General features: G+C 36.9%; 5 protein-coding genes across 12 annotated transcripts in view; 4 read left to right on the top strand and 1 right to left on the bottom strand.

Annotated features, from left to right (window-relative positions):
- LOC127880859 (store-operated calcium entry regulator STIMATE-like) overlaps positions 1 to 8,315 on the top strand; it is a 19,024-nt gene extending 10,709 nt beyond the window's left edge. For all 3 annotated transcript variants that reach the window (XM_052428312.1, XM_052428311.1, XM_052428313.1), the window contains 3 exons: positions 2,201 to 2,284; positions 2,696 to 4,949; positions 4,989 to 8,315. In XM_052428312.1, coding sequence (XP_052284272.1) covers positions 2,201 to 2,284; positions 2,696 to 2,929 — 318 coding nt within the window. In that variant the 3' untranslated portion in view covers positions 2,930 to 4,949; positions 4,989 to 8,315. The remainder of the gene's footprint in view (positions 1 to 2,200; positions 2,285 to 2,695; positions 4,950 to 4,988) is intronic.
- Positions 8,316 to 31,053: 22,738 nt separating this feature from the next.
- Positions 31,054 to 62,430, top strand: LOC127880858 (EF-hand calcium-binding domain-containing protein 12-like). 4 transcript variants are annotated; one of them, XM_052428307.1, is made up of 8 exons: positions 31,054 to 31,138; positions 46,067 to 46,137; positions 48,181 to 48,970; positions 50,949 to 51,138; positions 51,960 to 52,396; positions 53,360 to 53,552; positions 61,102 to 61,411; positions 62,023 to 62,430. In XM_052428307.1, the coding sequence occupies exons 3-8, from the start codon at positions 48,191 to 48,193 to the stop codon at positions 62,288 to 62,290; spliced, it is 2,178 nt and encodes a 725-aa protein (XP_052284267.1). In that variant the 5' UTR covers positions 31,054 to 31,138; positions 46,067 to 46,137; positions 48,181 to 48,190; the 3' UTR covers positions 62,291 to 62,430. The 4 variants fall into 4 exon arrangements, with proteins under 4 accessions (XP_052284267.1, XP_052284268.1, XP_052284269.1 ...); XM_052428308.1 differs by having other exon boundaries at positions 48,175 to 48,970; XM_052428309.1 differs by lacking the exon at positions 46,067 to 46,137 and having other exon boundaries at positions 31,060 to 31,138; positions 48,175 to 48,970.
- A 1,468-nt stretch (positions 62,431 to 63,898) lies between these two features.
- On the top strand, positions 63,899 to 90,098 carry LOC127881330 (YEATS domain-containing protein 4-like). The gene is made up of 7 exons (XM_052429089.1): positions 63,899 to 64,066; positions 75,248 to 75,367; positions 75,472 to 75,538; positions 76,194 to 76,288; positions 80,403 to 80,495; positions 85,821 to 85,908; positions 89,109 to 90,098. Exons 1-7 carry the CDS (start codon positions 64,028 to 64,030, stop codon positions 89,291 to 89,293), a joined length of 687 nt encoding a protein of 228 aa, XP_052285049.1. The 5' UTR covers positions 63,899 to 64,027; the 3' UTR covers positions 89,294 to 90,098.
- A 10,091-nt stretch (positions 90,099 to 100,189) lies between these two features.
- On the bottom strand, positions 100,190 to 110,140 carry LOC127831949 (m7GpppX diphosphatase-like). Its single transcript, XM_052357037.1, has 4 exons — positions 109,570 to 110,140; positions 104,736 to 104,881; positions 102,774 to 102,998; positions 100,190 to 100,635 (listed from the first exon to the last, which is right to left on the bottom strand). The coding sequence occupies exons 1-4, from the start codon at positions 109,883 to 109,885 to the stop codon at positions 100,360 to 100,362; spliced, it is 963 nt and encodes a 320-aa protein (XP_052212997.1). The 5' UTR covers positions 109,886 to 110,140; the 3' UTR covers positions 100,190 to 100,359.
- Positions 110,141 to 138,994: 28,854 nt separating this feature from the next.
- On the top strand, positions 138,995 to 142,372 carry LOC127882209 (prestalk protein-like). 3 transcript variants are annotated; one of them, XM_052430720.1, is made up of 3 exons: positions 138,995 to 139,322; positions 140,124 to 140,864; positions 141,027 to 142,372. In XM_052430720.1, the coding sequence occupies exons 1-3, from the start codon at positions 139,055 to 139,057 to the stop codon at positions 142,124 to 142,126; spliced, it is 2,109 nt and encodes a 702-aa protein (XP_052286680.1). In that variant the 5' UTR covers positions 138,995 to 139,054; the 3' UTR covers positions 142,127 to 142,372. The 3 variants fall into 3 exon arrangements, with proteins under 3 accessions (XP_052286680.1, XP_052286681.1, XP_052286679.1); XM_052430721.1 differs by having other exon boundaries at positions 140,134 to 142,372; XM_052430719.1 differs by having other exon boundaries at positions 140,124 to 142,372.
- The last annotated feature ends 1,807 nt before the right edge of the window (positions 142,373 to 144,179 follow it).

Below are 144,179 nucleotides of genomic sequence, written 5' to 3'. Positions count from 1 at the left end.
CTGTAGAATGCTCTGTTGGAGGTTAACATCTCCGTATTACTGTTTCTATGAGAGTTATCTAGTCTTTTTGTTTTACAAAGTTCCATAATTCTGACTGTTATTTAGATTTATCATTCCCCTTTTGTACTTGTTGATAAAACATACTAAATACCTGTATCTGAATAATTCCCCTTTCTGTTTTTGGTAGCAACTGCTCTCTACATTTACTTCCAAAAAGGTCAAAAATGTGTTCAGGATCATAATAGGAATTTTCACTTGCCAAGACATTTTTAGAAGGATTATGCCCCAATTTGTATTTATAAAATGTTGCTTAATGTTTGCATGGAATTTAAAATTCAGGTTGAAGTTTGCATGCAACATTATAAGTATGTATCTCTGAAATAACAACAGATATTCAATTGACACTTAATACATGTCTTGAGATCATCATGAGAGGTCATTTAGGAAGGCACATCCACTTAGTCAGCATTATTCCTCTATTGTACTTTTAATGGCTCCTAAGAAGTGGGCATACAGCAGTTGCGCTGACCAACTGTGCCTCTGTTTTTGTTGTACATTTGTACAAGTGTCGGATGTCCATCAGAAAATTCCTGTAACAGCCACAACTTTGCAGTTCGCACAGGCTAATAAGGAACTACACTTTACGCACATGCATTATGCCCAGTTTTTAGAAAACGACTCTATTGATTGATTTTAAAATAACGCAGCATACATATGAACCATCATAACATGACACATCACTGGTAATTCCCATCTCCTCACCTCAAAGGTTAAGATCACACGTAAGAAGTTCAAGGTCAAACAAAAACCAGCTTGCAAATTCCTGACCCATAACATAGGCATTTATTTAGACATGTTAAAGTAACTTGGCACAAATGTAAACACTCATAAGTAGACAAGTCGCATGTAACATATGTGTTCCTACCTCGAAGGTTAAGGTCTTACTTAGAATTAAAATATCAAATTTGGCCATATAATAGCATTAATAGTCCTGTCTTAGCCAAAACGTTTATAACTTGGCGCAGATATAAAACATCATTAGGCCCCTGTCATGTGTAACGCATGTCTCCCTCCCTCAAATGTCAAGGATACAAAGAGGTAAAAGGTCACATTTTGCTGCAAAATACCTCGTAGCTATATCATTCATTATGCAATATTAAACTTAACACAAATTAGCACCATGGGGAGTGGGTTTTGCATACAGGGCTCACCTTCAACGTTTAAGTTCAAGGTCACAAATAGAGATCAGAAGTCAAGTTTTGCCTAAGAAAGGCGTATTTTTTGCTGAAGTGCAGTTATTAGACAAAGAGGGGAATGTGAAGGCATTCATGCACTATGGACACATGTTTTGTTGTACTTCAGGTAAATATTGTGTGCAAAACTTTCTATTTCTAGCTGACATGTAAACCATGCATTGGGTTGCATTTGGGGCCAGTTGGGTCAAGGTCACTGTTGCTAAAAAGAGATAAAAAGTTTGTGTTCATCAACTTCAGTAAGGATGGATATATTTTGTGCAGGTTGCAGGCTGATATAACAAGGGATTGCATTACTTAAAATTTAAAGTTTCCACGTGCTATATTGACTTTAGTTTGAGGTATTGTGGTGTAATTTTTTTGTAGGTAGCTTATATGCTGCTACCTGAGCTGCTATTACCTTTTAACAAGTTGGGTCAAAGTTTTTGTTACAAAAAAGGAAATATTGTTTCTTCTCAATAAATTGAGTTTTGATGAAAGTGTTAAGCTGTAATTGTTTGTGAAGGTAGCTAATTACAGACTTTGCTTGTAAAGTTAATTAAATTCAACAAAATTAATTGATTCAAAGTTGAAAATCTCTTTTTTGGGCATGATAACATTTCTTTTAAGTTAAATATACTATATAACTACTTAAGGGTTTCAACTTAAAATTTATCTTTACAATCGTTTAATCAAGTGACTGACAGAAAATTTTACATTATACTTACATGGCGAAAAAATAGTCAAGCACAGGGTGTGAGTTTTTTTATCAGATTCTGTCATTTGGTTGTTGTCAGATGTGGGTAAACTTTTCATTCAAACAACTTCTTGACAAATGTGCACATAGTGTTCATAGGGATCTTGAAGGATACAGTGTTGTCCATCTTCAGTCAGTGAGTGTGTTTTGATTATTAATATCCTGTGAGTTTAATACCAACTAAAGTTACTTATCTGCGCTTCATTGACAGGTACGGAAGATCATCATGTCGCCAGTGAAGGACCCCAAAGTGGAGCTTGTCATTGTGATGTTTGTTGTACCATTGGTGATTAATGTAAGTTGTTAAGCTTGTCATGCATGTACTGGAAATGTTTGCTAAGTTTAAACCTAGTTATTTAAGCTCATTAACACTCATTTGCATAGAAAGCCTTAGGCTTATAAAAACACTCTCTAGTTTGTTTCCTGGGACTATAACTAGTACTTGGTGTTTTAGGGGGCGATCAAAGGAAAGCCCTCAGTTTGAACCTGTGACCTCCAGATCGCTATGCGGACACCATATTCACTACGCCACTGAGACTATGTTTGCTTGTTTTGTTATAAGGGTATTCTGGACTGTTTTGTAATTAGTACATATGGTTTTTCCTGATGTTGCAAGATGGTCTGATTATTAATGGTGTTGACTTAAATTGTACTTGACTAATTGTATTGTCAAGTTTTGAATGTATGCCTTGTTCCACTGTTCCAGGCATTTATATTCTGGGTTGTGGATAACTTCCTGAAGAGGAACACAAAAAACACAAAGACCATCTACGTGAGCGATGATGATCACTCTGTGCGCTACAATCGCTCAGAAAGCACGGCTAGGTTGTACAATCGTATAGAGCGTGTTGAAGACGGTGACTCAGACATCATCCTCACAGACGACGACCCCGACGTGCGCCACCGCAGGAATGACAGCACAGAGGATCTCATCAGTTAATGCTCATAGTTTGCAGAAGGGGATGTCATTGGAATTGTAAAATAGTGTGCCTGAAATGTTTCAGACCAGGTTGGTTTTGTGCGTGTTCATGTATCACTTATGAATTTTGTTCCAGTATTGGCAAGTATGTGATAACACATATTTTAATATACATGTATGTGAATTCCAGTCAAATGCAATACTTTTTCAATGTTCAACTTTTATTTATTCAGATAAATGAGAGTTGAAGCTTTTCTTACTTTAAGTGAACATTGGCAATGTCTGGTTATTTTAGGGATTGCGTCAAATACCAAAATTGGTATAGGAATAATATGCTTGTCATTAGATTGAATATTTGAATAAGCACATGATTGGAGAAAGGTTCTTTGAAATTTGTGGCATAGAAGACAATCATTATTTTGTAAACAAAATGTAATTTATCAATATTTTTTATTTACATTTTGTATTTTCTTATACATTGTAATTGTATTAAAAATGAGATAAAATCATAAAAATGACACCAGCATAGGACCCAATTAAGTTGTTATTTCTGAAAAATATCTCAAATTCCTCTCAATTTTGTCATGCCTGCTTATGGAAGCTTAAAATTGATGTCAAAGTGTGGCAGTAAAGTGTCACAGGTAAGTGCCATGCCCATAGCTCAAACGTCACACGTACAGGTCACATTCAATTTTGAGGATTATACAGCTATGTCTATTTATTCATTATTACTAATTAGTGTTGTAAGAACTTGTCAAATATCTTTATTTTGTTGCTTTGTTACTGTTCAACAGTGCCATTTTACAGATTACCTCTGTCAGAAGTAATTGTTTAATATTAGGTGGTAGAGCAATGGCAACTGACAATGAACTGTTTACTCAATATCTTCTTGTCCGATTCATGAACAAGAGCAATAGCATTTTAATATCTAAATTTTGTAGCGTGAAATAACCATTTGGGGGGGGGGATAATTTCTGAAATCAGGACATTAATGATTATTCATGTTAAAAAACAACATCAATATATTTTCAAATATTCAAATCAAGTTTCATTGATTCTTATGGCATTCATTCAATTTAATTGCTCAATAGTGTATTCATCTGTGGTTTATTTAAATACATTACTTAGGGAAATATATTAAATAGGCACCGTAATAATAGCACCTGAGCATTTTTAGTGCAGTTTCTTCCTACATTAACATAGTTTTGGCCCTCTTTTTAGTAATAAATAAAAGTAAGACTTGTTACACACCCTTCTTGTGAAGAATTAGTGACTTAGTGATACAACTGTTTGTAGATCATGCGCTTCTGTGTATAAAGATCCCATTATGATTGATGAATTTTGTGACAACAAGTGGAATTGCATATGTCCTAATATTTTCTTTTTACCTTCAAATTCATTATCATTAAAACTGTTAGCAGACATATTTTAAACAGGAGAATTGTATCTCATTGAAGAAAGATTGTAGACGAAGTTTTAACTGCTGTGTATATTTTCATGGTATTACTGCTGTTGATAATAAATTGTTATGTTATGGTGGATTGGTTAAGTGTTAGGTAACAATATTTGTAAAACCTTTTATTGAGTTATTGATAACAATATTTGTAAAACATTAGTATTTGCTGATGCATCACAAAGCATGACCTTCACTCTTAACATCATCGGCATGGAAGGAGTTCACATTTGAACTGGGTCATCTTGAAAATCCATAAAAAATTGAAAGAGCTGTTCTTTTAAAATGAAAGAGATGCTCATGTGTAAAGCATTTACTGCCATCTTTATTGAATTGCCAAAACCATCTCTATCACTCTACATAGTTGCATTTTGATATCATTATTTTTCATAGATTACCAGGCATTCATTGTTGCAAAGACAACTATTGAATTCCGCTTAGTATTATGGCAATTTAATTTGCTTAAATGCCTGCACAGTTTGTATAATATTGCTGTGTATTTTTTATTTGTTTTCAACATGTAATGAGCATGTTACATAGGTAAGTGAGGTTTCTACATATAATGAGCATGTTACGTAGGTAAGTGAGGTTTCTACATATAATGAGCATGTTTCATAGGCAAATGAGGTTTCTACATATAATGAGCATGTTACATAGGCAAGTGAGGTTTCTACATATAATGAGCATGTTACATAGGCAAGTGAGGTTTGCTACTTTCAAATAATGTTGCTCATCAAGTATCATATGTATCTGTAGTTCTGTACTGCAAGCAAAATAATACAAAGAAATAGCAGAATAGAAAACCATATCCAAATCTTATTTCTTGTTCACCACTTGAATGAACCTGTAGACAGAAATGTCATGCTTGGAAAAGTTTGTCCAAGAGTTTACAGTTCATCAATTAGATACTCAAATGCAACCATGTGCTTTTATTTACTTCTACAGATTAATATAAACCCATGATTGGTCAGCTCAATCAGTGATTGACAACTGTCTACTGGTCAAATTCGTGTCTATATTAAATTTTTATATGTGGTCATTCATAATATAATTACTGCTATTGTTGTTACTATGTATACTACTCAAAATTTGCTAAGGATCACTGTTTATAGTATGTGTAATTGGAAGTTTACCCCTATCTAGATTCAGCCATCGTCACGCATCAATGATACATCAATACATAAAAACAAAAACACACATTCTAATATCAAAACCTGAAAATAACAATTTAAATTAAATTAAATTGAAGATAATGTGAAAATAAAAAGTGATCCTTAGCAAATTTTGAGTAGTATATTTTTTAAATATAAATGTGCTTTATTTTAGGGCATAAAATTCCATTCAGGAAAAACAAATAATATACAGATTTAAATATTATTACATCATAATATTTTTTCACAATTTCCCTGGGAGAATCTTTGTGTTTGTGTCTTGTGCCATATAAGCCAATGTAGCTCCAGACCAGCATGTGCATTCTTGTAATCTGATAAGGAGCTACCATGACCACTAATGAGACTACATTCTTGCATGACTTAATGCACAGGCTGGTGTGGAGCCATGTATGCAGCATAAGAGCCGTTTTCCCATTATGCGGATCTTCTGTATCATCTCTGTGTTCTCCTGCAGAACTACTGTCATACTATATGGCCCCTTGTGCCAAGCATCTCATGTTGGCTGTTGTCTCTGATGTTAACACTACACATAGCTTGTTAGACTGTATATGAAATACGCACTAAGTCTGATTGTGCTCCCCTTTATTAAATGACGTATCTCTTACTAAAATCTCAGTATTTATCATTTTTAGCTCCACTGGCCAAGGGCCAGCGGGGCTTATGTCATGGTCCTGTATCCGTCGTGCGTGCGTGCGTCTGTGCGTTAACTTTTTCTTTAAACATCTTCTCCTAAACTACAAGTCCAATGCTGATAAAACTTCCCACAAATGTTCCTGGAGTGAACTTCTTTCAAATTTGTTCAAATTATGCCCCTGGGGTCAAATTTGACCACGCCCCGGGGGTCAATAAATTGAACATATGCTTATATAAAGCCTATTTTGTGCAAACTTTACAAAATCTTTTTGTCCATAACCATTGGGACTAGTGCTACCACATTTGGTATGTAGTGACATTTAATAGTTCTCTACTTTGTTTGTTCAAATTATGCCCCTGGGGTCAAATTTGACCCTGCCCCGGGGGGTCACAAAAATCAACATATGCTTATACAAAGCATATTTTGTGCAAACTTTAAAAAATCTTTTTGTCCATACCCGTAGGGCCTAGGGCTACCAAATTCGGTATTTAGTGACATCTAATAGTTCTCTACTTAGTTTGTTCAAATAATGCCCCTGGGGTCAAATTTGACCCTGCCCAGTGATCACGAAAATGAACATACGCTTAAATAAGGCCTATTTTGTGCAAACTTTAAAAATCTTCTGTCCATAACCGTATGGCATATGGCTACCAAATTTGGTATTTAGTGACATCTAATAGTCCTCTACCAAGTTTGTTCAAATTAAGCCACTGGGATCAAATTTGACCGTTCCCCAGGGGTCACAAAATTGAACATATTGGGCCTATTTTGTGCAAACTTTAATATTTTAATACATACCAAATTTGGTAGAAATAGGCCCAATGGTTATGGACATAAAGATTTTTAAAGTTCTCTACCAAGTTTTTTCAAATTATGCCCCTGGGGTCAAATTTGACCCTGCCCCGGGGGTCACAAAAATGAACATTTTCTTAAATAAGGCCTTTTTTGTGCAAACTTTAAAAATCTTCTTGTTCATAATTATAGAGCCTAGGGCTACTAAATTTGGTACGTAGTGACATTTAATAGTAAAAATATGTGAAATAGAAAGAACGACAATATCTTTTGGACCTACGTTATAAGCAAAGGACCTGTGCGACAATTCCCGGGCGTTTTAGTCTGTTTAGATCGCTGTCACCCCGCTCGCTTATTGAAATGCGCGCGCAGGCCGGGAACCTCGCTCTTTACACACACAATAACAGCCACTAAACACAATGGGCGCCAGATTTGATTTTTGACGTGCTGATTTTTTTCTGGAAATCACCATGACAGACGAAATCAAGTTAAACAATTGGTAAGGAATGATTCATGTGTATGCAATTAACAATATATTTTGTTGATTGCCCCATTAATTGAGTGAAACAATAGTTACAAGGATTTATCACATCGTCTGTGGATGTTTCTGTTGAAACTGAAAGTAGATAGAAGAGCGAGGTTCCCGGTCTGCGCGCGCGCGCATTTCAATAAGCGAGCGGGTTGACAGCGTTTTAATTATGCATAATGACGCACTTCCGTTGCTTTAGAAAATGGCGAGTGATATACCTTGTCAATATTTATACATACATAGTCGAAGTATCGTTTTTAAGAAGACGTTTTGTCGGAAGATTTTTATTAATTTAGTATGTGTATGCATTAAAATAAACAATGGGTAACTTAAAAATCAATAAATTAAAAAAGAAACATTGTCATTGACATCGAGCGCCTATGGTCCGATCTTCATGAAACTTGGCCAGAAGATTCATCCCGATAATATCTTGGACGAGTTCAAAAATGATGCCGGTTGGTTGAAAAACATGGCTGCCAGCGGGCGGGGCATTTTTCCTTATATAGCTATAGTAAAACCTTGTTAACACTCTAGAGGCCACATTTATTTTCCGATCTTCGTGTAACTTCGTCAGAAGATTTGTCCCAATAATATCTTGTCACCAGCGACTTTGGGCCTTTCAGACCCTCTTGTTAATGTGACAACATTAACCCACTTGTGAAGTGCTGTTTTTCTGCGTTTAAGTTCTTGTTTAACAATGTGTATTATGTACATGCCATTTACCACTGTTATACTCATGGTTGTTATTCATAAATAATATATCTTATCATGCATGTTTATGCATGTAGCATTTTCATTTTAGATGCTGATTAAACATCCTTGCCATATCATGACTTGTTGATTAAATGTTGTAAAACACAACACACAATCTAAACTGTGATGTCGATGGTTAGCTGACAGGGGCGTAGCCAGACATATAGGAATGTTACGCACAAATGGGGGAGGGTGTGGGGGTTCGGGCCTCCCCCGAGAGACCTTTAAAAATCATAACATAAATGGTAGGCGCTGAGGTGTATTTGAGGGGATATTGGGCACTTAATTTACATCTTGTATTTTACCTGAAAAGTGCTGTCACTTGTTGTGACAGACCAAGAAGTCAAGAGACGTAATAAACTACTAATGATAATAGTATGTTCAAACTTTATTTCTGCTATTTGACTTTGTGTTTTAATTTATAAAATGATAGACATTGTATGTCATTGTCATTTAGCTTGGCTTGTGTATAAATCTACCTTTTCAATTGTCATGAAAGATAAGTGCCAAAGCCTTTTCCTCTTTTGTGCAAATAGGTCAACAACTGTAGCTGCGTTCAGTTCCCTATCCCTGTGAACGTTCATGAGACCAAGTCCACATGTATGCGTTCAGTAGTCATAGTTTACCTCAAGTAGGTTTTAGAGCGTCTCATGGTACTGAACGAGCGTTCTGCTGAAGCAGTTGATACTGGCATCACAAGCAACAGGTGGAAGGGAGGCGGAAAACTACAACGGGCGAGGCATGGTATGGTATTGCGCAAGGGGGGGGGGGTTAGAGGGTTAGGGTTTGAGTTAGTGTTAGGGGTCGGGTTAGGGTTTGGGTTAGCCTAAACCCAACCCTAACCCGACCCCTAACACTAACCCAAACCCTAACCCTTTTTGGGGGTTATCACCCCTGACCATGCCTCGCCCGTTGTAGTTTTCCGCCTCTCAGCAACATTCGGATACATGTCTTCCGGTAGAGCGAGCAGCATGGTTTCCAGAGAAAGCGCAGATGGAATCTGTGTCTGTTCACAGCGGAATTTCCAACGCTGACATTCTCTATGAAATGTTTCCATGTTAACGTCAAGGTCCGCCTGTGTTGCCGAGTAGATTGCATTGGTTGTTGGTCATTGAGGTATTGGACACGATCTGGTAATAGGTACTGCATGGCATATCCTTAATTTCCTTGTAAAAGCCGTTGTTGAAGCTCTGCAAGTAAAAGGTCCGCAAATGGTAAATACCGTTTGACCCTCCAGTAGTCAAATGCGGTAGCAGCCGGTGCATATGTGTGGTTCTGTTGTTGCCCTGCGCGTGGAAATGTAGGTTCAACATCAATGGAGCTTGCCATTTCAACGGCTTTTTCAAACAATGTCTGCCATACAAGGGGATCGTTGCGTTTTGCCTCTATCTGTGTTTTTACGACTTCCATTGCAGCTTGCAAAAGATCGCATCAAGTAACCTGAAGTTGTTTTGAGCGCGACACACACGCAAACAGAACATGCTCTACAACCACCAGTGTAATAATGAAACCAAACTGTGTAATAGCTGCTTTATAAGCGCCAGCCTTTGCATCATTGTGTTAGGCTATATCTTCAAGTGTGCGCACAGCCGTTCCAAATGAAGCCTTGAATGTGAAAAGGGCATCGGCTCTGGCCGCCCACCTTGTCTCGCACAAAGTTTTGAGTTTGGTCCTCCTGCCCATCTCAACCCAATCCTCATCACTGTTGCTAAAGAATTCTTGAAACCGTATTAACATCTTGGCGGAGTACTGGAAACAAAATGCTATAACCTGGACGGTCGTCATAATGTTTCTTGCACAGGGCTCTTTGGACGCGTGAATAATAGCAAGATTCGAGGAATGCGCTTTCCAATGTGTATAAAGTTCTCTTGGAACTACTAGTTGAATGCGGGCTTTGACACCGCGGTGACAACTAGACATATTTGCGGCCCCGTCGTACCCTTTGCCTGTCATCACTTCAGATTCAAATGACTCAAATAAGTCTCGTAAATTATTGCTCTGATTTGTCTGACTTGAGGAGATCTTCAATTATCAGGGACATAAAGGTTAACCACCTAAGGCCATAGCCTTACACTTACATTAAGCCTTTTTTGGCCATGTTTACATTTTAATTTTTCTGAATGATGTTACGCACGTGCGTAAGTGCGTATCGCTGGCTACGCCCCTGGGCTGATGGAAGCCTCAGCCCTGGGCAGGATCGCAGGTCAGGGACAGCCATAAAACTGAAAGGAGATCTGTCATCAGTGAAGGTTATTTACGTGTCAAGATTGACTTCATTAATTAATTATAGCAATAGAAAAGTTTAAGATCCAAATCAGTGACTGGCGGCAAAGCTTTTATTATCAATGACCTACACTAAGAATCAACAAAAGCTGAATCTGTATCGTTTTGCTTGTACTTATAATATGAGTGGAATGAAGTTAGAAATCAAAGCAATATATCTTCAAATCGAAGGATAAGAGTTCGATTGTGTTTAAGCGTTGCGTTGACGTAATCAACAAAAATTCAATAATTCACTTATCTGAAACTGTTTACAAAGCAATTGAACATATGGGAATTACATGTATTAGAGACACACAATACTGCACAACACGTGTAATAGCCCTGTGTATTAACACAGATACAAACTAGGAAAGTCCTATGTCTGTGTACGTTTTGACGACACGTCTTTCTTTTATGGGAGTCACAAAAAACTTCTGTGATGTGCATTTTTCTCAAAAGCAAGTTTTTTCGCTTTGATGAGAGATTTTCATGTTCACTTAAGCAGACTGGGATAACATCAACCAAGATATGCAACATCTCCCAGCGAGAATTATTGATGAAGCTGAAGGTCAATACTCAACCATTCAGTCACTGTGAGGCACATTTAAATCTGACAGCGCACAATCTATCAACAAGCACATACCATTAAAGATGAGCACAAGTATCAACCATGGCTGAACAAGAACTTGAAAAGGATGCTGAGACGAAAAGCAAGGCTCTATAATCACGCAAAGAAAATCAATCAATAGAACACACTTTAACCTTTCCAAAGAAAATGTATAAGAGCATTTAAGAAAGCTGAAATTACCACATGAATAATACCATACATGTTGAGAGGCTCTTTGAAAAAGAAGCACCAAACCCCTCTGGAAATATGTGCAAACTCGTAGACAAGGACACTGGTGTGGCCCTTTGAAAATTATGGATGTACTTGTGAGTGACAGTTAGGTCAAAGGGCAGTTGCTGATTGACCAGTTGAAGTCTGCGTTCACAAAGGACACAGGAAACATGCATCTTTCGAGCACCACTAAGAGATGTAGTACACCGTTACCTCCCCTCAACAGGACCACACCGCGCGTCGAGAAACGCCTCCATAACATCAACCATGCTAAAGCTCAATGACAAAACTCGTACTGAAAACCTGTGCCAGTCAGTTAACGTCTGCTCTGTCAACGATCTTCAAAAATCGATTGACTCGGGAAAACTTCCACGTGACTGGAAAGACGCTTTTATTTCACCCGTTTTCAGGGCGTTCATCTAGCCGAAAATTACAGAACAGTTTCCTCAACCTGCGTAACATGCAAGCTTCTAGAACATAACATATGTAAATACATCATTAACCATCCTCACTTACTTAAATTATGCCTTCCGTACTGGATACTCCCGCGAAACTCAACTGCTGACCACTGTTCGGGATCTATTAACCAACAGATACGGTAGACATGGTTATCCTGGACTTTAGTAAGACCTTCGACACTGTACCTCATAAAAAGCTACTGATCAAACCAGAGCAGTATGGCGTAACTGGTAACATAAGCCACTTGCCTAAGGCCTTACTCACAGACATGAAAAATGTTGTGGAGGGAGAGGAATCGAACCCGGCTACAGTTGACTCCGGACTACCCCAGGGCTCAGTCCTAGCCCCCTGCTATTCCTCTCCCACATCAGCGATCTACCCGACTCAGTTTAAAGTCCTCTTTTTGCAGACGATTGCATGCTTTACCGTTCTATCAAAAGTCGCCACGAAATCCTTCAGCAAGACCTGAACCATCTAGAAACCTGGACGAACACATTTGGAATGCGTTTCAATGCTAAAACTGAAAAATCCTGACGATAAATCAAATTACCGGTATCTCCTATCTCTACTAGTTTGAAAACCACATCTTACAACAAGTTCCGGAAAATCCATATCTCGGAGTAATATTATCCGAAGACCTATCGTGTAGCTCTAGTACGTATAAACAAAATCACGGAAAAGGCGAACTCAACACTCAGCTTCCTCATGCGAAATCTAAAACCCCAAATGCTGCCGTAAAACTGCTTGTCTTGCCCTAGTATGGTCCATTTTAGAATACAGCTCCACCGTCTTGGACCTAGACTTAAAAACATACACTGAAATTTTTGAAAAAAATACAAAAGCAGGCAGTGAGATTCATTACCGGCGACTACTCTACCAGTACATCAGGCTGCTTTACACGTATGTTATCAATCTCCACGCAGAGTTGTTGTTCCATGCTCTCATATACCATGACTGCCATATCACAAGAAAATCCTATCAGATTTGGTAGGATTTTATTTTTTGTTCAAGTAAATTAGTAAAAAAAAAAAGTATCATTTTCTTTAACATTTTGAAAGTCCCGGGGTTCGTTATGAAGGCATGTACATGTATTTGATCCAGTCAAATCTCTGCCCGGAGGTTGGTATCTTAGAAGACATTAAAATCACTCACTCAAAGAAAGAAACCGGTTAACTTTCTTCTTTAAGGTGGTTTAGGGAATGGTGCAAGCCTTTCCATTCCACGACATTCTAACCAAGTTAGCAAATCGCAGTAGACAGCTCAAGGTCAACTGCACTATAGTGGGATTAACCACACTCTCTTCCGTTGCGCCAACGCTAAAAGGCTCTGCAACAATCAGCACGTTTCACACACAATCCATCTATGCTGTTTATAGCCAAATCTCTGCGCGGAGGTTGGCTCTGCAACGTATCTATCCAGATCCAGTTGTAGGCAGTTTAAATTGTTTGTGTATGTTTTAAAAAAAAGTTATTAAAAACGATCAATTTTAATAGCTTATAACAGAAACAATATGCTAAATAATAACTGACTGGAAATTATCGCCATTTTTGTAATTCACTCAAAATTGTGACTAAATTTCGGCCCCTTACCCCCCCCCCCCCATACCCCCCACACACTGTTCAATCTGTTGTTACATCGTGTCCAAAATAGTGGAAGTTTAATATTCTAAATTTCAGATTTTCGTTTCAATCCGCTTGTTTGTGGTTGTAAAATTGTGCAAGATTATCTATACCGAAAATGCTCCGTATTTTAGGGGTACCCGTATTTTAGAGGCGAGGTATAAAACCCGGAACTATCCGGAAATCTTTATGGTAAAACCCGGATCCGATATAAATGGTTATAACTTCATTATTATTCGTCCGATATTAATTATAATGGTACCGTTGTAAAGAAGATCCTCTACAGATTCTAACCATATCAAAATATTTTATGGCAGGGTCGTAGTCGGCCTGTAAATCGCGGACAAAGTCGGCCTGTTTTAACGTTTTTTTTTACACACGCAAATGCCGAAAAGAAAACCCGGATCCGATATAAATGGTTATAACTTCATTATTATTCGTCCGATATTAATTATAATGGTACCGTTGTAAAGAAGATCCTCTACAGATTCTAACCATATCAAAATATTTTATGGCAGGGTCGTAGTCGGCCTGTAAATCGCGGACAAAGTCGGCCTGTTTTAACGTTTTTTTTTACACACGCAAATGCCGAAAAGAAAACCCGGATCCGATATAAATGGTTATAACTTCATTATTATTCGTCCGATATTAATTATAATGGTACCGTTGTAAAGAAGATCCTCTACAGATTCTAACCATATCAAAATATTTTATGGCAGGGTCGTAGTCGGCCTGTAAATCGCGGACAAAGTCGGCCTGTTTTAACGTTTTTTTTTACACACGCAAATGCCGAAAAGAAAACCCGGATCCGATATAAATGGTTATAACTTCATTATTATTCGTCCGATATTAATTATAATGGTACCGTTGTAAAGAAGACCCTCTACAGATTCTAACCATATCAAAATATTTTATGGCAGGGTCGTAGTCGGCCTGTAAATCGCGGACAAAGTCGGCCTGTTTTAACGTTTTTTTTTACACACGCAAATGCCGAAAAGAAAACCCGGAACCGATATAAATGGTTATAACTTCATTATTATTCGTCCGATATTAATTATAATGGTACCGTTGTAAAGAAGATCCTCTACAAATTCTAACCATATCAAAATATTTTATGGCAGGGTCGTAGTCGGCCTGTAAATCGCGGACAAAGTCGGCCTGTTTTAACGTTTTTTTTTACACACGCAAATGCCGAGAAGAAAACCCGGAACCGATATAAATGGTTATGACTTCATTATTATTCGTCCGATATTAATTATAATGGTACCGTTGTAAAGAAGATCCTCTACAGATTCTAACCATATCAAAATATTGTATGGCAGGGTCGTAGTCGGCCTGTAAATCGCGGACAAAGTCGGCCTGTTTTAACGGTTTTTTTTACACACGCAAATGCCGAGAAGAAAACCCGGAACCGATATAAATGGTTATAAATGCATTATTATTCGTCCGATATTAATTATAATGGTACCGTTGTAAAGAAGATCCTCTACAGATTCTAACCATATCAAAATATTGTATGGCAGGGTCGTAGTCGGCCTGTAAATCGCGGACAAAGTCGGCCTGTTTTAACGGTTTTTTTACACACGCAAATGCCGTAAAGAAAACCCGGAACCGATATAAATGGTTATAAATGCATTATTATTCGTCCGATATTAATTATAATGGTACCGTTGTAAAGAAGATCCTCTACATTTTCTAACCATATGAAAATATTTTATGGCAGGATCGTAGTCGGCCTGTAAATCGCGGACAAAGTCGGCCTGTTTTAACGGTTTTTTTTTACACACGCTAATGCCGTAAAGAAAACCAGGAACCGATATAAATGGTTATAAATGCATTATTATTCGTCCGATATTAATTGTAATGGTACCGTTGTAAAGAAGATCCTCTACAGTTTCTAATAATGTTAAAATATTTTATGGCAGGGACAGTGTTAACCTGTAAATCGCTGTGCGGTAAAAGTTGACCGAAAAATACCGTGTTTTTTTTAACACAGAACAATGTCTTGAGGAAAACACGGAAAAGCTAAAAGGGGTTATAAAAGCATCCTTTTCCCAACCGACCATACATTTTTGGTACCGTTGTTACGGTATTGTTCCACTGTTTCTAAATATGTAAAAAATATTGTGAGAAAGCATAATATGAAATAAGGCGAAGCATCAAAGCGAAAATGGTTATAAATGCATTATTATTCGTCCGATATTAATTATAATGGTACCGTTGTAAAGAAGATACTCCACAGTTATTAACCATGTCAAAATAATTTATGGCAGGGTCAGAGTCCGCCTGTAAATCCCGGTCAAAGTCAGCCTGTTTTAACGGTTTTTTTTACACACGGAAATGCCTTAAGGAAAACCCGGAGAAGGTAAACGGGGTTATAAAACAGTATTATTGACTCGATATTAATTATAATGGTATTGTAGTACAGGAGAACCTCCACAGTTTCTAACCATCTAAAAATATTTTAAGGCAGGTTCAGATTCAGCCTGTAAATCGCGGTCAAAGTCGGCCTATTTTAACGTTTTGTACACGCGCAAATGCCTATAGGACTACCCGGAAAAGGTGATAAAATCATCACTTTCCCAACCGACCATACATTATTTGATACCATTGTAATGTAAACAATGGACCTATTCCTACGGCCGTGTTAATACCAATATGAAAAGATGCCATATCAATCCACAACCCCTGGGTAGGTAGATGGGCACCTTAGACCACTAAGTCACGGTAACTATGTCTGTTACTGCTACTTTTGACATTGATATTACCAGTTAAATGTCAATTTCGTGACATGGTTCATGCAATACCCTGAAATTTTCCGGGGACACAGTAACAACAACTGCCAATTAAGGATACAATGGTCGCGATCACAGGTTAGTGCCACCCTTGTATATCTGCTCTTGGCATGTTGTTCTTACTTACTGTCAATCGAAGATTTGGGTCTTGGGTAGATATACAGCTTGTTGTCAAACCGTTCCGATCCGAATACTTAAATAAGAAGTTTTTTGTTAAGAAAAAAATCATAACTGCAATACAAGTCTAGCTTTGATCACGATATAAATCATATAAACATTTTATGAATCGGTGTTGATATAAAGTGTGTTAATTGACCTTGTGCTCGAATTGTTGTGTTTGATTTTATTTACTTACAATGCCTTTAGTAGTGGGACATAGCCAGACAAAGTACTTGTCTGATTATTTGTGTAAGGGATCGTACACAGTGTTCTCGTATTCTGGATATAAAACGCTCCAGTTTATGTACGAGAGGGACGTTTTTGAAGTTGCGCCTTTCTTTTCGGTAAGTACCGTGCACAGTACATATATATATATATATATATATTATGATATGATTATATATTGTATATATGGGTAGATTGCTCACTATGTATTGTTCACGATGTCTATACATAGTTATTTACGGGTGCATACAATCACCGCAAAGTACAGAAAAGCATCGAATAGCACCGAAAAGCACCGAAAATACACTCAATTTCTCGCTATATATATGCAATATATCGTTTCTAGTGTGTGTTAACGGGTTTAATTAGTTAATTAATGGTTATATGATTGTATGTCTATACTACAAAATTGGATAAATATCGGCAATATACCGACCGAAATGCTTTTCCTGTGAAGACCGAAAAGCACTCAATTTCTCGCTATATATATATATATAGAGTTCCTATAAACGGATTTAAATTAAATAAAAGTTAAGAAAAACATGTGTGGAAAAATACCAAATAAGCCAGATACTTCATTCTGATTTCGTCAATACTGTACAGATCTTAAATTTACGGATCATTGTAATTTCCTGCAACGATATCTATTCATACGACACACGAACACTAACACGGATCTTAATTAAGCAGACAAATGCTTCTGCTATTCACAAATTCACACGAGCCGCACTTTTATAAAGGATAATAACTGAATATACACTTATTGACAGAGATCAACGCAAATGTATATTATGTAACCTAAATGACATCGAGGATGAATTTCACTTTGTTCTTAAATGTCCTTATTATAATGATGTTAGGAATGCATTAATTCCGAAATATTATAGAATCCGACCGAATATGTTCATGTTTATTAAACTACTTAATAGCACAAACAAAACTGTATTAAGAAAGCTAGCCATGTATTGTTTAACATGCTTTAAAATAAGAGAAAATGTCATATATATGTAGTGTTAAATAGAAGTACATTTTTCACAAAAAAAAATAAGGTCAGAAATATGTAACTGTATCTATATTTTTGTAAACCTATATGCATAACATTGTGTGACCACTGTGTATTAAACCCATCCATGTACCATTCTCACGAAATATGTTCACGAAATATATTTCGTGTTTATTTAGATTATTTATTCTTTAAAATTATGTGTGTTTTTGGGTGTACTTCAACGCATGCTGTTATTTATATGTATGTTAATAACGATGAGCTTCACATGCTTAAGTCAAAAATAAACTATTCTGTTATATTTGCAAAGGCAGCAGCATCATACTAAAACAATCCCAGAAAAATAATGAATATCAACCGACATGACCGACAGAAATGATTCGATGCACGATGTGAATCAAAATTTAGTTTAAGTAATACGACACAAAGAAACTTTTTTAGTTTACGGATCATTTCGGCTTAGAGGACTAAGACAGTCATGTAAAATATCAAATAAAATATATAGTTATAATCAACTGGTAGCAAGTTATAAATATATCGGCAATGTACCAACCGAAAAGCACTTCATGCTGTTTATCATCTTATACGTAAATTGATGTAAATGTTTTAAGTTTTTCTAATTGACGTGAAACTCTTAAATAGAAATTGCAGCATGAATTTTAGTTCATGTGCTTTGTATTAATAATAGCGATTTTAATGGTTCCATTAAAACCATTTATTGCGCGAGCATCGAGACACTTTTGAGTTATTGATGTTAGCACAATGCAAGGTGACACAATATTATCAGTTTTTAATTATGTGTAATTTCATTCGCACCTCTCGCTTAACTCAACGTTCAAAGGCACGCGCACTTTCACACTTTATTAGCGCCGTCTTTAATCTGTTCTATCTCTTTTTACAGAACAGATTGATGTGAACTTAATGAACACAATTATTTTAACTAATGCAAGTTTAGCTAGAATTAATATATGACTTCTTGCTATACAATCATTATCATTCGAAAATGGATCTTATTTAATTGTGGTTCCTTCTTTGAACTTATGCTGTCCGCCAACATATAGAAAAGGTAGTGTCAGTAATAAATGTATTGCTTTAGATTCACATGTTTGTTTTTTTTAAGATATGTAAGATGCAAATGTGTCTAACTTATATTGTTTTCTGGTCTTTAAGCTATCTGATATATGTGACTACGTGCTATTTTGTTGGAGAAATGAAAGATTCAAATGTGTCTTATTTATATTTTATCCATGTATCGTGTGTATTCAGTGTCATGCGAAAATATATCTTATTTCTTAATTTCCACCTTCACACTTTATTAGCGCCGCCTTTAATTAGTTCATTAAATTAATTAATTTAATATAATGTGCAACGGTGAGGTGGATCAATGCTCGTTGTTAATTTAAATACACACCACTTCAGCAATAAATGAAATCAGTTATTTTGGCTGTAAATCCATTTTTTTCCGTACAGTAGCCATGTTCCTGTGTATTGAGCTGATAAGATCACCACAGCAAGTTGCTAATACACAGTGTAGACTTAAACGAAATTGGTTATTTTGACTGTAAATCCAATTTTTCCAGTACAGTAGCCATTATGACCATGTTCCTGTGTATTGAGCTGATACGATACCCACAGCAGGTTGCTTATACACAGTGTAGACTTCCCCTGTTTTATTATAGTATTTGTTATTTACCTGCTTGGAATAAATGACGTGTATTCATTCGGGTCTGATGGCGTTTTGTTAAAGGTCATTTAATGCAGCAAAGCTGGTTTTCTGACTTAATTTTTTAATCATTTCAATGTAAAAAAGAAATAATGAAACAATGAATGTGTAATTTAATTCTCAACTCTCGCTTAACTCAACGTTCAATGGGACGCGCATAGTTCTTTTTATAAATTATGTACAAATATAATATGCTGTACATTGTTGTTTATTTACTCAAGAAGTACCAGAAAGAAGCATTGTTATGTATAAAGCGCTTTACTTTTTCAAAATTCTACATTAAATAAAGAAATATCGTATTTTTTGGTTAAGTGTACGTGCTTGATATATATTCATAAAATAGCAGTTTTTTTTTAAACATTCGGTCTTTAACCTTTAATTTGATGCAAATGAAAAGAAGAACTGCCTTTTTTATTTTTATACTTAAATCAACATTTAACGAAGTCATTATTGACTAAATAAATATGTACATTTTTTCACTCCATTAAAATCGGCCCTTATAGTTTACTTTCATGTATATATAGAATAATTGAGTGCTTTTCGGTGATTCTATGCTGGCGCGATAGTGCTTTTCGGTTGCAAATAAAAATACTTTTGTGCGTGATCTTTACACTTAAATCAATATTTAACGAAGTGATTAATTACTTAATTAATACGTACATGTTTTCAATCCATTATAAACGGCACTTATGGCTTACTTTCATGAAAATATGAAGAAATTGAGTGCTTTTCGGTGATTCTGTGCTGTCGCGGGAGTGCTTTTCGGTCGTCACATGAAGTGCTTTTCGGTCGGTATATTGCCGATATTTATCCAATATGGGGCATTAATACATCATAATAAACACAAGGTAGTATAAATATGCATGAAATATAACCATTTTTATCTAATTTAGTCCATTAACACACAATAGAAACGCATTTTTGCATATATATTGCGAGAAATCGAGTGCTTTTCGGTCTTCACATGAAGTGCTTTTCGGTCGGTATATTGCCGATATTTATCCAATTTTGGGCATTAATACATCATAATAAACACAAGGTAGTATAAATATGCATGAAATATAACCATTTATAACTAATTTAGTCCGTTTACACACAATAGAAACGCAAGTTTTCATATATATAGCGAGAAATTGAGTGCTTTTCGGTCGTCACATGAAGTGCTTTTCGGGCGGTATATTGCCGATATTTATCCAATTTTGGGCATTAATACATCATAATAAACAAAAGGTAGTATAAGTATGCATAAAATATAACCATTTATAACTCATTTAATCCGTTACTCACACAATAGAAACGCAATTTTTCATTTATATACAAGAAATTGATTGCTTTTCGGTCTTGACATGAATTGCTATTCGGTCGGTATATTGCCGATATTAATCCAATTTTGGGCAAAATGTAGTATAGACATACATTCATATAACCATTAATAACTAATTAAACCCGTTAACACACGCTAGAAACGATATATTGCATATATAGAGAGAGAAATTGAGTGCCTTTCGGTGCTTTTCGGTGATTGTATGGACCGACTTAAATACCAATAGAGCGTGACACAAACACAGCACAATTGTTTATTTCGGCAAACATTTTGATATTATTTGCTTTTAAACATAGCTTTTAATGACTATTGATAGATGAATAATGTTATACTATTATTTGTAATTTCAAAACATGTTACTTGGTGATTTTATTCACGTTCTATAAATACATCAGTTATTCTTATTAACCTGATGCCTGTTGTCTGCTACTGTTACAATACGACGCTTAAAAATGTGGATTGCATAAAGTTAAAGGTCACATTCCGTGTGCACTATATTACTTGTAATAATGCATTATAAATATGTCAAGCATGTTCACTTTAACAAATACGATACTTCTTTATGTAATGTAGAATTTTGCAAAGGTAAAGCGCTATATATATGACAATGTTTTATTTTTTCTTGTTGATTAAAAACAAAAACAAAATATAACAATACATATCATATGTGTACATACTTTTTTAAACCAATATAATGAATCACGTGATGTTTTTATAATTTTGTTAAGCGTGCGTGATATTGAACGTAGATTTAAGCGAGTTATGCGATTTAAAAACTGATACCACTCAGCTTGATTTACAATTCATGTTCCAACGCGCCAATGTATTTAATTAAATGGTTTCATGAAATTGTGTTTAAAAGCATAACGATTGAAAGTCAGTAAGAAACACAGTTTTGCACATAAAATGATCGCCAACAGACCCGAATTAATACACTTCATAAATGCCAATCAGATAAAAAACAATTCCAATAATACAACAGGGGAAGTCTACACTGTGTATTAGCCACCTGCTGTGGTTATCCCTATTTATCAGCTCTATCTCAGGCACCTGGCTACTGTTATGAACAAATTGGATTTACTGAAAATAACTGATGTCATTTATTGCCAAATTGTTATGTACATATAAAATAAACAACGAGAGTGGACCCACATCATTGTTGCACATTAGTATAAACTTCACTGTAATCTAGGCGCCCCGTAATCTGTTCTTAAAATAGACATAGCCTTAATAAAGACGGCGCTAATTAAGTTGGATATTAAAGAAGCTACATTAAGCGCACTGAAAAAGATGAATTGGACACATTTGCATCTTTCATTTATTACAAAGCATGTGAATATGTACAATACTTTTATTACTGACACATTATTCTTAAAGTCGACGGACAACATAAGAGGGAACCACAATTAAATAAGATCCATTTTCGCAGGATAGTGGTTTTTTTAGAAAATATTCACATATTATTTTTAGCTTGCATTAGTTACAATAATAAGTTCGCGTGCCATTGAACGTTGCGTTAAGCGAACGGTGCGAATTAAAATCTGAAACTATTATGTCATCTGTACTAACAGCATTAACTCAATGGTGTCAAATCCTCTATAGTCAATTAAAGGGGCATTTTCATTTTTTGAAGTAGTTAAAAACCAACTTGTAGTGAGTGATATTTTGATGCAACCAATTGAAACTTTTGACTTTAAATGACGAAAAATCGGATATGGGTGCATTGTGTGTGCTATGTATAAAACATGACAGTCACTACAAAATCGTATATATAATATACTCTGTAAGAGACGTTACATATTATGACATTTCAAATTTAAACCACAAAATTGACAATTGTAGTGGTGGTGGTGGCGGTGGTGGTGGTAGGGGTGGTGGTGGTGGTGGTGGCGTTGGTGGTGGTGGTGGTGGTGTTGGTAGTAGGGATGGTGGTAGTAGGGGTGGTGGTGGTGGTGGTGGTAGTAGGGGTGGTGGTGTTGGTAGTAGGGTTGGTGGTAGTAGGGGTGGTATTGGTGGTGGTGGTGGTGGTGGTGGTGGTGGTGGTGTTGGTAGTAGGGATGGTGGTGGTAGGGGTGGTGGTGGTGGTAGAAGGGGTGGTGGTAGTGGTGGTGGTGGCGGTGGTGGTGGTAGTAGGGGTGGTGGTGGTGGTAGTGGTGGTGGTGGTAGTGGTGGTGGTGGCGGTGGTGGTGGTAGAGGTGGCGGTGGTGTTGATGGTGGTGGTGTTGGTAATAGGAGTGGTGGTAGTAGGGGTGGTATTGGTGGTGGTGGTGGTGGTGGTAGTAGGGATGGTGGTGGTAGTACGGGTGGTGGTAGTGTTGGTGGGTAGTGGTAGTGGCGGTGGTGGTGGTAGGGGTGGTGGTGTTGGTAGTAGGGATGGTGGTAGTAGGGGTGGTATTGATGGTGGTGGTGGTGGTAGTGTTGGTAGTAGGGATGGTGGTGGTAGAAGGGGTGGTGGTAGTGGTGGTGGTGGCGGTGGTGGTGGTAGTAGGGGTGGTGGTGGTGGTGGTGGCGGTGATGGTGGTAGTGGTGGCGGTGATGTTGTTGTTGGTGGTGGTGGTGGTAGTACGGGTGGTGGTAGAAGGGGTGGTGGTAGAAGGGGTGGTGGTGGTGGTGGTGGTGGTAGTAGTAGGGGTGTTGATGGTGGTGGTGGTGGTAGTACGGGTGGTAGTAGATGGGGTTGTGGTAGAAGGGGTGGTGGTGGTGGTGGTGGTGATGGTGGTGGTGAGACGCGACACGAGCAGCACGCTTCTCCATATACTCATCTCGAACTTGATGAGATAGTCCGATGGATTGAAGATGCTACCAAAGTTCCGCACGGTAGAAAAAGACAGTCCGGTGGGGGCGGTACTGCAGTAGTACATTCAAACCAGAAGGAACCATTGTCTGCACAGATTGTTGACGACATAATGGGTGCTTGTGAGGCTGGGCAAGGTAAGGTATCAACTGACATGCCTTTCAACATAAGTGGTGGGGATATATATGTGGTAGCTTTAGACTCATTAGCAATGAAAAAAGACGTTCGCGTGGACAAATATATGTGGGTAAATAACGGTCGCAGACGCTTTCCAAAGAAAAAACCAACGATGTTTAAGTCATTTTTCAAAATTAAATTAGTCGAAAACCAACATTCACAATCTTTTCAAAAGCATATATACGAACGCTTAGAAAATGGAAAATTTGCAATTATACATTACCTTGGAGACCCCACCATATATACACCACTAGCACATGGGAATTCTAAGAGTAAGGAAACGGTGTTTATAAGAACAAATCCTTCTGTTATTGAACATATCAAGTCACGTGCTGATGATGAAACCGTTAGTGCTAATTTTATAGACAAAGAATTGAAATGCAAAGCTGAGAAAGGTACAGATTTTGGTGTAAAAACAGCAAGAAACGTTCGCCAGGTAAAAAATCATTTATACAAAAGTAGAAGTGAAAAACGTTATAGCAACGACGAAATATATAATCTCTGTGAAATTTCAATAGATTTAGAAAATTTTAACAAACAAATTGACGTCTTTCCATCCCTGGTGTGCATATCGGGGTTGGAAGAAATACTGACAGAATTCAATGAATTACTAATGTTCGACTCCGATACACCCCTAAAAATGTTTTATGACACAACTTATAAAATGGGGCACTTGTTTGTTAGTGTTCTGTCATATCAACATATTTTGTTTGAAGGCAATAAAATAGTGCCCGTAGCATTCATGATGCACGAACGGCGAGACGCAAAATTCCATGAAAGGTTTTTCAGTGTTTTAAAGGAACATATTCCAAATTTAAAAAGAACACATTTTCCGCTAATTTGTGATCGCGAGGCCGGAATAAAATTAGCAATTCAGAATTCGCTACCCAACATACAAATTATTCACTGCTGGAATCACATACGAACAGACGTAACTACTTGGCTTAAGAAAACTAATGCAAAAAGTGATGATTTCTCCGTGTACACTAAACATGTGCAAGACTTAATGAAATGTGCAACTGAAGACGATTACACTGACCATAAATCTAAAATAGAACAAGAGTGGAGCCAGGAATTTAAGAACTATTTTGACAGACATTTGCATCAAACCATTTTGAATAATTCTGGTCGTTGGGTGTTAGAAAAATTAGGCATATACAATCCCTACTCAGGAATAACCAGTAACCCCGCCGAATCAATTAATAATATGATAAAAGCAATACAACACAGGAAAGAGCTACCGGTAGATTTAATATGTTTAAACTTACTAATGTGTCAAAAATCAGTTTATGCAGACATACAATGTGGTCGAGCAGGATTTGGTAATTTTAAATTAAGAAAAGACTGTGAATACGCCAGATTAGACAGAAGTGAAATTAATGTACCCCACATATCCGGTACACCGGATGATATTTTAAGACAAGCGAAAGAAGCACTAGAGCATTTCCAAAAATCAGGTGAAATTACTGATAAACCGATTGAAACCAATTTAATAACAAGAGAAAATGTCATCGACGGAGAAAAAAATAATTTGGAAATATTTAAAGATAAAAACATTACTTGTATTGACGATAAGGAATTAGGGGAAAGGAAGGGTATTGAAAAGAATATGTCCCAAAAAGCTTTGGCGGAATTTATTATAAATAATGATAAAATAAAATTAATCCCATCCATGAAAACCTTTATTGTTGAGGGAATACATGGCTCCAAACGTTTGGTGACAATCATGCCAAAAGAAACATGTAGTTGTCCGTCAACTGGACTTTGTTATCACCTACTAGCGGTTAAAATGACTCTGAATATTGATGGAATCTGTGATAAACGCACGGTTAAAAATCTCACGCTTCTTCGAAAAAATAGCAAACCGCGTGTTGCCAAAAAAACGGGACAAAAGAAACCGAAAAAAGCCGACTTCGAAATTAACCCAGCACCCGATTCAATACTCATGACACCAACTGGAAAATCATGCGACACATCGCTGAAACAAAAGCTCGCCAATTTAATAGCATCAACCCCAAAAACACCAACGTCTAAAAAAAGAAGCCGGAACACCAACAATTCATTCACTTCTTGTAAACAAATAAAGTTTGACAACAATTTAAGTTCAATTGCAGAAGACGTTCTCGAAGAAGAAAACCATTTAAATATAAGCAGCGATGATTCATTTACCAGTGAACAGACGTGTTTTAATCAAATGATCATTGATGACGCGGAAGACGATAATGTAGAAATTGCAAATATATCTACAATAGATTTAGAGCTAGTTAAAAATCCATCCGGGTGGCTGAACGACCCAATAATAAACAAATGTCAGCAAATGCTAAAAGAACAATTCGCGCTTGACAGTGGGATGCAGAACACACTTCTTGCTCCGTACTTTAATCATGATTTAGGTACCTGGGATATAAATAAACGTTTAACGAAACAAAATCCCCCGTCCGCCCAAATACATTACAACGCCAGTAATCACTGGGTATTATCATACCAATCACAGAAAGATCGACATGTTATTGTGGTGGACAGTTTAAAATCTCCAAGAACTCTAAACAGTAGTATTTCAATTCAAATCGCTCAAATCTATGAAAATGGAGAGCGCAGTGTACAAGTACAAATACCCGACGTACAACGTCAACCTAATTACACAGATTGTGGTGTTTTTGCTATTGCCAATCTTACTGAGGTGTTACACAACAATTATGATGTAGATTTTTCAATTATCAGATATGATATACCAAGAATGAGAGCACATTTATTAGAATGTATTACTAAACAACAGTTTACAACATTTCCAAAAATAGAAAAAATGCCAAAAATGCCGTGTAAAGTAGCAAAAAGTTGTTCTATTAAGATTTTTTGCGCTTGTAAGTTGCCTGATATAGTTGGCGATATGGTGGAATGTGACAATAAAAGATGCAAAATGAATAGATGGTTTCACAAAAGATGTGTTGGTTACACAATGACAAACCAAGATGAAAAATGGTTGTGTCCATACTGCACATGGTAATTTGAGATGAACAAGCACTGAGATAAAGGTATGTGATTATGGTACAACAATTATATCTTAATGTTTATAAATATGATATCTATTTAGATATAATGTAATGATATCCTCCAGTACAGTTACTTTTATGGTGTCATTTCCATTATAACAAATTAATCTATCTCGTCCAATAAAATGCAATTTATGCCTTCGACATCCAGCCCCGGAAAAAGGGGGGGGGGGGATAACTTCCTATATACGGGTATATAGGGATGTGCCGAAAATACGGGGTGAGTTTTTCGACTAAAATTACTGATATGGGTATGGTTTTGAGAATCTAAGTATAGATATGTGTATTGAAATCCGAACTTTGCTTGTATTTAAATGCATATATATTTGAAAGTATTTTAAGTATCAAAATGGGTTTGATAAATTTCATACTGGATTTACAAATAGACAGATAATTCAATAAGTATACTGGACAAATCGTCATTGATTGCATTGGACTCCGAATATACAACGAAAAAAAGTCTAAAGGTATATTTACAATGATATGCACAACCATTTTTGTACTTCAGTCACTTTTTCGCAATTTAATTTAAACCACACCATTATTGATAACGTTTGTTTCGAACGCTAACCATTCTGACCATTTTTTTACAAACCCGCGATCACGTAGAAGCGAGTTATTTTATGCCTATGGAAGTTTTCTAGTATGCATGACAAACACAAGATCCAAAATGCGTTTTGGGCTCGTTCGAATTTTTAACAAATATTTTACTGTTAACTAAAATGCCACGTCCGACTTGTCATTAAAATCCAGAGAGTCAAACGAAATGCACATCCACATTATGCTCTCTTTCAATTTATCTTACATTTTTTTAACCACATACACATGTCTGCTCTTTTTTTAATCTTATCGAAGTTTACAATAATGCATGACAAACAAACAATCCTAAATACGTTTTGCATTTGATGATGCTTTGAATAAATAATTAACTGTTAAAAACAAACCACGTTCATATGTCGTCGCTAATTCTATCGAAAATGCGTTTAAACTATGTGTCGTATTCTGAGAAAACTGGGCATAATGCATGTGCGTACAGTGTCGTCCCAGATTAGCCTGTGCAGTTCGCACAGGCTTATGAGGGACGACACTTTCCGCCTTAATGGTATCTTTGCTAAGAAGAGACTTCATTTAAACGAAAAATGTCATAACAGCGAAGAGTGTCGACCCTGTTTAGCCTGTGTGGACTGTATGTTAAATATTTTGAGGTTAAACTAGTTTTTTTCGTCACTGAAATGACCACACACGATATACGTCACAAATCTCCTAATTTAAATGTAAAGCTACAAGGCAATGCAAAATTAATAAAACATTATCTTATGAAAATGAATGAAGATGTTTCGATTAAAGATTTATAAATTTACGGAAAAAGATTTTATGTTAGTCAATTGTGTTTTGCTATGAGCAGGGATGTGCGAATAACTGTAAACTTTTGCTGAGCAAGTCATTCATGCTATAATACAGAATTGCAGTTTACCTACATATTTTTCAAAAGGTCAGATAGCTTAATTGGTAGAGCAACCCAGGCCGGTATCATTAGATGGCTCATGGGTGGGTTCGGGTTCGAATCCCGATCTGAACTTCGTAGGTAAACTTGTGGTTGCAAGGCTGGAAACGGATAGTGTGACAATTTGTTTTCGGCGGGGTTTTGGGCTAACCGTTCAGTTCATCAGTTCGTCTAGTCACATGAAACCGTTTAATATGGCCTGTTTGTTGTTTAATTGCTGATTAACATATTTGACACAAATCGTGCAGTCCCGCTTTAACTCCTTATTTATGTTGGCTATATTGCACTTTACCGGTACGCTGCCATCATGGATTCCGAAATTTGCGCAACTTAACACTAATTATAAGGGCTTGGGTTATAGTGCGTACCGGTAAAGTGCAATTGCCCCGGACTGTTTAGTTGCTCTTATCCGCAGATGGTATTCGAACCATATATACTTCAGATGAGTGCAGACATAAGGTGATTTTATCTATTTTACAAACAGCAGCTTTTGTGCGATTTTAAAACAAAAAAGTTACTTAGTTACAAGGACTGTTATGTTGCTCTTATCTGCAGTTGGTTTTCGATCCATAAATGTTTCTTCCCGATTTGTGCAAAATAAGGGTTTATATGAACTACACGGTCGGCAAATTATCACCATTTTACAAACGGAAGCTTTTGTGGGCTTTTCAAACATTGCCTCGTGTGACCTTTTAAACTGCAAATATATCGTTCTAAATCATAAAACAATTTCAATGAAATGTACATGTAATTCTTTGGAAACGTTTTTCTAAGCAAGTTAATCATGCTATTCAACAGCATTGCAGTTTACCCATATATTTTTCAAAAGGTCAGAATAGCTTAATTGGTAGAGCAACCCAGGCCGGAATCATATCTTATTTAGATGGCTAATGGGTGGTTTCGGGTTCGAATCCCGATCTGACCTTCGTAGGTAAATTGTGGTTGCAAGGATGGCAACGAATAGGATGACAATCTGTTTTGGGCGGGGTTTTTGGGCTAACAGTTCAGTTCATTAGGTCACATGAAACCCTTTAATATGGCCCGTTTGTTGTTGAATTGCTGATTAAAGTAATAATTGAAAGTTCATTTCCTTACTTTTTAATAAAAGTCTTTACGAACTCCAGGTTCTTCTGCTAGAAGTGCCTTTAATGATTTAATTCAAATATTTTCTGTATATAAGTTGTGAGTTAGTTTCTTCACGGTGCGTATATTGTATATTGTCATCTAGATTTGCGTGTGTAAAAAAAACCGTTAAAACAGGCCGACTTTGTCCGCGATTTACAGGCCGACTACGACCCTGCCATACAATATTTTGATATGGTTAGAATCTGTAGAGGATCTTCTTTACAACGGTACCATTACAATTAATATCGGACGAATAATAATGCATTTATAACCATTTATATCGGTTCCTGGTTTTCTTTACGGCATTAGCGTGTGTAAAAAAAAACGTTAAAACAGGCCGACTTTGTCCGCGATTTACAGGCCGACTACGACCCTGCCATAAAATATTTTGATATGGTTAGAATCTGTAGAGGATCTTTTTTACAACGGTACCATTATAATTAATATCGGACGAATAATAATGCATTTATAACCATTTATATCGGTTCCGGGTTTTCTTTACGGCATTTGCGTGTGTAAAAAAACCGTTAAAACAGGCCGACTTTGTCCGCGATTTACAGGCCGACTACGACCCTGCCATAAAATATTTTGATATGGTTAGAATCTGTAGAGGATCTTCTTTACAACGGTACCATTATAATTAATATCGGACGAATAATAATGAAGTTATAACCATTTATATCGGTTCCGGGTTTTCTTCTCGGCATTTGCGTGTGTAAAAAAAAACGTTAAAACAGGCCGACTTTGTCCGCGATTTACAGGCCGACTACGACCCTGCCATACAATATTTTGATATGGTTAGAATCTGTAGAGGATCTTCTTTACAACGGTACCATTATAATTAATATCGGACGAATAATAATGCATTTATAACCATTTATATCGGTTCCGGGTTTTCTTCTCGGCATTTGCGTGTGTAAAAAAAACCGTTTAAAACAGGCCGACTTTGTCCGCGATTTACAGGCCGACTACGACCCTGCCATACAATATTTTGATATGGTTAGAATCTGTAGAGGATCTTCTTTACAACGGTACCATTATAATTAATATCGGACGAATAATAATGAAGTCATAACCATTTATATCGGTTCCGGGTTTTCTTCTCGGCATTTGCGTGTGTAAAAAAAAACGTTAAAACAGGCCGACTTTGTCCGCGATTTACAGGCCGACTACGACCCTGCCATAAAATATTTTGATATGGTTAGAATTTGTAGAGGATCTTCTTTACAACGGTACCATTATAATTAATATCGGACGAATAATAATGAAGTTATAACCATTTATATCGGTTCCGGGTTTTCTTTTCGGCATTTGCGTGTGTAAAAAAAAACGTTAAAACAGGCCGACTTTGTCCGCGATTTACAGGCCGACTACGACCCTGCCATAAAATATTTTGATATGGTTAGAATCTGTAGAGGATCTTCTTTACAACGGTACCATTATAATTAATATCGGACGAATAATAATGAAGTTATAACCATTTATATCGGATCCGGGTTTTCTTTTCGGCATTTGCGTGTGTAAAAAAAAACGTTAAAACAGGCCGACTTTGTCCGCGATTTACAGGCCGACTACGACCCTGCCATAAAATATTTTGATATGGTTAGAATCTGTAGAGGATCTTCTTTACAACGGTACCATTATAATTAATATCGGACGAATAATAATGAAGTTATAACCATTTATATCGGATCCGGGTTTTACCATAAAGATTTCCGGATAGTTCCGGGTTTTATACCTCCCCATTTTAGACATTCGATAAACACAGAACCTGTCCGAAAGATGTGTACATCGCAACGAAATTTCCTGTGATTTGACATATTTTACCGACAGAGTTCAGGTACTTTTATATAAAAAAACAATGTGACCATTATTCATTAATTATTTAAGAAAGTCTCCTTTATTTTATGTATGAAAGTTTTATTAAAGGGGCCTTTTCACGTTTGGGTAAATTGACAAAATCGAAAAAAGTTCCAATTTTACGCCACGTTTGGATTCTAGTTCTACAAACACTTATTAAGGGGCTTTTTCACAGATTTTGGCATGTTTTAAAGTTTGTCATTAAATGCTTTGTATTGATAAATGTTAAAATTTGACCTCCAGTAAAAAATCAAGAATAAAATAAATAAAAAAAAGGTAACCCTCAGCAGGGCTCGAACCACTGGAGTCCTGGAGTTAAAAGTCCACCACTTAGACCACTCGTCCATCCTTCTGTATACAAAGACAGATGTTTTTTATACTTTATATAAGCAGTCCTCTTAGTTTCACAAAATATAACGACAACAACAGAACTCTCCAAATTATAAATTCGTTTCGCGTTGCAACGCTTTACACTTTTCAGGTTTTTAAATCATCAAAAGATACATACAATGCTGTCCTGTAATCTTGCGCAGTTAAGGGTCAATTGGTTTAAAAACATGTTCTTTTATAAATTGGCAACATAATATCTAAATTTATTATGATAATAATAAGTTCGTGTGCTTATATACACAAAAATATCTTATTAATGCAGTGAAGAACTGTCCGATTTGATTTCAAAACAAACATGACTCACCTCATTTTCAAACTATCACAGTGTCCGGTAATCTTGCGCATTTTGTGTAATGACCTTGTTTAGGCAAAATTGTAGACATATGGTGTCCAATTATTGAAAAATACTTTCCAGAAATATATTTTAAAAATCAGTTTGTTAAACCATTGAAATTAAATGTGGATTTCTAGTGCAGTTTTTGTTAATTACAAATCAATAAATAATATAGTCACTAGTTATAGTGTACAATTAATAAAAAAAGTACCAGTATGGGTGAAAAAAATGTTTATGCATAACAGGTTTGATTTTACCACGATCATGCTGTTTACAGAAAATATCAAAACTAGGCCATTGCGCATGCGGAGATCATACCAAATTGGTTTGACAGAATGGCAGGAAATGATGACTATGTCATCTGATGCGATATATTTTCATAGCAAAAAATGCCATAACTGATTGGCTATTGTGCAATGGAATGCTAAATTACACGTTGGATTTATGAATTCTTAATTTAAAGTATGAAAACGCTAAAGACTGCAGGGAATTTGTGATTCATTTCAAATTTTTCGTAAGAAGGCCATTGTTTACGATGTATAGGGATGTCGCAACTGGTGTTTAAATGTAACAAGAGGGCCAAGATGGCCCTAGTTCGCTCACCTGAGAGGAGTCGGTTAATTCAATCTTTACCAAATGTCAAACTTGACCTAGATATTGTCCAGACAAACATCCTGGTCAAGTTTCATCATTATTTCATCTGTGAGTCATGATCAATATACCTATGAAGTTTCATGATCCTAGGCGTAAGCATTCTTGAGTTATCATCCAGAAACCATTTTTCTAAGTTGAGTCACCGTGACCTTGACAGCCATTGTGTGAATACGTTATTTGGCGCTGTGACCTTGACCTTTGACCTACTGACCTGAAAATCAATAGGGGTCATCTGCGAGTCATGATCAATATACCTATGAAGTTTCATGAACCTAGGCATAAGCGTTCTTGAGTTATCATCCAGAAACCATTTTACTATTTCAGGTCACCCCAACCTTGACCTTTGACCTGAAAATCAATAGGGGTCATCTTCGAGTCATGATCAATGTACCTATGAAGTTTCATGATCCTAGGCATAAGCGCTCTTGAGTTATCATCTGGAAACCATTTTACTATTTCGGGTCACCGTGACCTTTGACCTAGTGACCTGAAAATCAATAGGGGTCATCTACAAGTTATGATCAATGTACCTATGAAGTTTGATGATCCTAGGCCTAAGCGTTCTTGAGTTATCATCCGGAAACCATTTTACTATTTTGGGTCATTTTGACCTTTGACCTAGTGACCTGATAATCAATAGGGGTCATCTACGAGTTATGATTAATGTACCTATGAAGTTTCATGATCCTAGGCCTAAGTGTTCTTGAGTTATCATCCAGAAACCATTTTACTATTTCGGGTCATCATGACCTTGACCTTTGACCTAGTGACCTGAAAATCAATAGGGGTTATCTGCAAGTCATGATCAATGTACCTATGAAGTTTGATGATCCTAGGCCTAAGCGTTCTTGAGTTATCATCCGGAAACCATTTTACTATTTTGGGTCATTTTGACCTTTGACCTAGTGACCTGATAATCAATAGGGGTCATCTACAAGTTATGATTAATGTACCTATGAAGTTTCATGATTCTAGGCCTAAGTGTTCTTGAGTTATCATCCAGAAACCATTTTACTATTTCGGGTCATCATGACCTTGACCTTTGACCTAGTGACCTGAAAATCAATAGGGGTTATCTGCGAGTCATGATCAATGTAGCTATGAAGTTTCATGATCCTAGGCATAAGCGTTCTTGAGTTATCATCCGGAAACCATTTTACTGCTTTGGGTCACCGTGACCTTGACCTTTGACCTAGTGACCTGAAAATCAATAGGGGTTATCTGCAAGTCATGATCAATGTATCTATGAAGTTTCATGATCCTAGGTATAAGTGTTCTTGAGTTATCATCCGGAAACCATTTTACTATTTCAAGTCATCGTGACCTTGACCTTTGACCTAGTGACCTAAAAATTAATAGGAGTCATCTGCGAGTCATGATCAATTTACCTATGAAGTTTCATGATCCTTGGCATAAGAAACCATCTGGTGGACGGACGGACCAACATGAGCAAAACAATATACCCCCTCTTCTTTGAAAGGGGGGGGGGGGGCATAATGAGAAAACTGCCCCCCTCCCAGCAACCATGTTATTCAACTGACAAGAACCATTTTTGAACTCAACTCGTATCAAGGAAACAAATGTTCTGAGCAAATTTCATGAAAATTGGGCCAAAAATGTGACTTCTACTGTGTTCACATGAGTTTCACTATATACTTATAGAGAAAATTGCCCCGCCCACTGGCAGCCATGTTTTTTCACCAATCCCGACCATTTTCACACTCATCTGAGATATCAATAAAACCAATGTTCTGACCAACTTTCATGATGATTGGGCAAAAATTGTGACTTCTAGAGTGTTTACAAGGTTTTTCTATAACCAAATAGGGAAAAACTGCCGCTATATACATATAGAGAAAAATGCGCCGCCCACTGGCGGCCATATTTTTTAACCGATCTCAATCATTTTCGAACTCATCCGAGACATCAATTGAACCAATGTTTTGACTAACTTTCATGATGATTGGGCAAAAATTGTGACTTCTAGAGTGTTTACAAGGTTTCTCTATAGCCAAATAAGGAAAACTGCCCCGCCCACTGGCGGCCATGTTTTTCAACGGATAGGAACCACTTTTTGAACTCAACCAAGATATAATTAAGACAAACATTTTGACAAAGTTACATGAAGATTGGGCATGAAATGTGACTTCTACAGTGTTTACAAGGTTTTTTTTTTTATGCCCCCCTTCGAAGAAGAGGGGGTATATTGCTTTGCACATGTCTGTCGGTCGGTCGGTCGGTCTGTCGGTCCATCCACCAGGTGGTTTCCGGATGATAACTCAAGAACGCTTAGGCCTAGGATCATGAAACTTAATAGGAACATTGATCATGATTCGCAGATGACCCCTATTGATTTTGAGGTCACTAGGTCAAAGTTCAAGGTCACGGTGACTCGAAATGGTAAAATGGTTTTTGGATGATAACTCAAGAACATATACGCGGCCAACAGGGCGAACTCTGAACAATATAACTGAAGCAACTGGTCTGTAATCTTAAATCTATAATTATCAGTCCAACGAAACATCATCATTTGAGTAAAATAAAGTGGATCAGTAAAAATATTATCAGAATATGAGATTTTTTTGTATATTTTGTATATTAAATATTGTGTTAATGTTTAATTTTGTTGATTAATATAAATATAAGCAGGACAGGGGAGGTAATACACTATTATATCTTTCTTATATACAGGGGAAACAAATGCAATAAGTTTAAATTTCATGTTTAATAAATAGAGGATATTTGTTCATGTCAGTGTGAGATCTTTTGTTATTTTTTTCATTGTCCTTGACATATTGCTTTTATATTTTGCATACTGGTTTACCAACATCACCCCAACCTATAAACAAGAGCAGACAACTCTATCAAGCATTTTCTCATAATTATTGCCCCTTTTATACTTAGAATATGAATATATTTGATAAATCTATATTTAAGTTTGCGTACTACCCCAAATATTTCCTATATCCTTTGACATATTGCTTTTATATGTTGCATACTTGTTAACCAACATGACCCCAACCTATAAACAAGAGCAGACCACTGTATCAAGCATTTTGAAATAATTATGGCCCCTTTTACACTTAGATAATTGAACATTTTGCTTAAATTGCCGTAACTTCTTTATTTATGATCACATTTTATTATTACTTTGACAAAACAACACTTACCTGAATACCACAATGGATTCCACCGAAACAATACCCCACGCCCCTACCAGAATCCCCCCCCCCCCCAACCTCATCCCCCCCCATTTTTTTTTTTAAACATCATCTTATAAATTACCACACCCCACATTATACCCCCTTATACCCCCCTCTCAAACCCTACCGCTCACCCCCCCCATTTTTTTTTTTAAAACATCTAATAAATTACCACACCCCACATAATACCCCCCTCACACCCCACCCCCCCTACCCCCCCCCCCAAAAAAAAAAACATTTGTTTTTAAACATCTTATAAATTACATCAGTCCACATTATACGCCCCTCTCACCCCCCACGCCCCCTACACCCCCCCCACCCCCCATCCCCCCCAATTTTTTTTTTTTTTAAACATCATCTAATAAAGTACCACACCCCACATTATACCCCCTTACCCCCCACCCCCTACCCCCCCCACCCCCCCCCCCAATTTTTTTTTTTTAAACATCATAAATGACCACACCCCACATTATACCCCCCCTCTCTCACCCCACCCCCCCCCCAATTTTTTTTTTAAACATCTAATAAATTACCACACCCCACATTATACCCCCCCTCTCACTCCCCCCTACCCCCACCCCCCTCCATTTTTTTTAAACATCTAATAAATTACCACACCCCACATTATAACCCCTCTCACCCCCTCCCCCCCTCTAACCCCCCCCCCCCAAATGTTTTTTATGACCCCTTCGAAGAAGAGGGGGTATATTGCTTTGCTCATGTCGGTCGGTCGGTCTGTCGGTCGGTCCGTCCACCAGGTGGTTGTCAGACGATAACTCAAGAACGCTTGGGCCTAGGATCATGAATTTCATAGGTACATTGATCATGACTCGCAGATGACCCCTATTGATTTTGAGGTCACTAGGTCAAAGGTCAAGGTCACGGTGACCAGAAATAGTAAAATGGTTTTTGAATGATAACTCAAGAACGCATACGCCTAGGATCATGAAACTTCATGGGTAGATTGATCATGACTTGTAGATGACCCCTATTGATTTTGAGGTCACTTTGTCAAAGGTCAAGGTCACGGTGACCCGAAATAGTAAAATGGTTTCTGGATGATAACTCAAGAACGCATACGCCTAGGATCATGAAACTTCATAGGTAGATTGATCATGACTCGCAGATGACCCCTATTGATTTTGAGGTCACTGGGTCAAAGGTCAAGGTCAGGGTGACCCGAAATAGTAAATTGGTTTTCGGATGATAACTCAAGAAGGCATACGCCTAGGATCATGAAACTTCATAGGTAGATTGATCATGACTTGCAGATGACCACTATTGATTTTAAGGTCACAAGGTCAAAGGTCAAGGTCACGGTGACCCGAAATAGTAAAATGATTTTCGGATGATAACTCAAGAATGGTTTTGCCTAGGATCATGACACTTCATAGGTACATTGATCGTGACTCGCAGATGACCCCTATTGATTTTCAGGTCACTAGGTCAAAGGTCAAGGTCACAGTGACAAAAATCGTATTCACACAATGGCTGCCACTACAACGGACAGCCCATATGGAAGGCATGCATGTTTTACAAACAGCCCTTGTTTAATTTTTTTTCCTTTTTTTTCCTTTTTTTTATTATTGAAAGATCGTCTAATAAATTATTGAATATTAACATTTTCCCCATGATGGCTTACGTTAAACTGTTAAGCACTCGAATAGTCGAGCGCGCTGTCCTCTGACAGCTCTTGTTAGGTCACAAGGTCAAAGGTCAAGGTCACAGTGACATGAAATAGTAAAATGGTTTCTGGATGATAACTCAAGAATGCTTACGCCTAGGATCATGAAACTTCATAGGTACATTGATCATGACTTGCAGATGACCCCTATTGATTTTCAGGTCACTAGGTCAAAGGTCAAGGTCACAGTGACTCGAAATAGTACAATGGTTTCGGGATGATAACTTACATTAGGTCAAAGGTCAAGGTCATAGTGACAAAAAACGTATTCACACAATGGCTGCCACTACTACTGACAGCCCATATGGGGGGCATGCATGTTTTACAAACAGCCCTTGTTGACCTAGTGACCTAGTTTTCAAACCGGCACAACCCAGTTTCGAACTCGGCCGAGATTTCATTGGGACAAAGCTTTTGACCAAGTTTCATGAAGATGGGACAAGAAATCTGCCTCTATAGTGTTTACGAGCAAATGTTAACGGACGGACATACGACGGACCAAGACCGGTCACAAAAGCTCACCTGAGCAATCAGGTGAGCTAAAAATATATCAAACAGTTCAACCAGCTTTTATTACTGACCACTGATATTAACATCTGGCATACAGCAAAGTGAGAGGGTCAGTAAGCTGAGTGGTAAATATTTACACACTGCAATGATCAATATCTGGGGTCTAACAAATTCTAGAGCAGAACTAATCAAAGCGCTGAAGGCACTGAAGATGTTCGCTATTGCATAATTTAACACACAAATCATTTTTCAAAATCCATCGCAAGTTTGAAATGAACACACACCATTCAATTTTATAAAGTGTGTGTCATAGCGCACGGGTCGAGTTTTGTGTGCACTTTTTATCATCCTAATTATTTCATAGAAATAACTTAGACAAAATAAAAACAACATGCTTTTTGGACGTTCTAAAAGCATAAAAAGTATGATGAAAATGGTAATGAGAACTTAATATAAAGAAAATTTGCAGTCACCATCATATTAAAGGTCTGGAATATTTTTTCTAATATCAAATAACTATCTCGCCAAGAATATAAATTCATAATGAAAGTTCCGTGTACAAAACTTTTGATTTTTGACACCATATACAAATTCAAAATATACAATAATCTTCGTATCTTGTATATGGAGAAATAAAAGTATATAAACATTGCTGTTTATGCTTTACTTGTTACCCGAGCAGTTCACACGGTGTCAACAGCGCTGACATAAACATAGGTATAGAGCACTTATGCGCTTTTAGGCGTAGCTGTTTTACTCAGATTTCATCTTAGTGACTTTTACATAACGCCAACAGACATGCATGAATATTTTCGAATATTTAATAAGCTGATTCGAGATACAACCTCTGAATTTTAACTACATCACTGCGAAAATGCTCAATTCAAAGGATGTAGCACTGTTCACTGTAAGGAATTCCGTACTACTCTCTGTATGCTCAAACCACACAAATTGTGGCCCTGTTACAATTACGCGTTACAATCCATCTCGTAGAATTTCACTTTCACCTCCAAGATGAGAAAACAATCATTAGCGAAATAGTATAGTGTCACGATAAGAGAAAATCGTTTAATTATCATACCACAATGTTTGCCGTACTTGGTCAGCACGTCTGTAAATCATTCCTTAATGTGTGGATAGGCTGCCATTATTAACAAGTTTGCTATTTTGAATTCAATTTTGTATCAAAAAGCATTGTTCTTAAATGTGGCATTTTCAGTTCGCAATGAGATTTGTAATGACCCTCGTCATGCGAAAATGGGTCTTATTCCATATGCGCCCATCATATAAATAGCCCACTCAGCTATCTCTCCTTCTGGTAAGGAAAAACATAACATATTGAGTGTTTTTATAGCGAACTTTATCGCCTATGGCCTGACTGCGCAAAAGCACATGTTGGGTTTAACAAACGCTTGCAGAAACACATAAGACCCTTTTTCGCATGACGACGCTATTGATGTGTGATTTAAATGTGTCGAAAGAAAACTGCGTTTAAATCAAATATCAACATACGATATATTTCGATAGTGAAAAAAGATACTCATAACAAGGCATATTAGGAAACATATGAAGTGCTCTCCCGTAGTATATTTTTTATCTACTCACACTAATGTGTGGTTTGACAATGCTTACACACATTTCATGTGGTGAATATGCAACTTACAAGTGAAAAACACAACACAATAGTTTAACTTTTGTTTAATTGTATTTATTTATTTAGAAAAGTAAATTGCAAACTTTATTTCAAAGTCAGCATATACGCCGACTACATTTTTAAAAGATATTTATTGTTATAAATATATTTAATATAATATATTTAGTTGTTTTCGGTTTTAACGATTATAAAGCATTTTCGAGGTTGCCTATAGTATGCCTGTAGTAATTGATGAACTCATATCCAACTGTCTATGTATTGAGAACTGTGAATATAAACAAGCTAAACCTTCTACTAACCTTCTACTATTGCGTTGCTAGCACCCGTTAATACAAAAGATCGCCGCTATCTGTTGAGAGCCAAAGAACGTTTTCCAGAAATACCCGCTGTAGTAACATGAACAAGGTTACGAAACAGGTCATTGATATTATTATTATAAATTGTTTGTTATATTTGGGTTTAGCAATTATGAAACATTTTTTTGTTTTTGTCTATCGTATCGCTGAAGTTATTGTTGAACTTATGTTCAACGTTTTATAAATTGAGAATATAAATAAGCGTTAACTTTTTCCCGAATCTATTCATAGCCTCAATTTACGAATGACCTGTACTACGTCATTGAGGTGTATGTGAGAGCGTAACCTTATGCGTTGTTATCGCCCGTGGACTTTCCTTTGTTTATCGACAGGCGCATCTATTAATAGCCTCATATTATGACTGGACTGAGCAAAAATACTACGTCATGAAGACGTTGCAGAAAGTGGACTATTTTATTCATTCATAAACAATCTCCTCCGCGACACGTACAATACGATCATTGTTTATTGATTCTTTTCTATAAAAGCACCGTTCGAAACTATTGCATTTAACACGATATTTATATCATGTTTCCATTTGTGAACGAATATAATTGGAGAACTCAAACCTCTTGCATAAATTATACAACTCTTTCTCGCGCGGATATTTATATCATTATCCATTTGTGAACGAATATAATTGGAGAACTCAAACCTCTTGCATAAATTATACAACTCTTTCTTCGCGCGGATACGGCTAGTAAGCGGGTATTAGGCTCCTAGTAGCTAAGGCGTATCGACCTGAATTTTAGAATAACCACCTCAGACGGTCGCTAAGCGACCATCTAAAAATAGATTGGGAAATATGACTCAGCAGGTTAAACAATGGAGATAGATACTGCAAAATTGTGCACATGTTGTCTTCATTTCAGCTTTCTCTTAGTTGATAGGCTAACCATAAGTAATAATGACTAAAACAGTTGTTAATTATGAAAATTCTGTGTTATAAAAAATTAAATAAAACCGTAAATGGTACATAATACTGACATAATAAAACCAAACTTTACTTCACAGGACACTAATGTTCTGACCAAATTTCATGAAGATTGGGCAACTGAATTAAATAAAACTAGAGTGTTAACAAGATTTTACTATAGCCGTATAAGGAAAAATGCCCCGCCCCATTGGAAGCCATGTTTTTCAAGCAAACATAATTATTTTCAAACTCAATCAAGATATCATTTAGACCAATCTTCTGACCAAATTTCATGAAGATTGGACAATAAATGTAGCCTCTAGAGTGTTAACAAGGTTTTACTAAAGCCATATATAGCCAGATAAGGAAAAATACCCCGCCCCTGGTGGCCATGTTTTTTAAGCAACACAAACCATTGTTGAACTCATCCAAGATATCATTGGGACAAATCTTCAGACCAAGTTTCATGATGATCGGAAAATAAATGTGACCTCTAGCGTGTTAACAAGGTCATACATTTCAATATAATTTAAAATATGACTTAAGAAGAACATGTGTCGAAAAATGCGAAATTAGCGAGATATTTAATTCTGAAATCGAAAATGTCTGTACAGTAGAATTCGCCAGAATGTATATCATGCATGTACGATGTGAATCTTAATTTAGTTTAATGGTTGTTTTTAAATTCCTGCAGCGATGTCTATTCATTGGACACACAAACACTAACTCCGATCCTAATAAAAAGACGAATTCTTCGGTTATTGTAGGAAAATATGTACAAAATATCTTCGTCACCATCAGCTTGGGGCGCTTATTTGTCTTTGCTGCATTTTATGAAATTCGTCTTCAATATCTTGCTTATTTTGTGTTATTGTAACATGTATTTATCAATATATTACAATTTAACACATATAAAAATCGTATAGTCTCGCTTTAATTGTTTGACAATAGATTGCCATATTGTACAGAATCATCAAACAATAAAAACATATTCAAAAGTTTGCTATCTTCCAGAATGTAAAACTATCATTTATAATTAATTCCACTTTATCTTCTGGTGCTTTAAACAAATATTTAAAAAGGGAGACAACTCTGGCAATTCAACAGAATTTTTCATTTGCAATTACTTCCCTTGACATGATAAACTATATAGTGTTCAAAAGCTGTTATTACTCTATAAATATAAGGAAAATGACCCCCCCCCCCCCAGCGGCCATGCTTTTTTACCGATCTGAACCATTTTCGAACTCAACTGTCATATCCAAAAAACACATGTTCTGACCAAATTTCATGAACATTGGACCAAAAATGTGACTTCTAGAGTGTTCCCATGTTTTCACTATATACATATGGAGAAAACTGCCAAGCCCCCTGGCGGCCATGTTTTTTCACCAATCTGGACCATTTTCGAACTCGTACAAGACCGGGCACAAACCAGTTTCGAACTCGGCAGAGATTTTATTGGGGCAAAGCTTTTGACCAAGTTTCATGAAAATGGGACAAGAAATGTGGCGTCTAGAGTGTTTAAGAGCAAATGTTTATGGACGGACGGACGGACATACGACGGACAAAGACCAGTCAGAAAAGCTCACCTGAGCAATCAGTTGAGCTAAATATCAAATTTAATTTTGCATGGAAAAGGTACCTTTAAAATCCGTTAATTCTTTAAAATGTGAAATTCCATCTTCATTACTAAAGAAAACCATTCGTCGTCTGCGAGATTGGCAAATGCGAAGTGCGCAAGATTACCGGATGCGCAAGATTACTGGACTTAACTGTATAATGGATATTTTAGAGCATGGTAAATGTTCAGTATTACTGTTTCCTCACAGATATCATAACTACAACGAAAATTTGTGAATCTGAAACGATTTTTAAAAATTTTGTCTATTAACCAAAACGTGAAAAGACCGCTATAAAAAACTGTAAGTATACTAAAGAAGTACAGTCATCATTAGATTACATGTACAAAGATGTTTAAACAAAAAGGATCCTGATCCTTAACGAGCCTAACAAAGATTCTATGGTTTTTAACGGTATACTTAGAAAAAGCTTAGAATTTCTGAAAGTCAGACATCCTCCGAAAGCGCAGTTTTGGCTGTGAAATTTGATGAAAGGCTTAGAAACACATTCTCATGTTCATCTTTGAGCATAGTCCAAAATACAAGGACAGAAACTAACTTTTTAGGGTAGGTTTCCAAGACACACGTCGCGTTCTTCAGTAGCCCCGCCAAAGAGTAAGTTGCTCAAAACAAACTACACATCATATAATTGTCAAATTTAACAAAACAAACTCAGGAAATATAATAAAACTGCTGTCATGAGTCATGACTCAATGCATGTGCTTTTATGAGCTTGAATTGTCCTGCATTTAAAAATAAGTTGATAAAATATAATAAAACTGCAGGAAAACTGACTCAAACATTTAAAAAAGCTATTTTCCTGCACCAAATTTTTAGCTCACCTGATTGCTCAGGTGAGCTTTTGTGACCGGTCTTTGTCCGTCGTATGTCCGTCCGTCCGTTAACATTTGCTCGTAAACACTCTAGAGGCCACATTTCTTGTCCCATCTTCATTAAACTTGGTCAGAAGCTTTGTCCCAATCAAATCTCGGCCGAGTTCGAAACTGGGTTATGCTGGGTCAAAATCTAGGTCACTAGGTCAAAAAAAAGAAAAACCTTGTAAACACTGTAGAAGTCACATTTCATGCCCAATCTTCATGTAACTTTGTCAAAATGTTTGTCTTAATGATATCTTGGTTGAGTTCAAAAGTGGTTCCGATCCATTGAAAAAACATGGCCACCAGTGGGCGGGGCAGTTTTCCTTATTTGGCTATAGAGAAACCTTGTAAACACTCTAGAAGTCACAATTTTTGCCCAATCATCATGAAAGTTAGTCAAAACATTGGTTCAATTGATGTCTCGGATGAGTTCGAAAATGATTGAGATCGGTGAAAAAACATGGCGGCCAGTGGGTGGGGCATTTTTCTCTATATGTATATAGTGGCAGTTTTCCCTATTTGGCTATAGAGAAACCTTGTAAACACTCTAGAAGTCACAATTTTTGGCCAATCATCATGAAAGTTGGTCAAAACATTGGTTTTATTGATATCTCGGACGAGTTTGAAAATGGTCGGGATCGGTGAAAAAACATGGCTGCCAGTGGGTGGGGCATATTTCTCTATATGTACATAGTGAAAACATGTGAACACAGTAGAAGTCACATTTTTGGCCCAATTTTCATGAAATTTGCTCAGAACATTTGTTTCCTTGATACGAGAGTTGAGTTCAAAAATGGTTCCAGTCAGTTGAATAACATGGCTGATGGGAGTGGGGCAGTTTTCTCATTATGCCCCCCCTCCCCCCCTTTCGAAGAAGAGAGGGTATATTGTTTTGCTCACGTCGGTCCGTCCATCCACCAGATAGTTTCCGGATGATAACTCAAGAGCGCTTATGCCAAGGATCATCAAACTTCATAGGTACATTACTCATGACCCGTAGATGACCCCTTAGATTTTCAGGTCACTAGGTCAAAGGTCAAGGTCACGGTGACCCGAAATAGTAAAATGGTTTCCGGATGATAACTCAAGAACACTTATGCCTAGGATCATGAAACTTCATAGATACATTGATCATGACTCGCAGATGACCCCTATTGATTTTCAGGTCACTAGGTCAAAGGTCAAGGTCACGGTGACCCAAAGCAGTAAAATGGTTTCTGGATGATAACTCAAGAATGCTTACGCCTAGGATCATGAAACTTCATAGATACATTGATCATGACTCGCAGATAACCCCTATTGATTTTCAGGTCACTAGGTCAAAGGTCAAGGTCACAGTGACCTGAAATAGTAAAATGGTTTCTGGATGATTACTCAAGAACGTATTCACACAATGGCTGTCAAGGTCACGGTGACTAAACTTGGTTTCCGGATGATAACTCAAGAATGCTTACGCCTAGGATCATGAAACTTCATAGGTACATTGATCATGACTCGCAGATGAAATAATGATTAAACTTGACCAGGATGTTTGTCTGGACAATATGTAGGTCAAGTTTGACATTTGGTAAAGATTAAATGAATCGACTCCTCTCAGGTGAGCGATCTAGGGCCATCTTGGCCCTCTTGTTAAATTGACTTGCCCTCACCTAATTGTACTCTCCCGAACAAATTTGCAAACACAAATTTCTATCTCTGCTGTGAAATGCACCAAAATGTTGCAGATACACATAGAATATAGAAAACAACCTCTAAAGGCATATCTAGGATGACTAAATTGCTTTTTATAATGCAAGAAGAAAAAGGAAATTCTTTAGAAAAATTGGTTTCTTAAAAAAAAATATTCAGATATGCTTAACCCATTTCCGCTCAGAAGTAAATTGAAAATGGTTTTATGCAACCAGCATAAAACCAGAACAGCCTACAAGTAACTCACAGTCTGTTTAGGTTGTGTGCTGTTTGCTGCTCATCACTAACTTATGGTTGGAAATGAAGCCTCACAAGCTTGAATCTATAAGAAGAGTCTTAAATTTAGCTTTTTAAGGGACTACTAATGCGTCTTAGTGCGTTCTGAGAGGTAAAGCAGTGGGTTTTTTCACCATTTTGGGAATGGGGCCAGGTCCGTTTGGATTGGGAAAATTGGAGGTGTTTTGACTAAAATTGGGAAATAAGTGTTGTTCTTGTTTTGCTAAAAAATGCTTCAAAATTGAGAATACAAGTTTTTTCAGTATTATATTTACTAAAGTTGAATTTATATGGATGGGAGATGAACAAAATATTGAAATCTTTTTTTGAAACCTTCCATTGGGAATTTTAGCTCCCATTTGAGAAATTATATACTTTGTTTCCATTGAAAATGGGGCTGAATACCGGACCTGATTTTAAATAAAAAAAACAACACTGTAAAGGGTTAAAGAGACCAAAGGTGGGCATATTTTTGTTTACCTTTTTAAATCCGGAAAAATCAGGGTTTGCGATAAAAATCAAAGAAATCCATGATATAAATCCAATATTTGCCACCTAAAAGTAATCAATATAATAACTCATTTACATAGTGATTTTCCATAAAATAGATATAGGACTCTTAGAGAGCCGGCCTATCTTGTGTCCTTAATGGGTAGATAACACTCGAACTGATTCAGATAGGGTCCCTTTAAATATTGGTCATCTTTTAGAACACATTTTTCTTCCAGTTTTTTTATTTCAGATAGTGCAAGCTTAGAACCAATTTGAAGATTTGCATTTTGGAACTGTTTCCATTTGTTCACTTCACATCAGGTGTGGTTACTTGTTTGTATTTAAAACAAAATAATTGCCCCTTGTGTACTCATTCCAAGTCATTTGTTTAAAAATAAATAAACATTAAAGTTAAAGTAAGGTATTACTGGACAGAACATTATAGATGAATAAAGTAATTCAACGTCATAACAATAAGACTTTGCCTGCAATAATGAAAATTATGGAATCTTCTAAAACGTTCCTTCTAGAAATTCAATTATTTTATTTTTATGCAGCCAAGATTACCCTGTAATTCACAAACTTTTCCTAAGTATAACAACACACAATTGACCAGTCGCCAAAGTATCGATTGCTCCGCCCACATTTTTCGATCAGCCAATCAGATATCGATTTTTCACACACCCCTCAGCAACGCTTATCTGACCGCCATTTTGTCCGACAAACATAGCGTGTTGTACATATGGAATGGACGAAATTTTTAAGAGTTTACACAGATTTTATATCAAATGCATGATCATTACTGTTCGATCATTATTAAAAATTGTAGGTGCTATACATACTTTATAAAAGGTTATTATTTTATCTTTATTTCTTGAACATATGAACGAGTAATGAGAAAACAAACACAATACATAGTTTAACCACACCAGGTGTGTGTTCTATAAAACGTGTTATACCGTTTGATGCACAATATTATTAAGCAGTTTGGGCAACATAATAATTGCCACACGTGCTTATTAATCTCAGCGTAATTGTCGATGATTAATAAATAACAGTATGTTGCGTGGATCTCAGAATAAAGGAACATTAAGGCATTGTTAGGTACTGTACACAAGAAAAGAAAACTATTTAATTACTTAAAAGATTTCCAATTATATATTTATTTTCTGTGGATCATAAAAAGGGAAATCATTATCAATTGTTAACTTAAATATTGTTTTAACTAAAGTAAAAACAACAAAAAGGTGATTTCAACGCGGCTTAGCCAGCTTTAATTAAAGCGACTTCAAGTGTAAAATGTACGGCTTATAATACAACAACAACATTTCTAATACAACATATATTGATACGGGGAGAAATGTAAAAATTGCAATTAACATATAAGGACCATCTTGTTATAAATAAGCAAATGCATGATATGCTAAATGTATTCAATTCAAATTTCGTGAACAGCACCGTAATACCAACATTTCATTTTTTGATAGTGAAATGTAACAGCTAGGTTCGCATTAAACATAAATGAAATAAAATGCATATTAGACTATCTGTTAATGAAACCATGAAATTATGCCTGTATTAAATTATGGTTACAATCAAAATTTAATTTATATCTAAATAAAAAAATCGGTGTCTTTTTAAAGATAACACGATAAAACAAAGATGTAAACATTTTTAATAAACAAAAACCCCATCATCATATGGATATGTCATTTGCATTTAATAAAAATATTTTCAAAATTATATATGAATAGCCACCGGGTTCACTGTCAGACGGTTGAATACAAGTTCAAAATCAATATGAAATAAATGCTAATTTTTACAACGGATTTTTCATAAACTCCCTATATAATATGTATAAGAAACGTTTCTGATAGTCAGTCTGCCGTTAACTCATTTATTTTGATTACGCCATTTCTCTCTAAAGTATTTATGATTGTATTAACGTTTTACAAAGCAGTTTAGTTTAGTGTGCGGCTTTAATAATTTATATTATAGAAAAGAGCATAATACATCATTGCAAATATAGAAATTCCCTCACGTAATCCGCTATAATTGCGATCTGCTTGTCGGAGTTTTCTAATCACTACACCACGTGACTTTGTGGGCGGAGCGATCGATAATTTGGCGACTGGTCAATTAGCATGGAAGATAAACAATATTCTTCTGAATGACTCAAAGATTTACAATATATTTCAGAATTGTACTGCATTGCATACATTTTTCCATTGATATTGAACTTTTTTTCAGTTCAGAAGAAATTTTCTTAGTTTAATTTATTGTATCCAAATGCATATTAAACTTTAAAAAAACACACACATAAATATTAGTATTGCTTCTTGAACATTTAAGTTTAAGTTTCAGGTCTCCTAAAATGCCATCCCACAAGATCAGCCATGGTGGTGATGTCTCCACAGACCTCATGGATAGCGACATCAGCTTTCCCCTCGCAAGATTATTTGACAGGTTTAATTTGGACCATATTCCTGAAAAACACCGCATGGAAGAGTTTGAACATCGGGATCTGGCACACATCAAGCACTACAAGGCTGCTGTTAAGATCTTTGGTGGACCTTTAAGTCGCAAGAGAGTTCTTATTGCCCCACCTATGGAAACAATGCTTAAGCATCGACTCGGAATGTATATTGACGAAAAACCTAAACTTGCTCCCCCAACACTTAATACTGACATAAAACCTAAAGCACCGTATGTAAAACCTGAACCTGAAGAGATTGTCATTGCTCGTCAGGCAAGGGAAAGAGAAGATAACTACAAATCTTGGTTCAAGGAGAGACAGAAGTTTCGGAATGATTTGGAAAACATGGGACTTAATTCTGATTGGTTGGCAAAAAAGCCCAACAAAACTGTGCTGGAAAAACGTGTTTTGTGTCAGTTAAAAGATGCAGAAAATAAAACACAAACGCAAGAGGAGGACTCAAAGAGTGCCCTTGTTGACACATTCTCTAGTGAGGAGTCTTTCAGTTCAGAAGAAAGTAGCATTCCCAATTTGAGAACCCCCGCTCCACTAGGACTCAAGATTCTTGATCAGCACTTAAAGGAAAAAAAGCTCAGACTGATTGATTTATTTACCTCAACAGACAAAAACAAAGACTGGAAGATCACACGAGAAGAATTTATGAAAATTCTAGAAGAAGTAAGATTTTTGACCATAAATACAAAAGAAATTGAGGGAATCATTTTTAGCTCATCTATTTTTTGAAAAAAAATTATGAGCTATTGTCATCACCTTGGCGTCGGCGTTGGCGTTGGCGTTGGCGTTGGCGTTGGCGTTGGCGTCGGCGTCCGGTTAAGTTTTGCGTTTAGGTCCACTTTTCTCAGAAAGTATCAATGCTATTGCATTCAAACTTGGTACACTTACTTACTATCATGAGGGGACTAGGCAGGCAAAGTTAGATAACTCTGGCGTGCATTTTGACAGAATTATGTGCCCTTTTTGTACTTAAAAAATTGCAAATTTTGGTTAAGTTTTGCGTTTAGTTCCACTTTTCTCAGTAAGTATCAATGCTATTGCATTCAAACTTGGTACACTTACTTACTATCATGAGGGGACTGGGCAGGCAAAGTTAGATAACTCTGGCATGCATTTTGACAGAATTATGTGCCCTTTTTATACTTAGAAAATTGACAATTTTGGTTAAGTTTTGTGTTTAGGTCCATTTTATTCCTTAAGCATCAAAGCTATTGCTTTCATACTTGCAACACTTACTAACTATCATAAGGGGACTGTGCAGGCAAAGTAATGTAACTCTGACTGGCATTTTGACAGAATTATGTGCCCTTTTTATACTTAGAAAATTGAAAATTTGATTAAGTTTTGTGTTTAGGTCCACTTTATTCCTACAGTATCAAAGCTATTGCTTTCATACTTGCAAGATTTATGAACTATCATAAGGGGACGGTGCAGGCAAAGTTATGTAACTCTGACTGGCATTTGGACGGAATTATGGGCCCTTTATACTTAGAAAATTGAAAATTTGGTTAAGATTTATGTTTTGGTCACTTTACCCCTAAAGTATCATAGATATTGCTTTCATACTTGGAACACTCACAAACTATCATAAGGGTACAGTAAAAGGACAAGTTGCATAACTCTGGTTGTCATTGTTACGGAATTATGGCCCTTTTTTGACTTAGTAACTTTTAATATATGGTTAAATTTTGTGTTTCGATCCACTCGAAGTATCAAGGCTATTGCTTTCAAACTTCAAATACTTACATGCTATCATGAGGTTACTGTACCTGGCAACTTGAATTTTACTTTGACCTTTGAATGACCTTGACTCTCAAGGTCAAATTATTAAATTTTGCTAAAATTGCCATAACTTCTTTATTTATGATTAGATTTGATTGATACTTTGATGAAACTACTCTTACCTGACATACCACAATAGACTTCACCCAAACCATCCCCCGTGCCCTCCCCCCCCCTCCCCCCCCTCCCCCCCCCCCCCCTAATTTTTTTTTTTTTTTTTTTTTTTTATAAGATCATCTCACAAATGACCACCACACCCTCACACTATACCCCCACCCCACCCCCCCACCCCCCCCCCAAATTTTTTTTTTGATTTTTTTTTTTTTTTTTTTTTTTTTTTTTAAGATCATCTCACAAATTATCACCACACCCTCACACTATACCCCCCCCCCCCGATTTTTTTTTTTTTTTTTTTTTTTTTTCGCTTTTTTGGAAGATAATGTAATAAATGTCCACAACCCCACACTATACACCCCTCTTCACTCCACTCCTCCCTCCTTTGTGATTGAAAATGAGAGTCCCTTCACCTTTAAAAAGAAAATAGATGAGCGGTCTGCACCCGCAAGGCGGTGCTCTTGTTTTTATGTTTGAACCATATTATTTTGGCAGATAATTACTGTTAAATAATGACATTTCAAGTGATTTAAATCTCAATTGTTTGTTATAAGCATTTCCTTGGTCCCTGTGCAATAATGCTGTGGAATACAGTTATTTTCATGGGTCCATTTAACACAAAACAATCTGATACACAAACATTTATTATGGGGACCGCACATGGTTATCTTGAACAACATTACACACATGCATTAAGCCCCGTTTTCCCAGAGTGAAGCTCAGTTATGTAATGTTGTGCTTGCAGAGGAGTATTCCCATATCACGTGGACTGCTGGAGGACATGCTGATATCCCTGGACATGAATCTAGATGACATGCTGGACTATAAGGAGATGGCGTTTGGCATGGAGCTGGCAAGGCGCGAGAAGAGGGTAGATCGACGCAAGCAATTGTCACGGGAAACCACGGCAGTCAGCCAGAAATCAGCTGTGTCAGGTATAGTTTCCAGGCTTTACTAGTTGCATAAAGTACTGCATTTAGGCGCTATATTTTATTTGTTAAGTTTTACACATTGCCTTGAGACTCTCAAGAAGCACTTAATGCAGGGGTTGCCTGTAAAAAGGGACAGAGTGAAAAGCAGGGCCATTCTGGTGACATTTTTTATGCCCCCGAAGGAGGGCATATAGTGATCACACTGTCCGTCCGTCTGTCTGTCACACTTTGCGTTAGGTTTTTGAAAAATGCTCATAACTTCTATAACGCTTCAGATGTAACCTTCATATTTTGTATGCATGTGTATATGGACAAGGCCTTTCCATACGCACACAAATTTAGACCCCTGTGACCTTAACCTTGAACTAAGGGTCTGCGTTTAGGTTTCGAAATCTGCGTTTAGGTTTCGAAAAATGCTCATAACTTCTATCAAAGCGTTTTTTGGGGGCATATGTCATCCTATGGACACAGCTCTTGTTTAGTAATGTTTTAATCCAAAGATTGTTTTTAGTAATTTTTTAATCCAAAGATTGTTCAAGTCCAACACTAATATAGATTTTTGAGCATTGTCTTTTCATTTGCCTATAGAAATTTTCTAAAATTAATTTAAAGAGGCAGCAAGGGAGGGGGTGAAAGAGATTTGTGAACAACACAGGGCACTGGCAATTTTGGTCTAGATCTTTCCATAATTTTCAGATTTATGATTCTAATTTTTTTTAAAGCATGCAGTTTTTTTATGAGATTGAATGTCATTTTTGAGTTGGTCATGGAAAAAAATACATAATTGTAGCAAAGATCAATAATGTAGCGTGTCTTTACTTCAGATTCAAACAAAAGTAATAAACAGGACCAGAATAACCCTCTATCACCTGCCAGCCCAAGAACTAGGGGGCTGAAGGCTGCAAGAACACCAGGGAATGATGAAAATACATCTCATTCCTCCCCTAAATCTAAAAAAATGTCAGACAAAAACGACAGCACACATTCCATGGCTCTTTCCAGGGTAAAAGGTTCTCAGAAATCCAGTCAAAATCAAAATACATTTGGTGAAGGGTCTGATGCCAAATTAGGTCAGAGTAAAACAATGAAATCAGGTCAGGGTGAGGATGGGTCAAGGTCATCCTCAAAGGCAGGGTCGCCATCGCTACTGGAGCCTCCATATCCTGACATGCGTCAGGAAAGGCTGGTCCTTAAAACAGAGGAGGAGATGGTGGACCTCCGTAAGCGGGATAGAGAAGGGCTGAAAGGGTACAATGCCAAGGTAAGCGGGATAGAGAGGGGCTGAAAGGGTACAATGCCAAGGTAAGCAGGATAGAGAGGGGCTGAAAGGGTACAATGCCAAGGTAAGCAGGATAGAGAGGGGCTGAAAGGGTACAATGCCAAGGTAAGAGGGATAGAGAGGGGCTGAAAGGGTACAATGCCAAGGTAAGCGGGATAGAGAGGGGCTGAAAGGGTACAATGCCAAGGTAAGCGGGATAGAGAGGGGCTGAAAGGGTACAATGCCAAGGCAAGCGGGATAGAGAGGGGCTGAAAGGGTACAATGCCAAGGCAAGCGGGATAGAGAGGGGCTGAAAAGGTACAATGCCAAGGTAAGCGGGATAGAGAGGGGCTGAAAGGGTACAATGCCAAGGCAAGCGGGATAGAGAGGGGCTGAAAGGGTACAATGCCAAGGTAAGCGGGATAGAGAGGGGCTGAAAGGGTTCAATGCCAAGGTAAGCGGGATAGAGAGGGGCTGAAAGGGTACAATGCCAAGGTAAGCGGGATAGAGAGGGGCTGAAAGGGTACAATGCCAAGGTAAGCGGGATAGAGAGGGGCTGAAAGGGTACAATGCCAAGGTGCTAAATCAATGTTTTCATACTGTCAAATCATACAGTGGTCAGTTATTGTTTTTAAGTACCTTTCATCGTGTTTTCCTTTCTTCCCCTTCTGGTCAAGGACTAATAGTCCAATAACAGAAAAAGCTGTGGGGGGGGTTTAATTTTTAATATCTGAAAAGTCTGGTCAAACCGACACACAGTTTGTTGCAGAAAACCATTTCTGTGAATGCTGTAAACTGTATACTGTTTCCAACAAGTGTTCATAAAAATACAGCGATAACTAGCATTAAGTTACAATTGTCCTGTCAAATTTTACTGGTGATTTCCGTTAACTATTGAACATGCCTGTTATTGGTACAGCATTTCTTTTGTAACAAATTTTTGTATTTTGTATTCCTGTATGTTAGTTGGAGGGCATACCACCAATCATTCGCTCAGGTAGCAAGGCCATAGACAACCACTCTCTGCAGTCCACACTTGACGGGGAACTGGCACCCATGGTGGACAAGTTCAGACAGAAACGTCTCCAGGAGTACTTTTCCATCAAACAGCTTTGTCAGACAAACGATGTGGTCCTCTCAGAAAAACTGCTGGAGCGAGGTAAGGATTAATTATCTTATTAGGCTTATTAGGCTTAAGAAGACAATGTCAATGCTGGAAAAAATACAGAACATGGTACCTTTCAAGAAAGATCTTGAGATAGCCTCTTGAATAGGGATAACACAGAACCTAAGGTGGATGCTTGCCACTATGTGCACTACACTGTTTGCAATTTTCCTAAATTGCTTGATCAATTTGTTTGGCATGGGCAATATTTTAGGTTAATGTGTATGTTTGTATTTATCATCATGACTACACGTATATGTTCCAAGTGATAGGGATCTTAAAACTCAGTTAGCTTGCAAAGATATTAATCAAACAGTCACTGCAATTTCAATATTTAATGACATTTTCTGTGGTTACCTGGTTGATGTGTTTATTCCCTCTAATCAAAATATTACTTGGCATTAAATAGAACACATTTATAAGTTTGCTATAGACTAAAAAACAAGGAAATAATACTCAGGGAGCATATCTTGCACCTGTAAGGTTTAACTATCAAACTATTTCCAAATGATAATGTGTTTTAATGTCATAAATACTGACCTGTTATCGTATGCTTATACTTTCCAAGGGGAAATAACTCATCCGGAATTTTAACTGGGAATCCGCCACCTCAATACCGCAACACAGGCCAGGTTAAACATAGTGCAATGCAACCTAGCCAAAAATCGGTAACCAACCCTCAATATTCTTTCCGGATCAACCAGGTGTATACGTGTCTTTTACGGCTCTGAATTAAAATATTGTTTTTCACTTGGTTGATTGGGGTTTTGAATAGATAAATTGTGTTATTTATCTTTTTATTTCTCATTCGGATTAATTTGTGTGGATTTAATGGATTTTGTTTCATTTGTAAAAGGTAAGCCATGCTTGTTTTTATCGAACAATGGTTTATTTCTACCATGCTGGGTGTTTTCAGGCGCGAACGACCACGTGCAAAACGTGCTCTTCTAATACATTGCTAGAACGTGCAAAGCATGTTCTTCTAATGTGTAACGAGATCGTGCAAAGCGTGTTCTTCTATTGACAGATTGTTTATCATTTGCCATTGTGTGCAATAATGATTTTAACGTTCCGTATGACAATCTAATTGATCGTCATTTTATTTTTCATCTGTTTTGAATTAAACTTTTGTTTAATTTATGATCTACGGCAGTATTATTATAATTTTCATTATGGTCAAATAATGATTTTATGTGCCGTATTATAATCTGGTCTGTGACTAGTTTATGGTTGAATATGCTTTGCTCTTGTTTTTCATATATTCGACTACATGATGGTCGCAGAAACAAGAGTGGATAAATACCCGGTGACTTCGCAGATCATGGATGATAGTTGCAGTATCAGTCACCGGGTATCGGGCACGATCGCGACAGTACTATGCTAAGTCTCTTAGACAGTCGGTCAACATCAGACCATATGGCGACACCCGTCAGCCGGTCTTTGCCCGATGGCATTGGTCAAGGACATCGACCAATGCCGGACCATTTGGCATCCGCCATACGGTCATTATCCGGTGACAACACTGGTCATGATATGACCGGTACGTCACCGGGGACGTTGATCACGGACCATTGATCGACGTCTGACCGGCCGGTCCGGTCACCGGTCATGTCACCGGTCCGGTCACCGGTCCGGTCCGGTCACCGGTCATGTCACCGGTCCGGTCACCGGTCATGTCACCGGTCCGGTCCGGTCACCGGTCATGTCACCGGTCCGGTCAGGTCACCGGTCCAGTCCGGTCACCGGTCCGGTCCGGTCACCGGTCATGTCACCGGTCCGGTCCGGTCCGATCACCGGTCATGTCACCGGTCCGGTCCGGTCATTGATCACCGGTCCGGTCCGGTCACCGGTCATGTCACCGGTCCGGTCACCGGTCATGTCACCGGTCCGGTCATGGGTCATGTCACCGGTCCGGTCATGTCACCGGTCCGGTCATGTCACCGGTCCGGTCCGGTCATTGATCACCGTTCCGGTCACCGGTCAACAGTCATCAGTTAGGCATGCCACCGATAACACCAGTCACCGGTCAAGAAGAAGAACTCGGTCTTCTTCATTGAATTATTCTCATATTCTTCGTTGAATACATCGTCTTCATCAAGGATTAGATATCGGACACGCTCTTCTTCGTCGAGCAGTTCTCATCGTCGCGGCTCTCGTAAGCGATCACGTCGTCACTCACGGAGACGTTATTCTAGAAGATCTCGGTCTCATCGCAGCCGATCCACATCTCGGCCGATCCAGATCTCGACATCGCAGGAAACGAGGACGTCGTCAACCTTCACGTAGACATCAGCGGACTGCATTGAGCACCACTGGATAGTTATCGAACATACCTCTCCTTCATTGAGCAGTTCTCGGCGTTGATACGCTCGTAAGCGATCATGTCAATGCTCACGGAGACAATATTGTAGAAGACAATATTTCCAGCGTAGCCGAACAATATTTCGGCATCGAAGTTATATGGATGTCGCCACTTCTCACGTAGGCGTTAATGAACCTACTGGTCATATCGACGTTCTCCATTTTATTCCTTTAGGAATATCATGTCTCCATTCCACGTGTGATGGTTCTTCTTATGGCATCCACACATGTTGCAGTCACCGAGCCGTAGTTGTATACGAACACTAGTTCGTTTAACATTCAGGCTTCGGGATAAGCTGTTCTTTTCTCCACTACGACTACAAGGACACTTATGCCTATTAATACTGATAATCTACCGTTGTTTTCCGGTTAACATTATCAGATGACTTCGTGGATGGTCATTCTTCTGCACCAGATATTTCCATTCTGACGCAGTTATATTATACCGGTCCCGATCACCGGACATCGGTCACCATTCATCGGTCATATCACCGATCACTGATCACCGGTCAAAATAAGTGATGTCTCATCGCCATCGGATTGGATTTTTTGGCATGATCTTCTTTTCCGAGCAATGCTTGACATTGATAACAGACCATATGGATTCCACCATTTTTCGGTCTTTAACTGGTAACGTCACCGGTCATATTATGACTGGTCCGTTCACCGGGCTACAGTTACCGGTCATTGACCGGTCCGGTTCGGTCACCACTTACCAATTACCGGTATTCCACTGTGTTTTCATCGGTCAATTTTTAGTATCACGGGTATCGTCTACATTACATAGTTGTATACCCCTGGCTATGATTGTATTGAATACTATATTTTTTGGATTCAACAATCTACATGACTTTTTGTGTTTTTCAATACTGATGTTCTACTGGCGACGGTTACCAAATCATGCTATATCTGTTATTTGTACTTCTATTTCAACCGGCTACATGCAGACTACTGGTCTTGCAGATAGATCGGCTGAAGTGGGCTCGGAGACTAGCATTGAGGTCGAACATTACTATTTTATGTTCGAGACCCGAAGGATGAATTGTTTTAACCGCCTTTACCTGTCGGCTACAGAATTTGCAGTCAGTGTCACGGAACAGTTGGGACACATTAATGACGCTAGCAGGATTAGCAAGACGACATTTGTATCGACTTATGCTTTTCTATTGCTCCTACGGCAGTGCATATTTTCAAGCTACTGGAATCAACAAGAGTTCTGATACATAGGATTGCCTATCAGATTGACCGCATAGCGGCTACAGTCTTGTAGATGGCTTAGGACCTATTGAACTCAGATCTTAGATCCTAGGATCTGGAGGGACCTCATCTTAAAGTTATTCTTCTATTACACTTCTGGCCATAACAGGCCGTCTTCCTATAACTGGTCGTATTCCTTTCGGAATTCGTCCCGGTTAGAAGTAAATGGATTAATCAAGTCAGAATTTAAGACTTCCATGCATTCTACCGGCAAGCGTGGACCCGCTTAAGGTTACCCCTAGGGTTTTCACCTTTTTCTGCCATCACACCTCCGATTCCGGAGGTACCACTATCAATCATATTTCCGTACTTCGCAAATCGATGACTTCGCGACCTGTATTATCCAGGATTTTAAAGGCGCCTGTTATTGTTCAAGAAGAGGCTATATTCTGTAGATAGGTCATAAACTTATAAGTGTTAAACACTGTCCTATTGTACCAATTTTCAAGTGTGTTTGGAGTGGGAAAGTTCGGCTTGCCGTGGTTTCTTTGCCCACCCATCCTTGACAAATGGTTCCGGTCACCGGTCGGTATTTACCGGTCCGGTCACCGGTCCTTCTGCTGAGACGTCTTTTCTTACGTCCGTTTCAGCTTTATTTTTAAGATAATTGTATTAATCTCGGGATTATTTAATGACACAGATTTCCATCTTTTTGTCATTATTTACCACTATTCAGTGGTGTCTAGACTAGAAGATTATCTTGGCAAGAATATAGTTTATTCTACCACAACCTTCCTTACATCTTATACAGATGTGAGCAGTGAAGGTTATGGACGATCACATAGAACAACGTATCTTGATTTTCTCAATTATGTGGTATCCTAACGAATATCACCTGCACATCTAAATCTTGAAAAGCGAAAATTCTTTTTAGCTGTTTTTCATTTACAACACATTTTCACGATTCCTTTGTGATGGTTTCAACTATCACACATCGGTCGTGGTTTACTTACAGACACGGAGGTGATCATATTGTCACTCCTTGTAACTGGAAATCAGGAACTTATTCGTTCTTTGCAAGAACAACAAATTTTCTCTATCGTCTTTCTCATACCAGTTCGTCTCAACGCCCTGTTGGACGTTTTGTCCTGCAGTTCTTTCTTTCGAATTATTTTTCCGTTGGGTTCAATAATGTAATTGCGCATGCGCGGCACTGAAGTTGCAGACGAGTTGCATGGTGTACATAGTATATCAAAGAATGTTGTTTATCATCAAACGCTAGTTATTAGCGTTATGCGATCGTATATCGCAGTGTATACCGGTATGCTGAACAACGTCAATAATGCAGTTCACAGAAATCGATCCAGCAGTGTGTGCGATTGTTATACATTCGTCCATTGACATAAACTGGAATATCTTGCCTTCTTGGTGAGTTTTTGCAATAACTGAGTTTTTGCCATAATTTTATGAAATATACTTAATGAACCATGGGATTATGGTTCTACGACCTTTTAAGTCTCCTGTACAATTATTTTCAGGAAACTTCTTCACAGGTCAAATATCATATCTCACTGAGACATATTTTTACTGATCCAAACATGTGCCACTACATGTCTGGCCATTAATAACTTTTAGTTATCTCTACAGAAGAACGTTTTTCTGTTAGAGTTTCAATCCTTGTTACTTGTGCAAGGATAATTCCATCAGAACTGTATAAAGGTTCTATGGAAATTCATTTTTTTACTGGGTAATTGAGAGCATAGTTATTACCTTAATCACTCTGCTAGATACATAGAGGTTTTTCTCATCTTTTTCTTGATGATGTTCTTTTCTTCATCAAAGGATAGAGATTATGCTTTCGTATACCTTGTTTTGTGTAAGTCATCGCAACTCTGTGCTGTCTTACCTATTTTGGAACTGATCCAAACTATGGAATGTCAACACTATGTTTTTCGTTCCTTTACCTTCTTAAGCGGTTTTGACTTGTGTAACATGTTGGGATGCTTAATGAGCTCCCTATGAACCTTTTTCATCAGGCTTATTAACAGTTCCAATTTAATCTTAAGACGGTTTTCCTTCTTATTATGGCTTTTACCATACGGAGAAGTAAAATTCATGCTTTTTATGTTGAATACGACCAATTCCAGTTGGATCTATTGTCGTTTTCACTTTGTTGTGTCAGCCAGGATTCCTTGCTTAATATCAAATCCTCTATATGGCTTCTACCTTCAAGTTTCCAAGTTTTCTTAAACTGGTAGTCATGAAGATGAGGATAAACTTCTTTGGGCAATCAGGGCTTTGAAGTTCTATCTCAGCAGTGTTAGTCAGAAGTCCATTCGAGGTTCTCAAAGAAACTCTTCATTTCCCCAAAAAAGGGGGGGGGGAGATGTGTCTGCGGCTTCTATTTCTCGGGGTTAGACCTCGACTAAGGAAAGTTAATCTTATCCTATCTAAGGATTCATTCCTTTTTAGGATCTGACCGCATGAATTAAGAGCTCTGTCTGTTTTGTGGGCATATATTAATCACACCCCTTTTTTTGACGTGCTCTAAGCTGTTTACTGGAGGAATCCGACCACCTTGTCATCTTTTTATCTTCGTTTTCTGAAGTGCCAACAATACAATTTGTATTCGTTTGGGCTTGTTGTGGTTTCACTAACGGTAGTGTCTTCTTTACGACATAGACATATTACTCTGTCCGAGAAGTCATAATTAATACCGTTTTAACGAAGATTACTTGGTATCATTAGCTGATAACCCTGTTTATGGGTTCTACTGTGTTGGGAAAATATATACGAACCTTCCCACCGCAGCTGCAAAATCAGCATACGATAACAGGTCAGTATTTATGACATTAAAACAAATTTTTAAAATAAAATTCATTTTAATTATTAAATACTTACCTGTTATCGGTAAGTCCCACCTCCCACCCCGCTATTCGATTAATATTTTTGTATATATATTGAAAGAATATTGAGGGTTGGTTACCGATTTTTGGCTAGGTTGCATTGCACTATGTTTAACCTGGCCTGTGTTGCGGTATTGAGGTGGCGGATTCCCAGTTAAAATTCCGGATGAGTTATTTCCCCTTGGAAAGTATAAGCATACGATAACAGGTAAGTATTTAATAATTAAAATGAATTTTATTTTAAAAATTTGTTTTAATTTTGGTATGTAACATTTAAGTTGTTTGCCAAACAGGACTGTGTAAGCATGAATTTTTGCACATGTTAAATTGATGTCATGTAAAACTTTTATGGGTGAGATTTTTATGCCCCCGGTAGGGTGGCATATAGCAGTTGAACTGTCCGTCAGTATGTCAGTATGTCCGTCCGTCCGAAAAAAAACAAAAACGTTGGCCATAACTTTTGCAATATTTAAGATACCAACTTGATATTTGGCATACATGTGTATCTCATGAAGCTGCACATTTTGAGTGGTGGAAGTTCAAGGTCAAGGCCATCCTTCAAGGTCAAAGGTCAAAAAAAATATAATTTCAAAGCGGCGTTCTCATGAAGCTGCACATTTTGAGTGGTAGAAGTTCAAGGTCAAGGTCATCCTTCAAGGTCAAAAGTAAAAAAAAATATAATTTTGTTTTATTTCAAAGTGGCACAATAGGGGGCATTGTGTTTCTAACGAACACATCTCTTGTTTTGTAGAAAATTGTTATTGTAAAATGGTGTGTTTTTCTCATATATTGTTATTGTCAAGATTGCGCTTATTGCATTAGCTTAACAGTTTCTTTACAGTTTCTGTTTGATTGACAATTTTTATTTATTTAACTTTGAACTAGAAATTAAACTAAATACATGTACTCTTTGTATTGATTTAATAAAATAAAAAAATAAAAATTGAAAATTTCCTTCAATCTAGCTCTTTACATCACAGAAATTACTTAGCTCAACACTTGAATGGAGTACAAAGTATTGTGTGTGTCTGTCACTTCTGTGTTCATTGCCTACATCAGGAATGACATTTCAATCTCAGTGCTTCTGTACCCGCCCGAGAAGCCTCACAGCTCAATTAGGAAGGTGCGTGCCCCAGACTCCGCCCCCCTCATTACCTCGACCTTTGCTGACCCACCAAAGCGACCCCGCACGCCCATAGAAGTCAAACACAAGGACAAAGTGAGACGTTCAAAGAGTGGGAAGCTGTTGATTGATAGTCGACACAAGTACCCGTCCAGCAAGAAAGTGTCTGCAGACGCCTACAAGCAGACGCTGTCCACGGGGCGAGCAGTGATACGCCGCAAAGTGGACTGTTGGATGACATTTGAGGAGTACGAACATCTCACTAGGTGGGTAATCATGTCACCTAATGTCAGACATGTCAGAATCTTTTATAACAATAAGTCAAATTCTGGCAATGGTTTGTATATGTAAAGGTCTCGCATGACTAATGAGCAACAATATAACCTTTCTTGTTTAATACAAATTAACATAAATACATGTGTATGTTGTTGTATAAAATACATATTGCATCTGATGGCCTCTGTATTGAAAGAGTTTAATGGTAAAACAATAATTCTAACATAAGAGTCAGATAATTGCAGATTTTAAAGAAAAATATACAAAAAGCATCAGAAAACAATAAACATAGCAAAAGAAAATCCAGGTCTGATCACAGCATATTTAAGTATAATTCTTATTCAAATCGCACAACTATATGTATTAAATTGTGTTAAAATAAAAAATAAAAATAATGTTTGATTTATGGTTGAAAATGGTTCAATATTTAACTCTTTGTAGGTAAGGTGATTGGCTGTTTAACACCAAATGGCCTCGAGATAAAATGCTTATGAACCAGAACTTTAAATCTTATTGAAAATAAAAAAAAAAAGATTAATAAGAATTTTTTTTGGTTATATATGCCAGTATTTATTTAGGGTAAAATTGTTTCTTATTTCAGAAAACTTGCTGTGCGTTATCAACACCTGCACGGCACCTCCGGTCACAACGCTTTCTGGCCCGGACACCTGCTGGATAAGCTGCGTCTGTGCATGCCGCCTTACGACAGACCACAAGCCCGTGACCAGGAGGCGGCCATCTTCACACACAAACATCGAACACCGGCGGTCAACTACGGATATGAACCCAACGATGTCTGGAAAACAAACAGTGACATGTACACACAGATTGGAATTCATGATCATTTTAAAAATAAAACACTGATTTGAATTCTGTCAGTGGAAGTTAGTTTAAACAAGGAATTTGTGCACAATTGTTTTTAAAGTGTTATTGTTATTGTTAATATTTAGTGATGTTTAAGTTGTTTTTGTATGAACCAATGATGCTGTGATAAAATACTGTGATGTATTGTACTCTTCTGTTTTTTATTTTTATGTCATGGCAGTTGTAAAAGAATTATAAGCTATAGTTTTATTCAAACCAGATTTTCTTGTGTTGTTTCATATCACTGATGAAGTTATGGGAGATTTTAACACTAAAAGTCAGTAGTAATATGATGTGTGTTCTCAATTCCAACATATTGTGAACTCTTGGTTTAATTCCTCTACATTAAGGTCTGAGTGCAGCTTAATTGACATTGATAGTAACAAGGCTTCCTACTGACCCAGTGCGGTGTGATACAGGATCAGCAAATCAATATTGTGCGAGTACCATTCTTACTTCATCATCAATGTAATAAGAGGTGAAAACTTCCCAATTCTGTATTATAATATGTCTGCGTGTTTACATTGGTGACGTCATTTAACATTACTAAATTGATATGATAGGCCTTCCACCTAATATGGAAAAATACATAGCACGTGACCTTACTGACCTAATGAGAAACAAGTATCAGATTCTAGGTAGTCTCATGATTTTGATGACTGTGATGATACACCGTCAATATTCTCAATATTTAACCTCTTCAGAATAAACAAATCAGTAGTGACGAAGTTCTTAGGTAATACTTTAAAATAGAAGACAAAGAGAGGAAAGACAGAGGACAAAAGTACAGGTAAGTTTTGTCTTCAACAAAAGAAGTCTTGTTTGCAACTTGTTTCATTTTCTTGCAAGCAGCGTATCTCATGTGCGTTTAAAGGAAACTTCAATGATATAATGACAGGGTGCAATTGGAGGAAAATCTAAGAACAAGGATTGGAATAATTCTATTTTTTTCTTCCTTTGCAGACTGTTGTCCTATAGTTCTGGTATTTATTTAGGCGATTCTTTATCTTATTACAAATGAATAAAACCAAATGAAAATCAAATAATGATCACGGGCATGCAGAGTTATGAACCGCTTCAATACTGGGTGTTGATGGAACTTTCATTGAATTTCTGATGCATTGAGCATTACTTTCCTTGTATTAAATCGATTGATGATAAAACCTCATATTTATTGATGAAAACAAAATGCATAGTATATACAGGGACCATATCTCGGTTGTTAATATTTTTTATGTATTTCTGATCACTTATATATTCCTTGCGCTGAGAATTATCCGCCTTACAGAATTTGTATAATGCTAAGATGGCTTTAATGTACACATGTAGCCTAACTAAGTATACACAACAGTATCTGAAACCCCACAAATGTATATTTCTATGAAAAAGATGAAGTGCAGGTTTATATATAACTCTTCCTTACTGGACAATTATTGAGGGTTTAAAGTGATTATAAGATTTTTGCACAGTTTATTTGCAATAAGTCTGGTCACTTATATCGGGATCATATGTCACAATTTAACAGCTGATTCAATTGGAGTGGTCTAGACTTTCGTTAGTAGTAGATGTCTGACAGCCTGTATTTGTGACCAAATGGCGAGTGCGATTTCGTGGTATCTAACCTCGTAAGCGCGATAAGTACAAACTATTAACTTCACGGTTAACATTTTAAGCGAAAATCCTGAATATTTTGATAGTGTTCACGTGAAGGATCTCTGAAAAGTGTAACTCGAACACAACAAATGACAGACTACGGCCAAGAGACGGGTGGACGAGTGAAGGTATCACTAAAATGTCAACTAAACGTTTGAAAAGCAGCCCAACATTAAAGGGCTTATTAACACTATATCATCCGATTACCTAGTCTCATTTATAAGACGCGCAAAGAATTTAGAGATACTTTTTATATGGGCTAAATTCTTTGGAACGTCTCATCGTTGAAGGACCTTTTTTGTGGTGGAGACCAGAAAGTTTAAATTTTCATCAATTTGCGTAAAATTGCAAAATAACATTACCAACTCATTCAGTTTTAATTCAGAAGTTCATTTTTACATCAAATATCGTCGATTCGAAGTTAGAAAGGCATAAATTCTTCAGTTAAACTTCTGCTTTAATCGCAAAACAATCACTGACATGTAGCCATGTCATAAAACTGATTTAAATATGAACCAATCAGAAGAAAGCATTACGGTGTAACGTGTACGCCAGTGCCTTCCCCAGGAATTTGGTCAGGCGCCCAGGGGGTGGGTTCGGGTTGATTTTTTTAAAATTTAACGTGTCAATTTACGTTCTGTGGTGCGTTATAACTCAAAGAAAAACAGCGTCAAAAGACGTCATTTGGTGCGCTATGACTCTTTAAAAAAATCCCCCAGTCATTTAAAAATATATTTTTTTTATATTGTTTAATTGTTTTAAAACTTTTCCGCACAGATAGTAAAATCCCGACTCGAACGATTCCCCAATACATCTGTTTCAACCCGACTCTATTACTGTATACTTACTATTTTTCAAGTTTCCATTTATTACCCGCTAATCCCGTTTATTCCGTTTTTATCAATCTCTTTCTGGTAAATATTTACGACAAAAGCTTTCAATTATTTCTTTAACACAAACATTGCCATTTTGTAAGTGACTATTTATAGATTTGATGAAATATTGCCTCTGAATATGCGTCAATCCCCTGACCTGTTGTGTGCTTGTTAAAACGCTCAATACACGCCATTTGTATGCAATAGACGCGACGTTGTACATGCTGCATAATTTTCGCGCTCTTTTTAATTGAGAAAAACATTCGACACAAAATAAATTTGCACTGCTAATTTGAAGCAAAAATATTTAACGTTGCGGTAACATTTACATTCGGAAGTGTGTTTCGGTTTAAAAACGCGTTAACATCGACATACGGTAATGGGTTTCGGATTACAAATTTAATTATTCCCATTTGAGATTTCAACAAATATTAACCGTTGCGTTATAAATTCAACGATAATTTGTTTACACACTTTACGAGTCGAATAAATGTTTTGACGGTATTATGCATGAAATTCACGTTGTCCACGAGGATCACGGCCGGTTGCCATCATCAGTCTTCTAACTATCGATTATCGGACGAAACATTTACAAGTGTGCGTAATTAATTCAACGAAAATTTGTTAAAGCGCATAACATGTCGAATAAATGTCAGAAAAACGAGGTGAATCAGTTCTATAAATAAATGGACATGTTGAGGTATACATGTACTGGAATTAAATAAATTGTTATCACATAATTGTAACCGGGAGTCATTTGCACAACTTACTCGCTATAATAATTAATTGTTTACCACTTGCAATTAATTTCTCGTATTAATTATGAGTCATAGGTAACACTTGTTTACAGTAAAAAAGTGTGATGATGATGCCCGAAACCGTCTTTAATGTTCTGTACTGTACTTATTACCAGTTTTATATTACTCAAATGGTACAACTTCTTGCTAATCAAGCTGCGATAAACTCTTACTTCATGCCCGACGTCAATCAAAAATAATGGTCGATAGTTAACCCCGCCCTCATAAGCATTTGCGTAACCGATTGGACGATGAACTTCACAGTTTGACGACTGGAAAGTTACCAGATACTTCCTTGTCAGCATTTAAATGACCGTGTAATGTGGCTAGAATAATCGATACGCGCGTCATGATATTCTCTTATCAGTGGATTATCCATTACCCCATGTGGTGTTTATGGCGATTACTTGTGAAAGTAGGTACCGAGTGCTCTTTTAAAATAGGGAATATTGATACACTGATAGGGAAACCTTGATTTTTTTGGACAATCTCCACTTTCTTTTACTAAAGAATACACTGATCGGAAAATTTCAAGCGCCCCGGGGACTCTGATTTCGAAATTCAAGCGCCCCGGCAAAGGGCGCTTAAATGGCCTGGGGAAGACCCTGGTGTACGCGTAATTTTATTTAACATGAGCTTTTAACACCGACTTTTACGTAACTAGATCTAGTATGCTAAACTTTGTCGATTTAATAAGCATATGTTCAAAACAGATATGGTGCAGTTTCTATTCACTGTTCTAAGTTTCAGGAAGTGTTTATCAGGGTTCGCACAGGGCTTGAAAAGTGCTTGAAAACGAGTCCAAGGCTTGAAAAGCCCTTGAACAAAGGTTGGCCTTGAAAAAGTGCTTGAAAAGTGCTTATTTCATGTAAAAAAGCCTTAAATGTTTATTTATGCTCAAAAATACTTTAATCATAGCTTTAGTTATTTTACTTAAGTCGTTCTTAAGGGAAATATTATGAAAATTTATCATAAATTCCTTCGCGCAAAAAAGTTGAATATGAAATATAAGTTTCGTACACTATTTAGTACGAAACGTTATGTGCAGTACACGTCACAGATTATGTGTACTACGTCAGAGGTTCTCCATAGTGATCAATTTTTGCGAGTGAAAACGCAGGGATGGGGAAGTGTCGTTTCAAACCAGGGTGGTTAACTGAATAAAAGGAGAGAGCTAAAGAACTGGAAAAGGAAATCAATTCTGTTGAAGACAAAATGTTATAGTAACTGACTGCTGTTCAAATGTAATGAACTAGTCTGTTTGATGTGAGCATAGAAAGAGACAATGTGTTTGTTTGTAATAACTTTTAAAAGTAAATACAGTACATTCAATGCGGAACAAACGTATTTCGCGATCCGCGGCACCAAGGCGAACCGAGTCGATGCCGCGTCGGTCATTGAAGCCGCATCAGTATGCGACGGCAAGTCGCATTTCGCCACGAAACTTCGCATCTGTCCGCCGAGGCATGCTGTGATCCGCGACATGATGCCGAGTCGATGCGCATCATGAAATAAAAAATCTTTTAAAAATTTTTAGTTACATGTAGTTAACAAATTTTGAAAGAACAATTATAATAATAATTAAAATCATAATAAATTTATTGTGCGCGGATTGTATTAGCATAGCATAGTTAATGTGTCTGGCCAATTAAGTTTGTTTCCCGCCCGTAGTGTATGTATTTCACACATAAACAATGTCACGTAATTATGTTTTCGCACATACAAGTGGTCAAGGCTCCAGCATATGGTGAAATTAATTGCATGTTGATTTTGCTATTATATTTAAGCTGAGAAAATTAGCAGTTTGAAGCCACATCAGTAATCAAGACGGTGACGACGTATTTGTTGTTTTGTTAATTATCAGCTTATTATAACTATTGTTTGAATATGTGTATGTAAACACGTTATATTTTGTTCATATTATACAGTTAGTATCGCTACTAATTACCCGATAATTCTGTATATTCCAGTTTTAAAGCAAATGCTGGTAAATATTTACGATACACAAACATTCTCGATATTTCCTTAAGAATCAAATACATTTTGGCATGTGTTACTATTTATAGAGATGATGAAATAACGTCTAATCGGGGCTTTTTTTTTTCAACTGAACACGCGATTCACGCTTAAGGTGATGTTCATGTATTTATACAACATTATTTATACACCCAAACTTTCCAAACGACGTTCTACATGTCTGCATAATTTTCGCGCGCTTTTTATGAAACAAAGGATATTTTAGCACTGTTTATTTGACGCTAGAATTTGCCAAAGGTTGCGTTAGCATTAAAATTTGGAAGTGTGTTTCGGATTACAAATTTAATAATGATTATCGAACGAAACATGTATAGTTGCGCGTAATTAATTCTACGCTTCACATACATATATGTACATGTAGGTGGATATCTTTTCACTCGATCCGCCGCGTACGTATGCGGCGGATTTACTCCGCGAAAGTACGAGAGGTTAATACTGTTAATTTCATGTTACATAACTCTTGAATACTCTTCATTAAGAAAGCAGAATTGTGACGTCGTCATGACGTCATGATGTCATAACGTCATTCTCTTACCAAGCAACGTTTTTTGGTGTTTAAGTGACATTGTAATGTTTCATTAGGGATAATTAAAGTGTAAACTATCATTTGGTGTTGGTGTTTATCTGGTGTTAGGTGTTAACAAGTGGTAGCAGAGGCGTAAAAAGAAATCCTCGGTGGAAAATTAGTGTGGCATAGTGTAATTCTGGCGTGGTGTAGTGTAAGATTTGAGTGACAACAGAGGATAAACAGCAAATTCAGCATGGCAACCAGGATCAATCCTCCAATTTTAGGAAATGGAAAGAACTATGAAAGATATAAGCAAGAGCTATTGGCGTGGAGAGAAATTACTGACATCAGTAAAGAAAAACAAGGAATTGCGGTTGCATTAACACTCCCTGAAAATGACGAATCACAAATTCGTGAAAAAGTTTTTGATCAACTAGGTTTGGATGAACTTAAAAACTATGATGGTTTGAAGGTCCTTATTCAGTTCTTAGATCAACATCTTGCTAAGGATGACCTTACTGACAGCCTGGAGAAATTTGAAGACTTCGAAGATTTTAAACGGTTACATGGACAATCAATTTCTGAGTTTGTGGCTATGTTTGACTCTAAATATAGAAAGATAGAAAAGAAGAGCATGACACTTCCTCCTGAGATACTGGCTTTCAAACTGCTTAGAAAGGCTAACATTTCAAAAAAAGAGAGGTTGTTGGTACTTACTGGCATGAATTATGACAACAAGAAGACACTCTACGAGGAAGCAAAGAAGTCGTTGAAGAAATTCAAGGGCAGTGAATGTGGATCATCATGCCAACAAGATAGTATAAAGTTAGAGCCGGCTTTTTTGGCAGCTAACGAAGAGGCTCTAATTGCAGCGGGGTATTCGAGAATACGGAGCGGCTTCAGAGGTAGCTTCAGTAATAATAGAGGGAGTAGCTGGAAGCGATACGCCGCATGAACACACGATTCGGCGGCCGCGAACTAATAATCTGGCCGTGGCGTAGCCGCGGATTATGTTTGTGCCGCGTTGGCTGTACTGTACATATGTGAGACTCATCGAGTTAAGGATGTATAACCTGTATTTCTATGTAATAACTAGAAATAACATGTATGAGTTATTGTGGAATAAGTGTAATGTGTTTAAGCAAATAAAAAAAAGAAGATATTTACTATGTTAATCTGGTTTGAAAATGCAGTTTTTAAAGGAAACTAACGTACGGTTCTCGGCCTTGAAAATGAAAATTTGGCCTTGAAAAGTCCTTGAAAAGTCTTGAATTTAGGTTTGAGATTTCTGTTTGAACCATGTTTATGCATGTCTTTTTCGCACCTCTGTCTGTGTTGTTTTATGTACTTACATTCTACGTTACAAAGGACGGTATACTGTACGATCTGTATCAATATTATGTATGTACAGTATAAAAATTAAAGATGTAATTTATTTCAGAACTTTTTAATTGTCAATTTAGAAAAAAAACAATGCTAAATTAATCCAGAAAAGTATAACATCGGTTTACTATGTAACGCGCTGCACCACAACAGACGAACGCAAACTGTATTTTACGCTGTTTATTCTTCCACTTTAAACCAGATGCTTTACATCGAGGTCGTGTTATCGATTTATATCTACACAGCGAGCGAATCGAGAGATATTGAAAAATTGAATAGTGGTTGGATTTAAATTGCTCAGGCGTGCAAAATTCAAAGTGTCATTACATAATTTTTACAGGAACATTATCGAGAAATGAATTATCTACACAGGTATGTAAATATTATTGCAATCCGTTGTTATTAAGTGTTTTATATCGGGGCTTGAATGTTGCGCACAAAATCCTTGCGCAACAATATAGACAAAGAACAAAAAATTCCCACCACATAATTGGTCTTTCACCCTTTGTACGCTCCAAATATTACCCATATAAAAAGTAGCTTAATATTTAAGAGCGTAAAAAATTTGGACTACCGATTACCGTGTATCGAGCGGTTAAGAAAACAAGTAAAATAATTTCTATATTAATGCAAACAATGCAGAAATAAACGATTTACCTTCTGAGATTTATTTAATTCCCATTAAATCCATGTAAAAATTGTTAATTTACATCGTGTTGAACCACGCAAAGCTGATAGTTCCATACAAACCCAATGTAAACATTGTTTATTTACAAATTACATTGTGTTGAACAACACAAAGCCGATAGTTCCATACAAACACGCAATAACATCCACTACGCGCGTTGTTTGCCTAGTATCTACTCCATATAAACGTACTTACAGAGCCTTTGATAATTTTTGCAACAGCGGCTCTGGGAGTACATATGCACCCCTTCATAAACACAATCGCAGTTCTCTGCACAGAATTCTTGTGTAGCACTAAACAGACGTCGTTTGTTACCAATTAAGGAAAACAATGACTAAACTTCAAAAACACATTAAATTACCTAAATGGCAGCCTACGGTTGTTATCCTTTGCATGCAACCTAAAAAAACACACGAAGATGTTTAAGCACACTATTCTTGCTGACATTTTCATTTTGAAATTCAGAACAGTGTAAATATTCGACGTCTGTTCGACATCATTATTGTCTTAGGTTACATCAAATATCATGATGTCCAAAAGATTCGTGTACTGCAACCTAACCTATAGCGACACTTAGTTGGCAACATTAAGACAGTTTCCCAATATGGTGGATAGAGCGTACGAAAGAATAACAAAGTTAATAAAATGCAATTATTTCCTGCTTTAATGGTACCATTTGCATGAGTTTGTGCTTTAGACAGGTAAACATAGATAAGTTTTTGCAGTATCAGTGTTCCATAGCATTTTCAGTGGTGATCAAATTTTGCACCTTTGGACAAAAGACAGCGCATTGCAACTCTCAGCAACCCTTTGGGTTATTAAGCTGAGGTTTGAATTATTGCAACTAACCTAATATCGAGACATCACTTCCGAAAAGGGAAAGTACTCCATTGCAATAGGCAATAAGCCAACAAAACTAAAAAATTCGATTCACTGAACATATTTATACAAACTGAAACAGTAATATAACTTTTTAGAACTTTTATTCACAATTTAACAAGTTTCTGTTTTATCGGTGATTCTTTTTTTGAGCAACATGGACACATAAAAGTGCTCAAGAATTGCAAAAACACAGCAATTCATCATTTGTTCAAATAAATTTAGGCATATGTGTTACAATTAAAATATTTGATGATTTAATGTTCAGGACTGAACATGTGTATATTGTCATTTCACTTATTTAGTCGATGTGCGTGCACAGTTCATATGCTAAATTGTTTCATGCAACCTTTTCGTAGAATCAAGAAAAAGTTAAAGTATTTTCTTTAAAATAAATCAAATACATAAAAAGGCTAGTGTTTACATTAGCTCAGCCATATTCCTCAGTTTGCATTTGATGTGGAAGTTTAATGAAGAGAACATCCAATGGAATAGGGATACTTTTGGATTATTCCGGTTGAAGTAAGGTTTTGAAATGCAAGTATACTTGTGTTTTTTTGTTTTTTTTCTTCTCATTTTGGTGGTGTTTGTATTTATTTTCAAGCGTAGTAATGTTAGTGAGACAAAATTCTCGGAGCTCAAGCATGTCACGTCATCACGAGTGCCGTGTTCTTAATGTAAACAAAGTGATCGAAATTAGGAGACGCTTGATATAATGGAATTGTACAATATAGATACTGATTAACTCAGATTTCACTATGATGTACATGTAAAGATGCACTCAAGTTGCCATTAACAGATCAGCAGCCTTATTAATTTGTGCCGTTCAAAAAAATGTTTTCAGACTTGCAGTATGGAATGAGTGATATATTGAAAGTCATATATTGACGTCCAATTGAACGAATGTTTATGGGAGCTAACTTTCGTTAATTTGCGGCTACTAGCCGCAATTTCACTAATTAACAAACAGCTCTAAAACTTTAACAAACAGCTCTAAAACTTTAGCTGAAATTTCACTAGTATATGAACAAGAATGTGATCTACATGTTGGCACATGTGTCATATATGGGAAAAATCTAGTTTTTTTTTATTTTGGGGTTAAATTTTATTGGGAAACACCACACGCAAAAATGTTGCAAAGTCAAGTCATGAAGAGCTCTAACCGCCATCTTATTGCACAAAACAAATTAACCTAGTTTCGCGTTAACTCAATTAACAACAATGGCATAATTGTGTTTAAATATCATATGTACAATGTACAAATGCCCGCCTTTTGTGCAGTGTATGATTTTTCAAATAGACATGACATAATAAAATGTAAGCGACATTGTGTACTTGACATTGTCCTGCAAGTTGAATAAAGAATATTGTCAAGTACACACTGACATTCACATGGTAAACTATTTATGCTACAACATTTAAAAAAAAACACTGCTCAGTTGTTGAAAACAATAGCCTAAAACATATTAAATTACTTTTTATCCTACAATATTTATAAAAAAATCTTCATGAGACAATCAATATAAGCGTTTAATTGTTAAAATAAATAAAGTTGTGCCACAATTTGGCACAAATAAACAAAAAAATATTATTTTTTTTTAATTATAAAACAAAGCATCCTTGGAATAATTAAAATATCGATTAATGATTCTTAAGTATATTTTGCATTCGTCTGATGCTTTAAACAAATATTTTAGTGTTATAAAACACAATGTCTGACTTGTCCTTGAAATCGTTTAACTTGAACTGGTGTTTAACTTTTTCGTCAGAAAAATTATGGGCAATCAATTAAAAATAAAATTACCGAAAGCCAGTTTGGAGAAACATTTTAGTGGAGGAGCAAAATAGGATATTCATGTAATATAAAGGATAACACACACCAGAAATGGGCCGGATGTCTGAAAATAGCACACATTTAAATAGTGACATGTATATGTGTATTAAAATCTTCTAGAATTATGGTTACCATCACGAAATGCACAGAAATAATCGGTTTTCAAATAATTGGATCTCTCCACTCATTCCACGCCGCGAAACCCTTCAGGTGTTGCAATTCTTGTTGAATATGGAATGAGTGATGAGTATAATGATTTGATGTTCAATTGAATTAATGTATATGGGGACTAACTTTCGTTAAGTTGACCTTATTAGCTCGGCTGTTTTCGGAGAAAACCCGAGGTATTGTCATAGCCAGCTCGCCGTCCGCCGTAGGCGTCGTGCTAAAACCTTAACATTGGCTCTAAAATCAAAGTGCTTCCACCTACAACTTTGAAACTTCATATGTAGATGCACCTTGATGAGTTCTACATGCCACACCCATTTTTGGGTCACTAGGTCAAAGGTCAAGGTCACTGTGACCTCTAAAATAAAACTTTTACATAGGCTCTAAAAACAAAGTGCTTCCACCTACAACTTTGAAACTTCATATGTAGATGCACCTTGATGAGTTCTACACGCCACACCCATTTTTGGGTCACTAGGTCAAAGGTCAAGGTCACTGTGACCTCTAATATAAAACTTTAACATAAACCTTTACATTCGCTCTTAAATCAAAGTGCTTCCACCTACAACTTTGAAACTTCATATGTACATGCACCTTGATGAGTTCTACACGCCACACCCATTTTTGGGTCACTAGGTCAAAGGTCAAGGTCGCTGTGACCTCTAATATAAAACTTTAACATAGCCTCTACAATAAAAGTGCTTCCACCTACAACTTTTAAACTTCATATGTACATTCACCCTCCTCATTTCTACATGCCACACCCATTTTTAGCTTGGCTGATTTCGGAGAAAACCCGAGGTATTGTCATAGCCAGCTGGTCGTCGGCCGTCCGCCGTAGCCGTCGTGCTAAAACCTTAACATTGGCTCTAAAATCAAAGTGCTTCCACCTACAACTTTGAAACTTCATATGTAGATGCACCTTGATGAGTTCTACATGCCACACCCAATTTTGGGTCACTAGGTCAAAGGTCAAGGTCACCGTGACCTCTATAAAAAAAAAAAATCTGACAAGCTTTCGCAGCTGAGCGTTGGCACCCGTTATGCAGTGCTCTTGTTATTGTTATAGCAGCGATTTGAGTGTTTTAAAACTGGCTCTATAACTTTTGCTTAATTTTTTTATGTTTATGAACTAGAACATGATCTAAATGTTGGCATATGTGTCATATCTGGGAAATTCTTGTTTTTGAGTATTTTGGATTTAAATATTTTTTCTGGGAAACACAAACAAAAACATTGTGATAATCACATCACGAACATCACTGGCCAACATGTTGTTACACAGCACAAAGAAACCCAGTTACTCATTAAATCAATAAACAAAGACAAAATATTGTGTGTAAATATCATCAATACAAAGTATAAATGCCTGCTGTTTGTGCAGTGGATGGTTGTTCAAATAGATATTACAGAATACTATGTTTGTGTCATTGTGTACTTGAATTGTCCAATGAGTTGAAGAAAGGTTTACATGGCAAGAGCCGTGTAAGCCTTTCTGAGACAAGTGGGATAAATTCAAGTACGCACTAACATTAACATGGTATTCTATTCTATTTATGATAAAAACATTCATTTGACAGTCACAATATTAGTGTTTAATTGTTAAAATCAATAAATAAACATGAGCAACAAATCAACAAAATAATAAAAGGTAATTATAATTAAACTAGCACAATATTAAGATAATACAAATATTGATTCAAACTGAAACTAAGCTGTAGATTTTGGATTTGTTCAATGCTTTTAAATATTTGACTGTCGTCATTAAAATCCAGAGAGTTTAAATGAAACTGGTGTGTTTAGTCACAGAAAAAACGTCCCACAGGATACATCATAAATTGCGTAATTAATTGACTGAAAAATAAACGTATGGAAAGCTGGTTTTGAGATAAATTTTAGTGGAGAAGCAAAACAGGATTATATCAGTGTTCTTCAGAAAATTTTAGTAGCCATTTTTTATTTTCAAAGTATCCGGCAACTAAGCAATAAAACATGCGTATTTGCACTGTTTCAATTTACCCAATTTATATTTTGGGTCTGTTTGTGCAGATTTTATTATGAACTTAAATGGCAACATAATATATGTGGGCATGCAAATTTACAGTGTATTGTGTAAATGCTGTTTACTTAACTTTTCAAGGGCATAACAATCATCAAGCCAATAGTCTATGGTAACGTAGCCCGGTACTTTGGCAAGAAAAGAGAAGAAGATGGACATACACATCAATGGACAGTCTACCTCAAACCTTACAAAAATGAGGTATGTTACTTTAGTAATTTTGATGATATTCAATACTCTCAACAGTTTTAGTACATGTAATGTATTTTGTACATGTTTATTGCAGTCATGTGTGTGTGTTTCAGGACATGTCCACGTATGTGAAGAAAGTTTCTTTCAAGCTGCACGACAGCTACCCAAACTCAACACGAGGTAAATTTCCTGTTCCTGGTCAGTTTCTGTATATGGTCATATAATTGAAACTTTGGAAGTCTTGATGTCAATTTGTTCAGACATTAAATTAGCAGAAGTGATCTACCAATATCTTAAAAAATATTTTTAGTCCCCTATCAGTGAAACCGGAGGGGACTTACATGTATGGTTTGCGCTCTGTGTGTCCGTCAGTCTGTGAGTCTGTCACAGTTTTCTGGATCCTGCGATAACTTTGAAAGTTCTTTATATTTTTCATGAAAATTGAAACATGGAAAGATGACAATATGGAGATTATGCACGTCATTTCATTTTATTCCTACGTCAAGAATTCTGGTTGCTATGACAACAAATAAAAAAAAATAATCTGAAAATGCTGGAGTTTCACCAGTAGGGGACTTTTATTGCTTGGCAATAGTCTTGTTTTTATTAAAAAAACGCCACAGTTGGCTTTCAATTTACCAGTAAATCTATTTTTGATAAACTCAAAAACTGCATCTTCTTGCTCATTTAAAGACAAATATATCTATTACAATTTTGTTTTCGGTTCATGAAGTACCACTTTATTAAATTAAGAATATTTACATTGAACTTTGACTTTTTATGCACTACATGTAAGTCAGTAGATTCTAAGAAAGATGTCTTTATTTACTTGCAGTTCTAACTAAACCTCCATATGAAGTCACTGAGACTGGATGGGGAGAATTTGAAATCATCATCAAAATATACCTCAATGATCCATCAGAACGACCGGTAACAAAGCACAAGGCTCAGTCTGAGTGAAAATATTGTGTGATTATGTCCACATTCAACTGAGGGTGACAAATTGCATGGGGTTTGTCTATCTATTTAATTGACCATTAGTCTGCTGTCACACTTAGCTCACACATGGCTTCAATTTAGTATCTTCAGAACTAACCATTGAAAAGCTTAAATATTTCACATGGTGAAAGGTCTTTATGACACACATGACTTCAATTTAATATCGTCAGAACTAACCATTTAAAAGCTTTAATATTTCACATGGTGATTGGTCTTTATGAAAACAAGACCCCAAATAATGCAAGCAAGACAAATGTTTTCTCACAGGGTAACTTATGTGGCGCTTGCAATATGAAATTATATAGATGCAATAGTCAGCTTATAGATAATTATTACAGTCCCTTCTGTTGACTTGGAATTACTTTTCCCAAATTATTACCGTTAAATATATTATTATTGTACCTGTTTGACTTTATGATTACAACTTGTCTGTTCCAGCCAATTTAATCACTAAACTAAGCTGGAGCATAAACAGAGGAAATTGAAATCATTTTTATGTATGTTGGGCAACAAACATGTTTCACATCTCAATCATACTTGATTGGTATGTATGATGACCCCTATTGAGTAAGAGTGAAATGCGTGAAATGTGAAAGTCAGTTATGTAAAACTGGTTTTGAACACACAGCAAGAATTACAGTTTACTCTTACTAACTTAGGGATGGGCTAACTGACCAATAAGTGCAAGTGTTCATATGCATGAATCAATCAACTTTTTGCTCACCTGAGATCACAGTGCTAATGGTGAGCTAGTGTGGTAAGTCTATATCCAGCGTCCTGAAAACCTTTATCTTATTTGCCAGTAATGAACTTTTAGCTTGTGACCCCGCTAAAGGTCTCATTTTCAATTGTATGTTGAATTGAAGAAACTTGTTCAGAATGTTTTTCATGACAATATCGACTAGGTCAAGTTCTAATCTTTGCATCCAAAAACCACGCCATCGGGCCAAATGTTTGGAAAACCTTGTTACCACTCTAGAGGCAAAATTTATGAATGAATATTATTAAAACTTGATTACAACATTTATCTGGACAAAATCAAGAAATATTTTGAATTGGGTTATGAGTGTTCCAAAAAAACAGGCCACCAAGTCAAGACATAGAAAAACATTGTAACCATTTTAGAAACAACATTAAGGACTCATTCTTAATAAAACTTGGTCAGAATGTTTATCTTGAAAATATCAAGGCCATGTTTGCTTCAACATTCTCATTTGTTTTGAAAGAAAACATTAGTTTATTATGCATGTTATGTCTTCCAATGTTCTGCTTAGCCTGTAGCCATGTTATTCCTTTTTTGATAAATGAAAAGAATGGGAAAAATTACTGAAGGTTCCCATTATTACATGCTCAAGGGCATAATATACACAACCTAAATTAAGTGTTGTTATCCCCGCCATCGGCAGAGGGATATTGTTTTGGCGTTGTCCGTCCGTCTTTCCGTCCGTCCGGAGCTATATCTTGGAAGTGCTTTGGCAGATTTCATTGAAACTTTGTATGAGTATATATATGGATAAGGGGATGATGCACGCCAAATGGCATTGTACACCATCTGTTAATAATGGAGTTATGGCCCTTTGTATCTTGAAAAAATGCTTTTTTGGGTGTCAAATATAACACTTTTGTGTCCAGAAGCATATTGGCGGGGGATATCAATTCAACGAATTTGCTTGTTTATTAATTAAGTATAAAATAACTACCTGGCAGTTTTGTAGAATTAACATGCAGTCTAACCTTCCCTTGCGACCACCTTTGAAAAGCCATCCCCTGTCCATAACCACCACATCTATTTCCTCCCGATTATATATTTTACCTGCCAATAACACCCACCTGCAAACAATGACCAGCGACCGCCATTTTGCATTCCCAAAAGTCCATTTTGATACCTAATAAGGACCACTTCAATCATAACAATCAATGATTTCACAATATATTTATTTATTTATACATTTATATAATTTTTGAAATATATATTAATAAACCTAAGGAAATTGAAAAAGTAAATATCAAAACAAAACTGTGTTTTCAATCCTTTTTAACATTATACATGCATTTGTATTCAAACATTTAAACAATAGAGCAGATATGTAGATAAGGCACCTTTTAAAAGCCTACTAGCATATTTTGCAAAGTTTTAATGGATCCTGTGAATAAAGACCACCTGTATACAAAGAATCACAGGACCACATCCCTTGAGTGGTCTTTATTGGCAGGTTAGACTGTATACTTGTTATGAAAAGACATTAAAGTCCATGTTTTGAAGTGCACTTTTTATGTCCCCCACTATAGTAGTGGGGGACATATTGTTTTTGCCCTGTCTGTTGGTCTGTTGGTTGGTTGGTTTGCGCCAACTTTAACATTTGCAATAACTTTTGCAATATTGAAGATAGGAACTTGATATTTGGCATGCATATGTATCTCATGGAGCTGCACATTTTGAGTGGTGAAAGGTCAAGGTCATCCTTCAAGGTCAAAGGTCAAATATATGGGTCAAAACCGCTCATTTAATGTACACTTTTGCAGTATTTTAAATATTCAAGATAGCAACTTGATATTTGGGATGCATGTGTATCTCATGGAGCTGCACAATTTGAGTGGTGAAAGGTCAAGGTCAAGGTCATCCTTCAAGGTCAGATGTCAAATATATGTGGCCAAAATCGCTCATTTTATGAGTACTTTTGCAATATTGAAGATAGCAACTTGATATTTGGCATGCATGTGTATCTCATGGAGCTGCACATTTTTAGTGGTGAAAGGTCAAGGTCATCCTTCAAGGTTAGAGGTCAAATATATGTGGCCCAAATCGCTAATTTTATGAATACTTTTGCAATATTGAAGATAGCAACTTGATATTTGGCATGCATGTGTATCTCATGGAGCTGCACATTTTTAGTGGTGAAAGGTCAAGGTCAAGGTCATCCTTCAAGGTCAAATATATGGGTCAAAATTGCTCATGTAATGTCACTTCTGCAATATTGAAGCTAGCAATTTTATATTTGAAATGCGTGTGTATCTCATAGAGCTGCACATTTTGAGTGGTGAAGGGTCAAGGTCAAGGTCATCCTACAAGGTCAAACATCATATAGGGGGACATTGTGTTTCACAAACACATCTTGTTTATCTCTTGGCAGTGCTAATGAGTCAGCTATTCTGGCCAGTCACTGTCCATGACATTGTCATGGTCATAGTCAACAATTTGCTAAAACAATTCCAGAAAAGCTTCGTGGATTAAACTTGGCAAGAATGCTCCTGGGATGGTTCTTTAATAAATTTGGTAAAAACAACAATGAAAATTGATACACTGTAACTCCAATATAACGCGGATGACGGGGTCCAAACGGAAAAAAATTGTCTTGTTCAAAATGAATGCTTGAATTTCGAAGTAATTACACAAAAATGTGCTGCCTGTTAACACATTTCGTTATTTGATATATAAACAAATATGGCTGACGAAGAAAGATGTTTTGATATTGATAACTCTGCAGACTCTAAAAATAAACAAACAATTTTCATTTGGTGACCCACAACCAAAGTGTTTTAAATTATTTTGATTCATTAAATGGCTTGGAGAGTGGATATCCTTATATGGCTTTATTGAAAGTTAAAAAGTCTTCTAGTCCAAAACAAATGGCTTTTTTCATACAAATGTTCATTGTGTGACCCTTCACCAAATTTATTCAGATGATTTAATTATGGCAACAAAGAGGAGGCAGTTTTCTTTACATGAAAACTTAACAAAACATTCTGACTGAAACCACATGTATTACCTTTACCAAAAACAGGCTTGCCAGCAAGTTTTCCTTCTCTATATTGGAAACTGTTGATACAGTCTAAGCTGTCAGTAATAACTTTTAAATTTGGATATTGGAAAGAAATTTGTAAACAACTAAATTTCTAAAAATCATATTAACTGGTCCATCAGTATCATTACCTTACAGCACTTGAACATATGCTGAGTTACATGCTAAAATATTACTGCAAGCCACTACAGTAAGCGCCCCCAGAGCAGTCTTTTTCAATGTGTGTTATCATGGGCTGATTTCAGGTGACAGTCTACCATTTATTAAAGCTGTTCCAAAGTGAGACAGATATCATGCTGGGCAAGAAGTCATTGGTGTCAGAATCCTATGATGAACTGGTAAGTCTCCTTGTATGAACATGATGTTGTATGAACATGATGTTGTATGAACATGATGCGTATTGGAAAGTATTATGTCAACGTTTAATGTGGTGACATGCCTGTAATTAACACAACTTTTGATGAATGTCCTTGCACAAATTCAACAGTTTATTGATACTCAGCACATATTTTCTGAGTTAACTGAGCAGGCTTGCTAAGTTAGTTAGAACCTATTTATTTTAGCTTGATTGCATAGAAAGCCTCAGGCTTATTTGAAACGCGTTTGAGTCCATTTCCTGGGACAAGAACCAGTATCTATGGTATCTATGGGGGAAATCCAAAGAACGCTCCCACTGTAGGGATCGAACCCGTGACCTTCCAATTGCTGAGAGGACACCATATCCATTACACCACTGCGACCTTTGCCAAGGTCTGCTTGCTAAGTTGGTAATGTGTTAGACTACAGATCCAGTTGGTAATGTGTTAGACTACAGATTCAGTTGGTAATGTGTTAGACTACAGATTCAGTTGGTAATGTGTTAGACTACAGATCCAGTTGGTAATGTGTTAGACTACAGATCCAGTTGTTACTGTGTTCGACAACAGATCCAGTTAGTAATGTGTTAGCTAAAGAAACTTCAGCGTACAGTTTACATAGTATTGACAGACCTGTACGCTGAAGCTAACCCCGTATCAAAAGTCAACCAGAGTCATAACATATTTATGTCACGCTATAAATCAAAGAAAGCTCATTTTCTTGGATACATTTCTACATTTATTGGTGAATGAAAATAAAATACTGCATCGGGGATTATTTTAAGGTTCAAATGTTTCAAATGCATCTTACAATATACGAAAATAACTCTCATCAGTCTGAAATTCACAATTTTGACGCCATTGTCGCTTTGTCACGTGACGAGTATTCATTTCGATACTTTCAGATCGACCTTGACATTATTTGCTGAAATTGTAAACATTACTTTCATTTTCTGAAATCTATTATTTGTGATAAACAACTTACGTCTGGTGGATTATAAGACTGATTTCAGTGTGAATCCGGTAGTTTAAAATAATATTTACTTTGAGTTTGTATTAACACTACAATTTGTTTACAAAACAAGCGAGAATAATTTAAAATACCGGGAAATGTCATTCTGAATTTGAAAACACTTGAGCACATGGTATGTTACTAAAAATAGAAATAACGTCATATGACCGTGAAATCTCGGGAGATTCGCATTTCAAGTAAGTCTGTCACATCGCTGTTTTTCTCGATATGTAAAAGCAGAATAGATAAATTTTAAATGTTTAAGATAGTATTTTGTGAAAGATTATATCAGTTAAATGTAAAAAAATGTCAATCTTTCCGATCAAGTGGTTGATTTGGGACAATAACTGCATTTAAAAGCTGTTTTGGACCGGTATTTATTAACTGTCAACTTTTCGGGAATTTTTGGTTGACTTTCCTAATGGGGTTGGTCCATAACAATAAAGTCGCGCCAGTCAAAAATCATAAAAAGCGACATTTAAAGTTATGGAAGCCAGAACTAGTAATGTGTAAGACTACAGATCCATGGATTGAAGGTTAATTTCCTTGCTTGGTCACAATTTTTGTGTAGGGATTTGTAATGAAATCCTTTCTACAGCAGTTCTCTTCCTACATTAATGAAAACATGCAAGGACCTTTCCTTGCATGTTTTCATTAATGTTGCTGTTCAATGTCCTTGCACATGCTCATTAATGTTGCTGTTCAATGTCCGTGCACATGTTAAGTAATGTTGCTGTTCAATGTCCTTGCTCATGCTCAGTAATGTTCCTGTTCAATGTCCTTGCACATGCTCAGTAAGGTTGCGGTTCAATGTCATTGCACATGCTCAGTAATGTTGCTGTTCAATGTCCTTGCTCATGCTCAGTAATGTTGCTGTTCAACATCATTGCACATTTTCAGTAATGTTGCTGTTCAATGTCCTTGAAACATGTTCAGTAATGTTGCTGTTCAATGTCCTTGCACATGCTCAGTAATGTTGTTGTCCAATGTCCTTGCACATGCTTAGTAATGTTGCTGTTGAATGTCCTTGAAACATGTTCAGTAATGTTGTTGTCCAATGACCTTGCACATGCTCAGTAATGTTGCTGTTCAATGTCCTTGCACATACTCAGTAATGCTGCTGTCCATCATCCTTGCAAATGCTCAGTAATGTTGCTGTTAATTGTCCTTGCACATGCTCAGTAATGTTGCTGTTCATTGTCCTTGCACATGCTCAGTAATGTTGCTGTTCACTGTCATTGCACATGCTCAGTAATGTTGATGATAAAGTCCTTGCACATGTGCAGAAATTTTGCTGTTAAATGTCCTTGCACATGCTCAGTAATGTTGCTGTTCAACGTCCTTGCACATGCTCAGTAATGTTGATGATAAAGTCCCTGCACATGCTCAGAAATGTTGCTGTTAAATGTTCCTGCTCATGCTCAGTAATGTTGCTCTTAAATGTCCTTGCACATGTTAAGTAATGTTGCTGTTCAATGTCCTTGCACATGCTCAGTAATGTTGCTGTTCAATGTCCTTGCACATGTTCAGAAATGTTTCTGTTAAATGTCCTAGCACATATTGAGTAATGTTTCTGTTCAATGTCCCTTGCACAATTCAACGCATTACTGATTATGTTAAATATCATTACACATGTTCATTAATGTTGCTGTCCAATGTCCTTTCATGTGTCCAGTAATGTTGCTGTTCAATGTCCTTGCACATGTTCATTAATGTTGCTGTTCAATGTCCTTGCACATGCTCAGTAATGTTGCTGTTCAATGTCCTTGCACATGTTCAGTACTGTTGCTGTTCAATGTCCTTGCACAGGTCCAGTAATGTTGCTGTTCAATGTCCTTTCACATGTTCAGTACTGTTGCTGTTCAATGTCCTTGCACATGTTCAGTACTGTTGCTGTTCAATGTCCTTGCACAGGTCCAGTAATGTTGCTGTTCAATATCCTTGCATATGTTCAGTAATGTTGCTGTTCAATGCCATTGCACATGCTCAGTAATGTTGCTGTTCAATGCCCTGGCACATGCTCAGTAATGTTGCTGTTCAATGTCCTTGCACATGCTCAGTAATGTTGCTGTTCAATGTCCTGGCACATGTTCAGTTATGTTGCTGTTCAATGTCCTTGCACATGTTCAGTAATGTTGCTGTTTAATGTCCTTGCACATGCTCAGTAATGTTGCTGTTCAATGCCCTTGCATATGTTCAGTAATGTTGCTGTTCAATGCCCTTGCACATGCTAAGTAATGTTGCTGTTCAATGTCCTTGCACATGTTCAGTAATGTTGCTGTTTAATGTCCTTGCACATGCTCAGTAATGTTGCTGTTCAATGCCCTTGCATATGTTCAGTAATGTTGCTGTTCAATGCCCTTGCACATGCTCAGTAATGTTGCTGTTCAATGTCCTGGCACATGTTCATTAATGTTGCTGTTCAATGTCCTTGCACATGCTCAGTAATGTTGCTGTTCAATGTCCTTGCACATGTTCAGTACTGTTGCTGTTCAATGTCCTTGCACAGGTCCAGTAATGTTGCTGTTCAATGCCCTTGCATATGTTCAGTTATGTTGCTGTTCAATGCCCTTGCACATGCTCAGTAATGTTGCTGTTCAATGTCCTTGCACATGCTCAGTAATGTTGCTGTTCAATGTCCTGGCACATGTTCAGTTATGTTGCTGTTCAATGTCCTTGCACATGTTCAGTAATGTTGCTGTTTAATGTCCTTGCAGATGCTCAGTAATGTTGCTGTTCAATGCCCTTGCATATGTTCAGTAATGTTGCTGTTCAATGCCCTTGCACATGCTCAGTAATGTTGCTGTTAAATGTCCTTGCACATGCTCAGTAATGTTGCTGTTCAATGTCCTGGCACATGTTCAGTAATGTTGCTGTTCAATATCCTTGCACATGTTCATTAATGTTGCTGTTCAATGCCATTGCACATGCTCAGTTATGTTGCTGTTCAATGTCCTTGCACATGTTCAGTAATGTTTCTGTTAAATGTCCTAGCACATATTGAGTAATGTTTCTGTTCAATGTCCCTTTCACAATTGCTGTTCAATGCATTCGCATGTGCTCAGTAATGTTTATGTTAAATATCATAGCACATGTTCATTAATGTTGCTGTCCAATGTCCTTTCATGTGCTCAGTAATGTTTCTGTTCAATGTCCTTGCACATGTTCAGTAAAGTTGCTGTTCAATGTCCTTGCACATGTTCAGTAATGTTGCTGTCCATTGTCATTGCACATGTTCAGTAATGTTGCTGTTCAATGTCCTTGCACATGTTCAGTAATGTTTCTGTTAAATGTCCTAGCACATATTGAGTAATGTTTCTGTTCAATGTCCCTTTCACAATTGCTGTTCAACGCATTCGCATGTGCTCAGTAATGTTTATGTTAAATATCATTGCACATGTTCATTAATGTTGCTGTCCAATGTCCTTTCATGTGCTCAGTAATGTTGCTGTTCAATGTCCTTGCACATGTTCAGTAAAGTAGCTGTTCAATGTCCTTGCACATGTTCAGTAATGTTGCTGTCCATTGTCATTGCACATGTTCAGTAATGTTGCTGTTCAAAGTCCTTGCACATGTTCAGTAATGTTGCTGTTCAATGTCCTTGCACATGTTCAGTTATGTTGCTGTTAAACGTTCTTGCACATGTTCAGTAATGTTTCTGTTCAATGTCCTTGCACATGTTCATTAATGCTGCTGTTAAATGTCCTTGCACATGTTCAGCAATGTTGCTGTTCAATGTCATTGCACATGTTCATTAATGTTGCTCTTCAATTTCCTTGCACATGCTCAGTAATGTTGCTGTTCAATGTCCTTGCACATGTTCAGTAATGTTGCTCTTCAATGTCCTTGCACATGTTCAGTAATGTTGCTGTAAAATGTTCTTACACATGTTCAGTAATGTTGCCCTTAAATGTCCTTTCACATGCTCAGTAATGTTGCTGTCCATTGTTATTGCAGATGTTCAGTAATGATGCTGTTAAATGTTCTTGCACATGTTCAGTAATGTTGTTGTTCAATGTCCTTGCACATGCTCAGTAATGTTGCTGTCCATTTTGATTGCGCATGCTCAGTAATGTTGCTCTTCACTATTCTTGCACATGTTCACAATGTTGCTGTTCAATGTCCTTTCACATGTATATTAATGTTGCTGTTCAATCTCATTGCACTCGCTTAGTAATGTTGCTGTTTAAAGTCCTTGCACATGTTCGATAATGTTGCTGTTCTACGTTCTTACACTTGTTAGATGATGTTGTACATGTTAAATTATGTTACACATGTTGCATGTTATATTTCAGGTGTTCAATGACCCCACCTTCATGATGCAGCAGCTTTTGAATGGAACGCGATCTCTCTCTATTGGTGCATACAAACATGACACAGACTGTAAGTTTTGTACCTGTCATGTCTGAATTTTACTCTCATTAATTGAAAGCTCTTAAACATGTTAACGACAAATATATACTATTCGCTCAACTATTTACCGAATATGCTGAGCTATACTACTCAACCAAATATCTGCATCTTCCTCATGCTCTGTTAAGGTAAGCATGTCACATCTAAGTATACAATTGAAACTTCACTCTTGTGTTCAGCGTTGTTGTATCATTTCACTGACAAAGTTCTGTTACTCTGACCTTAAATCAGCCAAATTATGCCCCTTTTTAAACAGGTAAAAAAACAGCTGTATTATGGGAACACCTGCATAGAGGTGGTTGACTGGTGGTTGGGAAGCAAGAAATATTTGTTGTTGCATAATTTTGTCTGGCATAGATGATGGTTCTTAAAAAAAACTCGCCATAAGTGAACAGCATGATGAGACAAAGTGTTGTTCACAAGGACCAAATGCATATGTCCAAGGTCAAGTAAGAACTCGAGGTCAAATTTAGGAAATTGTACTTGACACTTCGTATTGAGTGTAATGTTGTCCAGCATGAATGAATTTTCAAATCACTTGGCATATCAGCATGATGAGACAGAATTAATGGCGCAAGAATCAGGTCATTGAAACTTAAGTCAAGGTCCATGGTTAAATTTAGGAAATATTTATTGCGTGGATGGATCTTCATATAACTTTTCCCAAGTCATCATCATAACAAGATAGAGCGTTGCATGCAAGAACAAGGTCCCTAGGTCAAAAGTCAAGATTTCGTTTTAAGGTAATGATCAAATTGAAGCAATTTCTTTCGACTCTCTGTCCAGAGCAAAGTTTTGCGGATCAAGGACGTATTTGCAAATACCTTTGAAAAATTGTTCAAGGTGATGAGATGGTGTAAAGTGTGCAAGAACCAGCTCCCTTTGTCCAAGATCAAGGTCAAAATGCAAGGTCAACGTTTAGTATCGTTTAATTACATCAAAAAGTGTTATGCATGAGGAGACGTAGTGTGGCAAACAAAATGTAGGTTACAACGCTCAAGTCTCAGTTCACAATTAAAGGTCAAATTAAGGAAATTAGTACTTAATTCTTTGTCTGGAGCACAACTTTGTCCATCATAACTTGGTAAAACCCATCATCTTGCGGAGACGAAATGTCATGCACTACAACCAATTCACTAGCTCTAAGGTCAAGGTCACAAATCAAGATCAAGGTAAAAACATAGTCTTTAGCAAATTAAGAATTTTGTAACAACTTTGCAGTAGTTACAAGTGTACAGAGCATGCACAACAATCAAGTCTCTTGGTTGTAGGTCAAGGTCACAATTAAAGATAAAAGGTAATATAATAAAACTAAATTGAGAGTCAGACTTTTCAATCTTTACATGAACATTATTTGCTCATTCATGAATACACTTGAATACATTTTTCATGAAAAATCTGACTTTGTCTACATATAACACGCGCAGTCAAATCGGCTTGCACAAGAACATTTTTTCTAATAAGCAATGTCATTTGCTGACGTTTCACAATCTTCATTCAAAATCATGATTTGAAAATGTTTTGGTAATTTGTTTGCTGATTCTTCTGCAAGAGTCTTTCTGAAGATAAAGAACGAGCTACTTAAAAAAAATCTGTGACTGACATATCAGTGAAACTACTACAAACAAGCAAATAAGAGTTTCTGAATGGTTAAGAAAGTTCAATGTCCTAGTACAGCGTGTACTACACAGTGTCGTTAATGAAAGCTCATTTAGACGCTGTAAGAGAGCTGACCATATTGTGAAAGTAAAAACATTGAGCAAGAAAAGAATGATTGCCAGAATTGTTCACTAGAATCCGTTACCACAATGAAGAGCATAACAGAAATCAGCTGAATAAATACTGTTATTGTTGCAGAGTTTTCATAGCTTATACTGGTTTGATTGACAAACAGTTTTTTTATTGCCAAAATTTACCGGTCCCATACTACACAAGTTCCTGTCTTATTGTTTGTTAGCTCACCTGAGCACAATGTTCTCAGGGTGAGCTTTTGTGATTGCCTTTTGTCTGTCGTCCGTCATGCATCGTCAACATTTGCCTTGTTAACACTCTAGAGGCCACATGTATTGTCCGATCTTCATGAAATTTGGTCAGAAGATTCGTCTCGATGATATCTTGGACTAGTTTGAAAATTGTTACGGTTGCTTGAAAAACATGGCCACCAGGGGGCAAGCATTTTTCCTAATATGGCTGTTATATGGCTACAGTGAAACCTTGTTAACACTATAGAGGCCACATTCATTGTCCGATCTTTATGAAACTTTGTCAGATATTCGTGCCAATCATATCTTTGATGCGTTAGAAAATGATTACAGTTGCTTGAAAAACATGGTTACCAGGGGGCGGGGCATTTTTACTTATATGGCTATACTTAAACCTTCTTAACACTCTAGAGGCCTCATTTATTGTTAGATCATCATGAAACTTGGTCAGAAGATTTGTCCACATGATATCATGGACGAGTTCAACAATTGTTCTGGTTGGTTGAAAAACATGGCCACTATTGGGTGGGGGTATTTTTCCTTATATGGCTATAGTTAAAACTTGTTAACACCTTAGAGGCCAAATTGATGGTTTGGTCTTCATGAAACTTGGTTTGAAGATACATCCCAATGACATCTTGGATGAGTTCGAAAATGATTCTGGTCTGTTGAAAAACATGGCCACCAGGGGGCAGGGCATTTTTCCCTATATGGCTTTATATGGCTAAAGTTAAACCTTGTTAACACTCTAGTTTATTAACTATGTTGACTTCAATGAAATAATCCTCAATCAGTTTACTTTAACAATCATGAAATTATGATTTAAAATGATTTTCCAATGGAAAAAAAATCATGGATTTCCAACACAGTTATGTCATTAAAAGTTGCTTGTTGTGGTCTTTACATTAAAATATTTATTTTATATAAACTCAGAATTAAAAACATAAAAAATAAGTTGCTTTAACTGTAGTAATACAATTTCTTGTTCGCATGTGTATATTTAATATTTTATCCCCTGAATACATTTATGCCTCTAAAGGCAATCCCAAGTTCCACATTGTTAGCCTGGTGATTTTTTCATCAAGGGAGCTAACTTCTACTTAACTCAAAATGATCTGACTTGTGAAAAAGCTCTATTATGCAATATTTTTCAGTGATAATTTAGTATTACTGATATGTTTATTTCAGTTGAGGAGAAGAAAGAAAAGTCGCTGGTGAAAATTGAAAATGCCAAAAGAAAAATCCGATATGAGATTGGTGAGCTGACTGAACGACTCAAACAGAAGAAACTGACCATACAAAATCTTAAAGATGAAATCACAAAGTTAGATGCACCAAATGTTGAAACAACTATGGTAGAATCCTTAACTTGATGTGAAAGTACAGTTTTTCAGGGATTCATCATGAAATGTGTCAGAAATTGTGTTGTTTCATTTTAAAGTGCCATCACTTTTACTTGCATTATGCTATTAAATAAGTAAAAGGTGATTGAATCTGTTCTAGAAATACTGCACGTTGATTTAATTTCAGATTTTACTAGTATTAAGTGAGCCTGAACCCATTTATTCATTAACTATGACTTCTTGTAAGTTCTGTTTGAATGTTGTGACAGTTCTTCTGATGTTGGTTGTGTGGAGTACACTTCCATGTGACATGTGTGTCTGACCTTGCTTTCAGCTAAGTGCAAAGCAGTGCTCAAGTTGTTGAAGCCATCAAACATTGTTCAGAATAGGAAAGCTGTAAATAGTTATGTTCTCCATTATACACCCCCTCCTCCTATGTAAAATGTTTGAGCCTCCATTGTTGTGTTAACTGCATATCTCCTTTTCTTTTTGAAATGGAACATGCCTCATATGCTAACATAATTGTTATGATTTGCAGAAAGCATGACTCAGTTATGCTGGTTCAAGGTCCAACTTAAAGGTCTCCCCTATGGCCTTTTAAGGTTTTCATGAAACTTGGCTTTAATATTTAGTTGATTGAGACAATGTGCAGAAGCCAAAAGTCAGTCACACTGGCCTTTATATGTTGTGTCTGCGCCCTATTATGACAATAATGTACACCAATTAAATGATTTTCATGAAAGTTTGCCAAAGATGTTTAGATGTTTGTGCAGAATGCATGAGTCAGTTACATGCAGTCAATGTCATACTTTCATGGAACAAATGTATGTGTCAATTTTCTTTTCTTCTGAATTATCGCCTGTACCCTTTGAAGGATTTAAAAGAAACCCTGTAAGTATGTTAAGGTCATTGGGATTATGTTCATTATGCGAGAGTCAGTCAAGCCATTTCAAGGTCGAAGTCAATAGTTTAGCCCTCATTCTAATCGTTTTTGATCACGTTTTGACAGTTATTTTTCGTGTTCTTCCTTTGCGGTCAACATTTGCCTCATTTTCACATAAGAGGTGACTTTTATTGTCCAATCTTCATGAAACTTGGTCAGATTCTTGTTATTGATAATGGGGCCAAGTTACAAACTGGGTCATTCAAGGTCAGAAACGAGGTAGGCCATTAGGTCAAATAAAAGAAAAAGCTAGTTAAATCTCATGAAGTCACACTTTTTGTCAAATTTCCATGAAATTTGTCGAGAACTTAAAATCTCTAACCACGATGATCAGGGGTTTGATATTTTGTGTTTGACATCATATTGTGGTCCTCTTACTAGTTTGTTAAAATCATGCCCCTGCGGTCAAAACTTGCAAAGCCCCAGTGGTCAAATTAGATTCCATAGTTAGTGTTTATAAATTAAAAAATCCTTTCTGGCACAGCAATGGTCAACGCTTTGATATTTGATCTGTAACACTGTATAGTTAAACTCTTCTTGTATCATTGTTTGGTGGTCTTTCACCAGGTTTGTTCAAATCATGCCCTAGAGGTTAAATAATTTATGTAGATTTCTAAAAAAAATCGTAGTCTCTTAAACCACAAGGGTAAGGAGTATTGACTTGGGTGTGTGTCATGTATGGTTGTTTTCTACATTAGGACTCAGCTTGTTAACACCATGCCCCAGGGTCAAAATTTGCCCAAGTCTAGTGGTCACTTGTTGTTTTAATCTGGTCATATTACAAAAAATCTGTAAAGAATGATCAACAAGAGATGTGTTTGTCAGAAACACAATGCCCCCTACTGCGCCACTTTGATTTATTGATTTATTTATTAGCTCGGCGTTTTCGGAGAAAACCCCGAGGTATTGTCATAGCCAGCTCATCGTGTCATCTGACGTCCGTGTCGTGCTAAAACCTTAACATTGACTCTAAAATCAAAGTGCTTCCACCTACAACTTTGAAACTTCATATGTAGATGCACCTTTAAAGCTTGTTACTTCTCTTAGATTTGTTTTTTTGACCTTTGACCTTGAAGGATGACATTGACCTTTCACCACTTAAAATTTGCAGCTCCATGAGATACACATGCATGCAAAATATCAAGTTGCTATCTTCAATATTGCAAAAGTTATGGCCAATGTTAAATTTTGACGCAAACAAACAAACAAACAAACAGACAGGGCAAAAACAATATATCTACCCAGTATAGACTGGGGGACATAAAAAGTATATATTTTTCCCAAATGGGGCCTAAATATTCAATTGAAGGTTTCCAAAAAAAGAGTCCAAAATGTATTTGTTTAAAGAAGTCTAAACATGGTATTCATCTCCAAAGCCAGCTCTATAAGTTGAACCTTAGAAAATATAATATTGAAATCACTTTTATTATCAGTTTTGTAAGCATTAAATCAACAACATATATTTCCCAATTTTAGTCAAAACTTAAAGGGACGCAATTTTTCCCAATCCAAAGGGACCCGGCCACATTCCGAATACATGGGTGAAAGTTTTCCGGGTTAACCCGGAATTCCGGTTTTTGGATGGCCGCCGAGGTCATTTTTCCAAATCGCGTAAATCCGTTGAGAAATTCTGGGGGGGGGGGGGGGGGGGTAGGCACCCTATAGATAGCAGGCGCCAGTTCAAGTACCTCGATAAAACCCGCCCGCAATGCATTCAAAAAAACCAGATCAGGTATTTATTAATTGCAACACACAAAAATCAAGCAATCTGTATTCCTGAAAATTTAATCATTTGTCTTTATTGCGTCACGCGTAAAATATTTATCCGTTAATGATATGCACAACGGTTCTGCTACAAACTACTTCTGACCAATCAAAAATAATTACTCCATCGTTGGATACGCCTTTAACCAATCGCTATTGTTCACCTTCACATGGTATATTTTTTGATTGGATGAAGGTGTGGTTTCGTTGATTTATTCACAACTGTCACACAATTTATGCATAATCGTTTCGTTAATACATAGATCTTATCTGAGTAAAGATTTCATTCATTGTTTGATTATAATAATATTACGCACTCACCCTGGGTTATTAAAAAGTGTAATTGGACATATTAAATACACAATTACTTTCGATTATCTGCTGAGTGTTATTAGATATGACGTTTTTCCAGAATGCAGAAAATATTCCTCGGGTATCTCGTGATTTACGTATATGTATATAACAGTCGAATAGCGAGCGATGCGAGTGTTGGTAAATTCACGTGTTTCATGCATAATGGCGAAAGCGTTTTTGATTATTTGAGAGCAAGTTACAATTATTTTGACCATATAATGAATTTCTGCGTTCAAGATTTTAACGAATTTTCACATCAATAGCACTAACATGTGAATACAAAAATATATGCTCATAATCTAAACGCTGAAAGTTATTACGTTAAATGGGAAACTAATTTGTGAAATATATATTAAGTTCGAAATAATCAATGATATGTTATTATGATTTTGAACAATAAAACAATACTGAGTCTTTACAGTTACACAGTAACATTTCATATTTCATGTTGATAGAGACATTAAGGAAATAGGACGCAACTTCAATCAGGATGATAGGATAGATAATGGGTATTGGACTAAAGTTTTTGGACTATCTTTTGATAAAGAACGATTTCCTTTTCTGAAAAAACTTGTGGCATCACTACTTACAGTGTTTTCTGGGCCATTGATTGAATCCACATTCAATATCATGGATGACATTGTGGAAAAAGATCGAACAAAATTAACAGTCAAGAACTATGAGGCTGTTGCTATAGTGAAGACTGCCTTGAAAAGGAAGAAAGTCCGAAGCGTAAAATTGAAAGTAACCAACAGTATGGCCAAAAGCTGCATTTATGCATACGCTAGTTATCAAGGTTACTTAAAAGAAAAGAAGGAACATGAAGAAGCAAAACGAAGAGAACAACTTGACAAATCTGTAAACCTCTTGAAGGCTAAAAGAGCAAAGCAACTAGCAAATTTGATGAGACGGACGCAGAAAAACATTAATCAGAAAAGGAAAAGTATAGATTCAGCAACTGGCGGCAGTGAACGAGGAAGATGGAAAAGAATCAAACTTATTTAACACATTACTGCATATATATTCACTTATGTATTCCTGTAGCAGTGGAATTAAGAAATGTTTTCTAATAATTTAAAATGAAATTGTTATTTTTGTAATCACCAATTACGATCTGCTGATGCTTGTACAAATCATAAAATTATAGAAGTGCAAATTTGTGAAAGCAATTTTGCCATAGAGGGCTTATTTGAATAAAATACCTTAACTTATTTTTCTGAACACATTTTTATCTGGCAACTTCTAATAACGAATGTTTTGTCATAGTGCTTATCTTTTCAATATGAGCATATTGTTTTTGCAATTAATTATTGTCCTCTGTTGATGCTTTCTAATTTGACCAGACATAAACTTTTAAAAGGAATAATGGGTTTATTCAGCTTAGTCATTTAGGGAACTTTATAGAACACAAAATATGAAAATGTCATGTCAAAACTAATTTCTTCCTATATACTCAGTTTAGTTCATCTGCATCTGATGACTTAAAACATTAAGACCAAAGAAGCATTCCCAGAGACAAGGAATTTCAACTTTTGGTAAAAATTTTCTGTTACATTTCAAAATTAATGTAATTTTGGTATCACTAGATGGTCTTTTGAAGTATCATGAGAAGTACTTTTTCCTTACTAAAAATGGTTTCCAAAAAGCTAAATTCCTGCAGCTTCGGGGGGCTTCGCCCCCCAGGCCCCCCCCACCAGGGCTTTGCCCTGGACCTACCTGGGGGCCCTAGCGGCCCCCAAGACCCCCAGCAAAATTTTCAGGTTTTAGAAAATTTTCAACTTTCACCCATGCGAATATGGTTAAAAAAACACTGCACTACCCTCTTAGCCATGATAACATGTGCATTTGAGATATTTCTCTATTTTGAAAAGTATTCGCTTTTTTCCAAAACGGCGTTTTTCAACATAACAGTTTGGATTGCAAATTTATGAAATCAAGGATATTTCCATGGAAAAGAACAAAACATAAAAAGACTTTTTGTTAATGATGAAAACAGGTTGGTTACATGCTGTCTGCAGCTATATTCATTATATAAATTATTGGTGAAGCTATAGTTCCAAAAATTTATTTAAAAAATGCACAAGAATTTCCATTTTTTTAGCTCACCTGAGCAGGTTGTGCTCATGTTGAGCTTTTGTGATCGCCTTTTGTCCGTCGTGCGTCGTCAACATTTTGCCTTGTGAACACTCTAGCGGCCACATTTATTGTCTGATCTTCATGAAATTTGGTCAGAACATTTGTCCCATTGATACCTCGACTGAGTTCGAAACTGGGTCATGCTGGGTCAAAAACTAGATCACTAGGTAAAAAAAAAAGAAAAACCTTGTGAACACTGTAGAAGTCACATTTGATGCCCAGCTTCATGTAACTTTGTCAAAATGTTTGTCTAAATGATATGTTTGTTGAGTTCAAAAATGGCTCCGGTCCGTTGAAAAACATGGCCGCCAGGGGGCGGGGCAGTATTCCTTATATGGCTATAAAGAAACCTTGTGAACACTCTAGAAGTCACAATTTTTGCCCAATCATCATGAAACTTGGTCAAAACATTGGTTTCATTGATATCTCGGATGAGTTCGAAAATGGTCCATATCGGTGAAAAAACATGGCTGCCAGGGGGCGAGGCAGTTTTCCTCATATGGCCATAGTAAAACCTTGTTAACACTCTAGAGACCACATTTATTTCCAATCTTCATGAAATTTGGTCAGAAGATTGGTCTGTATGATATCTTGATTGAGTTCGAAAATGGTTACATTTGCTTGAAAAACATGGCTGCCAAGGGGCGGGGCATTTTTCCTTATATGGCTATATATGGCTATAGAAAACCTTGTGAACACTGTAGAGACCACATTTATTGTCCAATCTTCATGAAATTTGGTCAGAAGATTGGTCTCAATGATATCTTGGATGAGTTTGAAAATGGTTCTGGTTTGTGGAAAAACATGGCCCCCAAGTAGCATGAACCAATGATTTTTGTAAACATAAATAATTGATGTCAAATGCCTGCAGGAATAATATTTAAGGTATTAGAAAGCATTTTCTTTTTGTTTAAATGGATTACTTTGAAAATTCTATTTTTTATGAATTTTTTAGCAACAAGGGGTAATGAACTTTAAAATAATTTTATTGAATTTCTAACCAAAAACTGGTACCATGGCAATACTGTATGAAATGCACACTTTTCTTCAAAACAATCCAAATTCTAATGCTTTTTCTTGATAAAATATCTCCTATACTAACTAGAAATACCACTTTTGATCAGAAAATTAATACAAAAAGATGTTTTAGTTGTTTTTAATTTCAATAAGCATACTGTTTACGTTCTGTTCATATCTTCCTAACAATCTGTTATGTCATCATTTTTATAGGACAATATTTAATGTATTGTGTTTTATAATTTTGAAATGAAAACATTAATATTGTTTAAGACTAATAAACAAAACATACTATTTAAAAGTGATTTTTGTTGTAATTATTGGCATTTTATTTTACATGTGTAGCAAGTTTAGGTAAATCTTAACCTATGTATTTTTTTCAAACTATATATATATACAATTAACATTTTTGTACCAAAAATGTGTTATAAGATGAAAGTTTCTCAACAAAAATAACTAAAAATATATAATAACTCAAGTTTAAACATATGTGTGTCATTATTTCAAAAATAAGTGGGTGGCTGAAGCTAAAGTAATTGATAAAACAATCATAAGGATAAACTGAAGTATGATTTTTCAATGGTTTATGCGCTAAATTTGAGATGTCTTTTCTAGCAGTAATATAAAGTGTTCCTGACCAAAATGAATGTTATATTACTTTCAAATCATTTATGTATTGGTACACAACAAGAAAGTGGTAGAATATTTGCGGAAAACATAAGAATTTTTGACGATACTTGTCTGCTGAAATTTACCGAGATGTTCCGGAAATGACCGATCGTCGGTTTCCGAAAATAATACATGTCGTGGTTTCTGAAAAACAAAATGGATGTACCCAAAGATTATGGTGTTATTGACTATTACTGGTTGATAAATGTATGATTTTGCTTCTTATTTGAAAAAGTGATGCTTTCAAGGCTGATAAATTTGAAATATGACAGCTATTCGGTCGTTTGGCCTTTGTTTGTCAATACATCTGTACGATCAGTAATTTCCGTAACCGCTCGTAAAATTGTAGCAGACACAAGTTTTAATCACAATACTTATGTTTTCCACTTATATTCGACCACTTTCTTGTTCAATACCAATACATAAACGATTTCAAAGCAATATTTTATTGATTTCAGCAAGTAACACCGTCTATAACCGCGAAAAAAAACATTCCGAACTTTTTGATTTACGATTTTCTAAATAGCTTGCATAGAGCATGGCAGTGAATGTTATGCAAGATAAATGTCTCTACTTTCTTGATTGGATTATTTCAGACTGTTTAATCCAATCAGAAAAGAGATAATAAGATAATAAAGAACCACTTTTTGGTTACTGCCGATTTGTGACATCACGAGTTGCCTCCCTTGTTGGTTCATGCTACCCCTAGCGGATGTGGCATTTTTCCTTATATAGCTATAGTTAAACCTTGTTAACACTCTAGAAGCCGTATTTATTGTACGTTCATCATGAAACTTTGTCAGAAGATTTTCCCAATGATATTTTGGACAAGTTCGAAAATGGTTCCAGTTGCTTGAAAAACATGGCCACCCGTGGGCAGGGCATTTTTCCTTATATGGACTTATGAATCTTCATGAAACTTTGTCAGTATATTTGTTTAAATGATATCTTGGATGTGTATGAAAATGGTTCTGGTCTGTTGAAAAAGGTGGCTGCCAGGGTGTTCACTAGTCATGAAAGTTGGTAAGAACATTTTGTTCTAATGACATATTGGGCTGCACAGAACACGTCAGTTCCTTTGAATCTCAGGTGAGCGACTTTGGGCCTTTCAGGCACTCTTGTTTTAATTTCTACAGCTAAAAGAGTGCAGTGTATTTATTTGTTTACTGTTTCTTATTTGTTTTATACACAAAAGCGTAATAAATTGAGGACAAACATACATTTCAAGTTTTTTTCTCATAAGTATAGAAAATGTCCCCAAGATTTCATGAGCTTTGATACTTTTTTGACACCTCAACATAATTATTTATATGGACTGTCAAGTGGAACAGTATGGGCTACAGCAGCAGACATGAACATTCCTTTAACTGTGACCTTGACCTTTCCCCTTCGACAATAGGCATTATACATAACAAATGCTGTGGTCATCATGGCAATACTAATCTAGAAAATTATATTTACCGGTAAATCCTTCTGATCATTAAAGGTTTCAGTATGAAAAATAACTTTTGACTTTATATTGTGACAAAAACGGGAAGAGGACAATTACAACGAGCGAGGCATTGTATAGGGGAGATAACCCTGGGTTATGGTTAGGTTAGGGTTAGGGGTCGGGTTAGGGTTAAGGTATGGGTTAAGGCTAACCCTAACCCAAACCCGACCCATGCCTCGCTTGTTGTCGTTGTCCGCTTCCCAACAAAAACCGTTCACAGAGGAGTGCAACACATCATCTTGTCATGGAATATGAACATTAGAATTCAGGTTGACATACTTCAAGGCATTTCAATGTTAAAGAGTGGAAACAATAATGAATGAGCTTTGACCTTAAATAGTTTTCATTGGTTAAAAATGATATTTAAACGTGGGAGTTTGTATGCAATAATTTTTCAGGTCATGAGAAGTTAAAATCCAAATTAAAATTAAAATCATATAATGCATATAAAGGTTGCATGGAGGAAAAACCTTTGACCTTGAAGGATGACCTTGACCTTTCACCACTCAAATATGCAGCTCCATGAGATTTACATGCATGCCAAATATCAAGTTGCTATCTTCAATATAGCAAAAGTTATGGCCAATGTTAAAGTTTTCGGACGGACGCACAGACTGAGACAGACTGACGGTCAGTTCAACTGCTATAATTATGCCACCCTGCCAGGCATAAAAAACGCATGATAACTAACCTTGATTGTCGGCCTTGAATTTTCACCTAAGAGAATGGTAGTTTTATGCATCAACTAATCTGGTCTTGGAGAATATTATTCTCTGAAGTTATATTAAATCCTCTCACATGTCTTAGAGCAGAAACATTAACAGATGACCTTTGACCTTGCATATTGACTTTCAACCAAGAAGCAGTTTAGATGTATGCAAGACATTTTGGGGGCATAAGGGAGTAATAATCCAAAGTTAAGATTAAACTCTGTACAAGTTTTAATGTACATTTGCACAGATATGACAACAGAGCGCCATAAATGACTTAAGTAGCTCACCAGAGTTAAACTCACAATGCTAGTGGTTTGGTGCTAAAAAGACTGCTGACTTACCTAGTTTCTAACTGACAGAAACTCTGTAGAAATATAAGCATAATTTTCTGACAATCTTTCATGGGGCAATTAATTTGACAAGTTTTCCTGTTTTTAGCTCGACTATTATATATGAAATATATATAGCGGAGCTATCCTACTCACCCCGGCGTCTGCATTAGCGTCTGCGTTAGCGTGCAAATGTTAACGTTTTCGTACTACCCCAAATATTTTCTTTGTCCCTTGACATATTACTTTCATATTTTGCATACTTGTTTACCAACATGACCCCAACCTATAAACAAGAGCAGACAACTCTATCAAGCATTTTGTCATAATTATGGCCCCTTTTCCACTTAGAATATGCAGCAAATGTTAAAGTTTGTGTACTACCCCAAATATTTTCAATGTCCCTTGACATATTGCTTTCATATTTTGCGTGCTTGTTTACCATCATGACCCCAACCTATAAACAAGAGCATACAGCTGTATCAAGCATTATGACAGAATTATTGCCCCTTTTATACTTAGAATATGCATATTATTGATAAATCTAAGTTAAACTTTGCATACTACCCCAAATATTTCCTATATCCTTTGACATATTGCTTTTATATTTTGCATACTTGTTTACCAACATGACCCCAACCTATTAACAAGAGCAGACCACTGTATCAAGCATTTTGACAAAATTACGGCCCCTTTACACTTAGATAATTGAACAATTTGCTTGAATTGCCATAACTTCTTTATGATCACATTTAATTATTACTTTGACAAAACAACACTTACCTGAATACCACAATGGATTCCACCCAAACAATACCCCAGGCCCCTACCTAGAATCCCCCCCCTTTTTTTAAACATCATCTAATAAATATCCACACCCCACATTATACCCCCTCTCACCCCCCAACCCCCCCCCCAATTTTTTTAACATCTAATAAATTACCCCACCCCACATTATACCCCCCTCTCACCCCCCTACCCCATCCTCCCCCCCCCCCCCAATTTTTTTTAACATCATCTAATAAATTACCCCACCCCACATTATACCCCCCTCTCACCCCCCATACTCCCCCCCCCCCCCCCTCCAAATTTTTTTTTTCCCTTTTTTTTTTTTTTTTTGAAAGATCGTCTAATAAATGACCACACCCCACATTATACCCCTTCTCAACCTCCCCCCCCCCCCCACCCCCCCCCCCCAAAAAAAAATAATAAATATATTTTTTGTCTTTTTCTTATTTCTGAAAGATCGTCTAATAAATTATTGGATATGAACAATTTCCCCATGATGGCTTACGTTATACTGTCAAGCACTTGAGTAGTCGAGCGCGCTGTCCTCTGACAGCTCTTGTTTGATACCATGGCAATGGATGTTTTTGTGATATTCATCTGTTTTCACGTCATAGTTTAAGGATTTTCACAGGAACATTTATGCCAGGGTTGATGAAATTCAACTAAGCCCTTTTATAGGTCATAGCAGACAGGAAATTACCAGAATAGCTCACACAAGCGCACTTTTTGCATTTTATGCCTAGAAATGTCTTCAAACATATTGCTAAAATTTTGTAAAGAAATAATAAAAACTGCAGAAACAGAATAGCGGACTTTCAACTCTGTATAAACACAAACAATGATTTATCAGATCAAGAAAATTTAAGTTAGTAAAGGTCAGTTAGAATAACTTATGATTTGTCAAAATATCCACTGTCTTTGTATTTCTTGTACAAATCATCCTCCTCACGGACGGTGAATGTGAGAGTTTTGCGCTGATAAAAGTTGCTGGCTATTTGGATGTTGTCTATGACGTCTATCAGCATGTGAGCCCTGTCAGCCCCCATGCCGGGTGCCTCACACTGCACATGGGCGAAGTGTACATGCAGGTGGTAGTACGAGGGCTGGTAGTGCAGGTACACATGCACCTGGCTGGACGGCACTCCAAACCTCTCTTTTATGGCATCCTGCAACACACACTGCATGTGGAGATGTGTATTTATACTACAAGAAGCTATGGTATTACCAATATAAGAATCTTTTATTGGGGCAAAACTTTTGACAAATACAAGCAAGAGTGCCATTTTCACAAAGATACATCCGTGCATTTTTTTTTTCTGGAAAAAGTTGGAGAAAGTTTCAATTTATTTCTCTTACTTTACCTTTAACCAAAAATTGACCATCCACCTAAGGTTATAATATGCACCATTCAGTTAAGAATTAAATAGCTTTTTTCTGCATTTCATTGGTGTATGAACTGTCGGGTAAAATTACGCCTAATTTGCATAAACGCCGACGGTGTTTATGCATAAATTAGGTGTATTTTTCCAGACATTTCATACGCCGATGAAATGCAGAAAAATGCTATTCAATTCTTAAACTTAAAACACAAAATGATCTTAAAGCTGAAATTCTATCGTGGTAAGGGTCATAAAAGTCCTTTTTAATCCAGCGTATGAATCTATTTACAGTTTCGGTTTCATCTCCGTCAAATGGGTATATCGTTGAAGTTAGCGCAAAAATATAACGTCATTTCGCTATTGACCAATAAAAAACAACACCATTCAGTTTCGTGCAAAACATAACGTCATTTGGCAATGAATTAGCGCCATGAATATTCATGTTTAAATTTGCATTTGACGTGGGTTCATTGGAAAATGAAAAACCGGTAAGGTGAACAAATTATCCAATCGAAATGCAGCATTCATATGAAAGTGACAGAAGTTGTAATTATTATGCCTTTAACTACTGCAAAATCCTTCTCAAGACTATGTTTTGAAAATTCCTTCGACCTTGATCTCTGATTTTGACCTTCAACCAAGGAACTTGGTTCCTACAGGCACTACTGGAACTTGGTTCCTACAGGCACTACTGGAACTTGGTTCCTACAGGCACTACTGGAACTTGGTTCCTACAGGCACTACTGGAACTTGGTTCCTACAGGCACTACTGGAACTTGGTTCCTACAGGCACTACTGGAACTTGGTTCCTACAGGCACTACTGGAACTTGGTTCCTACAGGCACTACTGGAACTTGGTTCCTACAGACACTACTGGAACTTGGTTCCTACAGGCACTACTCAATCTCAACTTCCTGATCACCTCTGCAAAGTTTTTTCAAAATTTATCAATGCTGGCCAAAGTGATGCTTGACAAAGAGTCCAGTAAAAATGACTTTAATTTCACCATGAATCTTCTCCTTGGACCCTGGTTCATGCGCATGACACTTTGTCTCATCATGGTGATCACTTGTGGCAAGTTGCATGAAAATCCTTCCATGCTGTTGAAAATATTAAAATTTCCCTATTAACCTTGAATTTGTGACCTTGATCTTGGACCTGGTTCTTGCGTGTGACAATCAATTTCCTCAATCTGATCACTTATGACAAGTTATTTGAAATTCCATCCATGCTGTACAAAGTTGTGCTGCAGATATTTCCTCTGCCTGACCGCCCACAGCATGGGTGTTCCCATAGTACCGCTGTTGTTTTTTTCATGCAATTATGAAATATTTAATTATGAATTAGAATACAAGCAAAGTAGTACCATGAAAATGATGATTTGATTTCCTACCCAAAACATTTTTGTAAGGATTAATAGAGATTGTATAATGATGAATCATAGTCGTGCAGGGTGACTAACATTTTTGGGAATTTCACACCCCTGGTCGGAATGTATAAGAAGCACATCGTGTAGCATGCTTATATTTCAAGTACTGATTTAAATATAAGACTAACCTTTGAGACAGAGACACAGGTTTCAGCAAATGATACCCATTTGTCACACATTTAACACTGTTAGATGAATGATTAAGTTACAGTCTGCCGAAGCTGCATGATGCAAAAATTTTAGCACTGACCTGTGTTTGTGACCTGGAAAATTGTATATGACCCAGATCTTTGTATGTGACCATGACCTTTGTATTTGAACTTGACTTTTGTATTTGAACTTGACTTTTGTATTTGAACTTGACTTTCGTGTGTGACATGGACCTTTGTTTGCCACCTGGAATATTGCATGTGAATTCTGTCCTTTTTGAAACTATGATTAATTATTGACCGTCAACAACAGAAATAGTGTATACAACGGAAGGTAAAGAACTTACCAGGCCTTTGTGTAGAATATTGTTTAAGAGAGGCAAGCTGTCTGCAGTAAGGTCCCGCAAGGATTTCACCTCATGTTTATGTACAATGGCCACTAGATACAAGGACCGTGTGTCCTTACAGTCCCATTTCATGTCAGGCAGGAGCACAAAGCCCTGCTCTGGGTCGGGGTCTTCAAACACTATCCTGTCTGCCTCCTTCTTCTTGCCCAGTATATTGTACACCCACTAAAAATAGACATTCAATATTTAACCCATTTATGCCTAGTGGACTCTCCCATCCTTCTAAATTGGATCAATTTATTTCCAAAATTAGAGATGTCTAGTATATTTATTTCTATATTTAGAATATTTCTTACAGAAATTCCTTAAAGGAAACAGCGCAGACCCTGATGAGACGCCGCATTATGTGGCGTCTCATCTGGGTCTACGCTGTTTGCCAACTCCTTTTTTCTAGACGCTAGGCATAAATGGGTTAATCATGTTCAGCTAATTCTCAATATTTATAGATACACTTAGCATAAAAGGACCCAATACATGTGGACTACAGTGAGTTCTGTATGTTAAAGTCACAGACACATATATATTGGATAAAAGGTTAAATATAATTCAAATGAATCAATTCTTGTAGTTTTACTGGAAATTATCACTAAATGATTTTATGGAAAAAAAATAATATAATACTTGGTGTTATTCAATACCATTAGAGATTTTCATAATGATCAAAGCACATTACTTAGGTTTGCTAAATGGGCGTGAACAGCACAAAGCACTCAGCTTCAACAGGAGTAGACTGTGTGTTGTAAGGGCATGTCATGTATCAGAGTAAACACAGGTTAAAAGCAGCAGTAAAAGATAATCTTGATAAGAAATATCAAATTAACTTACAGTCGACTATACAATGTACTGGATTTTATTTTTCTTTCTTCGGTCATACTGGTTTTTATTTTTGTTTCTTATCACGTTTGCTGATAAAAAAAATATTCACAAGTTATGAGATTTATATAACAAGTTATAAAATAAATGTATAAAAATATAATAATCTAAGTAATGCAATATGATCAGACATTTTCCTTTAGACGCCGTTTTTTCAATAGGCAGGAACAATTTTTCCTTCGGCCAAGATATAATATTAACAAATACAGTATTATGATAATTAATTAATTTGGTTTTTACTCCCAAACTAGCCTTAATGACAGCAGCGTATTTTAATTAAAGAGATCATGAAAAACACGAGCCGTTTAATTGTATTTTAAGTTATATTAAAGTATCGAGTTTGTAACACTTCGGAAAAGTAATTCATCTAGACAACTAATAGTCTATAAAAACGGAAGTAACCATTTTGTCTTCTTATTACTTTATTATTGTCACTGTGACCATGACCTTTGACCTAGTGACCTGAAAATCAATAGGGGTCATCTGCAAGTCATGAACAATGTACCTATGAAGTTTCATGATCCTAGGCCAAAGCGTTCTTGAGTTATCATCCGGAAACCATTTGGTGGACGGACCGACTGACCGACCAACATGGCAAAACAATATAACCCCTCTTCTTTGAAGGGGGCATAAATATGACTTCTAATGTCAACAACGATTCATTTTAGCCCTCTCAGGAAAACTGCCCTGTATGTTTTTCAATGGACCAAAACCATTTTTAAATGAGTCATTATAAAAACAAATGTTCTGACCAAGGGACTTGCCAGATTCATAAGGAGTGTAACATTTTATATTTTGGACATGAGGATTTTTTAAACTTCAAAATCATAAAAAGTAGACACTACCATACTATATCATAAAATATGCAATTCCTAAAAAAAAGTGTGTGTGTTTTGGGGTGAGGTGGGGAGTGGGGCTTTCTATTAAATACTTCACAAAGAAAGAAATGTCTTTTGATTTGAAAACATCTTCATGGAACACATTGAGAGCAAAACCAGTTGATGTAACAAACAGCTATTTTTTGCCCACCTGAATACTGAACTGTTTGCTTATGATCAAAGGTAAAGTAATATTTGTGTAGAGTTCTGGAGTCTCATGTACAACATAGCATGGCTGGTCGGTGTACTTTTTGATGTGCTTCTCAGTGGCAGGATGGATCACAGTGGCCCGAATGGCTGCAAAATAACAACAAATGTGTAGGCATACCACACACTGTGGAAATAGCATTTTATAAAAGTGATAAGGACTATAAATTTCTAATAATATTAAAATATTTAAATATAAATAATATCTCATATTGAAAGCCTATAAACACTCAAAATCAACTTATATTTTGTATAATATTTTGAACAAGAGATGTGTTTGTCAGAAACCCTATTGCGCCGCTTTGAAATATTTTTTAAAAAAAATTACCTTTGACCTTGAAGGATGACCTTGACCTTGAACTTCCACCACTCAAAATGTGCAGCTTCATGAGAACGCTGCTTTGAATTTTTTTTTAATTATTTTTTTGATCTTGAAGGATGACCTTGACCTTGAAATTCCACCACTCAAAATGTGCAGCTTCATGAGATACACATGCATGCCAAATATCAAGTTGCTATCATCAATATTGCAAAAGTTATGGCCAACATTAAAGTTTTTTTTCGGACGGACGGACAGACTGACATACTGACGGACAGTTCAACTGCTATATGCCACCCTAACGGGGGCATAAAAATAAAGTTAACACATACAAAATCAGTGTTCCTTATAGCAATAGCCAAAATGTCAACTCTAGATGTGGTCTGGTAACATAGATTTAACGCGATAAAAAATGCTCGTTTTTATTTTTGTGTGTGACAATATATCTGAACATTTACGAGCAAAGGCGAAATTGGCTTTGGGCAGCGTCAGAAGCATGACATAGTTCTCATGAATACCTTGTTCTTCTGACGCTGCCCAAAGCCAGTCTCGCATTCGCTCCTTAATGTTTGGATTTTGTGACGGGAAATTCGCATGGAATTTGTTGTGGCACAAAAAATAAAAACAAGTTTGTATCGCGTTAAATCTATGTTACTAGCCTATACATTTTTTTATGGTTTTAAATGGTCTGTTACATAACAGGGAGCTTCTCATGGAAAAAAACGTCCTCGTTAAAAAAAAGTGTTATTATAGCTAAGGTATTAAAGTTTCCATTGGTCTGTTTTTGTATGTCTCTGTATGAGTTAAACTCTTGTTTAACATCAAATGATTTGCTGAGATTCGTTTTCCCTACTCAGTGAGATCCATCTATTTCTGATAAGGACAGACCAGAACCGACAGACCAGAACCAATCACATCGAGAACTTGAAAATTAGTTTGTCAGTGGTTTCAGATTTTTGTCATGTATATCAGAGACACAAATGTAATGGAGCCTGTAATTGATCCTCGAGTTTTGAATCTTTTGATTCTTATAGGCCTATATTGGCCTTCAAATAGGTGTTTTGCACACTCAGCTGAGCTTTTTATTGCTAGTGAGCTTCCAGTTTAGAAGTTAATTTTGAAATTACAATCTAAATCACATTTTCTGCGATTGTTTCACTATTGGTTTGAAATGTAGCTACTAATGTGTCAGATATGTTTTAATTGCTTCTTCAGAAAGAGATATTGTTGGTTCATGGACTGTGCATTGGGCGACTACATGATTTAATGAATAATTTCGTAGCTTGAGGTCGTTCATGAGGTTGTGATGGGACCAAATAAGTGCTCGCGGACTTTACTTTCTATGATCAGAGGTCTCTAGTATTTTTTACAGTTACCAGAAATCGAAAAAACGCTTAGTCTGGCAGTTTTAACTTTTTGAACCAGTAAGAATATTGTCATACATCCTGACTAAATCCAAGATATTAATCACAACTGATTTGACCATCAAACAAAAGTACTGCGTGATGATGGTAGATCAAACATTTAAATAAAAAGATTTGTATGCTTAATCACTTGTAAAGTCCATAACATGCGATCAACACTATCAATAACATATTTCAGGTCACTTTAGGATGGAACAATCACATCTGAGTTCTCTTCACAACTATCAGAACTTCAACTTAAACTCTCACCTTATCTTGACAATAAAAGCATTTTGATTATTTAAACATTAATTCACATCTAGCTACATGATACATAAACCAAAAATGATCTCGTTACCCCGGATGGCAGGGAGTTGCAACTTTTTTGCAGGCTTTTTTCATGTTAACTCCAATTGAAACATAAACAATGTTCTGGCAATAAACACAAACAGATCATAAATGTATCCCTATTGCCCAAATTAAAACAACTGACATGATATAGTATCAGCCATTTTTTTGCCCAATTGTGAAACATACTTGTACCAGCCCAATTGGGAAAAATTTGCACGAAAAATCCTGAAATCGGGAAAAATTTGCGTTGTGAAATCTTCACATTTGGAAATTGGTGTACATGTATTTGATTTTTTGCTCACAAATACTTTAAAATTGATAACTAAGTGTTGTAAAATTGCCAATATTATATTTACTTAGGTTCAAGCCATAGAGCTGCATAGGGAAACTAACTAAATGTTGCATTTTATTTATAAAAAAATAAAAATAAACAACAGATGTGTTTGTCAGAAACACAATGCCCCCTACTGCACCGCTTTGATTTTGTTTTTTTGACCTTTGACCTTGAAGGATGACCTTGACCTTTCATCACTAAAAATGTGCAGCTCCATGAGATTCACGTGCATGCCAAATATCAAGTTGCTATCTGAAGGGACATAGAAGTTATGAGCATTTTTCGAAACCTAAACGTGAAACCTAAAAGCAAAGTGTGACGGAAGGATGGACGGACGGTCTGATCACTATATGCCCTCCTTCGGGTGCATAAAAAAATACAAAATTGCCGAGTAAGCTGGTGTCATTAGGATATTAATCCAAGTTTCAAACATGTCAACAGTTCATGAAAATATGTCGTTGTTTTTTGCAATTGAAAACACCAAGTACCCGGTATCTGGAATTTGAAAATAAGCTCATTTATACATCGACTATCTCTGAAATCCTCCGCAAGATAGATCTGGTGTCTACTTAAATAGATTGCATTGTCATTGCAAAACTTAGGCTGATAATGGTTTTCTGTCAAGTTTTTGTTTTGAGCATGTTTTCACAAAGGACACGCTCATTGATCATGGATTTAATACGGACTTATAGACATACTTAAGACTTCTTCTTTAACACCTTTTTTGGCTTTATCAATTAAAATTTCGAACTGTATGCATGCACTCACAAAAGCTCAAATTCAATCAAGAAGAAGTAATAATTATAACAGTGTTTTTTCCACCATTTTGGGAATGGGGCCGGGACCCTTTGCATTGGGAAAATTCGCGTCATTTTGACTAAATTTGGAAAATTAGTATTGTTCTTTTTTTTCTAACAAATACTGTAAATTGAGAATAAAAGTGATATTTATAATATATTCACTAAGGTTTTACTTATAGAGCTTGATTTGAGATGAATAGCATGTTGAGATATAATGAAACAAAAATATCTTTTTTGAAAGTCTTCCATTGGGAATTTTCAGGTCTCATTTGGGAAAAATATATACTTTTTTCCATTGGGAATGGGTCCCTTTACAGGACCCAAATTTTAACCAAAAAAAACACTGTATAATGATCCAAAGGCGATTGATGTTTACAGTGCTAACTAAAATCAATAGCCATGGGCTGTGAAAAAAACATGCCTTGAAACCATGAAGCCTTAGAACTGTTAACTCCAGGTCAACTTGGCTAATTGAAGCTAAAGTGCCTAAGTTACAGTCGGTTGGTGTATAGCGGATTTTAGTGAGTAACGGATAGGTTAAACGTTTTTTGCAAAATACTTTTAATTTTGTTAAGATTTATAGTTTTCTATGAATTGAATACAAAAAGCCTATCAATGTTAAGTCGATTCATGTTTTTGTTGACGTGTGTCAATGTTTACAACTGTTTCTTTTTTCGAAAGCAAAACAAGGTCACGTTATGTACGCACCGTTTTTGTGACGACAGGAAAAGTGCAGACGAATGGTTTCTTGAATTTTGCAGCTTTTGTTTGGTAAACATAATGTTCATTGATGTAATATTTTAGTATTATGTGTCCTTTACAAAAGTAAGAATGCTCAGAAACCAAATTGATGCGTACCATATAAAATAAGCATGAAAGCTGCAACGTGGGATTTAGTGAATAACGGACATGTGGATATAAACTCAATTGAAGTTGTCCAATACACATGTGGTTAGCGTGTGGCTATGATATTAATTACTAAATTAGTGAAAATATCATTTTTAATGAAAAATAATCAAATTATAACGAAAAATCGATTTCTCTGAAAACATATTTTTCACTATCAAATCTATATATATAACAAGTTATTCAACTAAAAATTACCCGAATATAGGGTGCATCGCTTTTAACAGCCATTACTTCATCAATTGTGCAGCGATTTCCATGAACTTGGTCTTATTAAAGGCAGAAATGAATTTCCTTTCTGGAAATGTACAAATATTGCAATTATTTTTCAAAAATGCTGTGTCAAATTTCAAGAAATAACACGATACACATGTAATCTGATAAAGACCTAAGCCGTCCGGTAATGGCTGAATCAGTGTACCATGAAATTCGCGCTGTAAACAAATAATTTTTTTCGGAAATTTATAACCGCTGGCATGTTTCAATAGGCAAGACATGTGTCTATCTAGGTTTAATGGTTTAATTACTGATGCATGGTGTTTACGTTGAAATGAGACTCGAAGTCCTTAGCTATCCGTTATACACCAATCGACTGTAACGGAACGGCTTTGTAACATTTAACAGTTATTTCAATATACAGAGAAAATATTAATATAAGAACAAACCATTTTCAATAAGAGGAGGAAACGCGTCATATGTTCCATAGATGTCGTTCTTGAGTGTGTTGTTCAGTGTGGTCAGCTCGCTGAGGTAGTTGCCCAGATGACTCGCATCAAACGCCGTCTTCTCCAATAACACCACGGCATCCTCGCCAGCGATCTGACCATGTATCGTGGCCGTTTTACACCTGGGATTCTCGGCAATTACTTTATTAATGTTAAAATCTTTAAAGTTCTTTAAAACCGGCGGACATTTATCAACAATTTCATCCGAATTTTCTAGTTTTCTTTTCTTATTAAGCAAATCGCCGGTACCTTCCATTTTTGTTTCCCGTTTTACCTCCAATCAGAAGATTACCTGTGTTGGGTCATGATGGCCCAAGCTGGTAACGGTCCATACGAAACAAGACACGTACGCAATCACTCTCTTACACTGCGGTTCATTACATTCATTGCATGTATGTTGAGGCATGGACAACAACTCTGCTAGGAGAATGATACGCAATGCAAAGATGTTAATATGGCTCGATTATTAATTGTCGGATCGGATACTACTTACATGTACCCCAGGTACTCTTAACTCTTTCAGTGCTGGAACCGGATTTTGAAGGCCTTTGCAAACAGTTTGGATCCAGATGAGACGCCACAGAACGTGGCGTCTCATCAGGATCCAAACTGTTTGCTATTCTGGTAGTATTCTTTGAAAAAAATCGAAGAAAATGCTAATTTTAGAAATTCAGCAGACGACAAATTTCCCAGCATGCAAAGGGTTATTAAGTATACTTACCAGTACTCCGGGTACGGTGAATATACTAAAACGTACCCGGGAATTTTAACGCTAAATCGGTCGTTGTCGGCTATTTTTTCGGGATTGCCAGCGCGAGAACGTTTGTACCCTAAGGCTATGTTCTCATATTTAGAACTAACTTCCATATTCCTGTCAACATGTTAACATGTAAAAGTATAAAGAGCAGTGAAAGTGAGGCCTCACTTTAATGCATTGCATTTCAACCCGCGAGGTATCGGGTCAATTCGCGGCCAGTGTGTGTGAATGTCAGAGTTTATATACAGGTCATCGCTGCGTCTTCACGACTACCTTATGTGCTGACCGGAGTTCGCGCCCAGTAAAATAATCGTTATATAATAAAGACGCTATAGCGTGAACTAGGTGAACTGGAATTTTCTTTAGACCAGAAAGATGTTAAATGAAGATATCCAGCGATATAATTATGGTATGTCAATAATAGATTCTTAATGTGTTTTCAACAATACCATGATAAATATTATTTTTAATTAATTTAACAAGAATTATTCCACCATATTGACTAATGTATTAAGCATGAGCGCGATGATTCTCGATACTGTTAATAATTGAATCAAATAGCAATGCCCGACAAACCACTAAAACAGGTTTGTTCGAAGAACGCGCGTATAAATATTTAAAATATGTACGGATACTTCGCGTGTGGCCGGTTGACTCATATGTTTTAATTTCACTTCCATTCTTCTTTTAGTTTTCTGTTTTGTATCTATAGGTTTATGACCAGCAATATGTAATAATGTAAAATAAGCCGCGAAAACTCCGCGTAACATCCCGTAATGCGTGTGATGCAGTTAAGAACTGCACAGAAAAAGACATTCGCTATCCTTGATCTCATTCATTGAACTCTTTACCTTTCATAAACTCCAACCACAATCAACGCCGTATATCTTTTTATGTCCCCCACCACTATAGTGGGGGATATATTGTTTTTTGCCCTGTCTGTTGGTTTGTGTGTTTGTTTGTTTGCGTCAAACTTTAACATTTGCCATAACTTTTGCAATATTTAAGATAGCAACTTGATATTTGGCATGCATGTGTATCTCATGGAGCTGCACATTTTGAGTGGTGAAAGGTCATCCTTCAAGGTCAAAGGTCAAATATATAGCTTCAAAGCGGCGCAGAAGGGGACATAGTGTTTCTGACAAACACATATCTTGTTTAAAGATATTTCTTGTTAAAATTAATTATGTTCACATTTGTGTCCATTTTCTGTAAAGTGACGTCTATATTATCGGAACTCAAACTAAAAAAACATGTTGATGTCGTTTTTTTAAAGAGAAGTTTGTTTAAGATAAACAATATCGTTTTACGTTAATCAGTATCGCGTTTTACGACATCGGATTATGGGCGGAAATTCAACTCGGGTAAAGTCTAATATCGACCGGGTACGTTTAAGTATAATTAGCGTACCCGAGGTACATGTAAGTACATTGTATACTTAAGTAGTACCCGAGCCGACAATGACCAATCGAGCGTGAATATTCAATCTCCAACCGCCGTGCAGAGATTTGACGGGAACCAGCATCGCTGAATCAAATTGTATGTGAGTGCAAGGAACGACTGTGCAATCTCCTGTACAGAGTTGCCGGTCGTTCATGGCCCTCGAAAATATTAAAGAGAAAGAGAAGTTTAAATCCCCAATACTAGGGGTCGCTGGTCTCGTTTGTTTCTGTGGTTGGAGGCTCGGGGCGGTGTCGGATGTGCGAGCGATGCACAAAACGGCGGGTTAAACCATTTTATGGCAATAAATTAGTTATCAGAAATTAAACGACGTCGGAAAAATGCAATAATCGTCATTTTATTTATATTTTACTGTACACGTGCGTCAATACTGCGTATTACAAGAGAACATGAAATGCGTACATCAAATTTCTTGAACGTCGTGTAAGAAGACTACAGTTCTGTTGACGGTTTTCCTTCAATAACTTTTTTATCCCTACGTCTACGATCTTGAACAAAAAATCAAGGGTAGCGCAAGCACTGTAGAGCGTAATCGTAATCACTTACAAGAAATATAAATATAAAGTGGCTTACCGGATGAAAATATCCGCAACTTCTCCTCGAAAAACACGCCATCTTGGAAGTAAGTTCCAAGTCGCCGCATAGACGTGTTGTCGCATAGACGTGACACCGCATAGACGTGTCACCGCATAGACGTGGCGCCGCATAGACGTGACGCCGCACAGACCAATCGGCACATAGACGTGTGTGACGCCATAGACATTACGCTACATACACGTAAGGTGGAATCGAGGTTTCGCCTCATAGACGTGTCGCCCTATTGAGGTGTCGCAACAGAGACATGTCGAAGCTTGTAGGTGTCTCCGCATAGACTTTTCACCGCATAGACGTGTCTCCGCATAGACGTGTCACCGAAAAGACGTGTCGCCGCATAGACGTGTCTCCGCATAGACGTGACGCATTATAGACATCACGTCGCATATACGTTACGCAACATAGACGTGAAACCGCATAGACGTGAAGCCACATAGACGTGTCTCAGCATATACGTTACGCAACATGGACGTGAAGTCGCATAGACGTGACGCCGAATAAACGCGAAGTCGCAAACACGTGACGCCACAATGACGTGACGCAGCATAGACGTGACGACGAATAGACGTGACGCAAAATAGACATGACGCCGCATATACGTGACGCAACATGGGTGTGACGTAACAGTGACGAGAGGCAGAATATACGTGGCGTCACATAGACATGACGCCGCATAGACGTGTCGTCGTTTAGACTTAACGCCGCAATAGGGACGTTTTGCAGGCATAGACGTGTCGGCGTATAAACTTGACAACACATAGATGTGTCGAGGCATAGACGTGTTGCCGCATTGACGTATTCTCGGATTGACTTGTTGCCGCATAGACGTGCCGGCGCATAGACGTGACACCGCATAGACATGTAACCGCATTGACGTGTCGCCACATAGACGCGTTGCTGCATTGACATGTCGCCGCATAGACGTGTTTATACGTAGAGGCGTCACCGCATAGACGTGTTTCCGCATAGACGTGTCGCCGCATACACGTGACACCGCATCGACGTGTTTCCGCATAGACGTGTCACCGCATACACGTGACACCGCATGGACGTGTCACCGCATAAAAGTGTCGCTGCATGGACGTGACGCCATTTAGACGGGATACAGCATAAACGTGAAGCATAGACGTAACGCTACATAGACCTAAGGCGGAATAGACGTTTCTCCACATATACGTGTCGCCCTATTGACGTGTCGCCGCATGTAAGTGTTTCCGCATAGACGTGACGCCACACAGACGTGTCATTGCATAGACGTGTCATCGCATAAACGTGTCGCCTCGTAGACGTTCCGCCGCATATAAGTGTCTCCGCATAGACGTGACACCTCACAGACGTGAAGCCTCACAGACGTGACGCCTCATAGACGTAACGAAACATAGAGGTGAAGCCGCATAGACGTGACGCAACATAGAGGTGACGCAGCATGAACATGTCGTCTTTTAGACCTTTCGCCACATAAACGCTACGCCACATAGACGTGATGCGGCATAGACATGCCACCACATAGACGTGCCACGCTTCGTGTATCCGGTAATTATAAACGCATAGACAAGACGGTTTCGTCTTTTGTTGCGACTCAAAATGTATTGACATGTCGTGCTGTCTATGCGGCACATTTGTGCTTTTTGACAAACAGACAAATATATATTAACGACTTTATCATGTCGAACAAAACGGATAATAAAAGCACTCAAATAATAATGACGATTGGTCATGGTGTTGTTGGAATACTATCAAACATAGAAACTCAGATATGTATAAAGATGTTATGTACTCTTCATTTAGGTTTATTGTGAAAAAGGACTGTCATTAAAAATGTGGCAGATTATAAAATGCCTCTCTGAAATCGAGTTCAAGCATTATAATGGACATTATCTAATTTAATACTATTACACAATCTCAAATAATAATACACAACTTAAATGAGGACCTAATTTTGAACCTAATTCCCCTAAACATGTGATTGACAAAAGGTTTATTATGCGGAAAGTAATTTAGTGCGAAATATGAATTGGGTTTCATTTTGTTTCAGCAATGAAGTTTATTATTCAATCAATTTAAGCATCCTGCAGTAACAAAATAATCATCTGGAAATAAAATTGTTTAAAACTGATCAGTTCATTACCTCTCGGCGATATTGTTATGTCTCTGAAGACATAATTCGATCCGCCCAAACGGCGTAACATAATAACTGTCCTTCGACAACTATCACATACAGGAAGTACAGTCAATCTTGTGCTCGCGACCACTTGAATTAAGCGACTTTTGTCTTATGCGACCACTTTAAATTCATGCCCGAGGGTTTTTACTATATTTTCATATTGTATACTTAAGCAACTTTTGTCTTACGCGACCAGCGACCGCTGATTTTAGTGTATTTTGATGCCCAAGTCTTGAATTAAGCGACCGCTTTGAGGTAAAAGTGGTAAATATGTTGATCGTTCAGGGACAAATCAGTGGTTGATTGTCCAGTTATAGGATTATCTCCTTTTGACACAGCGATTTCAGCTTTTGTAATCAAATGAATCTAAATATAAATAAAATGAATAAAACAATTTTTTACTTAAAATAAGTTGTATTTGTTCTCTCTAATTCTAAATACAATGTAAATGGTTTGCACGGAGAATGGGTTTTTCCGACTCCAAACTCATTCACGATTGAATTTACGTGCACTTTTACTCTTCGACACTTCCAATACCCGAATTTTCTCATTTAATGTTAACACTTTCTGTTTTGACATTTTAATTTCTGCATGTAAGCTTATATATATATCTGACTAGATTATGGTACATAAGGAAATAAATAAAACACCTTGATTGAAAACTAAATAAACACGTCTGATTGGAAAATTTGCTAACACAAACTAATTAGCATAATAACAATTACATTTTTTTAATGAACAGATTTCGCAACATGTTTAGTTTTTTACACCTCTAGAGAACACTGTGAAAATGTTTGTCGCGTTGGCGCATTGTTTCTGCAATAAAATCGGCGATCAAATTTGTCACTTAACGTCCCAGATAGTAAACTCTTTAACCCGTAGACTGTTGGCAATACCTCAATGTATTATTCGACACCAAAAACTGATACGCAGTCAGCATTAACACCGGTCAAAGCCGGTCATCTAGACAAAGGAAAATGGCTGGTGTGAAATCAAAACAAAGATGTCATCGTTCATGTTATCGGCTTAGATAAACAATCAACCACTGATTTGTTCCAGAAAGGTAAACAGATTTACCACTTTTACTTTAAAGCGGTCGCATAATTCAAGACTTTGGCATCAAATACACTAAAATCAGCGGTCGCTGGTCGCGTAAGGCAATAGTCGCTTAATACATTATGAAAATATAGTTAAAACCCTCGGCCGGGATTTAAAGTGGTCGCATAAGACAAAAGTCGCTTAATTCAAGTGGTCGCAAGCACAAGATTGACTGTAATTATATCTCACAACAGCCTGCTTGATCCTGATAAGGCAGGCACAATAGTCGGCGGCAAAGCTACATTTTAACGAACATTTTGTGTTCAGAGGTGGGCAATAAACATTTGAAAGCATGAGTATTGTTCATTTTTCAATAAATAATAATAATAATAATTTTCTCTCTTCAGTTAAACATTCAATAGAAGCCGGCGAAAAAAGATTTAATTGGAACTGCACACACGCGAAAAACAAATATGTTTTATTTGGGGATTCTAGTTAACTGCACACACGCGAAAAAACAAATATGTTTTATTGATGGATTCTTATTAATGGAAACTGCACACACACGAAAATATAAGTATGTTTTATGGGGGTATTCTGGTTAATGGGACCGGCACACTCGTGAAAAAATAAACGTTTTATGTGTTGATTTATCAATATTGCCATGTTGTTTAATATTGAAAGTTATGTAAAAGATTCACATTTTGAACATGCATTCGAATAGTAATCCGACATCTGCCCGAAATCTAGCGAACCATGCAACATGTTTTATATGTGACAGTTATCATATGCAGTTCCACTGTAGTTGTGAGCAAACGACCTTGTGGACCAAGTTATCATATGAAGTTCCACTGTAGTTGTATACATACGACGTTGTGGACCCAGTTTTCATATGCAGTTTACTGTAGTTATGAACAAACAACCATGTGGACCCAGTTATCATTTGCAGTTCCACTGCAGTTGTGAACAAACGACCTTGTGGACCCAGTTATCATATGCATTCCACTGTAGTTGTGAACAAACGACCTTGCGGACCCAGTTATCATATGCAGTTCCACTGTACTTGTGAACAAACGGCCTTGCGGACCCAGTTATCATATGCAGTTCCACTGTAGTTGTGAAAAAAAACGACCTTGTAGACCCAGTTATCATATGCAGTTCCACTGTAGTTGTGAACAAACGACCTTGCGGACCCAGTTATCATATGCAGTTCCACTGTGATTGTGAACAAACGACCTTGTAGACCCAGTTATCATATGCTGTTCCACTGTAGTTGTGAACAAACGACCTTGCGGACCCAGTTATCATATGCAGTTCCACTGTAGTTGTGAACAAACGACCTTGCGGACCCAGTTATCATATGCAGTTTCACTGTAGTTGTGAACAAACGACATTGTAGACCCAGTTATCATATGCAGTTCCACTGTAGTTGTGAACAAACGACCTTGTAGACCCAGTTATCATATGCAGTTCCACTGTAGTTGTGAACAAACGACCTTGCGGACCCAGTTATCATATGCAGTTCCACTGTAGTTGTGAACAAACGACCTTGCGGACCCAGTTATCATATGCAGTTCCACTGTAGTTGTGAACAAACGACCTTGCGGACCCAGTTATCATATGTAGTTCCACTGTAGATGTGAACAAACGACCTTGCGGACCCAGTTATCATTTGCAGTTCCACTGTAGATGTGAGCAAACGATCTTGCGGACCCAGTTATCATTTGCAGTTCCACTGTAGTTGTGAACAAACGACCTTGCGGACCCAGTTATCTTTTGCAGTTCCACTGTAGTTGTGAACAAACGATCTTGTTTACCCAATTATCTTATGTAGTTCCACTGAAGTTGTGGTTAACTTGATTTTTTTTTAATTATGCTTCTTTTCGTGGAATAAATCGTAGGATTTTACGTTTTGTGCGTGGCATACGGACACATTACGCTGGTAAGAACAACTTGACACACCAACGACGTTAATGAATAACGCGTCATCATGAAAATAAAGCAATAAATCAGTAACTATGTGTTTACAAACAGGGGTACGTTTTGATAATTGGCACTATTTTTTGTTTTACTCGCGACAATTTAACTTGCGAATTGCGGGGAGTGGGGACTTTCATTGAAGACGTACCGGTAATTCACACATTCATGGCAAAAGGTTCAGGATTTTTCGGGAAGTTCCTGAATTGTTTGAGCCATCAAGGCCGATTTCTCAATTCTTCCAGAATTAATGAGAATTTATCTTTGAGTGTTTCGCTGTACGATAATGTCAGGATGTGATCTCCATTTATTTTAATGAAATAATAAACATCTGTACAAACAGAAAATAGTTTTTATCTTCCTCATCCATTTTTATGACCACAATGCTAGATTTGCAAATAGTGCTTTTAACTCATTACCAAACAAGAAGCAGATTCCACGATTTAAATGCAGTCGGAAATGTGCTCGTTTTGAGCAATTTCTCATCGTTTGTTTTCATGTTTTCTTTTTCTTACTTACCGGTATTCTAATATTAATTAGTGAACTTGATTTTTTCATTTGAAGCCAGGCTAGTGCATTACTTGGCAATATAAAATGCCATTTTCCTTGTCCCGATCGGAGGCCTTCCAGTCCACTGGTCCCCAGTATAATATAATCAGGATTTTTTATCTTCCGTTCTTTTAGCCGTGTATATTTATTAAACTCGCGATAAAAATCAAATGAGACGTAGGACGGCTTATGTTTATGTATTGTTTACCAATATCCAAAACTGATTACCAGAGAAAAGTAAGTGTTAAAACGTAAGAGTTTATCAATTGGTCGTCGTATGTTTTATGTGATCAGGGGCGTCGGAAGCAAATTGACATTCGAGCGGCGGAAGGGGTGGGTATGGGAGGGTGTATCCCCCCCCCCCCCGCCCGTTGGTGGTGGTCTCCCGGATTTTTTTTCAAATTTTAGCATCAAATGGCACATTCTGGTGCGTTTTTTTATGCCTGATACCTGACCTTATACACGTCTATTTCAAGCATATCCTGAATGACAAAAGTTGTTACAGACAGACAGACGATGGAGAAGTGATCTCTATATGTCGCTGTGTGTACTTTGTAGCAGGCGACACAACAATAGAGATCACGTGGGTTGAAAGAACGTTCTTCGGGATTTTTTTCCAGAAATTTAAAATTCGTTGGTTGGTTTGGAGTCATATTGAAATGAAACAAAAGGTGGCAAAACATTAAATGCGTTTTTTAGAATTATTGATTTATTTTGAGTTATAACAATTTATTCAAGTATCTTGAGGTATCTTTAAGTTTGTGATAATTAAAGACTATTGGATATCGGCACATTTGTTTGATGTCATACTTTCCTTTATATTAATAAAAAGAAGCAAAGGCTTAGATAATACCGACAATTAAAGATTCATAGGTTTAATTACTCAAGAATATAGAGGATATTTGTTGGATTCGGTGCGCCACTCGTGAAAATATTATTTTCTATGATCACTCGTGAATTAAAATCGATCATCCGCCGAATCCAACACATTTTCTTTTTATTTTATGCTTTTTTTTCACAGTTTATATACATTTTATTTTATGCTTTCCGGTGGTTTATAGAGAAATATCAGTTAATTAAAACTGATAATTTCACTGTTTCAATCAATGAAAATTATCAGTGAAAATTATCGATAATTTTCACTGTTTACTGTGAAATGACGTCATTTTTTGGACGAAATGACGTCATTATCCCAGCGAAATTCTTTAGTTAAACTCTTTAACAATGTATATAAACTGTAAAAAAACATAAAATAAAAAGAAAATTAATTGGATTCGGTGGAATATCGATTTAAATTCACTCGTGATCATAGAAAATTTATATTTTCACTCGTGGCTGCGCCACTCGTGAAAAATTTATTTTCTATGATCACTCGTGAATTAAAATCGATAATCCACCGAATCCAACAAATATCCTCTATGTTAAAGAGTTTAACTAAACAATTTCATAGAGGATATTTGTTGGATTCGGTGGATTATCGATTTTAATTCACGAGTGATCATAGAAAATAATATTTTCACGAGTGGCGCAGCCACGAGTGAAAATATATATTTTCTATGATCACGAGTGAATTAAAATCGATAATCCATCGAATCCAACACATTTTCTTTTTATTTTATGCTTTATTTCACAGTTTATATACATTGTTAAAGAGTTTAACTAAAGAATTTCGTTGGGAACATGACGTCATTTCGTCAAAAAAATGACGTCATTTAACATAAACAGTGAAAATTATCGATAATTTTCACTGATAATTTTCATTGTTTGAAACAGTGAAATTATCAGTTTTAATTCACTGATATTTCTCTATAAACCACCGGAAAGCATAAAATAAACTGGGATAATGACGTCATTTCGTCAAAAAAATGACGTCATTTCACAGTAAACAGTGAACATTATCAATAATTTTCACTGTTTGAAAAAGTGAAATTATCAGTTTTAATTCACTGATATTTCTCTATAAACCACCGGAAAGCATAAAATAAAAAGGGTTTATCGTTATTAAAGACACCGATCAATTAACAACATAATTGACACGTACACTTCCGCGGGCGGGTGATGAAAATAAAAAATACACACGTCATAACCGCGAAAGCGTGATAACCTTGCTTCGTGGTAAAGACATTTTCAAATATACGGGTATTGAAATGAAAAACAAAATGAAAAAAGGTCTTTGCCGAAATTTCATTTTTGGCGAAAATATTGGGGCAGCGGCCGCCGCCACTGTCGCCTCAGCTCCGACGCCTCTGGTGATTTTAATAATATTGGTAGTAATTTACGACATCAACGATGCCACCACAGCTGTCTGAGAACGGTTTAAATTGAGACAGTAAATTATTAAACTAATTTAATAACATAACAACAATCAAACCATTTAAAAATTTAAATCATTAAATTTAGTATTTATGTAATTTCTTCGTAATTGCAACGAAATGAACAAAGGAACACAACATTTTTGTGAGCGATACGACGCGAACGTAATATAAACGGCCCCAGCAAAATAAAATAATGACACGTGGAAATGGACATTGTGTAGCTCATATAACTTTTTACTCATATGATTTTTCGCACCAAAAATAACTTCAAAATCTTACTGATCTGCCCGCTCACGTAATCAATGCAATCGATTTTAAATTACTTTCTTTTCTATGGACATAACATGAACGAACAATTAAACATTTTTAAAGTATATTCAAAACTTGCTGCGTTTTAAGGTTGTTGATATAACCGGTTAATAACCGGTTACAGTAAAAGGTTATCCGGTTTATGTTTTTGCAACCTGCCTATTGCATCCTAAATGAAATGTGTGCACATGTAGACTTAAACAACAATATTGATTTCAGAATTATTACATAACAGTGGCGTATACAAAATAGGTTTTCTTTATTATTTGAAAAACACGATTACAAATAACGAAATTCATATTGTTAACCATCAGTCCCAATCGTCTTCCGTAGTATATATAACATGATTTTGTGTAAATGTTTCCTTAACAATTCCAATAATGTATTAGATCTCTATTTCTAATTGATAAATGTATGCATACAAAAGGAATGTTGTGAAAGAGTAAAATCATGTCAAGATGTAGGATTCGTTGATATGCCCCTTAACGTTTTTTATGCATCTTGTTTTTTAGTTGGATACTGTATAAACCTACTTTTACTGATCTCGATAAACTTATTTTTTATTTTCAACTTATTTTTGTGTTCATTTAAATTTAATTCTACGTTTGCATTTTCATACAGCAATATGGTCGAGTCATTTCAAGAATAACAAGTAATACCATTGGTATGCCCCTTTAAATGTATCGTATACATATTGTTTCTAGCGGATACTGTATTCAGTTATTGTTACTGAGATCACTTCCCATTATTTTATGTTTTCACGCACGCACATACGCGCACCCATTTTTCCCATACCAGTAGATAATAGGATCCGTTGATTGATAATTGACTGTGCATTATATTATATAAATATACTGCTATTTACGCTCGCTTATTCTGAATAGTTGATAATTTTTTATTTTAATGCACATATACCTTATTATGAATTTGTAAACACGATGGGCTTGACTATGCGTAAGCGAATAAAAAATTTGTTCTGATAAAATAAGTTTGCTTTAAACTTTATGTATTTTATTGATAACATATATAAAAAGTATACAAAGTAATAAATAAACATGAATATATCAACATTTCGCCGTATCGTGGAGTTTTTTTTTTCAAGAAAAAAATCACAGTATTTTAGTTAAACCATCAAGTATGATTCTGCTCATCAACAAAAGTTAACGATAAGCAATTCGATATGTATCACGTGACACTGTAATACAAACGTGGTGCGTGATTTTTCAAATTTGAACACGACAAGGATTATGTGAACTGCAAAAAACATTCATAGCGTGATTTTCAATCTAAATAATTAATCACACGTGTAGAAAACGTGTACTATGTTACGTTTTAGACTACACCGTGTACAAACTTCACCCTAGCACGAAAACATCTGCGCTAAGCGTGTTAAACGGGAATCATTATTATAAACACCTCCCGAGTATAGCACTTCAAGATATATCAATACCCGACCCAACGATCATAGTCCGGCTGTTTATAGTCTGTAAGGGGTCGGGCCGGGGGCTGCCAAGTGATTTCAGCCGTGATATAGAGCCAATGTTCCTGCGCATCTGAATCATGTAAGGCATCACGTTCGCCCCTGAGTCCAGGTTGTGGTTGGAGCGGTGGAACGACTTTTCACGTAGAGATGTCCTGCTGTGTTGCAGGTTCCGGGCTCGATCTGTGGCGCAGTGGGACAGCGGAGAGTGCAGTGGTGATACGGTCTGTTTCAGACCTTCGTAGCTCATACTAGCCTTGCTACTGCGTTTTACGTTACCCACGATTTGACATGCCCTGATATGACGGGCCGCGCTGCGCTCCAACTGACGTTCTAACTCCGCCACGGCGCTAGTGCCACGCCGACGTTGATGGCCCGAGAAAGTGTCCGTTCGTTCAGAATGTAATCCAAACTCAGTGAGAAAATTCAGCGATGGCGAATGATTAGCACTGTTCTGACTAGCGCGATCCCGCTTAGAACGCGGGAGGGTCATTGACTGGCGACTTAGCGACGAAACCAGCTCCCTGGCATCGTTCATCGACGTGCTGGTCTTCTCAAGTTCAATCTTAGGTCGTAGCTCGGGTTCAACAAGCTTCGCCCAGTCGTCATTCCGAACCGTCGCTGAAGACGCCGCGGTCGTACCTTGCCCCGACTTCAGTTTTAGCTTCGCTTCGTCTGTTTGCACTTTCTGACCGGATAATTCCAGTCCGGTATGGAAGCGCTCGAGCTTCGGTTTCGGAAGAACCTGCTGGAACGGACGCGTGCGCTTGTACACATTGCTGTCCCCTATCTTCTCAAAAACTTGGTTCTCGCCGACTTTCTTCGCCCGAGCCCGAGTCGGAAACTGCTCACCAGCATAGTCTTGTAGATAATCCTCGGCAGATTCTACGGTACTGCGGTACTTTTCTGGCCCGAGCAGGACTGTTATATCGCTCTTTTTATATACCATGGTGAACTTGATTAAATCACGGGGGATATTATACCGGTTTCAATTACGTACATTTAATAAAAAGGTCACAGTTTTGAATCACTCGTAACATTGTTACCTAGTCCAAGATACAGCAAACACGCTGTCGGATATGTTACAAGTAGTCCTATAGCATTCCAAAATTTATCAACACGTTTATGAATTTATGACGTCCGTCTTTATCACATAGAGGTCAACCTGTGAAAGCGATACCTCTTGTAACCACTCCACTGCCGCGCCGAGATACTTAAGAAATCATATTATAGACACTTTTCAACCTGAAAATCCCCTGCGCTTATAAACAAACATCACAAAGATCAGTTTACAAACCAGCAGACTAATCCTGTAACAAAGTGGTTATATATAATCCTTGTCTTATATTTCATTACTGCCACCGTTAAAAGATAGAGCGTTATCCCATATTGCGACAAGACCGATTATCCTATAAAATATTATTTGAAATTTAATACCGTGTGATTGAACATGTTGCAAAACCGCGAGGAGCTAAACGCAGGTTCAGGTGGTTAATTCCAATCGATTGCCGGTGTAGTTTAGATCAGTTTGTTTAACAAGATTGTTAACGAATATTTCAAATTTAATCTTGTAGAGTACATAATCTTATGTCAATCAAGCTATCAATATATACAAAGGAAATACAGCAAATTGTTTAACAGAAGTACTGCTTGCAATACTATCTTCATTATAATCGAAACCGGTATTGTAATAATACATCATCATCATAATCATCATTATCATCATCATCATCATCATCATCTGCTTGCAATACTATCTTCATTATAATCGAAACCGGTATTGTAATAATACATCATCATCATAATCACCATCATCATCATCATCATCATCATCATCATCATCATCATCATCATCATCATCATCATCATCATCATCATCATCATCGTCATCGTCGTCATCGTCGTCGTCGTTGTCGTCGTCGTGGTCATCATCATCATCATCATAATCATCATCATGATCATCATGATCAAAAGCATCATCACCACCACCACCATCATCATCATCATTGTCAGCATCATCATCATCATCATCATCATCATCATCATCATCATCATCATCATCATTATCATTATCATTATCATCATCATCATCATCACCATCATCATCATCATCATCATAATAATCATCATCATCATCATCATTAGTAGCAGCATCAGCACCAGCATTATAAGCAGCAGCAGCAGCAGCAGCAACATACACGTGTTAATATATTTTGACCTAATTTCGTCTGCGTTAATGAAAATATAAATAGCTCCATATAAGGGATCAAAATCAAATACAGGGATTTTCTTATTGCTGAGTATTAAAAGGTGTGTTTAATTCTCGTGGTCCTAAAAACCCTTTTCAAACTGCTTGCCTTTGATATTAGGAATCTACCGGTACCAACAATTTCAATGTCTCTATCAATGTATTAAGTCTATCAATCCATTTAATGGCCGTTCGTGAGCATATGTAAACACGTCTCTATATACAATGCAAAGCAAACGAATCAAATGTAAACATTAGTCAAAATCGCTCTTTGCCATTAATTTAACGCTACACTGGCGTCGAAATATCTAACATTGTAGATAAGTGTTGGAGACTCGAAGGAATAAAGAAATATTTATTAAGATTCGTTCTTGAAAGGAAATGAATAGTTTTACATGCGATCGGTTTTACGAATCTGTAATTAACAATATGATGCATTTAAATAAGTGAGTCGAAAGTTTAAATTGCTTGCGCGGATGGCAGAGTTTGGAGTTCAACACTGTTCGTTTCAAGGTGGCCGAACTATAGTCTAGAACTATGTACCGACAAAGGTAATCCAAGTTACTCTAGCATATGGGCTGACACATGTAATCCGACTTACTTTAGCACAATTTCCTGACCACGGAAACCCGACTTACTCTAGCACAATGGCCCGACCAATGTAACCCGACTTACTCTAACACAATGGCCCGACCAATTTAACCCGACTTACTCTAGCACAATGTACCGACCAATGTAACCCGACTTACTCTAGCACAATGGCCCGACCAATGTAACCCGACTTACTCTAAAACAATGGCCCGTCCAAGGTAACCCGACTTACTCTAACACGCTGTCCCGACAAAGGTAACTCGACCAACTCTATCACAACGTCCCTAGCACAATAAACTGACAAAGGTTACCCGACTTACTCTAGCACAATGTACCTACCAAAGTAACCCGACTTACTCTAACACAATGTACCTACCAAAGTAACCTGACTTACTCTAACACAATGGCCCGACCAAGGTAACCCGACATACTCTAACAAAATAGCCCGACCAAGGTAACCCGACTTACTCGAACACTATGTCCCGACAAAGGTAACCAGACTAACTCTATCACAACGTCCCTAGCACAATAAACTGACAAAGATTACCCGACTTACTCTAGCTCAATGTACCTACCAATGTAACCCGACTAACTCTAGCACAATGTACCTACCAAAGTAACCCGACTTACTCTAACACAATGTACCTAACAAAGTAACCCGACTTACTCTAACACAATGTCCCGACAAAGGTAACCCGACTTACTCTAACACTATGTCCCGACTTACTCTAGCACAATAAACTGACACAGGTTACCCAATTTACTCTAGCACAATGTACCGACCATGGTAACCCGATGTACTCTATCACAAAGTTCCGAGCCAGTTAAACAGACCTACCCTAAGCACAATATCTAACCACTGGTAACATGACTTGCACAATGCTTCGACACAGGGGAACGGATCTGTCCAATCACAGATAAACCGACCTACCATAGCACAATATCCCGACGAAGGTAACGAAAACGACTTCGTCTATTTTCAGGTTGGTGGTAGATGTCCATAGCGCCACACACTGAACCATAGCGCAAAGTGTTAGTTTTATAAACCATAGCGCAAAGTGTTAGTTCCATGAACAATTGCACACAGTTTAATTTCCCCATTGTCGCAATTTAATTCGTAGTCAACACACGGTTTATGAAACATTAATTAAAAAGATAAAGTTCACTAAACGTTGACGTTTTGCGGGAATTCGGCTAGATGTGTCAATAATGTTAAACTATACTAATTAATTGAGAAGTCAATGCTATTTCCTATAGAAAATCTTCTTCATTTATTGGAAGACAAGTTGTCCGTTAAAATGTTAGCTCCCAAAACCATAGCGCAAAGTATTAGTTCAATGAACAATTGCACACAGTTTAAGTTCCCCATTGTCGCAATTTAATTCGTAGTCAACACACGGTTTATGAAACATTAATTAAAAAGATAAAGTTCACTAAACGTTGACGTTTTGCGGGAATTCGGCTAGATGTGTCAATAATGTAAAACTATACTAGTTAATTGAGAACTCAATGCTATTTCCTAAAGAAAATCTTCTTCATTTATTGGAAGACAAGTTGTCCGTTAAAGAAACTCGTTACGATATTATTTTCTCAATCACATGGTTATATACATCAGCGATAACACTCATGTTCATTAAAACAATCACTTTATGATTAACTTGCACAAAGGCGGGTAACACTCAACTTAAAAGCAGCAGGAAAAATGTTTAAAAAGTAAACTTTGATACGAGTTCTTACTAAATTTCGGCGCGAAGATCGCTCTTTAAGAAATTGTATGGTTATGTAGTCCCCACGTTAATTAAGCAATCACAAATATGTCATTTTATGTCTATTTCTGAGTTATTCAGAGAACCTGAAACATTTTGATGGGTGATAAGTTGGTTCCTTTTTCCTATGGACTTATTCCTTATTCGAATAAGGAATAAGGAACTGTTCCTTATTCCTTATTCACGCGTAACATATTTGTAATAGGGTTTAAAAGAACAATAATGCAAACATTTCTGAAGTAAATCAAAACATTATTAACTCGAATACATTTACTGTATGCATTGCGTTACATATTCATGTTTCTTCTTCGCGCTTGCATAGGATTTCTTGTTTAAACCGAACCGATATTTTTTAATTCGAATACTTATTTCAAATCAACAAAACCTAAAGCACATACTATTATTGTACATGTATGTGATAAAAAAAAATCTTATACATTTAAACATGTTTGTTTTTATTTATAATCCAGTTCCTTATTCGAGGCTGAATACGGAAAAAGGAACCAGTTCCTTATTCCTTATTCAAGCCGAATAAGAAACTGGCATTTTCTTACTTAAACATCAATGAAATTGATCCAAAATTAACCACATATAAATGCACATATTATTTATTTATTGGTTGTATATGTAAAATTCTAGTTGCAATACATTTTTACTAAGTTTTAAGTGCCGATTATCCAGTTCCGTATTCAGTGTGAAAAAGGAATAAGGAACTGGTGACTTATTCCTTATTCAAATCGAAAAAAGAACTGGAATTTTCTTTCTATAAATTATAAGTCAAAATGAACCAACGAGACGAATAACTCAACGAATATTATTGTAAATGTATGTAGGGTGTAACAAATATTAATTGCAGTACATTTCTACTTTGTTTTATTTAATAATAACATAGTTCCTTTTTCGGTTTGAATAAGGAATAAGGAACTGGCATTTTCCTACTAAACAAATAATTAAAATGAACCAAAGAGACCAATAAATCAATGAAAATCATTTTTAATGTAGGTTAGGTATAAAAATCATTTTTTGCAGTACATTTCTAATAAGTTTCATTTAATGATAGCATAGTTCCTTGTTCGTATTGAAAAAGGAATAAGGAACTGGTTGACGCATTGAAATCGCTTTGTATCCTTAATCATATCTCCTTGTAACTGTTAAGGTTTAAGAACGGAAGGGGATAGCTAAATCATGACTGGTATTCAGCTATCTAGAAGTTCGGGTCAGAAACAACTTCAAGAATATCAGACATATAAATTTAAAAAAATCTTACATTAAAATAGCCAATATTAACGAATATATAGCTTTGCTATTCTAGAATGATCCGTATTCAAATCATGGTTTTTTGTAGGTTCGAAGTGAAAAATATTTAATGCAATATGTTTCTACCTAGTATTATTTAATAATAACACAGTTCCTTATTCAGTGCGAAAAAGGAATAAGGAACTTGTTCCGTATTCCTTATTCAAATCGAATAAGGAACTGGCTTTTTTAAACTAAACAAACTATTTAAATGAATCAAAGAGACCAATAAGTGCGTTTTCGCACTTAAACAAATTTATGAAGAAAACACACGTTTACAGCTAGTATGCGCGCATGCGTTTGAATTATAAAATAAAATATTGCGGCATCTCGATTAAACTTTAAATCTGCTTGAGGCATCTAGACCGCTGCTTCCGTATCTCGTTAAATATATGTTACAATACCACGTCTAGCGTTGAAATTTAAGCTTTTACTGTAAGGAGCACTGATTTTTAGGATTAACTTTATTGTACGAGATATTGTACATAATATTCGTTGACTGAGTGTTTATGGGGCTTTAAATGTCCACCATTCGTCCAAATCATAGGTCAACATTACTCCGACAACCATTCTGGAACAATCATGGCGCCTTTTGTCCCACAAAATTGCATATTTAATAATGGTGAAACGAATAAACCAAAACTTAGCTTCCATGTGAAAGGAAAAGCATCGACGCCTTTAGCCTCTTTACACAAAAGCCTAGCATAAGTAGGTTGCAATTTTGGCTTTATAATCGAGAGGCAAATAAACCGACCTTTTAATTTCCCAAACTTTTAAAATATTGTTTTCTTATTATGCATAAACAAGACATTCCAGAAAAAAAGAAAACAACAACAAAAATTCACGATTATTCTCGGAAATCGACGAAGTAACCGGATATGGTATTTCACTGCGCCGATCGAGCCGGTCAAATATATCATGCGTCGCTGCGACGGTCGAGGAAAATATCGTGTGTCGCCGCGACTGTCGCGCAAAATATCGTGCGTCGCCGCGACTTCCGCGCAAAATATCGTGCGACGCCGCGACTGTCGCGCAAAATATCATGTATCGCTTCGTGTGTCGTGTGTTGCCCTTAATGAAAGAAGGGCGAGATTATAGATTGCACTATCTGGATTCCGTACAAAGTACACAATCTGTACACCGTTCTTTATCAGGGTAAGTGGATTTTCTTTTGTATAAACATTACAACGGAAGACTGAATGTTTTCCTGATCTGTTAATTATGTAATAAAAAGCTATTTTGAAAGTGATTTATTTGACGCCAACAATAACTGTTTTTTGCGTCCATGCTGTTTTTGTTGTTGTATATCTTCATCGCCTATGTAGACGAACCTCTACCAGATCTGTAGAATTGAACAAAAGGTTATCGTTCCCACCACCAGTATCGTGTAGTCCTTCACCGTCTATGTACACTGTAGTATATACAAACATAGTGTCTTTTCTTACAGTCTCTGAGCTTCTGCACTCAACCGCTACGGTCAATCCGTATAAATTCGGAAAAAGGGAGAAATTCTTCCCAAGCACACTATATCTAGCCCCAGGCCTTCAGCGCCTACAGCGCTTTGATTAATAATCTTCGCGTCTGTAAAACTGAATCGATTCTACTCCCCAATATGAACATTTTAAAATTAGCTGTATTGAGATCCTAGCCCTTGTAATTTTTACACTGGCTCCCAGCATGATTTGTTAACTTAGGACACCAAGCCGGATAACAACAAATATTATAAAATTTCCCGTGACATAATTACTGTTTTATTGTACGTGTTTGCGGTGCCAATGTCATCATCTGCTCAATCTTCCCAGGCAAAACCTAAATTATCTGTGTGTGGCTGAAAAACATCCACAATGTTCACAATATGATATGCCGGCGTAATATCAAACTTAATCATCCAACAATCATTTTGAATTTACATAAAAGCTAAACGCAAGTCTCCATACTTCGCTGATTGCTACCATAAATAGTCGTTTTATCCCATTATCATGAATAGAAAATGTCAGCGCATAACAACTTTGGGAGAAATGGTACATTTCACAATGAGACCGTGATCTATCGAACTTGTAATAGCTTCAGTCACACAGTTATATTAATTTAAAGTTGAACGATAATTTCGACAATGTGCGTGGTCTGGTAAAGAACAGAATGGAATTTTAGATCCAAATTATCCATTTAGAATAGTGTCTAAAATGAATTGGTTGGCTTCAATATCTTTCCAAAACTGAACATGACTTTTCAGTCTGCTTTTAACCAGTATTTCTTTCTTGCAGTGTTCTTACTCGATATAGTCGTCAGTTAATATTTCCTGACTGTAAACAAAGTAACCAGTAAACAATAAATACTCATCTTTTAAATTTATTTCTGTTGTACCAGGATTTTGTGGCTATTGTTTGGTAGGGACGTCAGGCTGCGGGAGCCGCCGGGTATACAGGCAGTTGCGTCTGAAGTGTGAGATTTCTCCACACTTGAAACAGGGACCATTTGTGTCTCTTGCATTTTCCTTTACGTAGTGTTTCCGCCACATGACAAGCTTTCTGAAGTGACGTTAACTGAAGGTTTGCAACGTTTGTTTGACTTTTGAAGCGCCTTTTTACTGAATGCTCGCGACTCGGTTCTGTTGATCCTATAATTTGCTCGCGCACTTCTACTAAAAGTTCCATAATTAAACTAGTCCACTTTTTTCGTGAGAAGAACAACTTACACAAACGCTCTCTTACAGATCCGCCTATCGGATCTACACTGCAGGGAAAACGACGAAAATAATATTTCGCAGATGTAAATCCGAGGGTAGGTCCAGTAATAATCGCATAGCTAGGGAAGACATATATTTGTTGAAACACACGTGACATAGAAGACGAATACAATTTTATCTTCAGCTGTCCTTGTTACAACGATATCAGGAAAAATACATATACATTTATTATTACAAGCGACCATCGGTATATAAATTTCTGAGACTTATCAGAACATGTACTAAAGAAGAAGATAGTAAGTAATCAGTTTTTGTGAAATCTCGTTTTCCCCTTTTTTTCGTTTACCCACCACTGTCATGTACATGTATTTTATAAGATAGTATGTATAATTCTTATCTCTGAATAATCACTTTCTCTTCACATAGCCTTTTGATGTTTATTACTACATGGTTAAGACTGACCATGTAGTACGCACAAATCTGTGCTAGCATAGAACTAACATTGCAACAGGTTTTCACAGCCACCATTTTGGGGCTAATAAACCCAGCCCACTTTCATGTCAGTAGGAACAACGCTCGGCTTAAAACACGACGCAACAAACGCATACAATTCTATTATAATAGTAAACACTTACACACATGAATGAACAGTCCCAAGGTTTTCGCTAAAATGAGACTTCGTTTATAAACAAACAATTTCATTAAATTGTCATCCCTGATTATCCCGTGCGGACTACAAAGGCTAATGTGAGACGAGACTAAGCACACTTGAAACAGGGGCCATTTGTGTCTCTTGCATTTCCCTTTACGTAGTGTTTCCGCCACATGACAAGCTTCCGGAAGTGACGGTAACATGACAAGCTTCCGGAAGTGACGGTAACTGAAGGTTTGCAACGTTTGTTTGACTTTTGAAGCGCCTGTTTACTGAATGCTCGCGACTCGGCTCTGTTGATCCTATAATTTGATCGCGCACTTCTACTTAAAGAGACTACGCACACGCATTAAGCCCCATTTTTTCCGGAGCGAGGCTCATTTCTTGAAAAGGTTTTAAAGTATTACAACTGTTTCGCCTTGGTTTTAGTATGATGCAGTCAGATAAATAACTAGCATTCAAAAATAATATTGATAAATAGCCGTTTTTGATAAATCACCCTTTCACGATAAGATTCTTCAGTTGCGAAGTATAATTGTATAAAATGAACAAAAAGACGATAATACAGTTTATCATACCGCTAGATTTATATATGTCTGATATAACATTGCATGATGTATGTTTTTGTATCAGTTCTACATGAAGATGTTATATCAGTCGACTTTTTACTCGGAATGTACTATAAAGTCATCATTTTTAGAATGATAACTACAATAATGACTCGGCAACCCTCACCGTTATATTATTCTAAGTCTTGCCTGATACATTAAAAAAAGATCACGTAGTCACATGATTTTCTCTATATAGCTTGACCACATTAATCCAGCATTCGTAAATTCCATATACGTAAATTATACGCTTGAATCAAAGATCTATCAATAAACAATGATATGTTTTGGCTTGGTCCTTTAATTGCATTCGGTTTTGTTCTTGCACGGTGTGCATGATTTTCATGATGCTATATTACAATAACTTAGTGATGTACGCTTAAACCATTTCAGTACTGAAACCAATACATTGTTCGCATTTCTTTTAAATATATTAATGCATGAAGGTCAGTTACCGATTATTATTTGCGACCTAAAAAATGCTTTCGCTTTCTAGGCATCTATAGCTCAACAGCATTTATCTGACACTGATTTTTCTGCATGAATGTTTTTATTTACCGTTACTATGAATGCATTAGTTCCCATGTTGCAAGTGGGTAGAATAGATTAAAACAAGGTTCTAGTGAATAGCGGCAAACGTGCGATTGAATTCGTAACTTCGTGAAAAATGTGATGGAACAAATTCGATTGATTAAAATTGTATACAAATCAAGCGTGTAATATATGCTTATTTGAGTTGACAACATAAGGTTAATGTCTTCAATTGAAAAAAAAAATATATATTATCCGGTTTTATAAACTTACCTATCATGATATGTACGAGCTGAAAATGACGTCCAAAACACCTGCAAGTTGAGACTCCGCCCCTATGTTCTCAAATAGTGGTGGAATGCATATAAACGCGCATAGGAACAGTTGACATAATCATGGGTTTTCGGCATAGCTGTTTAATCAAGCTTTTCTCTTTAAATGACCTTAACGCCGACAGACCCGAAAACATTCGGATATTTCAATGGCGGATACTAGAGAAATCCCCCAGAACTTTAGCCACATCACTGCGTCGATGAACAGCGTATAGAATGTTACACTGTTCAGTATAAGGAATTCCGGACTATTACGACGCATAGAAACATTTTTCGCCCACTTACAATTACGCGATAAAATACATTTTGACTAATTTTACGACCAGTACTCGGTCACTAAATTGTCATGGGAAGACATAATGGACATTATGGGCTCTCGATAAACGCTACTAACACAGTATTGATTTCACGATGAGGAAACAAACACTACCAAAATAGTGAAGTGTCATGACAACAAGGAAATCGTTTAATTATCTAACAACACATGTTTACCGTACTCCGTCAGCCAGTCTAGATATCTTTCCTGAAAGTCTGAATAGGCTGCCGAAATTTACTGCTATAAATATATAAACAGATTGACTTCTAGTTCCTATCGAAAAGTATTGTGCTTCGATGTTGCATTTACAAGACGCCATGCGATTTTAAAGACCCGCGTCATGTGAAAATGTGTACTGTGAAACCATTTATTTTCGTCGGCACAAAATTTCGCCCTTTTCATAAAAATGACTATTTCGTCCGCTCTTAAATTCGTCCATTTTTTATTTTTTTTTTGTATTTTGCCATATGCAGCCAGTGTACTTTTTGCCCAGCCTGCACATCTGCAGTCTAGTCAAGAGATACCTAATGAGACCATGAAACTTGTTTTATAACGGACATATACTAGTAGTATCTGGCACGAGTTGTCATATCATACCATATTTTATTAAACAAGTTCAGGAATTTTGATAGTTAGCGACCCTTTGGCGAGCTTACTAACGAATTTCCTGGACGAGTTTAATACATATGCGATGATATGACAACGAGTGTCAGATCTTTTTTATCACATGCTTTTAAATGAGCAAATTAAATAAATATTTACGCAAACATAATGATAAATCCCGAATGTTGTTTAAAGTTTGTGACGTCATTTGCCAGGGTATGGCATGTGATAAAGAGCAGCTCCTGACCGGACTCGGCAATTTCTCATGCTGGGCTTGAGTTTCGAAACGACATAAGACCCATTTTCAAATGACGCGGCTTTAACAGTGTGATTTAAATGTGTCTAAAGAAAATTGCGGGATGATCAGATATTTACATACCAAACATTTCTGTGGCGAAGAAATTAACTCATTATAAGCCTTGTGAGGACACTTATCACGTGGTATGCCGTCGTATAATATTTATCTACGAACCTTAATGCGTGATTTGAATATGCATGTACTTAATAACACACCTTTCATGCGGTGAATATGCAACTAACAAGTGAAAAAATACTTTGGTTTCGGTTGAATTATTTAGAAACGTGCATTTTCAAACTTTATTTCAAAGTCAGGATATACGCCGAATATCTTTTTAAAACATTTTTCTTGTTTATTCTACAAAACTTGAAATCGTCATCGTAGCCACGCTGAGGAACGACGAGTTACAATTTTGTTGTAAATAATATATACCAACGTCTGCAATTGTCTAAATTTTATTATGTTATTCTTAATGCGTATGTAAGCAAAGATGGCTTGTGGTGTTTAACACTTCTTCGATTTTGAACATCGCAAAAAGTTTACAGTAACGTGATAACTAGTAACGTTTAAACATACATTATTATTTTGAATGTGTTTCAAACACGTCCGTGCTTTCGTAAATGCGAACAATGCTCAATTTTTCTTATTTGCAACACAGACACTTTAACCACGAAACTATTTCAGTTTTTCGCAACAAGGATACCTCGCAGCAAGAGCAGCTTGACGCTGTTGCCGGCTTCCGCTTGTTCCGAGGCATCTGGAAGTTAATTGAAATTGCATTAATAAACTGGAGTGATACCAAGTAAGGCATGCCTGTGGTGTGCACCGCAAGACACTGAAGGCCTTACTGTTTATGATAGGGTGTTACTGCATGGCAGCTCCCCTAACTAAGATACTGACATAGAAAAAGGGGAAATCTGCACCATAGCTCCCTTAACAGCAGGTCCCATAAATAATAGCCATTGGCAAACAAATCAGAATATCTGCACCGCAGGTCCCGACAATGATAGCCATAAGCAAACAAATTGGGATTACTAAACCATAGTTCCCAGAAATAAAAGCCACCTGCAAACAAAAGGGAATATCTGCCCCTACGCCCTTAAATCAATTTAATAGACAAGGACGCCCAAATTAATAAGCAGTGGCAAACAACGATGATAAACAAGGGTCATTCCGTCACCTTAAAACGACAGGCAAAAAATACTTAGCTTCTATTTGAGAGATTGACGGTGAGCAGCTATAATAGCTGCCCGGATATTCGACAGTAGCTTGAATTGCCCGTCATCAGAAAGGTGGCAGCCATCTGACGCAAAATTCTTGTTCTTCGTTTCCGGAGACCAGAATCCCTTCATCCTCCATAGAAAAGCCCTGTTGGGAAAGCGGGACTTAAGTGTTGTGTCCAATGATGCATTTAACTTGTCCACTCTGGCATTGAACCAATGCAAATCCGCTGGGAACCTAGTCCTGATTTTAGGTTCGCAACGATGAAGTACTTGGCAAACAATGACCTTTGCAACTTCAATGTTTGATATTGCTTCATACACAATGTCACAAATTTGTTCTTCGATGGATTCCACCGAAACTTCCTCGTACAAATCGTTAGTACCCACCAGCAGGACCAAAATCTCTGGAGAATAATCAGCAACGAAATCCATTTTCCCGATTAATGACCTAGCTCGAGCTCCTGGAAAACCGTTGAACTGCACCATTATTCCGAGTTGTAGGCCCAGACGGTAATTTAGTTCATCTTTATGCCGAATGAAATCTTTCAAACGTGAAACAAACGAATGTCCAAACAATTGCGCCTTTATGGGCGCCGCCATCTTGATATTCCGAACAAAGGAATTGACCAGTCGCCAAATTATCGATCGCTCCGCCCATATAGTCACGTGGTCTTGTGATTAGAAAACTCCGACAAGCAGATCGCAATTATAGCGGATTACGCGAGGGAAATTCTATATTTGTAATGATGTATTATGCTCTTTTCTATAAAATAAATTATTAAAGCCGCACACTAAACTAAACTGCTTTGTAAAACGTTAATACAATCATAAAAACTTTAGAGAGAAATGGCGTAATCAAAATAAATGAGTTAACGGCAGACTGACTATCAGAAACGTTTCCTATACATATTATATAGGGAGGTGATGAAAAATCCGTTGTAAAAATGAGCATTTATTTCATATTGATTTTGAACTTGTATTCAGCCGTCTGACAGTGAACCCGGTGGCTATTCATATATAATTTTGAAAATATTTTTATTAAATTCAAATGACATATCCATATCATGATGGGTTTTTTGTTTATTAAAAATGTTTAGATCTTTGTTTTATTGTGTTATTTTTAAAAAGACACCGCTTTTTTTTATTTAGATAGAAATTAAATTTTTATTGTAACCATAATTTAATACAGGCCTGATTTCGTGGTTTCATTAACAGATAGTCTAATATGCATTTTATTACATTTATGTTTAATGCGAACCTGTTACATTTCACTATCAAAAAATGAAATGTTGGTATTACGGTGCTGTTCACGAACATTCGAATTGAATACATTTAGCATATTATGCATTTGCTTATTTATAACAAGAATGCCCTTATATGTTAATTGCAATTTTCACATTTCTCCCCATATCAATATATGTTGTATTAGAAATGTTGTTGTTGTAATATAAGCCGTACATTTTACACTTGAAGTCGCTTTAAGCTGGCTAAGCCGCGTTGAAATCACCTTTTTGTTGTTCTTACTTTAGTTAAAACAATATTTAAGTTAACAATTTATAATGATTTCCCTTGTTTATGATCCACAGAAAATAAATATATAATTGGAAATCATTTAAGTAATTAAATAGTTTTCTTTTCTTGTGTACAGTACATAACAATGCCTTAATGTTCCTTCATTCTGAGATCCACGCAACATACTGTTATTTATTAATCATCGACAATTACGCTGAGATTAATAAGCACGTGTGGCAATTATTATGTTGCCCAAACTGCTTAATAATATTGTGCATCAAACGGTATAACACGTTTTATAGAACACACACCTGGTGTGGTTAAACTATTTATTGTGTTTGTTTTCTCATTACTCGTTCATATGTTCAAGAAATAAAGATAAAATAATAACCTTTTATAAAGTATGTATAGCACCTACAATTTTGAATAATGATCGAACAGTAATGACCATGCATTTGATATAAAATCTGTGTAAACTCTTTAAAATTACGTCTATTTCATATGTATAACACGCTTTGTTTGTCGGACAAAATGGCGGCTAGATAAGCGTTGCTGAGGGGTGTGTGAAAAATCGATATCTGATTGGCTGATCGACAAAATGTGGGCGGAGTTGGCGACTGGTCAATTCGCACGAAACACTAAAATGTTCCCAAAGTCAGGCTGCCACCGATCATAAACCAACGCAAGCAAATGAAGCGTTGTTATTTAACAAACGATAACATAAACGATATACCTCGAGTATTTCCACACAAACACACTCACTAAAAAAATTCTTTGATTTATATATATTAAGCGGAGGCGGAATGGAGGTACGATAATTTTTCTAGCAACTTTCTGCTTACAGCGTTCTCTAAGACTGAGAGAAGGGCGCTTTGCGTTGTCTGCGAAAGACGCTAAGCGCGTGGTCATGTGACTCGGACCCCGGCGCCCGATTGGCTGAGCGCTATGCAACATTAGGCAACCTATTGGCACAATTCCAATCCGCCCCGCGTCTTTACATAACTTAGAACCAAGCTCGATTCATAAAACCTTTTATGTGTGCATAAAATTTCATAAATGGATTTCGAAACCGTTCCGTAGCAGGAAGAATTATGTCCATATATAATATAGTCATATATTTTGGGCGGGGCATTGGCACGTCAGAGATGTTTTAATTCCACATTTTGGAAATCCTTCACACATATGTTCTGTCTGTGGACTGGCACCAGAGTATGTGGGGGGCACCTGTCCGGTACGGCGACCACAAAGCAAGCTCACATGCTCCTTTATATATCGGTACCCACAAAAGAAGATAATCTTTACACAAGGAAAAATGAAAGGGATTTTAAACATGTATTTATTTGAATACAATTCGATATGCTCTATCATGAAATCTTTTGTAATGTTTACTCGGCAAGCGTATCAAAAACCTATGTATGAATCTGTACGAATTAAGGGTTAACATGTATAAAAATGACATGTTTGAACTCGATATTACATGGCATAAATGAGATTATTATGAATATTTCGGCAAGTTTTAATTAATAAGATACATTAATTATAAATTTTGGCATTCATGCGCATGACGTAAAACAATCTGCAGCCATTTTGAAAGTGAAGGAATTATTTTTGTGCGAAATTGGATGATTACTTTAACAATCAACAGTATTGCGGACAAAACAAAAGGCACATACACGTAGTAAGAATAATTGTACCTTTTCCGAAAATATCCTGATCAAACAAGGCATTTTCGATAGGACGCAATTGTAACAATAAGAAAGTATCTTAGTTTCGGACGGTAATAATTCCGCACAATGTTATAACATAATATACGGACATTACCGTGCTACCGAGCATCATTTTTATTTAACTTGAACATGGTTCTGATAAATTCACTGAGATGATTCTTATTAACATTTTTTACTACCCGTGTATCCGCGATGACGTTTGGTTATATGAATGTCAAATCAATTGTCTTTTAATATTGTCGGAAAACTCCAAACGGACCACGGTAATTATGGTTCGATTGGGCGATTGAGCAACGTCACGACGTCATTAACGTTATTGCCGTTAGTAACGCGTTTAGCAATACAAGAGAACAGACGCAACGACACATAGAGAAATATTTTAATAAACACAAATGTACGATATCGCACTGAATCAAGAGACGCGTAATCTTTTCCAGCTTACCCCAGTTGGAAGGTATTTCGTATCCCAAGGGAGCTATCCAGCATTCATGAACGACATGATTATGCCCATGATTGCGCAACTTGCGGTAGAACTTAACAAATCCGGCGTATCATGCAGTGAGATGTATCCAATAGTACGACGGCGAGTGCAGAACTACGTACTCGAACAGGCTACAAAAGAAGGATTTCTATGCGCCAGGCCGCGTCGCAGAATAAGACGTACGTTTTATCGTAGATCTTTGATTAAATGTAATATAATTCCGCGTTTACACTCCAAATACAATGCAAATGTATCGTCTTAATCGATGGTCATTTGATAACATTATAATATTTTTAACATACACATCTAGTATTTGTAAATGAATATCCATATTTCAAGTCTCGATGAGGCGCCGAAAATCATCTTAAATTCCTAATTCTAAATTGTATTCCACTGATGAAACTTTATTCGTGTTCTCCTTACCAGATAATGTTCAGAATGGGAAGTAACGGCTTACTTCCCGTTTGTTTAAAACGTTTAACACGAGTTTATCGTCGTTATTTCGAAAACCGTCAATCCGAATTTCTGATTATTTCTAAGTATTGCGTTTTCAATTTGTACTTTCGTTAGTTAATTAGAAAAAATAATGTTCAAGTCGAACTCCGGTATTCCTTATTACCGCTATATCAAGCCCGGTCCTATCTCGAGCTATCATGGCTCGATTGCTCTTTGTCATAGGTATTACTTAAAACTACCCCGGATACTCATAAATATTTTAACAGAACCCGATGTATGGAAATATACTAAAAAGTACCCCGGAGTAAGGCCGGTTGCTTTTAAACGTATTTTCCATACACGGTGTTCATGGATGTAGATTAAAGAGAACCAGTGGTACTTTTAAGTAGTGCCTGAGTCGACAACAACCAATGGAGAGTGTAAATGCTTATTTATCAAATGATAAATCGACATCTAATCGTCAAGTTCCAAGTATATGTTCACACCTATTGATACAAACAAACGCGTTCCTCTTGATTTCACAGAACAAAACAGAAAAGAACAGAAAAGAAAGGGCTGCACAGATGACAAGGGCTGCATTGATGCCAAGGGCTGCATTGATGATGACAAGGGCAGCGCAGATGACAATGGCTGCATTGATAGAAAGGGCTCCGCAGATGACCAGGGCTGCAATGATGCTGCCAAAAGCCACCAAGATGGCAAGGGCTGCAGAGATGACAAGGTCTGCATTGATGTTAAGAGCTGCAATGGTGATGATAAGGTCTTCACAGATAGCAAAGGCTACATTGATAACAAGGGCTTCATTGATGACAAGGGCTGCATCGATGACAAGGTCAGTCCTGATGAAAAGACCTGCACTTATGACAAAGAAGGCACTTATGACACGGGCTGCCATGACGATGACAAGGGCTGCACTACTGATGACAAGGGCAATACATATGACAATGGCTGCATTGATGACAAGGGCTGCCATTATGATGCCAAAAGCCGCCAAGATGACAAGCGCTTCACAGATAACACAGGCTGCACACTTGAAAAGAGCCGCGCAGATGACAAGGGCTGCAATCATGAAAAGGGCTCCAATGATAACTATAAAGGCTGTACTGATGACGACACAGGCTGCAATTATGATGACAATGGTTGCAGTGATGACTCGGGCTGCACAGGTGACAAAGGTTGCGCAGATGCCAACAGATGCACAGATTACAAGGGATGCCTAGATGACAAAGGCTGTGCAGATGACAAAGGCTGCGCAAATGACAAAGGTTGCGCAGATGACAAAGGCTGCACAGATGCCAATGGATGCACAGATGGCAAGGGCTGCGTAGACGACAAAGCCTCCGCAGATGACAAAGGCTGCGCAGATGACAAGGGCTTCACAGATGACAAGGGCTGCACAGATGACACGGGCTGCGCAGATGACAAAGGATGCGCAGATGACAAAGGATGCACAGATGCCAATGGATGCACAGATGGCAAGGGCTGCGCAGACGACAAAGCCTCCGCAGATGACAAAGGCTGCGCAGATGACAAAGGCTCTGCAAATGACAAAGGCTGCACAAATGACAGGGGCTGCGCAGATGACAAAGGCAGCACAGATGACAAAAGCTGCGAAGATGACAAAGGCTGCGCAGATGACAAGGAATGCACACATGAAACGGGCTGCGTAGATGACAAAGGCTGCACAGATGACAAGGGCCTCACATACGACAAGGGCTGTAATGATGAAAATAGCTGCACTTATGACAAGAGCTGCTCTGATGACACGGACTGCGCAGATGACAAAGGCTGCACAGATGACACGGGCTGCGCAGATGATAAAGGCTGCGAAGATGAAAATAGTCTGACAGATTACAAGGGCTTCACAGATGACAAGGGCTGCACTGATGACACGGGCTTCGCAGATACCAAAGGCTGCGCAGATACAAAAGGCCGCTCAGATGACAATGAATTCCCAGATGACAAGCGCTGCGCAGATGACAAAGGCTGCGCAGATGGCAAGGGATGCACTGATGACACGGGCTGCGCAGATGACAAAGGCTGCATGCATGCCAATCGATGCACAGATGTCAATGGCTGCGCAGATGACAAAGGCTGCGCAGGTGACAAAGGCTGCGGATTTGACAAAGGCGGCGCAGATTACAAAGGCTGCGCAGATGACCAAGGGTGCGCAGATTACAAAAGCTGCGCAGATGACAAGAGTCTCACAGATGACAAGGGAGGCATCGATGACAAAAGCTTCACAGATGACACGGGCTGCACTGACGACAAGGGGTGCACTGACGACAAGGGCTGCACTGACGACAATGGATGCACAGATAACAAGGGCTGCGCAGATGACAAAGACTGCGATCATGACAAGGGCTGCAATCATGATAAGAACCCCACTGATGACAAGGGCTTCACAGATGATAAGGGCTGCACATATGACAAGGCACTAACTTACAAGGTATTTGCAAATGACAAGGGCTGCAATGAATATAACACGGGCATCACTGACGACACGGGCTGCACTGATGATGACTAAGGGCTTGAGGATTGCATGACATTGGGTGATGACAAGAAACGCTCGGATGAAAATAACCTGCAGCCATTTAAGGAAGACGCCAATAGTGGCTTTACAAAGAAGAAGGTGTCGGGCACAGGATGGCGACTACTTAAAAGAATCCGGGTAGTATTAAGACGATTATGTTGCATTCAGACGATCAAAGACTGACTCGAAACAAAAAAATGTGCTTTTGTTATTCCATTTAAATAAAGTTTGATAAACATAGTTATCTTCATAATATGTATGATATTATTTAATTTACCAAATATAAATTGTATGCAACCACGTTAGTGAATTTGCATGAACCACAGAAACACAGGTTTGTGCCTTTGAAATTTAATTCATGTTATTAGTCTGCGATGATAAAAAACAAAAATTTTCACAACATTACCAGCAGCCTATTGCCGTCGTAAAAACACGATTGTATTTTGAAATTTAATTAAGTTAACATTTTAGGTCTTAAAATGCCCTGTAAACGTGCTAAAATCTGAACCGATACTTTATAAGTACATCTTTTCCAGTTAATTGAAATACTAGTATACTCTTTTGTTTATGTATTCCTTATTTACTCGCTTGCCCATGTGAGATTTATGTGGTGATGTACACATTTACGTTTATTAAACTTAGTTCAGTACTTAACAGATTGATTCATATACGGAAAAAGGGTGTATACTGTATATTTGTAATTGTGATGCCGCATTTTTTGCTGTCTATACCCGTTATAACTTTTAATTCATCAATATTGTCAATCAATGTAAATGAAAGAAAATGAACATTACATTTAAATACATGTACTGTCACGTACATCGCTTTTTGTAAGGATTTGTTGTAAGGTTGATTAAATGCACCTTATACAGTTTCGATCGCTCATGAAAAATTAAATTCACAAGCACACACATATTATTGATAAATATAATTATATAACGGTATGTTTTATTATGTTTGGAAGTGCTTCTGCAAGAAATAATACGGCTAATTCATAGCTTTGTTTTGTGAAATGTCGGTGTTTAGTCTTCGGTCCTCTTTTACTATGATGCTAATGGCGTACTCGCATTTTTATAAAGATTCGATTGAATGTATTAATATACAATATTGGTACTAAATATGATATAATTGAAATATGATTTAGGTGTTACAATGTTTATTTCGGAATTTCATATCGATTTATTGACTAAACACATGCCTGTCTCCATATGTTTTACGTTTTTATTACAAGTAATTTTGCCAACCAGTCAGTACAGAAAATCCCAAATGTAAACAATAACACAAACTGGTCTATATCTGCCGCCTCTTCCAGCTATCGGACGGAAGCGATGGCAGAGGTTCTAAAAATAGGAGACGTGCGATCGAACGATTCGGAAGAGCTCTGCCTATTCCAGAAGCTCTTCTGTTTTACCAATCGAACCGGCCACCAGGCTTCATATCTAACGCATACTGTATATAAATAAAATGGTTCCAAGGCTGTTCTGCGGCTTTTAAAGGGGCCGTCCAACAGATTTTGGCGTGTATTGAAGCTTGTAATTAAATGCTTTATATTGATAAATTTAAACATTTGAACTAAAAATCTCTAGTAAAAAAACAAGAATACAATTTTAAAAAAAGGAAAAAAGGAACCCTCAACAGGGCTCGAACCACTGACCCCTGGTGTCCTGGAGTAAAAATCTCCCGCCTAGACCACTCGACCATTCATGCTCATGCTTAGATCGGATGTATTTTTTAGCTATATAAGCAATCCTCGTAGTATCCCAAAATAAAACGACAACAACAGACCTTTCCAAATTATTCAATCGTTTCGCGTCGCACGACGCTTTATAATTTTCAGGTTTTCAAATCATCAAAATATGCACATAATAAATATTTAAGAGCATGGTAAATGGTCAGTATTATTATTTCCTCAAAAATATCATAACTAAAACGAAAATTTGCGAATCTGAAACAATTTTTTTTTATTTTGTCAATTTACCAAAACGTGAAATCTGTTGGACGGCCCCTTAAACACATACAGTTTACGATAACTTCTAGATAACTATTA

This window comes from Dreissena polymorpha, chromosome 5, assembly GCF_020536995.1.
Source record: "Dreissena polymorpha isolate Duluth1 chromosome 5, UMN_Dpol_1.0, whole genome shotgun sequence".
Lineage (NCBI taxonomy): Eukaryota > Metazoa > Mollusca > Bivalvia > Myida > Dreissenidae > Dreissena > Dreissena polymorpha.
The sequence above is the reverse complement of the archived record's forward strand: the minus strand, read 5'-3'. Positions and strand labels throughout refer to the sequence as shown.

Excerpts from the sequence above, each read along its gene's own strand:
- LOC127831949 (XM_052357037.1), bottom strand. The coding sequence starts at position 109,885 with ATGGAAGGTACCGGCGATTTGCTTAATAAGAAAAGAAAACTAGAAAAT. Across the intron at positions 102,999-104,735 it reads GCAAACAGTTCAGTATTCAG|TGGGTGTACAATATACTGGG; the intron begins GTGGGCAAAAAA and ends GTCTATTTTTAG. Across the intron at positions 100,636-102,773 it reads ATATTCTACACAAAGGCCTG|GATGCCATAAAAGAGAGGTT; the intron begins GTAAGTTCTTTA and ends TGTGTGTTGCAG.
- LOC127880858 (XM_052428307.1), top strand. The coding sequence starts at position 48,191 with ATGCCATCCCACAAGATCAGCCATGGTGGTGATGTCTCCACAGACCTC. Across the intron at positions 51,139-51,959 it reads CCAGAAATCAGCTGTGTCAG|ATTCAAACAAAAGTAATAAA; the intron begins GTATAGTTTCCA and ends TCTTTACTTCAG. Across the intron at positions 61,412-62,022 it reads GAGTACGAACATCTCACTAG|AAAACTTGCTGTGCGTTATC; the intron begins GTGGGTAATCAT and ends TTCTTATTTCAG.
- LOC127881330 (XM_052429089.1), top strand. The coding sequence starts at position 64,028 with ATGACAGACTACGGCCAAGAGACGGGTGGACGAGTGAAG. Across the intron at positions 80,496-85,820 it reads CAGAATCCTATGATGAACTG|GTGTTCAATGACCCCACCTT; the intron begins GTAAGTCTCCTT and ends GTTATATTTCAG. Across the intron at positions 85,909-89,108 it reads ATACAAACATGACACAGACT|TTGAGGAGAAGAAAGAAAAG; the intron begins GTAAGTTTTGTA and ends TGTTTATTTCAG.
- LOC127882209 (XM_052430719.1), top strand. The coding sequence starts at position 139,055 with ATGTACGATATCGCACTGAATCAAGAGACGCGTAATCTTTTCCAGCTT. Across the intron at positions 139,323-140,123 it reads GCCGCGTCGCAGAATAAGAC|AACAAAACAGAAAAGAACAG; the intron begins GTACGTTTTATC and ends TTGATTTCACAG.